General features: G+C 51.4%; 5 protein-coding genes and 3 long non-coding RNA genes across 15 annotated transcripts; 2 read left to right on the forward strand and 6 right to left on the reverse strand.

Moving 5' to 3' along the window:
* Positions 1 to 24,744: 24,744 nt before the first annotated feature.
* Positions 24,745 to 32,004, reverse strand: LOC308645767. Its single transcript, XR_014021279.1, has 4 exons — positions 31,882 to 32,004; positions 30,450 to 30,588; positions 29,492 to 29,723; positions 24,745 to 25,589 (listed from the first exon to the last, which is right to left on the reverse strand). It is a non-coding gene; the product is annotated as an uncharacterized lncRNA (long non-coding RNA).
* Positions 32,005 to 48,346: 16,342 nt separating this feature from the next.
* Positions 48,347 to 75,684, forward strand: CERS4 (ceramide synthase 4). Of its 3 annotated transcripts, XM_081284436.1 has the most exons (12): positions 65,626 to 65,700; positions 66,075 to 66,146; positions 67,135 to 67,308; positions 69,466 to 69,583; positions 70,427 to 70,545; positions 70,620 to 70,677; positions 70,908 to 70,958; positions 71,233 to 71,325; positions 71,533 to 71,661; positions 71,945 to 72,051; positions 73,620 to 73,776; positions 73,897 to 75,684. In XM_081284436.1, the coding sequence occupies exons 3-12, from the start codon at positions 67,136 to 67,138 to the stop codon at positions 74,071 to 74,073; spliced, it is 1,182 nt and encodes a 393-aa protein (XP_081140562.1). In that variant the 5' UTR covers positions 65,626 to 65,700; positions 66,075 to 66,146; position 67,135; the 3' UTR covers positions 74,074 to 75,684. The 3 variants fall into 3 exon arrangements, with proteins under 3 accessions (XP_081140560.1, XP_081140561.1, XP_081140562.1); XM_081284434.1 differs by lacking the exons at positions 65,626 to 65,700; positions 66,075 to 66,146 and adding an exon at positions 48,347 to 48,478; XM_081284435.1 differs by lacking the exon at positions 66,075 to 66,146 and having other exon boundaries at positions 65,610 to 65,700.
* Positions 64,795 to 90,369, reverse strand: LOC308643928. Of its 5 annotated transcripts, none has more exons than XR_014020854.1 (6): positions 69,415 to 69,552; positions 68,007 to 68,063; positions 66,042 to 66,144; positions 65,592 to 65,745; positions 65,364 to 65,491; positions 64,795 to 65,277 (listed from the first exon to the last, which is right to left on the reverse strand). It is a non-coding gene; the product is annotated as an uncharacterized lncRNA (long non-coding RNA). The 5 variants fall into 5 exon arrangements; XR_014020855.1 differs by having other exon boundaries at positions 68,007 to 68,070; positions 69,421 to 69,539; XR_014020852.1 differs by lacking the exons at positions 68,007 to 68,063; positions 69,415 to 69,552 and adding an exon at positions 90,078 to 90,369.
* On the reverse strand, positions 72,475 to 74,001 carry LOC308643929. The gene is made up of 3 exons (XR_014020857.1): positions 73,863 to 74,001; positions 73,639 to 73,782; positions 72,475 to 72,865 (listed from the first exon to the last, which is right to left on the reverse strand). It is a non-coding gene; the product is annotated as an uncharacterized lncRNA (long non-coding RNA).
* A 4,512-nt stretch (positions 90,370 to 94,881) lies between the features above and the next one.
* On the reverse strand, positions 94,882 to 99,677 carry CD320 (CD320 molecule). Of its 2 annotated transcripts, none has more exons than XM_081284732.1 (5): positions 99,472 to 99,677; positions 96,817 to 96,942; positions 95,910 to 96,143; positions 95,505 to 95,651; positions 94,882 to 95,341 (listed from the first exon to the last, which is right to left on the reverse strand). In XM_081284732.1, exons 1-5 carry the CDS (start codon positions 99,596 to 99,598, stop codon positions 95,202 to 95,204), a joined length of 774 nt encoding a protein of 257 aa, XP_081140858.1. In that variant the 5' UTR covers positions 99,599 to 99,677; the 3' UTR covers positions 94,882 to 95,201. The 2 variants fall into 2 exon arrangements, with proteins under 2 accessions (XP_081140858.1, XP_081140857.1); XM_081284731.1 differs by having other exon boundaries at positions 94,882 to 95,344; positions 99,472 to 99,676.
* A 2,611-nt stretch (positions 99,678 to 102,288) lies between these two features.
* On the reverse strand, positions 102,289 to 107,244 carry NDUFA7 (NADH:ubiquinone oxidoreductase subunit A7). The gene is made up of 4 exons (XM_081285293.1): positions 107,138 to 107,244; positions 106,725 to 106,774; positions 103,907 to 104,056; positions 102,289 to 102,504 (listed from the first exon to the last, which is right to left on the reverse strand). Exons 1-4 carry the CDS (start codon positions 107,186 to 107,188, stop codon positions 102,414 to 102,416), a joined length of 342 nt encoding a protein of 113 aa, XP_081141419.1. The 5' UTR covers positions 107,189 to 107,244; the 3' UTR covers positions 102,289 to 102,413.
* RPS28 (ribosomal protein S28) lies at positions 107,219 to 108,210 on the forward strand. Its single transcript, XM_081285296.1, has 4 exons — positions 107,219 to 107,393; positions 107,488 to 107,535; positions 107,811 to 107,944; positions 108,137 to 108,210. The coding sequence occupies exons 1-3, from the start codon at positions 107,355 to 107,357 to the stop codon at positions 107,931 to 107,933; spliced, it is 210 nt and encodes a 69-aa protein (XP_081141422.1). The 5' UTR covers positions 107,219 to 107,354; the 3' UTR covers positions 107,934 to 107,944; positions 108,137 to 108,210.
* A 328-nt stretch (positions 108,211 to 108,538) lies between these two features.
* Positions 108,539 to 118,030, reverse strand: KANK3 (KN motif and ankyrin repeat domains 3). Its single transcript, XM_081285292.1, has 11 exons — positions 117,968 to 118,030; positions 117,335 to 117,396; positions 115,315 to 116,613; positions 115,138 to 115,237; positions 114,731 to 114,934; positions 114,544 to 114,628; positions 113,879 to 114,095; positions 109,991 to 110,130; positions 109,694 to 109,894; positions 109,508 to 109,606; positions 108,539 to 108,877 (listed from the first exon to the last, which is right to left on the reverse strand). The coding sequence occupies exons 2-11, from the start codon at positions 117,366 to 117,368 to the stop codon at positions 108,800 to 108,802; spliced, it is 2,457 nt and encodes an 818-aa protein (XP_081141418.1). The 5' UTR covers positions 117,369 to 117,396; positions 117,968 to 118,030; the 3' UTR covers positions 108,539 to 108,799.
* Between the last annotated feature and the right edge of the window lie 1,616 nt (positions 118,031 to 119,646).

Consider the following 119,646-nt stretch of genomic DNA (forward strand, 5'->3'; position numbering starts at 1 on the left):
TTTTTAAATTTCCCCACCATTTTCCTACCTTCTGGAATAGACACCCCACCAGTGGCAGAGGCTGTTGAACCTGCAGCTATTTCTCTATCCCGCAAACTCCTATGCAACTGGCAAAAACCAGTTCAAAAATCCCCTCACTATTGCAGATTGTTGGTTACCCTATGGAAGTCCCAAAGCTGCCAGTGCTGAATGGTGCCTCCATCCCAGAACTTCCAGAACCCTTATATATAAATAGCATGTAACAACTTGAGCTAGCATTTATTGGGTGTGAGACTCACAGCTTGTCGGACTTGGTGCTAAGAATTTCATACACATCTTATTTAATCGCCAGAAAAGCCTGTGAGGGAGATACTCATATACAACACGACTGGGTGGTGGATCTGGAATCCAAACCTGATTTCTTTGGGTCCATCATCTTTGCTAGACTGATCCCGAGGGGTCTGGGGGCTCTTGTGAGCCTGCCTCCTTTCAGGGGAGAAAAGTGGGTCCCTGGGAAATAGGCCACAGAGAGGGACATGTGGAGGGTCTTCGTAAAGAGGTTTGGGGAGAGCGCTGGGGTGGAGGGAGAAGTCCCCCAGTCCTACAGACTTCCCTGGTGCTGCCCAGCGTCACACAACCCAGCTGGGATTCCCCAGCCTGGGTCCCAGGAAGCAGCCCCAGACCCTGACATGCCCAAATTAGAGGGATGGACCCCAGGAGAGGAAGAGAAAAGGAGCTGGTGAAAACCTAGGAGGCTCCGCAGAGGGAGGATATGGGAAAAGAGGAGGGAAGTGAGGGGTGGGGAGGACACAGCCCAGGCAAAGGCCTGGAGGCAAGGGAATGAGGAACAGGCCAGGACTGAGTGCAGCTGGAGCTTTGGGGACCACAGTGCTGAGAAGGGGCCAGGAGGCTCTCCCCACCTCTCAGGGGAGTCCTAGCAATCTCACAGGAGGGGCATCTGCCACCAAGGCTGCACTGTGAGGACCCCAGGGCAGAACTGGGGGACAAGTTGAGGTCATTCAGGCTAAGGGAGCAGGGTCCCTGAGGCCTCTAAAGAAGGTCAAGTGGGATGGTGGGACCTAGGGAGAGCGGGCTCAGGAGGGAACCCCAGGATCCCAATGGCTTGGCTGTGACAGAGCTGTGGGGTTCCAGGGCGGGAGGGCCAGGGGTTATTGGGGACAGGGCAAGCTGCTTGGGACACTGCAGACACCCCTTCCCAGGGCCCTTTGCCAAGGTCCACCTTGGCCAGTTCTTCAGCCAACAGGTGAATCCTACACGGGCACTGGGTCAGGTGCTTTAGGAGCAGCCCAGCCTGTGCACAAGGTGGGAGGGGACAGTCCCACCAGGGACACAGCATGGCCAAGGCAGCAGTGACAAAGCCCAGAGGAGGCTCTTCTGGGGGAGGGGTCTGGAAGCCCCCCAGGGCACTCTGGAAGAGAGGGCAAGGGAGCCCCGGGGTGTGGCAGGACAAAGGAGTGTGGAGCTTCTGGAAGTGAGGGCAGCAGCTTGCTGTCATTAGCCCCCCACTCCTGTCCACCTCGTCTCCCCCAGTGGTTCTGCCCGCGGGATGCTGTCCACTCTGGTCTGTTACATTGCTGCCCATATCCATTTAATCACACTGACGGGGTCCCCACGTGACACATCGTCACCAAGGGACATCCAAGATCTAAACAGACTCTCCGTATCACAGTGCCACCCCAGGACTGCGACAAAGATAAAGCGCATCACACACTCTCTCCATCAAAGTGACACCACCAGCAAATTCTCATTCCCAGACATCTCTCTCAGTGTCACCTGTCATCGGAACGCTGGCTGTTTTCTGGTTGCTTCACTACCTGTACCGTGCGTGACATCTCTGCCACCTCTACATCTTCCCTTTGTTGCTGTGACGTTGTCAACTGTGAATGGTCAGTGGCACCTCATCCAGAGCGCTGGACGTTGGCACTGGCCAGTCCCAGCAGAAAGGGCTCCGAGTCACTGTAGAAGCCCCTCGGAGGCTGGGAAATTGGCAGCCAGCAGCCTCCGGCTCTGGCCTCACAGAGACACAGCCTGTGGCCTCCAGCTCTAGCCTCCAAGGCTGCTGGAAGATCCTGGAGTCGGGAACCAGTAGCAGCTCAGCAAAGTGGAGCCCAAGGGCCGCAGGGCCTCTGACGCCTGCTTCTGTAGGGGACTGATGCATCTGCTGGCCTGCGTGGGGCATGTGCCACCTTCGTGTTGCAAAGGGAGCTGAGAAGATGGTGCCTTGGAGTACCGTCGCGGGCTCTGCCGATTTCTCAGACTCAGGGTCCCCTGATGGCTGGAGTTGGCACGGGCCCACCCGCTGTGTGACTCCCTCTCAAAGTCAGCCCTACAGCTCCTGCTGCCCTCTCACTATACCCCATGCCTGCTGTCACCTGGCACTGTCATAGGCATTGTCCTTTGTCACCATAAGATGGCCCCTCTACTCATGACACCAAGTGACACCAAGTCTTGGTGGTTATTTTTTTTAATTACAATGTCACCTGTTGCTGTCAAACTGTCTCCCCATTGTTCCAGTTCCAGCATTACTTTGTCACCTGTTGCTGTCACATTGTCACACCATTAATGTCACCATAAGTCCTCCCCCACTGTCATCCTGTTCAGGTCACTCAGTCATTCCCGTCCCACCCCAGCCCTCATCCTGCTCCTTTCCTTTCTGTGCCGTCCCAGAGCCCCTCTTGCCAACTCCACTGCGGGTGCCCAGAGAGCGTCTCCCCAGCATCCATGCTCAGGGACGGGGGCAAGCTGGGCCTGGACAAGGAGACATGGCAGGAAGGGAGTAGATGGCTGTAGTCTGTGGTGTGTGGAGTGACCGCGCCGCCCAGGCGGGGTGGCCTGGGGACAGAGCCTTCTTTGTCTGAGCTCAGGAAGCAGCTGGTGGAAGGGAGGATTGAGCACGTGGCCTGAGTTTGGCTGGCTGCCTGGGAATGAGGCTGGGGGACTGGAGACCCAGGGGAGGCCCTGAGGAGGAGGCCAGGCTGGACGGTGAGGGCCAGGGAGAGAGGGTGGCCCTGGGAGCTTCCCCTCCCCACCCTATTGGTGGACCCTCACAAAGACCCCAGGACGGCTCTGCTGTCCTCTCACCACACAGATGGGGAAGCCGAGGCGCAGAGCCACCAGGGCACTCACCGGGTCCCCCTGCCAGGAAAGAGCACAGGCGATCTGGACGCAGGCCACAGGGCTGGACTCTTTCCCCACTACGATTCGCATGTGTCCCTCGAAACTCAATTACTGGAAACTTACTCCTCAAATCCCTGTTAATGGGGTTTGGAGGCAGGGCCTTGGGGAGATGAGGATCAGATGAGGTCCCTGGGGGTGCATCCCCCCAAGATGGAATTGGTGGCTTTTTTTAAGGTAGGGTCTCCGCTTGTTGCCCAGGCTGACCTTGAACCCCTGGACTCAAGTCATCCTCCTGCCTCAGCCTAGGAAGAGGGAGGGAGCTGGCGCCAGCAGCTTGCTGTCCCTCCACACCTGAGGATGCTGAAGGAGGCCCCGCCCACGGCGGGCACCTGCTGCCTCCCTGTCCTGGATCTGGAATCAGGAGCTCAGTCCGCAGTGTTCAGTTACAGCAGCAGAAAATGAACCAGGACACTTCCCGGGGCCTGGTTCTCCCATCCCGACTGACACGGGCCTCAGGGCAGGGGAGGGTGGGAGCGGCCTGTCGATGCCTGATACACACATGCACGTGGGTTGTGTTTATGAAATCAGCGCAGGGGCACAGCGCAGCAGTGTAGCGCTTGTCTCGTGTGTGCAAGGCCCTCGGGTTGATCCCCAGCACTGTAAGAAAACAATGATCAGAAACATAAGCACCTTTGTACATCATTCTTTCCTTTTTTCCTCTTTGTGAAATAAATTATCTTTTTGCAGATTCAATCAGTGATTGTCTTTACTTCCCATTTCCTTTCATTGAGGTAAAATTCACATAACATACAAGTTGCCCTTTCAAGGGCCCTGGATACATTCACAGTCTTCTTTACACACTTCCTCTATCTAGTTCCAAGAGGTTTCCACCACCCCAAAAGGAAACTGTGCAGATCAGCAATCTGTCCCCAGCCATCTCCCTGTCCCTGATAGCCACTAACCTAGATTCTGTCTCCATGGGTTTGCCTACCCTGGATGCTCCTATAAATGAAGGTGTGCAGAACGTGACCTTCTAATCTGGTTTCTTTCACTGAGTGTCATGTTTTCAAATATGAGCAGCATCCCCCAGGGGTCCACAGGTAAAGGTCAGGTCTCCATGAAGGTGCTATATACTGTTAGGAGGTGGGGCCTAATGGGAGGCTCGTAGGTAATTGGGGGCATGTCCTTAGAAGGACTATGAGACCCAGGTCTCTCAGCCTCTCTCTGTTCTTGGTTAGACATGTGACTACTCGCTCTCACCATTGCCATCAGCACCCCCACCACAGACCCAAACAAATGCGGGTCGCCCCATCTTGGACTTGAACTCCAGAACTGTGAGCTGATAAACCATTTCTCTCTATTAAGTTGGCCACTTCAGGTATTTCCTTACAGTAATGCAAAGGTGACTGGTACAGACGGCCATGCTGGGCAGGAGGAGAGGTTGGAGAGTTGTTGGCCACAAAGACACTGCAGGAAACCCCAAGCAGAGAGGAAATCTGAATATTCTAGAGAGAGAAAAGGAAGCAGAGGAGATAAGGGAAGGCACATCCCCGATCTGAAGACAAACAGGAGTCCTGAACTCAGAAGTCCCATCGGGGAGGGACCTGCACCTGCCACATGCAGAAGGTCAGGATTGGAGGATTCAGAGGCAGTCTTAGGAGGCTCTTTGCTTCTGTAGCCACGAGAAGACAAGGGGAAGCCATTCTGCAGGGTGAAAGGCAGGAGGCTTGGCCCCCAGGAGGTGCTCCTCACACCCACCAGGATGCCATCGTCAGTAAAGTGGAAAACAGCGAGTGTGGTGAACTCGTGGGGAAGCCGGTCCCTCCTGCATTGCGGCTGAGGGTGAAGATGGGACAGTTTGCTGTGGTAAACAGCATCAGGGTTCCTCGAAAAGTTCAGCCTAGAGCTACCCTACGACCCAGCCTTTCCGACCTGGGCACGTGCACCTGGAAGAATTACAGGGCTCTAAACAAGATACCTGCACACAGGTGTCCACAGCAGCATGACTCACTGCTACCAAAGGTGGCAGCTCCCGAGGCCACTGATGGGTGGAGGGGCGGACACACCGTGGGTATCCATGCAGCCGGGTGTGAGTTGGGGCTGCATTTTGATTCTCTAATAATCTATGAGATTTTTATAAAACTGCCCTCCAGAAAGTTTTTCATGAGCTTTTTGGGGAAGCCGTTAACAAAGCTCCATGAACTGGGTGGCTCAGAGCCACAGAAATGTGGTGTCGTATCACCGTTTTGGAGGCTGGGAGTCTGAAATCGAGGTGTCAGCAGGGTCGGTTCCGCTGAGGACTGGGACCGAGGACCTGCTCCAGGCCTCTCCTGTACCTTCTGGTGCCTCTGGCGTTCCTCGGGTCATGGATAGCCATCTTCTCCCCGCGGGTCTTCGTCTGATCGTCCTCTGTGCTTATCTGCCCCTGCGTTTAGCACGTCCTTTTAATTTTCTGTGTCTGATTCTTTGACATCTAGCCCCTCCCAGGGCCAGCAGGTCCTAGAGATGGTCAAGGACTCATGGATGCACCTTTCAGGGGCTCCGTCAAGGAACTGGGAGCCTCGGAGGGCTTTAGTGCGGCAGGGGGAGGGGTCCCCGCAGGGGTGGGTCCTGCAAACACTGGGACCATGAGCTGGGCATGGCTAGTCTCGCTTGGAGGAGGGAGGACCCCAGCACCATTTCAAGCCCTGTTGTCTACACCTACGGATTAGGGGCTCCAGGGCCCCCCCCAGACTCTTTCCGTGTGTGTGGTCCCCTTCCTGGGGGTGGGGGCTCCACTTGAAGCTTCCTGCCCTGCCCCAAGCCTCAAGAATGTTATAAGTGGGATCAAGATTTATAAAGCACTTACTGTGTGCAAAGTCTTTACATTCAATATTGCACAGAGTTCCCCCAACGATCCTGCATGGAAGGTATGAGGTTCAGGGTCAGACAAGAAGACGGAGGGCAAGGTAAAGTGGGTTAAGTGCAAATTGTCAGACCCAGAAGTGCAAGCGTGACCCAGTCAGGAGACGTGCATGTGCCAGGGCATCCCCATCGCCATCTGTCCTTGCTGGAGACCTAATGCTGGGTTCACAAAATCGGACTCTTCCAATAACTTCAGAAAATGAAAAAGCACGCCAACCCACAGAAGTTCCGTTTCAAAATCCGTGACGGCTCTCCAACCTTGAGGGTTTGTGGAAAGAGAGCCACCAGAGTTCTTAATTCTTAGGGGACACACAAGGGGAGTTTCCATGGAACATTCTGTCCCCAAAAAGGGCTAAGGGGTAGGATTACAAAGGAACAGGTGAGTGTAGTTCCGCCCCACCGGGTGACGCCCACTCCTGGAGCCACGCCTTGTTATCCAGCTGGGGTAACGCCAAGTTACTGCCATGCAATAATTGTTCAGAACCCCAGTGCACCAGGACTTACAGGCATCTGCATCCAGGGAAGCTCCGACACAGCTCCCAGCACTCAGTAAACACTCACTGAAGGAATGAGTGATGGTGGGCAGGTCAGGAAAGGAGTGGCAAGTGCTCAGGGAGGGCTGAGAAGGACTCAGATTGAGTAGGACCTTGAAAGCCAGGAGCATGGATGTGACCTGGAGGCAGCAGGGAGCTATGGAGGGTTCTAGGGAGAGAGCCACACAGTCACATTAAGTTTGAGGACTTAGTTTGCCAAGAAGGGTGGAGTTCGTTGGGTTGTCACTAGAGGGCACTCAGGTTTTAGCGTGGACTGTCCTCAGTGCTGCACTGCCCACAGGAGGCTACACCATGCAGGTGATCCTTGAGTCTTTCAGAAGAGGCCAGCCCAAACCCAGATGTGAGTGCCCCATGCACCAGACCCCAAAGACATCGTGCAAGAAAACTATTATAATGGCCTGAAGCTGACTGATATACCTTATTCCCTGGGAATTAAAATACTACCTGTTAGGCTCCAATTTTATGATTTGGTAACTTACTCCCCAAAGTCCTCTGTGAATGGTATTTGAGAGGTAGGACCTTGGAGGTGGTGGGCTCTGCCCTCGTGAGCAGATCACTCTGTTCATGGATTAATGGATCGTCATGGAAGTGGTTCATGAAAGTCACGCTGGCTCTCTCTGGCACACTTACCCTTTCTCACCATGGGACACCCTCTGCCATCTTGTGATGCAGCAGGAAGGACCTTACCAGATGCTCTTGAACTTCCCAGCCTCCAGAACTGTGGCTGAAGCAAACCTCTGTTCTTTATAAATTACCCTGTCTGTGGGATTCGGTTACAGACAAGGGACTTCGATGTCACCTTTTTTCCCATGTAGATTCACATCTATGCTGGGATGTGCTCCTACATTTCTGTTCATTTGCTATTTACGTAATTCTTCACTTCATTTTAATAATTCGTCTGCCGCAGTCTTGGCTGGGCACAGAATCACGAGCCACTCAAGCAGGAACAAAACTTTATTTTGAAAAGGCCGCCAACACTCTCAGCGCCAGCAAGCAAAAAACCGGTCCTCCCACGCGGGCGTCTAACCGGAACCGCCGTCTCCCGGAACCCCGGGGTCCCCCGGACCTCCCCCGGAATTTCCTCCTACTATCCTTCCCCAACCAATGGGAACTCTCCATGAGTCCCCTTAACATGAGTCCAGTAGTAGGCCAAGGTGAACAGCAGGAGCCCAATTTGCATATGAATGTAAATCTTAGCATAATAATACCTCAGTGGCTAGCTGGCTTTACAACCAAAGGTGCCATACATCATATATTTTGCTTGTGGCTCCTAGCATCTGCCCCCTTCTGTTTAATTAAGTAACAAGCAATGTGGCTAGGGACCGTGCCTGGTAGGTTGTCCAATTTAACATATGGTTCTTACCCGTCATGGGAGAACTGACCTTTAGGCGTCAGCTTCCAGTCTTAGGTTGAATCCACTGTAATTAGAGCAACCCGTCGCTGACTACCGGTCCAGCATTCAGCCATGCTTGTGGATAGGCCTATGCACCAGTGGGGGGGTGAGGTTCTTGCCTCACCTCTGTTGGCCCCCAGATTTTGCCTTGGTGCCAGTGGGGGGGTAAGGTTCTTTGCCTCACTTCTGTTGGCCCCCAAATTTTAGACCATCACTAGTAGAAGGGAGGAGGATACAGAAATGCCACGACACCAAGCCAATTGATGGCTCCTTGGAAAAATTGCGTCACTGGTGACACCATCAGCAAAGATATGCCAGTATTACCACAATAAACATGGGGTGAGCTGGCAAGGAAATTGCATCACTGGTGACACCATCAGCAAAGATATGCCAGCAGTACCACAATTTGGTGCACCAGATGATATTTCACAATGTATGTAACTGATATATAGTCCAGGCAAGTTCTGCAAGCAGTTCAAATTGGAGGAGTCTATCAATATGTCCATTTCCTCCCAAAGTAAATCAAGTCCTTGATAGCATTACTTGTTGAGTTATATTCATTGATGCATCAGTTTATACAGTTTACTGTGATTGCTATCATAGAAGCTGTAGTTTGGTTTTATCTCAGTCTTCACTGGAATTGGGATGGAGATGGAAATTCTGGCAATGATGTTAAAGAGACATTATCCTGAACAGAATTATTAAATATAATAAAAAGGAAAGGTGAAAGTAAACAAACAGATCTGTTAAACTCCTTTAAAAACAATCCTTAACAGCTGTTTACCAAATTTAAATTAGCAAACAAACAGATCTGTTAACCATCTTTAAAAACAATCATTAACAGCTGTTTACCTAATTTAAATTAAACTATATAAATCACGTGAATAAAGAAAAAATTCGGATCCATTTTTTCATGAGCGCTCCTCATATAAGAAATATGGACATACACACATACAGACATACAACACAAAACAGAAGTGTGCACACAACATACAACACATAAGACAATAGTAAATAAAGGCCTTGTAGCTATACCTAGGTGAAATCTCCATTGCAATGTTTAAAAACTCCACAGTCAAAAAATAAAACACAGTCAAAAAATAAAACTGATCAGAAAACATTAACCTAGGTTTGTATGAGCTCAAAAATAAAATAGAACTTTATGATGTGGAAAAATGCAATAATAAAATAGATATTGAAAAAAACACCTTGGTTAATCACTGTCGCAGATGTAAGAATAGCCAAGCTGGAGCTTTGGATGTCAGCTGTTATGGATTTGAGTCAAATCATCTTCTTTTTCTGTAGAAATTGTTTTAGTTAATCTCTCTGCTGTTCATCCTGTGGGAAAACACAGACAGCGCCCCGATTCCAGACTATCACTGGATCCGGGCCTTTCCATTGTCCTGTTAGAATATCTTTCCAAAGTACCTTAGGCTTATGTACATTTTTGGGGTACAAATGTCTTTCCGCAGCACTAAGTCCCGATGAATCTAAATTTTAAAAGTTTAGAGTAAAAAGGGTTATTTTAAGTTTATCTTTGGGGGATATATACCCCTTTCCAATTCCCTCCTTTTGTTTTAATAAGTACATTTTAATAGTTTGATGAGCTCTTTCAACTATGCCTTGTCCTTGTGGATTGTATGGAATTCCTGTTATGTGAGTAATACCAAATGATGAGCAAAATTGTTTAAAAGAGGTGGAAGTATAACCAGGACCGTTGTCCGTTTTTAACTGTTTTGGAACGCCCACAGTGGCAAAATTTTGTAAGCAATGAGCTATAACATCTTTAGTTTTTTCTCCGGCATGAAGGGAGCCCATCAAAAATCCGGAAGAGGTATCAACTGTAACATGTAAATATTTTAATTTTCCAAATTCTGGCAAGTGTGTGACGTCCATCTGCCAAATATGGTTAGGTATCAGTCCTCTAGGATTGACTCCAAGATTAACTTGTGGTAAAAATGTCACACAATTTTGACATTGTTTTATTATATGTCTGGCTTGTTCTTTAGTTATTTTAAAACGCTTTTGTAAAGTATTAGCATTGACATGGAACCTTTTATGAAAATTTATAGCTTCTTCTATTGTGGAGAAAATATGTATGTCATGTGTAGATTTATCTGCTAGTTCATTGCCCATACTAAGGGCTCCAGGCAATCCTGTATGTGCCCTGATATGACCTATGAAGAATGGATCTTTTCGGTCCCAGATTAGACTTTGTATAGTGGAAAACAAAGAGAAAACAGTAGAAGAAGGTGAGATCCTACCAGCATCTTCAAGGGATACTATAGCATTAACTACATACTGACTATCAGAAAATAAATTAAATACAGAATCTTTAAACATCATAAAAGCTTGTAATACTGCATTAAGCTCTACCTTTTGAGCTGATTGTTTGGGTACTAAAAATGTAAAAGTTTGATCAGGAGTAACTACTGCTGCTGTACCATTGTTTGACCCATCAGTGAATATATTTGGAGCATTTATGATAGGGGTTTTTCTTGTCATTTTTGGAAAAACTACAGGATGCTTAGACCAAAAAGACAACAAAGGATTAGATGGTAAGTGATTATCAAATGAAACACTAGTTTTACACATGATTATTGCCCAAGTATTTAACTCATTAGCTAACTCATCAATTTGATCCATAGTATATGGAGTGATAATTTTATTGGGAGAAATCCCAAACACTCCCTTAGCTGCTTTTATTCCTTTGAGTATTAATTGTCCTACAGCCTCAGGATATCTAGTAAGAATAGTGTTAGGAGAATAAGATAAATGTATCCACAATAATGGACCTTCCTGCCAAAATACTCCTGTAGGAATATTTTTTGTTGGTAGTACAATAAATAATAAAGGCAAACTTATATCAATTCTATCCAAATGCATATTTTCCATATACGTTTCAATGATTTTTAATGTTTTTCTTGCTTCAGGCGTTAACATGCGGGGTGAATTTGGATCTGATGGACCTTTTAGAATATCAAATAAAGGTCCTAACTCTCCTGTTGGTATGCCTAGATAAGGCCTTATCCAATTTATGTCTCCCAATAATTTTTGAAAGTCATTAAGTGATTTGAGTTGATCTACTCGTATTTGAATTTTTGGTGGACGGACCATGGTTGAGGATAATAGAACTCCTAAATAATTAATTGGAAGATTTAATTGTACTTTATCTATTGCTATCTCTAGATTATAATTTTTCAATAAGTTTGTAAGTGTGGCATAACATTCTAGCAATGTGTTTTTATCTTTATGTGCCAATAACACATCATCCATATAGTGAAATATTTGTAGTTCAGGATTTTGGTTTCTAAGTGGCTGGATTGCTTTATTAACATAAATTTGACACATAGTTGGGCTGTTAGCCATCCCTTGAGGGAGTACTTTCCATTCATATCTCTGATCAGGACCTTCATGATTCAGTGCAGGGATAGTAAATGCAAAATGTGGACTATCCTCGGGATGAATTGGAATTGAAAAGAAACAATCTTTAATATCTATAACTAAAACATGCCAGGTTTTTGGTAAAGCAGACAATTGAGGAATCCCTGATTGAGCAGGTCCCATAATAACCATCTCATTATTAATGGCTCTTAAATCTTGTAATAATCTCCATTTACCAGATTTCTTTTTAATGACAAAAATGGGAGTATTATGGGGGGATACGGAAGGTTGTATATGTCCTTCCGCTAATTGTTGTCTGACCAAGTCATGGGCTACTTGTATCTTTTCTTTAGTCAGGGGCCACTGAGGAACCCACACTGGTCTTTCTGATTTCCAAGTAATTTTGATTGTCTCAGTGGCCCTTTCTGAAAACCCAATTCATGTCTATTTATTTCTTGATCTATTTGAATAGGTGCTGTCATACCTTGTTCTTGTCCTCTTAATCTTTTTTCTTTCCTAAAGCCTTGTTTAGCCCTAGTAGTGGGAACGTTAGGATTGATGTTATTTGTTAATGTCAATCCTAATTGATCTAGGACATCTCGTCCCCATAAATTTACAGGAAGATGATCCAATACATAGGGCTGTATAGTTCCTTCACATCCTTCAGGATCCCTCCAATCTAATACCATAGCACTTCTATGGGGATTTGTTGCCACTCCTAGGCCTCGAAGCGTTTGAGTGGCTTGTTGTAATGGCCAATGTTCTGGCCATTCTTGACGAGATATTATGCTGAGGTCAGCACCTGTGTCCAGCAGCCCATTAAAGTCATGTCCTTGAATATTTAATTTTAGCATTGGGCGAGAATCTAAATTTAAAGACAGCATAGCCCAATCTACACCTGTGGAGCCTAATCCCTTGGAACCTCTTTCTACATTACAACTGGAAAATTTATCATGCAGGCTGGGTATTATTAATAACTGTGCTATTCTATCTCCTGGTGAAATTACTGATATACCTCTTGGAGAACTAGCTATAATTTTTATTTCACCCTCATAATCGGGATCAATTACCCCAGGACTTATCATAAGTCCTTTTAGTGTAGAAGAACTGCGTCCCAATAATAAGCCTACTGTTCCCTGGGGAAGAGGTCCTTTTACTCCTGTGGGAATGATTTGAATTCCCATCTCTGGGGTTAGTACTGCTCTGGCAGAGGCGCAGATGTCCAGCCCTGCGCTCCCTCTAGTTTGTCTGATGAGGGATTTAATGGATAATGCGTCCTGGGCACTACCTTGATGGTGCTGTTGGGTTCCTCCATTGCCCCATATATTTGTGGTTTTGGGCCCCGGGGCATTGGGCCCTCTAGTCCGTTTTTTGGCAATGGAGCCTGATACCTTTCTCCACGATATCGTGGGTAAACACTTGGTCCTTGTCCGTTTTTTGATAACGGAATACCCTCTATGGTGGTTTGAGAACGGCATTCATTAGCCCAATGTTTCCCTCTATGGCATCGTGGGCAAATACCCGGTATTCTATTCCTTTGATATCCAGCTTTGTTAAACCCTCCTCTTACGGGGCAACTCCTTTTAAAATGTCCTGTTTGATTACAATTATAGCATGTTTTTGGCCTGGCATCTAAAGCCTGTTGTACTGCTGCTAAGACTTGCCCTTGTTCATTAATGTCTCTACATAATTTAATATATGTGTTTAAATCTTCATGTTTCCATGGTCTAATGACCTCTCTGCAGCAACGATTTGCTTGGTCATAAGCCAGTTGTTTTATAAATGGCATTACCTGTTCTGTATTACCAAATATCCTAGAGGCTGACTGAATAAGTCTATCTACAAATTCAGCGTAAGGTTCATTAGTTCCTTGTATTACTTTAGATAATTGACCTTGTAAGTCTCCATGCCCCTGTAAAGTTTTCCATGCCCTAACTGCATCTACAGCAATTTGTGCGTATACGCCAGGGTCATATTCAATTTGTTGTCTTTGACCCTCATATGGTCCCTTTCCCAATAGCATGTCCATATTTCTTTGAGGATAACCAGCTTCTGCATTTCGCCTAGCTGTCTCCATGCAAAATTCCTCATTGGCAACCTTCCATAACAAATATTGTCCTCCGTTTAGCACAGATCGACACATGTTAGCCCAATCTGCTGGTGTCATGTCCAAGTTGGTAACAGATTCAACCATGCTTATTGTGAAGGGAGCTTGCGGCCCATAGGTCGTTACAGCCTCCTTTAATTGCTTTATTGTTTTGAAATCTAAAGCACGGTGAATTCGTTGCCCTCCTGCCTGCTCAAGTACAGGGCATGCTAATCTTTGGGGTCCTGCCTCAGAATTCCGTCCATCAACTACGGGAGTTGAGGGCCGCTCAGCGGTAGATGGAGCTGTTGGTTGAGTTACGCCCTCTGGTGATAGAACGGAGTTAGTAGCAACCTCCTGTTGTAATTCTCCACCTGATGGCTGCTTTTCCTCTAAGCTTGCTTTCTTTAAATTCTCCTCTGTCTGACTAGCTTGAGAGACCTTCTCTTTTGCTTGACCTAGCGTTTTTTCTACCATAGTCTGGACCTCTAACAATTTACTTAGCAGTTTTTCGGTTTGTTTTTTACTGGATTCTAATCTACTATAAAGGTAATGTAACCCAATAAGATAGGATAAAACAAAGCCGAAACAGAATGAAACAAAAACGGAACAGACAATGGTTGTATCGATTTTCTCTTTCTCAGGGCCGAATAACTTCAAACCTTGAGCCAACCATTTTTCCCAGTTCGCCTGAGAAAATTCTAGGGCTAGGGAGCTTGAAATAAAAACAAAATAAATCAAAACAAGAACACATTGTTTTTCTAAATGTTCACCCATTCTGTCGCCTTCCCTCAGGGGCGAGCAGTTTTACTCACCTCTAAGTTTCAGGCGTTCCCCGTCCGGGCCGCCAAATGCCGCAGTCTTGGCTGGGCACAGAATCACGAGCCACTCAAGCAGGAACAAAACTTTATTTTGAAAAGGCCGCCAACACTCTCAGCGCCAGCAAGCAAAAAACCGGTCCTCCCACGCGGGCGTCTAACCGGAACCGCCGTCTCCCGGAACCCCGGGGGTCCCCCGGACCTCCCCCGGAATTTCCTCCTACTATCCTTCCCCAACCAATGGGAACTCTCCATGAGTCCCCTTAACATGAGTCCAGTAGTAGGCCAAGGTGAACAGCAGGAGCCCAATTTGCATATGAATGTAAATCTTAGCATAATAATACCTCAGTGGCTAGCTGGCTTTACAACCAAAGGTGCCATACATCATATATTTTGCTTGTGGCTCCTAGCATTCGTCCATGGGTTCACCCCCATTTTTCTGTACATTTGTGTCAGTTACCTCCACACGCTTTTTCTCCAATTCAAGAAAAGTTATTCCTTTCCCATCAGGATGCCGAATGCAACTGCACTAGCTGTATTCCATTAAGATGTGCGGAGTTCATATTTTATCAGTGATATCAGTGTAACCCCTTCCAAGAAATGGCATGTCTTTTCAGAGTGTCAGATCTTGCTTCAATCCTTTCAATGGACTTTTTTTTTTATAACTTTGCTTATATATTATTTGTGCCTGTTTCCTTCAATTAATTCACAGACAACTCATATCTTGTCATTTGTGAATGGAATATTTCCTCGTTTCCATTTCTAATTCTTTATTGCTAGAATAGAGAAATGTAATTTTTTAATATTTATTTTTTTAGTTGTAGTTGTTCATACCTTTATTTTATTTATTTTTATGTGGTGCTGAGGATCGAACCCAGGGCCTCGAGTGTGCTAGGCGAGCGCTCTACCACTGAGCCACCGCTGAGCCACCGCTGAGCCACCGCTGAGCCACAACCCCAGGCCCCAAGAAACGTAATTTTTTGATACAGTATTTCTTGAGTTTTCTATGATCAGCAAAAAGTAAGTCTCCATCTCTTCTTTTCTAACATCTTAGTGCTCTTTTGTCCTACTGCATCAGTTAAACTCTCCAAGACAAAGTTGGATAGTGGTAGTAAAACTTGGCCTATGAGTCTTTTTTTTTTTTTTACCGATTTTGTGTAATATTCATTGTTACCTTTAAAGAAATTGTTTTTAATTGTGTTTAAGCAACTTCTCCTCTTTTTAAATCCCACTTCCCTTTATTTACATATTTATTTCTAAGTGTTATTTATTTATCTAGCATTTGTTGCAGCAAACACTGGTCAGAGCCTGGGAAACCTTGCCGTGAGGTAACGAGGACGGTGACAACATGGCAGTGGAGAGGGGAAGCTGGCCACTTCCCCTGTCACCAATCTTTAGGTGAGGATCAAAGCCGAGTCACATTGGCTGTAAAGCAGAAGATGCACTCAAAACACATCTGAAGTGGGCTGGGCTGGGGCTCCGTGGTAGAGCGCTCACCTAACCTGTGTGAGGCACTGGGTTCGATCCTCAGCACCACAGAAAAATAAAATAAAGATAAAAAAAAAAAACCACCTGAAGCACCCCACCTGCACAGCAGGCCTACGGTCTGCCTTGAATATTGGCACTGCTTATAGGCATAGTGCAGCCCTCCATAGCACCCCAGCCTGTCTTTCCTGTTCTTTCTCTGGAATTGGAAAACAGTGTGCTGTGGTATTTGCAGCCCTGGGGTTGAACATACGTACTTATTTATTTATCTACTTATTTATGTTTGGAGTTTTAGGGATCAGATCTAGCTGGGGTCTAGGGAAGCACTTTTCCATTGAGCTACACCCCCAGCCCTTGCTTTGATTAGAAACAGATGCTGGATTCTATCAAATGCTCTGTAGTACAGATGAATAGGATCATGTTGTTTTCCTATTTTAATTTGATAGAAAGCTTTTCCATGGATTGATCTGGAAACCTGAAAATAAAGCTATGTCCGGTTTTTCTTTTGGCATCTTGTGACGTACTCTTTGCTAATATTTAGACTTTTTCTATAAAATTTTCTGTAATTTTTTTTTTTTTTTTTTGGCACTGGGGATTGAATCCAGGGATACTCTACCACTAAGTAGCTACATCTTCATCCCTTTTAATTTTTATTTATTTGTTTTTCATTTTTTTCTGGGCCAAGGACTGAAATCAGCGCCTTCTACATGCTAGGCAAATGCTCTGCTGCTGAGCTAAATCCCCCCAAAATCATCTTTATTTTGTGACAGCATCTCACTGATTTCCCCAGGCTGGCCTTGAACTTGCAAGGCTCCTGCTTCAGCCTCCTGAGTAGCTGGGATGACAGTTGTGAGCCATTGAGCCCAGCTTCTATCTATATCCTCAAGTGATATAGATCTGTACTTGTCTGTCCTGTATTATCAAGTTTTGGAATTGAAGCCATGAAATTAAATTTATAAATCGAAATCATAAATTAATTGGGAGAGTTTTCCACAATTTTCCTATGGAATAGTTTAAGCAAGTCAGATATTTCTAAATGTAGAAAAGCTTTTTCATTGTGATTCTTTAATCATCTGGTTAATTTCTTCTATGATTTTGATTGGTCTTGGTACTGGGGATTAAAACCAGGGATGCTCTGCCACGGAGCCACATCCCGGAATCTTTTCCATTTTTTTGAGTTGGGGTCTTGCTAAGTTGCTTAGAGCCTTGAAAGTGGCTGAGGCTGGCCTTGATCTTGTGAGCCTCCTGCAGGACAGGCATTGCACCAGCAGCACATTTTGCTCTTCTGTGGTCATTCTTCAGGGTAGGTGAAAAGGATGTGCTTTTTTTCAGGAATCCTCCGTTTCCTCTGGGTTTTCTCATCCTGCTTCCCGGAGTTGTGTGTAGAATTCTTATTTTACTCTCTAGGTCCATCCTTTGACCATATCTCCTTTCGTTTGTTCCGAATCTTGTTTATTTTCTGTGTGTTTTAAAATCATTCAGTTTTCTGGGGGATCATCTCTTTCACGGGTCTTTTCCAGAACTCCACTTCCTCATTGAGCCCCGTGGCTGCCTCTAATGCTGGTTTTTCTATTTGGTGTTTTCTTTTCTTTTCCGGTGCTGGTAGAGCCTGGGGCTGTCTCCTGTTGGGCCAGCATCTACCCTGAGCCGCTCCCCAGCCCCTGGTTTTCTTATCTTTATATAAATTCCATCTTCCTACATTTGTTTTGTTCTTTGTCACACTCGTTAGAACAAGTTCTTATTTTCTCTATTTTTGCCTTGGTCTTCAACAATGAGCTCAGGGCTGGGGGTACAGAGCCCTTCCCAGTGTATGCCCTGGGTCCAATCCCAGCACCAAAAAAATAAAAATAAATTAAAAAAATAATGAGATAATTGAGGTTTTGAACATTTCTCCACATTTCATTTTCTCGGTTTCAATTTTAAAATATGAAATATTCTTTTCCCTGGTTTTTCAGAGAGCTTACAAGTTCCCTTCTATCCTTCCCCATCCCAGACAACCCAGACAACCTTGCTAGAAAGCTTGACGTGTATCTTTTTCTTTGTTATTGATTCTGTTGGATGTACAGTATGGTTTTGTGTTTTCCATTTACTTAAATGGTTTTAGATTCTCTTCCCACCCCCTTTCTCTCTCTCTCTCTCTCTCTCTCTCTCTCTCTCTCTCTCTCTCTCTCTTTCTCTCTCCTCTCTCTCTCTCTCTCTCCCTCTCTCTCTCTCTCCCTTTCTCTCTCTCTCCCTTTCTCTCTCTCTCTCCTTCTCTCTCTCTCCCTTCTCTCTCTCTCTCTCCTCTCTCTCTCTCTCCCTTTCTCTCTCTCTCTCTCTCTCTCTCTCTCCTTTCTCTCTCTCTCTCTCCCTTTCTCTCTCTCTCTCTCTCTCTCTCTCTCTCTCCCTCTCTCTCTCTCTCCCTTTCTCTCTCTCTCCCTCTCTCTCCTTTCTCTCTCTCTCCCTTTCTCTCTCTCTCTTCTCTCTCTCTCCCTTTCTCTCTTTCTCTCTCCTCTCTCTCCCTCTCTCTCTCTCTCTTTCTCTCTCTCTCTCCTCTCTCTCCTCTCTCTCTCTCTCCCTTTCTCTCTCTCTCTCCTCTCTCTCCCTCTCTCTCTCTTTCTCTCTCTCTCTCTCTCTCTCTCTCTCTCTCTTCTCTCTCTCTCTCTCTCTCTCTCTCTCTCTCTCTCTCTCTTTCCCCCCCCCCTTTTTTAGTACTGGGGACTGAACCTGGAGAGGACCTCAAGCATACTAGGCAAATGCTCTACCTCTGAGCTAATCTCAAATCCTTTTTCTTTTCTATTTTGAGACAGGATCCCACTGTTGCCGAGGCTGGCCAGATCCTCCCTCCTCAGCCCCCCCCACCCCGCCCCCTAGTAGCTGGGATGCCATGTGCCACTTGTTTCTTTCTCTCTCTGTCGGCATTGTTTTAGTGTGGGTCAGAATCTACACATTTTTTTTCCTTGAGATATAATTCATGTATCATAAAATTCACCCTTTCCAAGTGTACACTCTGGTGTTTTTTTCTGTGTCCACGAGATAGTGCGGCCATCTCTGCAGTTCAACTTAGAACACTCTTCAATATCTGGAAAGGAAACCCCAGCCCCCTTAGCCGTAGTCACCACCACGGTTGCCACCCTCCCTTCAGCCCTGGCCAACAATGCTACCCTTCCTGTCCCCACGGAGTGGCCTGTCCTGGATGAGTCACATCGGTTTGTGGCTTTTGTATCTGGTTTCTTTCACTTAGCAGAATGTTCTCCGGGTTCATCCACGTTGTAGCATGTTGCCGGCATCGTTCCATTTGTGGCTGGATAACAGTCCACGGGGGATGGATCACGTGTGTCACCCACTCGTCACTGGGCAGATTCGTGGTAATTTCCACTCTGGGGCTAGGCAGAAGCACCTTGAAACATCCACCCACGTTGCTTGATGCCGTCTCTCCCTCCCAAAAATACCAACAATAACATAGCTGTATTGCTTTTGTTTTGTAAGTTTTCTTCTCTTTGCGTGTTTTTTTTTTTGTTTGTTTTTTTGTTTTTTTTTTTTTTTTTTTTTTTGGTGCTGGGGATCAAACTCAGGGCCTTATGCATGCAAGGCAAGCCCTCTACTAACTGAGCCATATGCCCAGCCCTGATTCTGGTATCTGGAGGGCCCCCTGCCTTTCATTTTGGAAGTTTCCCTAAATCTTACATTGGAACATGGGGTACAGAGCAAACAGTGTTCATGTCAATGGGGAGCTTGATTGCAGGAGATCTTTTCCACAGGGGACCCAATGTCAGCCCTCTGGGGCTACGAGGATGCTCCTGTGTGGGGGCGGCAGGCAGGGGCTTGCTTTGGTTGTGTCTCCTTGGGGTGGACAGGGAAGAACCTGGCTCGCTCCCCTTTCTGTCCAATCTTCTGTTCCCAACATCACACCTTGTCCCCCCTCCTTACACCGCCCCCCTCACATCCCTGCAGCCCATTTGGGAGCTAGTGTTCCCAGAGACCCAACTTCCAACCCATTAGGAAGTCTCTGCCCATCCTTTCTTCAAGTCCCAGCTCTCCTCCACAAGGCAGGGGAAGGAGGAAGAGGCCCCCTAGCGCCCAGCTCTTCAGGGTGTCTGACCGCATCTAGGAACCCAGTTAATAAAAGAGCTACTGCTGGAGGCCAGGTGCAGTGGTGCACGCCTGTCCTCCCACCTCCCCCCCCACCCCCCCACCCCCCCACCCCCCCACACCTGGGCAGGAGGACCACGAGTTCAAGGCCAGTCTGGCAACTTAGCAAGGCTCTATCTCAAAATAGAAGATAAGAAAGAAGGGCTGGGGATGTAGATCAGTGGGTTCAGTCCCCATTTCAGGGGGCAGGAAAAAAAAGCTGATAGACAAAAGTGACGGTTTTACTAATTTTACATGCACATAGAAACCTTCACAAGAGAGTGAGATCTGAAGAAATCGCCAGAGCACGATGCTCTTATACTTTTTAGACAAATAATCAACTTGGAAAGGGACAACAGCACAGATGGATCTCTGAGCAAGGGTAGTAAATTCAAGGTGTGTTACAAAGAGCTGTACAGAAGCTGTTGGAAGATAAGGGTTATTCACTCAAGTTCATTACGGCTCAGTTCACCAATCTCCAGTAGTCAAGGCGGTTTCCAGGCTTGCTATGTGAAAGACATCCCTCCCTCAAGAAGCTTTATGGCTTGCTGTGTTTTCAGAGTCAGACGCCCCGCCTGCTGTCACCTTGCTCAAGTGACTTCAGTTTGAAATATTCAATTCTCGGATTAACTCAGCTCCTTCAACAGCTGTTTATTGAGCATCTACCAAGTGAAAAACACCATGCTGGGTCCTGGCAACATCCTGCTGAGCAGATCTGAGGAGGACTCAGCCTTGTGGAGCTGGAACACTCTGGTTCCTTCTGGAAACTTCCACTTGGGCATAGCTGGGTTTATCCTCCAGGTCCTGTAGTTCCCATCGCTCACTACCTTGCCTTATCTCTAGTCGGTTCTTTTTCCAACCACCTGTCTTTGTTTGATAGTGGCAAATAATATTCCCGCCCCCGTCTATAAACGTAGATCTGTAACAGCAGCAACAACTCCGCCTTTTGTTTTACACCACCCATTCCAGATTAGCTTGACTCTGTAAAATTGCCCCTTGTAAAATCACTCTTTGTTTTTTTCCCCTTTACCCAGCATTGTAACTTCTGAAAGAAAAGCTCCTTTAAGTGGCTGTGATATTAATTAATAGAGTCGAATATTCCAGGAAGAATGAACAAAGAAAAAAAAATGGTTTGCAGACCTCCTAATCAGTAACCTTTACTTTAGTTTTTTGGAACCTGGAACACTGGTAGGCTTCAAATGACATCAGGGGTGAGTCCAGGACTTGCTAATAGGTTTGGATACATGCTACATGTGGCCTTCCAGAAATGTTCTCTAATTAAAGAGAGAATAATGTTTAACTTGCGTAAAAATAAAGTGTTTATCTAGAGGATTACAGAACATGCCCCAGGGGCCAAAGGTCATTTGTAATCACAGGAATGTTCCTATAATTTTTGCAGGAAAAAGAAAAACGTAATTTTTGCAGGAAGAAGAAAAACGCCCCCCATGCCCACCCGAATACACACCGTTTAGGACCAGGCACAGTAGCACAGGCCTATAATCCCAGCTGCAAGGGAGGCAGCAGAAGAATCGCAAGTTCAAGGTCAGCCAAGGCAATTCAAAATAAAAAGGACTGGGGATGTAGCTCAGTGGGAGAGCACTCCTGGGTTCAATCCCCAGCAACATACACACACACAGTGGATTAGGGATGTTCAATCTACTGAGCACATATACACACAGATTAAGCCTCCCTAAACTAAAAACTGATTTTATATCTGTTACTCCATGTGTATATAGTACCCCCCATACACACACAGACACACACACATACATATAAAATTGTAGGCTAAACTGGGTTCAGTGGTGCATACTGGTAATCCAAGCAGCTCAGGAGGCTGAGGCAGGAGGATTGCAAGCTCAAAGCCAACCTCAGTAACCTAGAGAGGCCCTAAGCAACTCAATGAGACCCTGTCTCTAAATAAGAAATATAAAAACAGCGGGGAATGTGGCTCAGTGGTTAAGCGCCCCTTAAAAATATCTAGAGCCAAAAAAATATTGTGGCTAAAACTGTGCCTAAGTCTTTAGCTATTTTCTTTCTTTTTTTAATATTTATTTTTTAGTTGTAGTTGGACACAATACTTTATTTTTTACATGGTGCTGAGGATCGAACCCAGGGCGCACACCTGCTAGGCGAGTGCTCTACCGCTGAGCCACAACCCCAGCCCCTTTAACTGTTTTCATAAAATTAAATCCTAGCAACAGAATGTCTGGGTCCAAGGCTACTCACTCAGCTTTTGGGTACATGCTGCCCATTTTCCTTGCAACCTGGGCTGTGATGCCAGCTCTACAGACTCAGGTGACAAATCCACAGAAACCTGCATGCAGTGGCCTGATAGCCACAGGAACCGCCCAAGCCTCTGGCCCCAGATGGGGAGTAGCCCATGAGGAAGTATCTTCCTGGAACCAGGAGAAAGAGCCAAGAGCCCCTGGTTGGAATAAGGGACCCAGTGGTGGGCTAGAACCTGTCCCTGGGGACTCGGCTGTTCCGGCACCACTCAGAGACCAAACACCATTTTCCTCTGGCTGCCCCTGAGCCTGGCATGGTTGAAGGGCTGGATCAGTCCACTGCACGGTCACTCCCTGGCTCTGGGCTCTCGGACTTAACTTCTCTGAGACTTACTTTTCCATGCAGCAAGCAGAGATGATAACAACGCCTGTCTTTTATGTCCGCCGTAGGGCTTCGACTTTACGTTTAAGTGTGGGACATCATAGAACATGGTGATGATCCTAAATCCACAGCTGATCTCCGGGAGGGCTTTTCCTGGGCAGGCACTACATTTCTTCTCATCTATATTTACATTCAACAGCCTCACAGAACCTGCTGACACGGTTTTGCTGAGGAGCGAACTCTGAAGCTCCGAGGTTGGGTAAGGCCCAGTCTGCCCAGCTCAGACATAGTGGTCCTGGGGTTGAGCCCTGACCTGGGACTCCACAGCCACACCTGTGGGCACTGTGCGCTCCTGCTCTCAGGGTGCCATGAGGCCCTGGGGGTGCCTTCTTGCAATTTTCACACAGGCCCCTGTGTCCTAGCAGGGGTCCTCCTGTTCCTTTGATGGTGGAATTTAGACACAGAGTAATTTTATCACATTAACAAGGTAATGTCATAGGCCCTAAGTGTGGGTACACACTAATCTCCTCATTCACAGCTACTGGGCCTGCCCAGCATAGGCCCTGATAAGGTCAAGCTCCTGGGCTGCCACAGTTGACCGGTTCCTCTGTGGCCCTCGAGGAGGTAGATGCTCTTTGCTCACCCCCAGGCCCCGCCATGTCCACCACTCCTCTGGGCCTGCGCCTCGGTGGTGTGGGGTGGGTTCGGTTCATTCAGGATGTTCTTCCACCTGCCCTGGTGGAGCTGAGGACCACCCAGTTGGAAAGGGGGCTCTGGCCCAGGTGAAGCCCCTTCCTTCCCAGCCAGGGCCTGGTTCTACCTCTGACCCGGTCACCTCATACCACTTCTTGGGCAAGATCCAGTGCCTTCTTCTTCCTTCCCTCTGTTCCCAGCTGGCCTGACCCAGGTCTGTAGGTCTGTGGTGGGGAAACAGCCCGGCACCTCCTCCCACACCCACCGCCTGGAGGCAAGACTCCCAAAGCCTTAGCCAATCCCACTCGTCCGACAGCTGCAAATACTGACCTTGGTCAACACCGAGGATGCTCTGGGTGCCCCTGGGCAGGGCTGGCAGGGAACGGGAAGGGATCAGCTAAGACGAGAGGGAGCCGGCCTCCCTGGCCCTGCCCACTCTGCCCTGGTTCACAGCAGGCCTGCCCTTCCCGGTCACTGTGGCCCAAGCTCTCCAACCTCGAGGACTGTTCCTGCCCGCTCTGAGTCCTCGCCCCCCCTCCAGGGGCCTGGTGTGGCCCTGGACTTGACTTTTGCTTCATTTTCTCTGCTCCAGCTTTACCTTCCTCAGGGAAGTCGGAAGGAGGTGACAGGCCCTGAGGTGACAGGACCGAGATCTGATGTGGGTGCCTGCCGAGGGTCTAGTAGCCAGGCCCTGCAGCCAGGCCCGGGAGCAGGGAGGGTGGATGATTCAGGTTCTGTTCCTGGGTCCCAGTCAGGGTGGGGAGGGCTCCTTCCCTGGGTGGTGCGCCTGCTCTCAGAGTCACGGAGCCAGGAGGGGCAGGAGGAAGGCCCCTGGAGAGAGCAGAAAGGGCTGCAGGAGGCGCCCACCTCACACCAGCCCAGCTGGGACACCAGGCCACAGGGGACGGGCAGAGGGAACGGCATAGACTTGGCTCCTGGCTGGCCCCACACATGGCAAAAGCAGGAAACAAGGACCCAGGGTGGACGACCCAGTGAGCAGAGGGAAGCGTGGGGCTCTAGAGACCCCGAGGAGGTGCCCAGTGCTCTGGGAAATCAGGACTTCCAGGAGGAGGTGAGGAGTTCAAGGTCGCACCTGGGTTTCCCCAGAAGTAGGTTTGAAGTCTGTGTGTGTGTGTGTGTGTGTGTGTGTGTGTGCGCCCGCGCGCGCGCGCCTCAGCTGCATTAGGCACATTCAGGGCACTTGCCCCCATCACCACCATCTATCTCCAGAACTTTCTTATCATCTCAGACTGAAACTCTGTCCTCATTAAACATTAACTCCCTTCCCCTCCCTGAGGCCCTGACCCCACTCTTCCACTTTCTGATTCTAAGTGCTATGATTTGAACTTTAAATAGCCCTCAAAGGCCCGTGTGTGTGACAGCTTGGTGCCCACTGGGAGACGGTGGAGACTCTAGCAGGAAAGACCTAGTGGGAAGTCTTAGGTCATTGAGGGCCACCCTTGAAGGGGACTGTGGGACCCCAGTCTCTTCTTCTTCCTCTCTTTTTTCGTCTGGACCATTAACTGAGTGATTTTGCTCCAACACACACTCTTTTTTTTTTTTTTTAAGAGAGAGAGAGAGAGAGAATTTCAACATTTATTTTTCAGTTTTCGGCGGACACAACATCTTTGTTGGTATGTGGTGCTGAGGATCGAACCCGGGCCGCACGCATGCCAGGCGAGCGCGCTACCGCTTGAGCCACATCCCCAGCCCCCAACACACACTCTTTCCATGATGGGCTGCCTTGTCACAGGCCCCAAACAACACGACCAATCAATAGAGCATGGAAACCCCTTAAACAGAGCCAGAATAAACCTTGTCTCCAAGTAAGTTGGTTCTCTCAGGTCTCGTTATGGGGTAGCACACAACAGATGGGACGGTGGCGGGGACCCACTATGAGAACAATCATGTAGCATCCATTCTCTTGTGAGTGACTCGTTTCATTTCGCCTGATGTCCTCAAGTTTTATCCACTTGGTTACATGTCAACATCTTCTTCCTTTTTAAGACTGAATAACATCCGATTGTACAGACGGACGGCGTGGTGTTTTTCCGTTCATCTGTCATGGACGAGGATAGTTTCCGTCTGTTATGAACATAGATGAACACTTAGCTCTTTGAGGTGCTTTTCTTTTTCATCAACTTTTACTTTGGAATGATTTTAGGTTTAAAAAATTGCAAAAATGCACCGAGTTCCCATTTCTCTTCACCTGGCTTCCTTTAAATGCTAACATTTTCCAAAAACATTTCCTGCTTTTTAAATGAACAACCACTGAGACATCTTTTGGTGACGCCCCAGCAAAGAGAGGCGGTGGAGCCGGGAGATCAGCATCGTGGGCTGGCCAGCTTCAACACGAGTGGCCGCGTCCCTTCTCCCTCTTGACTGTGGGCAGGTCCCTTAGGCCCCCCTCCGTCAGCACTGCCCAGTTCTCTCCTCACCTGGAAAGTGTGGAGAATCATGGCACTTAATTCCTAGGGGCAGACGGGATGGGTGTTTCAATGCACATGAAGAAAAATCACAAGGCACAGGGGCGCACACCTGTAATGCCAGCGGTCCGGGGGGCTGAGGCAGGAGGATCACGTGTTCAAAGCCAGCCTCAGCAATGGCGAGGCACTTAGCAACTCAGTGAGACCCTGTCTCTAAAGAAAATACAAAATAGGGCTGGGGATGGGGCTCAGTGGTTAAGTAGTAGCTCAATCCCCAGTACCAAAAAAAAAAAAAAAAAAAGAAAGAAAAAAAAAAGAAAAGAAAAAAAGAAAAAAAAAAGAAAGAGGAAAGAAAAAGAAAAATCACAAATCAGGCCAAGGTACTTGGCAGTGACCCAATGCACCTGAGCTTCTGTCACTGGCCGAACTTGACTCACCTTCCACACAGTGACCCCCATTTCACAGAGGTGCCACTGTTTGTCCTGAACTGGGCTGTGACGGATGGCTATTTAGGCTTTGCTATCACAAAGATGCAGCACAGACTCACTTCCTGTGAATTCTCTCGGGTGCTCAAGTTTACCTGCAGGATACAGTCCCCAGATAAGGTGGTTGCATGGAAGGTGATGGGTGACTTTTACAGCCTCGTCTAACTGCCCTGCTCCAAGGCTGTTCCCATTCTGGGTCACACCTGCCATGCCCGCACCCACACTCACACTCACACCCACACCCACACCATGACTTCTCAAAATTCGCTCTTCATTAATCTGATAGCAGAGAGGACGTGACTTTGAGGCAGACAGAGGATGTGTCGGCATGGTGATGAGTAAGCCAGGGGCCTGTGGTCTAGGCAACAGGAACCGCTCACGGCCGCCCAAAGGCCTACAGAGTTTAGCAGGGAAGGGCTTGTGGCTCCATCTAAGAGGCATGTGTGCTGTAACCACAATGAGATCCTGAGGCTGAGTCCTTTATAAAGAAAAGAGGGTTCCTTAGCACACAGCTCAGGAGGTTCAAGGGCATGGCACCCGTATCAGTTCTCCTCTGGGTGCATCACAGGGTTTGATTTTTTTTTTTTTTTTTGTACTGGGGATGGTGAACCCAGGGGTGCTTTACCACTGAGCCACATCCCTAGCCCTTTTTATTTTTTTATTTCAAGTCAGGGTCTCACTAAATTATTTTGGGCCTACTTCCTACCTCTAAGTTGCTGGGGTTGGCCTTGAATTTGTGATCCTCCTTCCTCAGCCTCCTGAGTTGCTGGGATTGCAGGTGTGTGCCACCATGCCCGGGCCAGACCTGCTCTCTTTATGACCTTGAGAACTAGTCCTCTGATGAGCGCTAACCAGAGTTCCACAAAGCATGGGGTCCTCTCTAGTGCCCTCAGTGATCTAAACAACCCCCACTGGACCCCAACTCCTAACAACCTGTCATCTCTCAGCATCCCTATCCTGGGGACCACCCCTCCAGCGCAGGAGCCCTGGGGGACAGACTCAGACCAGAGTCAGGTGTGAGCTTTCTTCGGGGCAATAGGCCTTCTAGGCGGGGGTGGGAGATGCCCTCCGTGACTGTTTCAGGATCCTCTCTGGCTAATGGCTGAGGCTGGGTCTGGGGACCGGCAGAGTCAGGTGCCTGTGTCTTGACAGAAACACGGGCACTGGGTCAGAGGAAGAGGGACTCCGAGAGGTGAAGGATGGAAACCCATCAGATCTGAACAGGGCCCTGCTTAGAATATTCCCTCCAAAGCTCATTCTGGAGCTTGTTTGTTCCAGGACTGGGGTCGGACTCCGGGCCTCCAGCCTGCCCGACAAGTGCCCTGCCTCCCCGCCACAGTCCGGCCCAGGTAGCGCAGGGTGACTGCCTAACAGTCTTAAAAGTTGGAACCTCTGTCCTGGGATTGCTGATTGCAGTAGCAGGTACTGTTAAACAGGGCAAGTGGGGCCCGGTTCCATCTCTTGCATACTTTCTGGCCCTTCTGCCATTTGGGACTCACCGCTAAGGCCCCTGGCCGGATGATGGCACCAGGTGCAGGGACTCCCGGGCCTTCGGAATAGAGCGCAGATGCCCTTCCACTGCTCCTAATGGATCCAGTCTGTGGCGCTCGCTATAGCAGCAGAAAATGGACTGAGACGGTGGGCAGCCGGCTGCAGGGGAGGAAGGCCAGCCTGCTTGGCCTCCAGGCCAGCATGGCCCCCTCTGTGTCCCTCAAGGTCACGTGCTCTTTGGGGCCAGATGGGCAAAGAGCCGATTTCTGAGAAATCGCGGTGTGCTCATGTCTTTGCGTGACTCAGCCACGGGAACAGCCTTGGAGCCGGGAGGGAGGCTGCTCAGCCCCCACCTGGGCGGAGCACAGGGTTGAGTTGAGCTCTGGGGATGACAGACATGGGGGCATCGGGAGGTGGCTGGACTCCTGGGTCCAGGGCTCCAGGAGGGACCCAGAAGTCCCTGGGGTGAACCTGATGGCTCAGGACCTGGGGAGGCAGATAGGACCGGGGACAGAGCCCTGGCATGGAAGACAGGCAGAGCAAGGATCTGAGCCGGGTCAGGTGCGCGGGGTCGGGGGAGGAAGCTGGTGGGCAGAGGGCAGAGGGAGGAGAGGTCTGTGTGCCAAGCTTCTCAGGTTTGATACTATCTCATGTTTTGCCCTCTTGACGCTGCCACCCTGAGCAATGACCCCTCCCGCAGTTAGCTAAGTTCCAGAGATAGTAAACAGCTGGTGTGCCCAGGAACATGCCTTTCCAAAGACCGACCGTCCCAAGTTTACACAGCACAGGACGATCTTACCCCCCAGGCCAATATTCCTCTGTCCTAGTTACTCAAGGGCCAGGTACCGGGCAACCGGGGACAGCCCTGTGCCCTAGAATCTGCTGAAATTATCCAAACTTGCCAAACCCTAAACCTAACTCTGCACGATTGGGCTTTCCCATGGAGAGCACAATAAAAACTCTAGCCTACATTTTCCCTCGGTTCTCTCTGCCTCGACTGACCCCTGTGCCACCCTGTGTGGCCCTGCATAGTGGGCCATGCCTGCCCTCTGAGGGGAACTCTGAATAGGAACCTCTGCCTTCCTGATCGCTGTTTCCATGACTATGTTACTTATCATATGCCTTAGTCCGCTTTCTGTTGCTATAACTGAATACCACAGGTGGGGTCGTTTATAAAGAATGGAGGTTTATCTGGCTCATGGCTCCGGAGGCTGGGAAGTCTTAAGAACCTGATGATGGCACCTAGTGGGGGTCTTCCTGCGGCATGACAACCTGGCAGAGGGCACCACATGGCAAGACATAGCGAGCATGGCAGAGAGAGCCCACTTGTACACCAAAGCCACTCCCATGATAATCCATTAATTCATAAATCCATGAACAAAAACCCACACCAACTGGGCAGCCAGGCAACTGAGCCACCTTCAAAGTGAATCCCCGTGAAGCCTTCAAAGGATAGCATCCCGGCTGACATCTGATTGCCACCGCGGAAGAAACCTGTCACCCAGACCACTCCTGAACCTCAGATCTGGAAGGGTAATACATGTGCACTGTAGCCAGGCGTGGTGGTCTGACCTGTCATCCCAGCCACAGGGGAGGCTGAGGCAGGAGGATGGCAAGTTTGAGGCCAGCCTTGGTAACTTAGCAAGACCCTGTCTCCAAAAGAAGATTTTTTTAGAGGTCTGGGTATGCAGCTCAGTGATTATCTGGCACTGGCTTCAATTCCCAGTACAGCCAAGGGGAAAAAACTGAAAGAGCTTATAGGAATCAACTTATAATGACATTCCCACCAAGGGATGAAAGAGATCACAAGCAAAGACATCACAAATAACCTGAGGAGGGCTGGCGTGTGGCACTGGCCCAGCGTCCCCGCCCTGGGCCCATCCCCACACCCGAAATACAAACAAAACAACAGAAAAATCCTGATTTCTGCAAGCGAACCTGAACCAAGAAATCCTGCAAGCGAACCAACATCTCCAGTTCACCAGGAAAGAGACGGCAACCTCAGTCCCTCAAAGACGCTCCTGCTCATCTCAGTCAGATGGTGGTGTCCGATTCACAGGAACTCTGTTTACAGAATCTTACTCAGCTCCGTGCTTTCCGGGGAGTAGCTGGCTTGGTACCGAGAGCCTCCAGGGGCTCGGCTTTTCCAGCCAGCCTTTCAGACTCCATTCTGAAGGAATTCGAGAAACGGGTAAATATTTACACATCACAACACCTGTGGGAGATTATTCTAGTGGCCAATTGGCACAAAGCCTGAGGTGCCCAGTCAAGTCCAATGTTCAGGGATGTGATGAAATCCCGCGTGCGCCCAGCCACTTGGGAGGCTGAGGCAGGAGGACTTAGTGAGGCCCTGTCTTAAAATAAGATGGAAAGGGCTGGGGCGCAGCTCAGTGGTCGAGCACCTGCCCAGCCCAGTGCAGGCCCTGGGTTCCACCCCCCAGTGCTGCAAGAAAACAGAAAAATCCATGACGCTGTCATTGGAAATGGTTTCAGATTCTTTTTAACAATATAAAAATGTTTTTATATGGGGCCGGGGCTGTGGCTCAGTGGCAGAGCGCTTGCCTAGCACACATGAGGCACTGGGTTCGATCCTCAGCACCACATAAAAATGAATAAATAAAATCAAGATATTGCGTCCATCTATAGCTAAAAATATTTTTTAAATGTTTTTATATAATATTTTAGGAAGAAAGCAGGATATGGAAGGAACTGGTTTCCCCCCTGGATGAGAGCCCCTGTTGCTGATAACAGCACCCTGGTGCGAATGAGAAATGGCACAGCCACCGGGAAGAGCCTGACGGATTACAGAACCAAACACGCTTCCCCACATGACCCAGCGCTGGAGTGCCTTGGCGTTTTGACCCCGAGGAGCCCCAAACTATGTTTGTGCAAAAACCTGTCCACAGGTGTCCATGGCAGCTTCATTTGTTGCCCACCGTCGGCAGCAGCAGAGACGCCCTTCAGCAGGGGCACAGACACAGTGACCGCTAGACCCTGGAATAGTGCTCAGCTGTAAAAAGAGGTGCGCTCCGGAGCTGTGAAAAGACATACAGGGAAATTTAAATGCTCGTCACTAAAAGAAGCCGATCTGAAAAGGCAGCAAACTGTGCGATTCCAATGATAGAACATTCTGGAAAAGGCAAAGCCCGGTTGACAATAAGGTCGATGGTTACCAGGAACCTGGGGAAGTGTGGGATGAGCAGGCAACACACAGATGAGTTTTAGGGCCGTGATGCCACCACTGCAATGGTGGGGGCACGTCCTCGTACCTTTGCCCAAAGACAGAGAGTGTTCACACGTACCCCTCTGGTAGGGGACATTGGCAAGGGTGAGGCTGTGTGTGCAAATGGATATACAGGACCTTTCTGGGTAGTCCATCCAATTCAATTTTGCTGGGAAACTGCTCTAAAAAATACAGTCTGTTGAAAAACAATCCTAGGCTGGGCACCGTGGTGCTCGCCTGTCATCCCAGCGGCTCCAGAGACTGATGCAGGGGGATCATGAGCTCAAAGCCGGCCTCAGCAACTTAGTGAGGCCCTAAGCAACTTGGCAAGACTCTGTCTCAAAATTGAAATAAAAAAGGCCTGGGGAGCTGGGGTCAGTGGCACACTCCTTTAATCCCAGCAGCTCAGGAGGCTGAGACAGGAGGACCACAAGTTCAAAGCCAGCCTCAGCAATGGTGAGGCACAAAGCAACTCAGTGAGACCCTGTCTCTAAATAAACTACAAAATAGGGCCGGGGATGGGGCTCAGTGGAAGAGCACGTGCTTCCCAGTGTGAGGCCCGGGGTTCGATCCTAGCACCACATAAAAACAAATAAAGGCCTGAGTCCATAGACCACTAAAAACAAAAAAATTTAAAAAGCGGCCAGATTCCACACAGAAATTCTATTTTTACAGCACAGCCGTCCCGGAAGGGAACATTCCCGGCATTGAACAGACTGGCAGCTGTCAAGGACAAAGCAGGGAGGATGTGACCCTCGAGGGACAGTGCAAGGGAGTTTTGGGGAGTGACAGAACTGTTCTCTATCCAGAGCTATATGCCCCGATGAGAAAAATCAATCTTGCTTTACCATCATTAGAAGTAAGTTTTAATGCAGAAAAAAAAAAAAAAAAAAAAAAAAACGGGAGACCCTGGGCTGGGGCTGGAACTCAGTGGCCGAGAGAGAGTTTGGTAGCATCTGTGAGGCCCTGGGTTGGACCCCCAGTGCCTGGCCCCTGGCTGCCCTCCATGGACCCGTGGTACCCGACGTGTGCCCTGATTCAAGGACGGCTGTGTCTGGTCGTCCGACGCCACACGTCACCAGCTTGTCCACGGGGCCCCCAGTACCTTGAGGCCTCGTTCGCTCTGCTCTTGCTGGTCACCTTGGTCCCTGGCCCCCTGGCTGCACTGGACAGGAGGTCACATTCCACTCCGGCCCCTGGACTCCCTGGCTGCCCTCCTGCAGCCATCTGTTCTCTGTAGCCCTTGAAAACCACAAGGACCCAGAAAAGAAATAACTGTAGTCCCCTTGGGACCCCCATTCCCATCATCCATATCGGCTTTCCCACGCAGGGAGGCATCTCTACCCAACAGACAGTGCTCTCCTGTGTGTAGAATTTATATAGACTATCACCCTGTGCTGGCGTTCGGTAACTCGGCTTTCTTTCACACTCAGCAGAATGTTCCTGAGCCACGTTTGCGTGGAGACAGAGCTAGTGCTGAGAAAGTGAGCAGAGAGGACCACAGAGGTCTGTCCTTTCCCCTCCTGCATAATATTCCACTGAAGCCAGCCCTCCTTCCCATGGCTCTGCTCCCTACCTGCTGGACAGCCCCGGGGTTCACTTTCACCCTCACAAACATCATTGCAAAAAGTCCTGGCATCTGGCTCCTTGGCACCCACTGGAAAGAGATTTCCTTTCCAAAACGTCTGTCCAGCTAAGCGTGGTGGCACACTCCCAGCGGCTCGGAAGGCTGGGGCAGGAGGATGGCAGGCTCAAAGTCAGCCTCAGCAACTTAGCGAGGCGGGTAGGCAACCAAGAGAGACCCTGTCTCAAAATAAAAAAATAAAAAGGAGCTGGGGATGTGGATTTGGTCAGTGGGTAAGCACCCCTGGGTTCAATCCCAGGTTCCAAAAAGCAAACAAATCAACAAACGAAAAATACTGCCCTCTTTTCCTGCCACCTCTGCGAGGCTGGGGGCAAATCCCGCGGCTGTCTGTGGACATCCGTGAACGTCCGTGAACTACTCCCCTCACACCTTCACCTCCTTGAGCTGCAGCCACACTGTGCACCCTGAGTCCCCCAGTCACCTCCGGGCCAACCTGAGAGCCCACGTCCTCAGGCTTGGGGTGGAGGCAGCCCCAGCACTTGGCCTCGTCTTCTCTGTGGGAGGCACAACCTCCTCCCACTCTGGATCCCTGGAGGAAACATCTTGGTCCCTTCCTCCCCATTTCCTCAAGTTCCTTTAACACCCGACACCCCGGCTCCTGCCCCCACTGATCCAAGGGAGGAACCCTGTATTAGGGTTTTCAGAGACAGAAACGGCTGGTGGCCGTCAGTACAGACGGAGACAGAGATTGATCAGGGATCGGCTCGCACAGGGCTGTGATTTGCAGGGCTGTGATTTGAACGTGTTCCCCAGAAGTACATGGATTGGAAATTTAATCCCCAAAGCTCAATACTAAAGGCAACTGGAGTTGAGTTGGGCTAGATGAGGTCACAAGGGAGGGGCCCCGTGATGGCATTAGTGGCTTTTCAAGAAGAAGAAGAGAAGCCTGAGTTGGCCCACTTGATCTGTCGTGCCAAGTGATATCCTTCGCCATGTTGTGACTCAGCAAGAAGTGCCCTCCTGATGCCAGTACCATGTTCTCGGACTTCCCAGCCTCCAGAACCATGAACAAGGTGGTTTACTTTTAATAAATTACCCAGCTGGGCGCCATGGCGCACTCCTGTAATCCCAGCAGCTCAGGAGGCTGAGACAGGAGGATCGTGAGTTCAAAGCCAGCCTCAGCAAAAGTGAGGCACTAAACAACTCAGTGAGACCCTTGTCTCCAAATAAAATACAAAATAGAGCTGGGGATGTGGCTCAGTGGTCATATGCTCCTGGGTTCAATCCCTGGTTCAAAAAAGGAAAAAAGAAATAAATTGCCCAGCCTCAGGTATTTTGCTATAGCAACAGAAAGCAGACTGAAACACGTTACAATGGAATAAGCAAGTCTCAAGATGGACAGAGTGAGCTGGCCAGCTGGAGACCCACTCAGAAAGTCAGTGAAGTGGCTCTATTCCAAAAGCTGGCAGGCTAAAGACCAGCAAGAGCCAAAGTTCAAATCCAAGGAGGAAGAGGCCCATGCACAGCTCAAAGGCAGTGGGAGGAGGAATCCCTTTACTCAGAGAAGGATTAGTCCTTTTGTTTATCCCAAGCCTTCTCCTGATTGGATGAGGCCCACCCACATAAAGCAGGGTGATCTACATTACCCAGTCAACTGATGGAAATGTTAAACTCATCTCCTCCAAACTCACAGGAACACACAGAATCCTGTTCTACTGAATATTTGGGTCAATCAAGTTGACACAGAAAATCAATCATCACAACCGGGGGTGGGGGGGCAATTTAGTGCTCTGCCGCTCAGTAGCCCTTGGCCCCCATGTCACCTCCTTCCTTCCCCATCTTCCCACCCCAAGGTGCAGATTGAACACCGAGCTAACAGGAGATGTATTGTGGGAACTGGCTCACATGATTATAGAGGCTGAAAAATCCCACTATACATCATCTGTCACCTAAAGAACCAGGAAGCGGGTGACAGGACACAGTCCAATTCTGAAGGCCTGAGAACTGCTGGGGATGTTGGTGTGTGAATCCCAGAGTCCAAAGATCCAGAAACTCCAGTGTCCCATGTTGGAGAAATTGATGTCCCAGCTCAAGAGGAGAGAAGGAGAATTCTCCCTTCTTCCACCATTTTGTTCTGTTCTGAGCCTCAACAGATTGGACCTGGCCCACTCATGCTGGGGAGAGGGGACCTTCTTTACTCAGTCTGCTGATTCAAATGCTAATCTCCTCCAGAAGCACCGGCCTGACTCATCCAGAAATAGTGTCTTACCAGCTATCTGGGCATCCCTTAGCCCAGTCAAGATGACACATAAAATTAACCAGCACAACCCCAGACCTGAACATATCCATCTGCAAGCTGGTGTTCTCTCTTCCCAGACACCTCAGATCTACCAGCACTTCCCCCATCTGTGGCTCCTCCCATGCTTCTATGTCCAGGATGGCTCCATTAGCCACCAAAACACTTAGCCAAGGTTTGGTGCCTCATTCTCCCCTCCTTCTTCCTCACTTCCAGTCACACTCATCTATTGACCTAACTTCCTGAATGTCTCCCCAAAGTTTCCCTTCAAAAATGTCTGCCTTAGAAATATCTGCCCAAGGACCTATACTAGAATATATAAAGATCACCTATAAACCAACAAGAAAAAGGTAGAATCCCCAAAGGAAAAAAAATGGACCCTTCACACAAGGTCATCTCCAAATGGCTAATAATTGAAAAGATAGATGCCTGACATCATGAGTCACTGGAGAAATGCAAATTAAAATCAATGTATGGGCTGGGTTGTGGCTCAGTGGCAGAGTGCTTGCCTGGCATGGGCAAAACACTGGGTTCAATTCTCAGCACCACATATGAATGAATAAAACAAAGATCCATCAATAACCTAAATAAATAAATAAATGATCGATGTATGGCAATACCCTACACCTACCAGAAGGCTCATGTGAAAAAGACAATACCAGGCTGGGGTTGTGGCTCAGTGGTAGAGCACTTGCCTTATGTGTGTGAGGCCCTGAGTTCGATCCTCAGCACCACATTAAAAAAAAATAAGTAAATAAAATAAAGATACTGTGTCTATCTACAACTTAAAAAAATTTTTTAAAAAGAAAGAAAAAGACAATACTGAGTTACACCCTATGCTTCTGGTGAGAGCATAAAATTTTGTCACTAGTGCTTTGGAAACTTGTTTGGCCATATCCATAAAGTTGAGCAAACACCTACCCTCCCGCGACTCAGCAATTCTATTCCTATGTACCAATTCGAAGGAGATAGTACTTAGGCTCACCCCAAAACCTAGGAGGTTGTCCACAATGACTCTGCTCAGCATAACAGAAGCCAAAAATAACCTAAGTGTCCAAAAAAAAAAAGTGGCTAAATAAACTGTGGCGGATTCACAAGATAGAAGACTACAGCACAGTGACTCTCCGTCTGGGGGGATTCTGCTCTGATGCATCACACACAGATGGGACATAACTGCAGAGGTGGTTTGGTTGTCACGACTCGGGGGCCACAGGGATCGTGTGGTGGGTCGCAGCCAGGAACGCTGCTGAATGCCGGGACACACAAAGAGCTGGGAGGAGGTGACAGTCCTCGCAAACGTCATGGCGTGCAGAGAGCCAGACACTGCGTCCTGCTTGCGACCATTGATTTAAAGTTCAAACAGCAGGTAAAGGGATTTCGAGCTGCTGGGCATGGAGATGAGGGTGGCCCTTCACAGGGAGCCGCGGGGTGGGCACGGCAGGCCCCCTGAGGGGCTGGGGATGTTCCTTCTTGGATCTGGGCACTGGCTGCAGGGCACATTCACATGGTGACAGTTCGTCAAGTGGTTCATGTATGACTTGTGCATTTTTTTTTCTGTATTCTTGAATAAAAGGTTCTAAAAAAACACCTGAGTCCTCCCACCTTCTACAGCTCTGCCCAGGCAGGCTTTATCAGCTGTGCACGGGGCAGTGCCTCCTGCCGGCCGCTCGCCCCAGCCCACCCCAGGAACAGCGGCCAGGGAGAAGCTCTGGAGGTGCTAAGTGCAGGACCAGGTCCCTCCCCGCTCTACTGCCCCCAAGATTGGATCCAAGGCTGTAAGGAGACAACCCGGCACCTCCAGACAGACTTTCTTCCCCCAACCCTGGTCCTCTTGCAGCCTCTCTTCTCTCTCTCTCTCTCTCTCTCTCTCTCTCTCTCTCTCTCTCTCTCTCTCATTCTCGCACTATTAACCTCCAGCCCGGAGAACAGGAGAACAAGCCTTCAGCCCTCCAGGTTTTCACACCTGCTGGATGCCTCGCTTGACTGCCTGGCTGCCCTGCACATTCCTACCCTTTGAAGTTCAGCTCCAGTGCCCCTGCCTGGAGTGCTCTCTCTCCTCTCTCTCTCTCTCTCTCTCTCTCTCTCTCTCTCTCTGAACAGATCTAGGAACTGTGTTGATTTTAATTTTTTCAACACTCACACATTGCCGTTTGCAAAATCAAAGAGAAGGTGCTGAGTAACCAGCACAAGCTCCGCTGCTCCCCCAGGTTCCTTCTCTCCAGGGCGCCCAGCCTCTCAGCCCCCCCCCCAGGCTGGAAGAAAAGCCCAGGCCTCCGCTCACACCCCCTCCTCTCCTCCCTGCCCGCTGAGCCGAGAAGGGCAAGATGGCCCCCCGGGCAGCCTGGCGGTCAAGCAAAGCATACAGCAGGTGCAAAAACCTGGAGAGCCACTCCAGGCTGCATCCGTGCCAGCTGCCGTGAAAAGTCCCTCCTGGCCCGGGATGTCACAGAGAGGCAGGGTTGGTTCTGTCCCCTCTGCAGGTCACACTCCAGTCTGGGAGACTCCCCCAAGCCGGTGTCCAGGTACTGGCTCCAGGGCGCAGCGCCAGCCAGCATCCTCCTGGGACCAGCCCCCGCAGGCTTCCTTCAGCCTCTCCGGCCCAGCTCCACTAGAGTCGGGAGCTTCCTGCTGACCCCTGGGCTTGGGTGGCAAGCTGGACATCTGACCACGGACCCACTGCCCACCCTGGGCCAGACCCGCCTCCTCCTACAGCCTCCTCTTGGGCATCTTCCCTCCAAACCTGCGGTCACGCTGCGCGCCCCACTGAGGGATGCCCACCCTGGCCACTGAGCCAGAGAGGGCATCACAGGAGGCCCCCTGCTGGGCACCGCCCAGCCTGCAGGTGAGCCCTCCCACGTCCTCCCCTTCTCCCCGGTCCAGCAGTCCCCAGTCACCCTTGCCCTAGCAGGTTGGTCCCACTGCCCAGTTCTCTCCACACACCTCCCCCGCTGCTGCCCTGGCCAGTCTTCAAATTGCGAATCAGAGCCTGACCAGTCCCCAGGAAAAACTTGACCAAGAGCTTTCTGAGCTCTGGGAAATCTGCCCCCTCACCGGGCCCCTCAGGCCTGTGTGGCTGGTTTCTGGTCACACTGGGTTTGTTTGTTTGTTTGTTTGTTTGTTTGTTTTTTTAACAGGGCACCTTCTCAACTCCACCACCCTGTCCCCGAGTTCCCATCTGCCCCCTTTCGGGGAAAGCTGGCCTCTCTCTGCTTCCCGAACACCCTGTTCCCACTTACCTCCCCACAGTGTGGTGCTTACCACCACACTGACCTGGATTTTCCAAGGGCCTTCTGATGTGCTTCAGCTCACTGGTCCCAGAAAAAAAGGTCCCCTCCAATTAAAACATGTGCCAAAAACCCAGAACAGGGGACAAAAGCGTTGATAAGACGGCACTGCATTTTTCAGAAAGTACAAATTACAAAAATGAATGCCCTCTCTGTTAGAGTTAATAAGGTGTGGGCTATAACTGAAATGACAAGCTGATTCTCAAAATAAAAAAAAAAAAAAATGATACAATGATCTAGGGGATTTTTTTTGGCAGGGAGGACAGAGGAGACATGTCAACCCCACGCACGTTTGTACTCCATAGATTACATTGAGTTTTCCAATATGATTCCGAATGGAGTCTTTTTTTTTTTTAGTTGTTGACTGACTTTTATTTATTTTCTTATATGTGGTGCTGAGGATCGAACCCAGTGCCTCACACGTGCTAGGCAAGCGCTCAACCACTGAGCCACCACCCCAGCCCTGAACAGTCTTTTTTGGGGAAAAACAGACGTAAAAACAAAAATGTTTGTTGGGTAGTGCGGTTTGAATTCTGTCTTTGAAAAAGATCTGTTGGAGTCCTAAGTCCCCACTCGCCTGTGAATGTAACTTTATTTGGAAAGTGTCTTTGCCGATGTCATTCAGTTAGGATGAAGTCACACTGCCACAGGGAGGGGCTAAATCCAACGGTGGGTGTCCCAGTGAGTTACTGCCATGGGCCGTGAACTTGCACACCTCCAGGCCCCCCACCCCAGGAGCTAGGATTCCAGGCCTGGCCACCACACCCCACCTGACTGGTCTTTATAACAGAAATATGGACATTCAGAAACAGACGCGCAGCGAGGAAAGATGTCAGGTGACGACGGGGAAATCCAGGAATGGATCCACACATCAAGGATGCCCTGATTGTAATCATTTCCTGCTATTATAACGAAATGCCTGAGGCTGGGAAACTTACAAAGAATGGAGGCCAGTCCCTCTTGTGCCTAGGAAACCCCTCGCACCCCAGGTCACTTATCTCCTCCTGCTCCAGAACTCAGGGAGCTCCTCTTGGGTGCATCTGGGGCTTTTCCTCCAGCCACAGGTTCCTCATCTGGGGCCTGGACTCCTTCCAGCCAACAGGGCCTGGCCTGGGGACAGGTGGAACCAGCTCCTTATGGGACCTCCCAAGTTTACATTTTCCCATCTGGGAAATGGGACACACACACATACCCTCTCTGCAGACCAAAAATGACTTTCACGGGGCTAGGGCTATACCTCAGTGGCAGAGCGCTTGCCTAGCATGTGCAAGGCACTGGGTTTGAGCCTTAGCACCACATAAAAATTAAAAAAAAATAAATAAAAAAACAAGCTGGGCGGGGTAGTGCACGCCTGTGATCCCAGCAACTCAGGAGGCTGAGGCAGCAGAGTCGCGAGTTCAAGGCCAGCCTCAGCAAAAGCGAGGCACTAAGCAACTCACTGAGACCCTGTCTCTAAATAAAATGGGGCTGGGAATGTGGCTCAGTAGTCAAGTGCACCTGAGTTCAATTCTTGGTACCCGCCCCCCCCAAAAAAAATAAACAAACAAAATAAAGTCATGCTGTTCATCTACAACTACAAAAAAAATAATTTTTTAAAAATAATAAGAGTGACTTTCCCCAATTTGTAGCCACTGAGCTGCGGCTACTCCGGAGCCCCTAACTCCTATGTCACAGTAAAAGGTTCAGCCAGGCTCCTGGTGCAGCCTGTCAACCCAGTGACTGCGGAGGCTGAGGCAGGGGATGGTAAGTTTGAGGCCAGACCAGACAACTTAGTCAGACCGTGTCTCAAAATAAAATAAGAAAGAGCCGGGGATGCAGCCCAGAGGTAGAGCAGCCTGGGGTATGTTTGAGTCCCCAGGACAGAAAACAAAAACGAAACACGGGTTTATTTGGCTCACAGTTCTGGAGACTGAAACTCCAACCGCATGGCCAGGTCCCTCCGGTTGCACCCCCTTGTGGCAGAAGGCTGTGTGTGTGTGTGTGTGTGTGTGTGTGTGTGTGTGTGTGTGTGTGTTGGGGCAGGGGAGGGTGTCACATGGCAAGACAGGAAGCCAGAGTGCAGGGAGGGGCTCTGGAGACAACTGAGCCAGGCCCCGGGAACCACCTTAACCCCTGGGTGACCTCCACAAGGAGCCACCTCTTAATGGTCCCACCACCTCTCACACTGAGGACCAAGCTGTCAACGTGAGCAGGAGGGTCCTTCCTGAGAGTCTTCAGAGGACGTGGGCCCTGGACTTCCGCTGTCTAAGGCACCTGCCAGCGGCTGGTGGGTGTTCATGGTCCCCCCCTGGAGCAGCCCCTCCTCCGTTTGCTGATGACACCGTCTCTGCATTTAATGGTGCCTGGACTGCCCACCAGGTCCTCCTCCAGCAATGACTTACCTGTATTTTCGGCCCTGATGCCACCACCTCCTCCCACCACCTGAACTCCTTCCAAGTGTCAGGTTCGTCGTTCAGGTTGCGATGGCACAGCTGGGCCTGCTGTTACTAGAGTTTCAGGGAACATTATGACATTCCACAACCAGTCCCTCTCCCAAATCCCGTCTCCTTCCGGTGGGTATGGCTCAGCTGGTGCCAGAGCTGGAGGCTGGGAGCAGGTTGATTTCCCAAGTTTTCAATGGAGCGACAAACAGTTTTCAGGCAGGACAGCTTCAGCTTCCCGTCACACCTCAAAACTGCCCTACCAGCCTAGTGATCTTTCAAAATTGCTCATAAAAAAAAATGGGTGTTGCAATGAGTGTTTTGGGGACAACTGAGAAAACAAGAATTGGGTCCCGTCTTTGTCCAGCCTCAGCAACTTAGCAAGACACTGAGATTCCATCTCACTCTAGTCAGAATGGCAGTCGTCAAGAATGCAAGCAACAATAAATGTTGGCGAGGATTAAGGAAAAAGGTACGCTCATACAGTGCTGCTGGGGCTGCAACCGCTATGGGAATCCATAGGAAGATTCTTCAGAAAACCTGGAATGGCACCACCATTTGACCCAGTCATCCCACTCCTAGGTTTATACCCAAAGGACTTAAAAATCAACATACTACAGTGATGCAGCCACATCAATGTTTATAGCAGTTCAATTCACAGTAGCTAAACTATGGAACCAACCTAGGTACCCTTCAACAGATGAGTGGAAAAAGCAAATGGAATATTACTCAGCCTTAAAGAAGAATGAAATTATGGCATTTGCCAGGACATAGATGAAACTGGAGAATATTATGCTAAGCAAAATAAGCCAATCCCAAAAAACCAAAGGCCAAATGTGGATGTTAATTCACAATAATGTGTGTGGGGGAGTAGAGGTATTTGGAGGGGAATAAAAGGAGGGGAGGGGGTATGGGGTAAGAATGATAGTAGAATGAATCAGACATTGTTACCCTATGTGCATATATGATTGCATGACTTGTGTAACTCTACATCTGGTACAACCGGATGAATGAGAAGTGCACTCTACTGCATGTATAACTAATTAGAATAAATTTTTTAAAAAAACTTTTTAAAATAGAATTTAAAAAAAAAAAGAACTTCTGGGGCTAGTGGTGAAGCTTAGTGGCAGAGCATTTGCAAGGCCCTGAGTTTCCATCCCCAGCACCATAAAAAGGGAAAAAAAAATGTCTACATGTATTTTGCCACAAAGAGTCTCTATATATAAAGAAGAAAACACCTGACAATTAAAAAAAAAAAACAGTTTCCAGGAAAAGATAATCTCAGCCTCACTAAGAATAATACAAATGCAAAGTAGAACAAGCTTCTTTTTTTTTAAAGAGAGAGTGAGAGGGACAGAGAGAGAGAGAGAGAATTTTTTTAATATTTATTTATTTTTCTCTTTGTTCGTATGTGGTGCTGAGGATCGAACCCTGGCCGCACGCACGCTAGGCCAGCGCGCTACCGCTTGAGCCACATTCCCAGCCCCTAGAACAAGCTTCTTTTGAAACTTTCAAATTAGCAAAGATTAGCAGTCTGATAAAGGTGATGCACAGAAGGTGAGACCTCTGATAAGGATGCCTTTGGCAATCATTATCAGTTATCAAATGGTTATCAAAGTTCACACCCTGAGACTAGTCATTTCACTTGTAGGAATTTATTCAAATCTCCCCAGGGGTTTGACAACACAGATTTTTCATTCACCGTTGCTTGGATCAGAAGCAACCACTTTGGGCTGGGGATGTGGCTCAAGCGGTAGCGCGCTCGCCTGGCATGTGTGCGGCCCCGGGTTCGATCTTCAGCACCACATACCAACAAAGATGTTGTGTCCGCCGAGAACTAAAATAAATAAATAAATAAGCAACCACTTTGTCCAACAACAGGGGACTGGTTACTCAGAGATCCCCTCGTACATGGTACCACACAAGGTGGTGAGAACTATTCAACTTTATGAATCGTTAAATAACCATTGATTGACTCGACATTTGAAGTAGGTGAACTGAATGGTATGTGAAGCGAGGTCTTGTCAGGCACAGGGTGCTGTGGTCATGACTGTCATCCCAGCAACTCCAAAGGCTGAGGCTCAAGGCCAGCCTGGACAATTTAGTGAGACCCTGTCTCCGAAATAAAAATAAATAAATAAAAAGGGCTAGGGGTGTGGCTCAGTGATCGAGAGCCCCTGGGTTCCATCCCCAGCACCACAGAAATGAATAAACAAAGCCAAGGTTCGTGTTTCTCAAAAAGTTAAAACAGAATTACCATGTGATTCAGCAATTTCTCTCCCAGGTACACACCCAAAGGGATTGAAGGGCCTGGAAGAGATACTTGAACACCACATTCCCAGGTGCACGATTCACAGCAGCCAAAGGTGGAAACAAGCCCATGTGCACAGACGGATGACTGTCTCCACACCACGTGGCCGTCCCACAGTGGGTATGGTTCATGCGTGATCAGGGCTGACATTCCAACACATTGCAACAGGGATAGACCCTAAGGACAAGACGCTCAGCGAAAGGAGCCAGATGCAGAAGGTCAAATGCCAAGAGGTCCCCAGTGCAGTCGGATCCCCAGAGACAGAAGGTAGCATGGTAGGTGCCAGGGGCTGGGAGGGGCTGAGGATTTAGCGTTGAAAGGTTTCTGTTTGCAATGAAAAGGATAAGTCAACAGTCATGGTGCTGATGCAACATGAAGGTTGGCTTTCTTTTTTTTCCACTGCTGGGGACGGAGTCCAGGGCCTCGTACATGCTAAGCAGGAGCTCGACCATGGAGCTCCACCCCAGCAGCCCCATGAACACACTTTGTATCACCAACCGAACACTTAAAAATGGAACCTTGGTGGGCTGGGTTGTGGCTCAGTGGTAGTGTGCTCACCTAGCAGGTGTGAGGCCCCGGGTTGGATTCTTAGCAACACATAAAGATAAGTAAACAGAATAAAGGCATTGTGTCCAACTACACTAAAAACATATATCTTTTAAAAAATGAAAACTTGGTACAAATAAAAAAAATAAGGTGCAGAAGAATGTGCAAAATGAAATGTTTTGTTTAAAAAAAAAGGTACATATTTACACACAAAGGCTCTCTCAGGAAGGAGAACCAAGAAATTGAGCCTGCAGGAGCCTGGGAGACCCAGCAGGAGAAAACGTTCCCTTAGTCAACGTTTTTGCAGCTTTTGAATCTAATGTGTTGACTCGCCCAGAAGAGAAACATTTGAATGCAGACTGGACACTGCCATCTCCTGTTTATATATTTTATTTTTGACACAGCTCTCTCTTTGCCGTTGGCTTGACTCCTACGCTCACGCGGTCCTCCGGCCTCCGTGCCTGAGCGGCTGGGACCACAGTCAAGCACTGCCCAGCCCAGGGTCCCACTCCCCTTCAGAGGAATGCCTCCATAGCTCCCCTTAGGTCCCGCCCTCTCCCAGTCTGGTTAGGAAAAGGGGGTGACATCTTGGACAAGCAGCTGTTGGCCTAGGGACTCTTGTCCTTACTGTGTGTCCTTGAGCAAATCTCTTCACCTCTTGGTAGGGTGGCCAATCATCTCAGTTTGCTCAGGACTGTTCCGGCACTACCCTTGAAATCCCATATCCCAGGACACACCCGAGTCCTCCTAGTCCAGGTTTTCTTATTTGCAGAATGGGGAGGCCCATGGGCGGAGCTGAAGCCAAAGAAATCTATTCCCCCCAACCTTTGGCTGTGTGGCCTTGGGCAGCTTACTGAACCATTCTGAGCTTATCTGTAAAATGGGAATTTTGAATCACCTGCTGCTCCAGGTCATGATTTCCCCCCATCCCTTCCGCATCTGGGTTTCTGGGGCCCTTACCTCATCCAGCCTTTGGGAACCACAGTCGGGCATGGGGCCCCGGGCTGGCAGGAGGCATCACCATTGTGAACTGGTTCTCCTTCCCTTGCACGTGCTGGGTGCCAGCTTGCCCTGAGGGACTTGAGCAAAGACCAGGAGGAGGTGGAGGGAGGCTCGGTGCCAAGCCTCTACTCCGGGAAGGTGAGGAAGGAGAGGCAGAGCCCAGAGGGTGCTTGGAAAGAGGTGAGAAGCAGGAAAGGAGGGCAGGGGCCACACCAGGCCTCCAAGGAGACAGAGTCCACCCGGAGAGAAGAGCGCAGGCTCTAATACCTGCTCCGCCAGGGAGGGCCAGGCCGATCGGGTCCCTGCTCGGAGGAGGTCCCCAGACACATGGAGACAGACCACACCCAGGCACACAGAGACACACAGAGAAGGTCAGGCACTCACACACAAGAAACCGCGATGCGCGCGTGTGACCAGACACACAGACAGAGTCAGGACGCACCAGCCCAGAAGCACAAATCACACCCAAAAATGCACAAAGACACACACACGTCCCCAGAGACAGACACGCACCCAGACACACTCAGACGGTCGCACGGAGGAACACAGAGAGGAACACGTAGGCACACAGACGACACCTCCCGCGGTCCCAGCCTGTCCCCGGACCCAGCATCTCCCCCGTCACCCTGTCACCCCGTCACCCTCTCTTCTCTCCTTACCTGCACGGGGGGCACCAGGCACTGCCCTGGGGCCTGGACCACTGGAAGGGGCACCCGTGACAGACAGGGAGTGAGGGGCACTGTGGAGGGGGAGCAGGCTACAGGGAGGGGAGCAGGACAAGGCCCCCCCACTGATGGCAGAGGGCCCAAGGGAAGGGCCCTGTGGAGATGCAGCAAGATCAGCCAATGCGGAGGCCTTTACACCCTCACCCTCCCTTTCCTGTGCCCTCCCTGCTCCCCTTCCAGGCCTTTTGGTCAGAGCCATGTGAGGACAGTTTTCTCTCCACCCAAGTACTTGCTTCCCCTGGCCCACTCCACCCATTATGATCCTCTTCTGTCCCCCAGATGAGGACACTGGGCTCAGAGAGGCTGTGTCAACACAAAAAGTCACACAGCCCAAATGTGGGTCCAACTCTGTCTTAATTGAAGGCTCCTGTCTTTGGGGCGCAGAGTCCCCCAACATGGAGAGCAGGACTCTTGCTTGGCAAAGGTTGTGCCAGAGAGAACAGATCAGCCAAAGCTGGGAGGGCAGAACCCTGACCAGTATGAGGGACCAAAGGAGGCCAGGCTAGGGGCTGGAGGGTGAGGCCCAGGGGTGGACTTGGCAGGGCCAGCAGAGAAAGGGAGACGTGGACGTTCTGGACTTTGCAGTCCACGCCCACTAGAACAGACAGTGGTCCTGGGGATGGCAGAGGGGCCGGGGTCCCAAGCACTGGGCCCTGGATATCCAGGAAGATCCCCCATCTCAGGGTCCTTACAGTCTCTCTGTCAGAGGCTAGGCTGTGTGGTCACAGCAGAGTGCTCCTCATTCCACCTAACACAGGTCCGTTGTCCAGGGTCCGGCCTTCGGGCCTGGCTGTGTTGGTCTCTGGTCTGGAAAAGGCCCTGTGCCTAGGGCCAGCTCACAGCAGGCTGGGAGAAGTGAGGACACACACACCCTGAGCTGTCCTGTGGCTTACAGTTTCCTTCATCTTATCTCAGTCCCACATTTAATCACCAGATCACAAAGAGTATGAAAGGGGGGGAGCGCGGGAGGGAGGGAGCCCTGGCCTTCCCTCGGCCCTCACTGACGCTGGACTCACAGGCTCCAAAGCTCCATCTGCCCACTTCAGCCACACCCTTGCCTCCCACCAGCCCCCAATTCCTGGCAACTTGACTTCTAAATCCTCTGGAGTCTCTTCCCTCCTGTCTGCCAACCCTGGACCAGGCCCTCAGGGGTAACTCCCTCCCCGATATCCCATGCACCCCAATTCTGAATCCCATGGTGCCTCTCCCCAGAGTCCGGGGGGGCCCTTGGGACAGACCCTCATCCACCCCATCCACTCATCCCTCAGGTCTGAGAAGTCACCTCCTCCAGGAAACCGTCTCTGAACCGAATGCCTGTCCATTCTCAGGCTGGAGGTCAGGCCTGGGGATGCAGAGGAGAAGCTGCCCAACTGCAGGAGGTCCCGCCTGCTCTCTCCTGCCAGGCTTCTCACCGACCTTGGTAGCTCTGGACTCTTGGGTCCAGAGTTATAGAAACGAACAGTGGACCTGGAAATTATCAAATACAGGTGAGGCTGGGTTAAAGACTTCTGCTCAAGCCAGAAGGGACAGGACTTGGGGAACAGAAGCCCCAGCAAAGAACAAAGGGGTGTGGCTTTCATGGTATCTGGGGGGAAGGCAGGACCTCCACCTCTTGATGCTGTGCCATGCAGAGGTGGGACTTCTGTCACTCATGCTTCTTCACGCCACCTTCAGTCTCCACCAAAGGTGGTGCTGATAAGGTGAAGGTGACTGTGGGTTATGGGTGACTCTTCTGCACATGTGACGCCTCTTGCCTCACCACTTGGAGCACCCTTCTTATCTGGGAAAGTCTCTGTGTTATGTTTTTAGAGCGGGCACTTCTGCCCACCACATGGTCGCAGGAGGATGAGGGACTCTCCCTGCCTCCCTTCTCCCCATTGCTATCTCGCTCCCGCGGCCTTGAAGACCAAGCACCTTCTAATGCTTCATATTCTACTTTGGCTGCTCACCCACCAGACTGAGAGCAGGTTTGGCTCTTATTTCCCCTGTGAGATGTCCATTCCTTTGTCTTTAGGGGACTTCTTTTCGGTAAGTGGTCACTCTCTGTGTCAGACTCATCTCTGAATCCTTGCTCCAGCCACCCTGCCTTTGCCCCACACAGTATCTTTCACCCCCAAAATCTCTCCACTCAAATCCCCCACTACTCTGTGGACCTGGGGCTTCTTCCCGGAGGCTTGCACTACCTGGTTTCACAATATCTCTCCTGTTACTAGCAGTATCATGGCTGCCATGTTCCAAGTACCTGAGAAAAGTCACGCTTCGGCTCTCTTTTTTTCTGGATGTGCAAAAGGACTTTTGGAAGGATGGGGGGAGAATAAAGGTGAATGTAGTGTGTGGGAGCAGGGGAGGTAATACCTTGAGAAGGGTCTGAGACCTGGGGGAGAGGGATACACATTTTCACTAGGGGCTAGCAGAGGGATCACGATGTAATTGCTAAAAGCTAGACTGGGGCGACAGGTTCTGCTGCCTGCCAGCAGAGGTCTCCAGCCCCTCCCCCTTCCTAGGCAAGGAAATAAAATCTCAGTGAATTTAAGCAACCTGCCTATGGTGCCAAGGTCAGGAAGATCTAAGATCTCACTTCCTGCATCAGCCCTGGGGTCTGAATCTCGGATTCACGGATTCACGGAAAGACTTACGTCGGAAGGTGACAGACACCCCCGTTGGAAACCTCTTCCCTTCAACTGGCAACAGCGGGGCTTGGGATTGTCTTCTATTTGGTTTCACCAGGCAAGGGGAGGCCCAGCCTCCTTCCCTGTTGCCCTCGTTCAAGTCAAGGCTGCAACCACCACCCACACTTGCCTATCTCCAGACTTTATCTCCCCTGCTCGGCTGCCTGACCCTTGCACTCCACCAAACCGCAGCCTTGCTCAGGATGCCCTCTCCACCTCCCCAACCTGCGATTGAACCTGCGCGCTCCTCACTTCACGAGGTCCCCAGACTTGGGGCGGGAGATGGTCACTGAGGCCTGTGGAGGGGTATAGGCCTCTCCTCCAAAGCCTAGCAGTGCACCCCCAGGGTTGGGGCGGCCGCCGGGGTGTGTGCAGATGCGCGGGCCAGAGTACACTGATCAGCAGAGGGGACCTAGAAAGGGCCGCGAGCACATGCCGCGCGTGGGCAGGGTGAAGCAGGGGCCAGAAGGCACCCACAGAAGATGCTGCGGGTTGCGCAGACTTCAGACGCGTGGCTGGACCAGCGCCTGGCGCGCCGCGGGGCGGGGCTGGGGGCGGGGCTGGGGCGGTGCCAGGCGGATAGGGGCGGGGCCAGGGGAGAGGGCTGCTTGCGCGGGGTGGGGGCGAGCTCCGAGGCCCTCGCGCTCCGCCCCCTCCGGCTGCGCCCTCCAGGCCCCGCCCCGGCCCCGCCCCGCGCCCCCCTCCAGCTTTCTTTCCCGCGGCTCCGGGCCGCTGCCCGGCCGGGAGCAGAGTCCGGTTGCCTGGCGCGGGCGGTGCGTCTGCTTTCTCTCCGGGTCAGCCGCCAGGCGCGCCGTCCCCCGCCCCGCCGCGGCCCTCGGTGCGCCCGGCCGCCTGCGCCCCCAGGTAAGAGCGCCCCGCGCCGCGAACACCGCCCCGAACGCCACCCTCGCGACGGGCTCCGGCCCCGCCTCCGCGGCCATGACCGCCCTGGCCCCCAAACGCAGCCCCCGCGTCCCCCAGCTCTCCTCCCGGGCTGCCTCTCGGGGTTTCCCATCTGGTCTGCGGCCCGGGCCACCTTCCCGAGAGAGCCCTGGTCCCCCGAGGGCCCGGGCGGCTCCGGTGCCCAAGGACGAGGCTGCGAAAAGGGCGGGAGCGAGTGGGGGCGAGCCTGGCCCCGTGACGCGGGGAATCCGGATGTGTGAACGGGCGGAGCGCCACCGGAGTGTCCGCCCGTCACGGGCAAATCGGGGCGGGCGCCCACTGGTGCCACCGACGTACCAGGGCTGGGGACGCAGCAGGGCCCCAGGCCTACGGAGTCCACAACCCAGCTGCTGCGTGGACGGTTTCTAAGAACCGTGTAAATGGAAAATCTCATCATTCCACGGTGCTGGGAAGACCACCCATCAGGGAACTAGGGGAAGGGTGGAGGTGCCGGGAGGGACGGCAAAGGAGGTTCTCAGGGAAGGTGCCAACCGACCTGATCGGACCCGGCAGCGAGGGCTTTCTGGGCCCAGCAAACAGCATGATCCCCCGGGCAGCGCCCAGCTGGGTGCTTCTGCACAGCCGAAAAGAGGCCAGCGTGGCCCAAGTGTGGAGAGGGAAGATGAAAGGTGCGGCAAGGCTGGCCAGGGTTGGAAGGTGGAGGAGCCCCGGTCAGTTCTCTGAGTTGTGGGTACTGGAGAGAATTGGGCCAGCTGGCTAACACCATCGGATTGTGTCTCAATCCTGAAAAAGAGAAAAAGACCCTGTAGTGCTCTGCCTGCAGAGGGGTTGGGAAGAGGCTTGGGAGGAAGCTTGGACCCTGCCCAAGGGTGTGATAGGAAGTGAGCCAGCTCCATCTTCATTTTGGCAGAAGGGCATCACCTAGATTCTTGTCTGCTCCGAAGTAGAGTGTGAGGAATGTGCATGGAGATTTCTGACCTGGAGATGGAAGCATGGAGGGAGGGGCCTTTGCCGGGATGGGGAGACTTGCTGGGGGTACACAAACATGGCTGGGGAGGCTGTTGTGGCCCAGCCCGCCTTGCAAAATCTGAGATGGGGGAGGCTCCCCAAGACCCCAGTCTGAGCCCAGGCAAGGTCTCAGGCATCTGGGTGCAGAGGCCAGGGTGGCCCCCCTCTGGAGCAACCATAAACCTATTGGATGGGACCCCCCAAGATAAGAATCCTGGGCTGCGGAGTTGTCTTAGAAGCTGTCGGGCTTTGCAGCTGATCTCTTTCCAGGAGCAGATTCTGTGAATAAGGGACTGGGTGGGGGTCCTAGGGGTCTTACTCACTCACCTGGGCCCCAGCAGGACCAGCCAGGTCTCAGGAGACACTGGGGATCCTTGCTGCCTACCTTCCCGGGCCCCCCAGTCCTGGCTGAGGTGTCTTGAGGGAGGAGAGAATGAGGCAGTGGAGATCAACTAGAAGCCAGTCATTGAACTGGCCTCGTGGTCTCAAGAAAGACTTCAAAGCTTCAGTTCCCCTCTCCCTAAAATGGGTGAATAGTACCTATCCCTGGGAGTGTAACCAGGTGTCAAAGGAGCCTGGCTAGGAAAGGGCTTGGTAAGTCTCCGTGGCATCCACATCCCTAAGGGGATGAGGGAGAGTGCCTGGGCCAGGTGGGAGTTCAAGTTCCCATCGGCCCCCATTTCCTGCTCACCTCCAGACCCAGGACCATTTGTAGGTTGGATAAAGTGTTTGGTTGGCCCAGTGCCTGGCACAGAGTGAGCAGTTGGCTCGGAAGCCGTGGGCTGACCATAGATGGCAGCAGGAGTGGGCTAAGGTCCCCTCCTCCCATGCTGGGATGACACAGGAAGGCGGGCGCCATGGGGCGCACCCCCTCTTCTCTGGGCACCTCAGTCTGCCCCCTTTCCGGTGTCTGGGCTCCAGCCTGCCGCCTACCTTGTCCTGCCAGTTTGAGATGAGGAGCCCTCAGGCCAGTGCTCCCTTTCTCCACCTGTGAAGTGGGCCTCACCGCCTCCGTCACCTCACAGGTTACGCACTCAGCACGATGCCAGCGGTGATAACTACCTGGTAGGCAGAGGCTGTTAAAATATGGAAACAGGGCAGAGCTGATGCCCTCAGGGAGGGAGCCCAGGAAGTCGCCTGGCTGTGTCAGGAGCAGATATGAAGGGGAGGGAGAACAGGGAGGCAGAACAGGTGTGGAGCCCTGAGCATGGCGGGGGGGCTGGGAGGAGCTCCTGGCTGGGCCACAGAGAAAGTCTGCTGCAAGGCCAGGGCTGGGAGGTCCAGCGGAGAGAGGCCGTGGGCAAAGCCAGCCTGCTGGCCTTGAGAGGCATTGGGACGCTATTCTGAGCCCAGGGAAGAAACTGTGGGGCAGGGACGAGGACAGGAGTTAGAAGAGCAGGATGGAGGCTCCTGTGCTGGCCCTGCTGAGCCGAGTGGGGTGTGGCTAGGTGAGGAGGGGAGGTGGGGAAGGCCAGCCATAATGGGGGAGCAGGTTTAAGTGGAATCCGTCTCTTTCCAGCATCTGCAACTTGGGGTGCCGCTAGATGCCCAGCTGGCAGAGGCGTGGTGCAGGGCGGTTTGGAGAAGCAGGACAGGAACTGGCCCAGGAGACATTCTTCTGCATGCGGCTCCCTTCCTCCCCCCCTCCCCCCTCCCGGTCCCCCCAGCTTGGGCTTTTCTTCAGCTCCTTGAACAGGTGCCTCAGATCCAGCCTCATGAACCAGAGTGGGATAGAGGAGGCCTCTGTCCTCCCCAGGCCGGACTCCATCTTGGTTAATAGGATGCTATCCCGCACGCTGGACTGGCCAGAGCCCACTCTCTTCTCTCTCACCCCTCTTGCCTCCTGAAGCCACATTTTGGCCCAGGGCTCCATGGCTGCGTCTAGAGAGGGGTCCCGTGGTAGGCTCCCCCTCCGCCCTGTGGCTAGCTCCTCCTCCCGTCCCTGTCTGTGGTGGGTCATTTGTTGGTCCAGCTCACTCTAATGCAGCTTCTACATTGGGACACATGGCAGGGGCGCTGGCAGTGAAGGACATGAAGCTCCTGGAGCCGCTGTTCTCACAGAGAGAAGGGGACAGCAACAGGGATGAGACCTGAAGACGGAGGAGGAGCTAGCCAGGTGGCCCTCTGGAAGGAGAGCATTCCAGGCAGAGACCAGCAGGTACAAAGGCCCTGAGGCCAGGACAGGCCCGGTGTGCTGCAGGCACAACCGGGAGGCCCATGTGGCTGGCACGAGTGAGTGAGGGGAGACCGCAGAGGAGTCCATGGAGAACTGTGGGTCCTAAAGGATGTTTTTGCTTTGTCACTTTGGCCTCTAGGTGCCAAAGTGGGGCCATCCACCCCGAAGTCCTTGAACCCTGAAGGAAGGGAGGACCACCCCTTTCCTGGGGGAGGGGCAGGGCTTCTGTCCCTCATTCCTGCCTCTCTGCCCTCCACTGCAGCCACACCAGCCATGTCTCTGGAGGCCCTGCCTCAGGTCCTTTGCACTGGCTCAGGTCTTCTCTGGCTAAAATGCTCTGGCCCCTGGCTTCCTTCCTCACCTTCTTCTCAAACATCAGCTTCTCCAGGAAGTTACCTGACTCACCCTCCCCTCCTCACCTTATTCTCTCCACACCTGGGGTCGCGGCCTGACATGATGAAATAAATTAACTAACAAAATATGTACTATGCGTCTCCCTCCCCACCCCATCTGGAACATCAGTTCCCGGAAGACAGGAATCCTGTCTCCTCAGTTCCCCACCAAGACCGAGGGTGCAGGTCCTCACCTGGCACATAGCAGGTACCAGTATGCACGTTTTTGAAGTGATGCAGGAATCCAGGCATTTCTGGCTACAGCCGGAGAAACTGGGCTCAGGTGGGGTGGGGTGCAAGTTCTGGAGACACAAGCCCAGGTTCCAACTCGCCACTGCCTACTCCATGCCCTTGGGGGGAGCCTGTGCCTCAGTTTCCCCAATTATAAGGTGACAAGTGCGTGATACTTGTGCCTCTGCTGCAGCCCCCTGGAGACAGCCGGAAGCTGGAGGGAGCTGGGCTGGATGCTCAGAAACGGAGGCAAGATGTTGAGGGCTTCCCTATGTATTGTTGGAATTTTCCAGAAATGTGATTAGACCAAGGAGGGTGACTTTATTTGAGGAGGTCAGGGCCTCTCTGAAAAGGGGATATTTGAGTCAAGGCTGACTCCAAACCAGCGGTGGACGCTGATGGGAATGAGGCACTGGGCACAGCATGTCCCGCCACCCTTGTAGAAGGCTGGCAGCGCCACGGCATGTTTACACCAGCTTGTCACGAATGCACGCACTTCGGTGTTCCCATGTCTAAGGTGTCACTCAGCAATAGGAACTTTTTGGCTGCATGATAATCTCATCATAAATTCTGTCCATCAGTGCCCAAAATGTTGTTATATATATTTCTTCCTTTTTAAAAATTTCTACTTTATTTTTGCTATCGCGTCTTGCTGTGTTGCCCGGGGCTGGTCTCAAACTCCCAGGAGTCTCCCACCTCAGCCTCCCAAGGACCAGGCTACAGGCCAAGCCACTGCACCCGGCTCGTCCTAGTCACTTAAGGGAAAAAATGAGAGGCTTTTGAAGGAGACGGTGGGTGGGTACCTGTTAGAGCAGGTGGGAGAGGGAGGGGGGGAGAGGGGAGTGGGAAGGCTCAAAATTGAGGCAAAACTGTTTTCTGGGTCCTGGTGCCTGGGCCTCGGTTCCACCTTCCATTCATCCATTCTACAGCTTCCTGCCCCCCGTTATGTGCTGGGTGCTGGAAAAATGGAGAGGTCAGGTCAGGACACTGGGGAAGGCAGACAGTTGCCCTACAATTGCTAAGAAAGATGGGGTAGGAGGGTGTCTTCGTTTTGCATCACTGAGACCAAAATACATGACAAGAGCAATTTAGAGGAGGAAAGATCTGTTTTGGACTCACAGTTTCCGAGGTCTCAGCTCACGGCTGGCCGGCTCCGAAGCTCTGGCCTGAGGTGAGGCGGAGCATCACGGTGGCAGGGAGCCGCAGAGGAGATCCACTCCCATCAGGGAGGTGGGAAGCGGAGAGAGCACCCAGGGGGCCGGGGACAGAATATAAACCCCAAAGGCACTTCCCCAGTCACCCCTTCCTCCAGCCACATCCTGTTGACCTCGTGACCACCAGCACAGTAGCCCTTTCAAACTGTTCATCTATCAAGTGGATTAATCCATCAGTTAGCTCACAGCTCTAATGGTGATCTAATCGTGGCCTTCTGGGGACACTTCATATCCAAACCGTAACAGAGGCTCCTAGCCCAGCCCAGGGGTAACTGGCAAGGCCTTCCGGAGGAAGTGTCCAGAGAGCAGGATGGCGCAGACCCGGAGCTGGCCAGGCAGAAGACACGGCATTCCTGGTAGGGCTGCAGCTGGGCCGAGGCCCGGAGCTGGTCTGGAGTGCACCGTGCCAGGCCCATGGGAGAACTTTCGGGATTCAGTGCCTGGTTTCCGTCACCAGCACCAAAGGAAGAAAAAAAAAACCCTGTGTACACACACCCACAACAAGCTGGGCACCGTGGCCCAGGGCCCGATTTGCAGGTTAGAAAGACAGCCTGGATGCCGGTGGGAGGGGCAGTGGCTGGGGCAAGACTGGAGGCAGAGAGGCCAGGGCTGAGGCTGCCACAATGATTCAGTTGTGGGAACTGGGCAGAGGAGGGAGATGGACCCATCTCAGGACCCAGGGAGAAGCCGAGCGTCAAGAAGGTGACAGGAGGCGTGTGGAATGACTCAGATTCCTGTCCTCAAAGATGGCGTGGATAGGTTCTCGGCCAAGAAGCCGCAGGTGGAAAAGAAAACAGGTTTGGTGGAGGATGGCTTTAGCGTGGTGTGTCCGGCCCAGAACAGCCAGCTGGTGTTGGATTCGCAGGCTTGGTCCTGGGGAAAGAAACCAGAGGATGGAGATGCTGGTCATGGCTTCCGGGGGTGAGAGTTCTCAGCGAGGGGAGGGTAAGAGGAGGGCCAGCGCCCGCATGACTTAGGGCCAGCGGGGAGGAAAGCAACCTGAATTGCAGACAGAACAGCAGAGAAGAGGTGAAGGGGAGGTCCAGTTCTTGGACACAAACCCCATTAGGGGGCACAAATACCAGATAGGGAGTTGGCCACTGGGGGTGGCTATAGTGGGAAGAAGTGTCCTGGACCAGGAGAGGCCACAGTAGTTAAAGTCAGGTAGAAACACGAGGCAGAGGCCCACTCTCCAACAGTGCACCAAGTTTCTCTCTGTCCTAGAATGCCCAGTGGCATCCACAGAAATGAACTCCAGCCTGTCACAGATCAGCTGTGTGACTCTGGGTAAAGCATTCAGCATCTCTGAGATTCAGTTGGTTCATCTGTGAAGCGGAACGGTAATGGCATCTTTCTAAACCGTGGCTGACATTTCCAACCCAGGGAGGCAGTCCTGGCCCCTGGGCAAGGCCGCCATGGTGCTGGGCTGCTGACCAGTGGTGCCTCGGGCATCCTGACATGGGTGTGGGCAAGGTCCACTTTCCCGGAAAACAGTCTGGCTTTGCCCTACCTGAACGTACCTCCTGGAACATGGTCACCAGGGGGTGGCCGAGAGGCCCAGCCACCAGCAGGTGGGAAAGGCAGGGGCCACTGGTCGGCCAGGTTGAGTGAATGAAGGCCCCAGCAGAGCACAGCCTGGCACCACTGTTCCCCCGCCCTTGAGGGGCCGACCTGGGCTGGGAATCGTTTCTAAGTGGTGAGCTGGGCCTGGGAGTTCACTCCCCACCCAAAATGCCCCTGCGGAGCCCCTGTGTCTTCTGCCAGCCATCCCGCCTTTTTGTCTCTCTCGTACTAATGAGATTTGCTGTTTTAAAAGTCCCCCTTTGAGCCGAGTGTGGTGATTGTGATCCCAGCAGCTCGGGGAGGCTGAGACAGGAGGATCGTGAGTTCAAAGGCAGTCTCAGCAATGGGGAGGCGCTAAGCAACTCAGTGAGACCCTGTCTCTAAGTGAAATACAAAATAGGGCTGGGATGTGGCTCAGTGGCCGAGTGTCCCTGAGTTCAATCGCGGTACCCCTCCAAAAAAGTCCCTCTTTGATTGTGCACGTACACACACACACAGACTCACACACTTGGAATGCTATTCAACCCTAAAAGGGAGGAAATTCTGACGCTCCAATATAGATGAACGTGGGACTTGCTGTTGAGCTAAGTCAACCAGTCACAAAGGCAAATCCTGTGTGGCTCCACTCATAGAGGTCCCTGGAGCCAGCAGTTCATAGAGGTGGTGGGAACCAGGGCTGGGCGGGGGGGGGGGGGGTGTTGAATGGGGACAGTGTCAACTTGGGAAGATGAGGAAGTTCTGGAGAGGGTGGTAGGGATGGCTGCAAACACGGGAATGCGCCTTAAGCCCCTGAACTTGATGCTTCAGAATGGTGATGGCCAAGTCTATTATGTGGATTTTATCACATGAAAAAGAGTTTTTAGAAGCCATCCTCAGCCACGCTCCTTTTATAAAAACCTGTGAAACATGAAACACGCCCCTGGCTCCTGCCTCGCCCCTCGGGCTTCCTGGTGCAGTGGCCCCTCAGCCCCTCCGTGGGGTGCTCCTCACAGCCCTGCTTGCTGTGTTCAGGTGTGCGTCTGGGGCCGTGGACACAATTAGAAAGTCTTCTGTGTTTTTGTCTCTTAAAATGCTCTCGGCCCCGCCCTCTCCTTTATCCTTCCGTCCTCCGGTTTCATGCACGTTGGACCTTTGCTGTGGTCCCTCAGGTTGCTGAGGCTCTGAAAGCCACCGTTGAACCCACGAGGTGTGCCCTCAGGACACTCACAGTATTGAGCGCTGTCACCGCTGTCACCGCTGTCCGCTTCCAGATGCACGTTTTCCTTGAGTCCCTCTGTTCTTCAGGGTGGGTATTTGCTATTAACTGGTCTTGGAATTTGTCTTGTCTTTCTTCTCCCATCACCAATATGCCATCAGACTCACACAGTGAATTGTCAGTCTCAGAGATTGCCTTTTCGGGGTTTTAACATTCACAGTCTGTCCACTTCTATAGTCTCTACTTCCTTGCTGAGTTTCCTCTTTGTTCATTCATCTAGAGCTGATTTCAGCCGGGAGCTGTGGTGCGCACCCTGTAATCCCAGGGTCTTGGGAGGCTGAGGCAGGGGGATCGCAAGTTTGAGGCCAACCTCAGCAACTTAGCAAGACCCTGTCTCAAAATAAAAAATAAAACGGCTGGGGATGGCTCAGTGGCCAAGCACCCCTAGGTTAAATCCCCCCAGTGCCAAAAGGAAAAAGAAAAATTAACTTCTGAATATATTTGTAAAAGCTGATTCAAAGTCCTTATCTGATAATCCCCATATCTGAATATCTGGGTCATCCCTGAATCAGCCTCCATTCTTCTTCCTCCTTTTCTTTTTTTTTTTTTTTTTTTTTTTTTTATGATGCTGGGGATCGAACCCAGGGCCTTGTGCATTCGAGGCAAGCACTGTATCTGCAGCCCCTCCTTCTACTTCTCCTCCTGACCCAGGGTGCTCTGTCATACCTACATCCCCAGCCCCCACTTTTTAGTTGTTTTGTTTTGAGGCACAATCTTGCTAAGTTGTGCAGACTGGCCTTGAAGTTGCAATCCTCCTGCCTCGGCCTCCCAAGTCCTGGCATCGCAGGCGTGAGCCACCCCACCCGGCTCATTTTCATTCTTGACCGTGAGGTCATGTTCTCCTGTTTCTTCACATGTCCAGTAAATTTAGATCACATTCTGGACATTGTGCCAGATACTTGTCAGGTTGTGGGTTCTGGTATGTTCCTCTGAACAGTATTGATTTTTAAACATTTTAATTACTTTTTATCAGGCAATTAACCCAGCTGGACTCAAACTCCGAAGTCTGGTTGGCAGGTGAAACGTTGGTTTTTGGGGCTGGGAACGGAGCTCAACCTGGAAAGCCCTTGCCTGCCATGGACACAGGCCCTGGGTTCCATCCCCAGCATCACAAAAACCAAACAGATTAACAGTTGTTTTTTGAGGCGTATCTAGACTGTTCGAGGCCACCCTGCATATGTGTGGTTCAGGGGTCAGCAGAGGCACAGAGTTTTGTGTGGAATTTGGGGTTCCCATCGTTGGCCGTTCCTAGATCCTCTGCCACATTGTCTCTAGACTGTCCTCTTATTCTTCACCCCCTTTTTTTTTCCCAGTGCTAGGGCCAAACCCAAGTCCTCACGCGCTAGGCCAGCGCTCTCCACTGAGCCTCTCACCTCCGTCCTCCCCACCTCCCTTCTTGCTGGTTTGGGTCACTGTCGAGGCAGGACTGTGTAACACAATATCCTGCAATGACGGGAAGCTCCAGTCCTCTGCTGCCCGGTGTGATGGCCACTGGCTACTTGTAGCAATTAAGAACTCACGTATTGCTGATGCAACCAAAGACCTGAATTTTAAATTTTGCCTCTGCCGTGCTGGGAATGGAACCCAGGGCCTCCTACACCCCAGGCCCCCAGTTCATTTCGCAGCGGCATCTGGCCTCTGACGCCCCATTAGACAGCACAGCCTGGGAGCTTCCAGGTCATGGCTTTATGTTGAGTCCCGAGCTGGTCACCTGGGTCTGAGGTGCTACCAGCCACAGAGCTCTGGGGGGACCCGGGGGGGGGGGTCCGTGACACAAGCTCAGCATCAGCCATTAGCGTCTACGCAATTTGCTTTTCTTGTTTGGCTGAATGATCCTCCCAAGTCAGGGGGCGCAGCTCTTCTTCCACCTCCGTCCCACCCCCACCCCACTGTTGGTCATTTTTTTAAATGATAAAGTGGTAAAGTGTCAAATGCAGCGTCCTCACGGTTTCCTGCACTCACTTCAGTGTGGCCCAGTGTCTGGCCGGGGCCCAGCAGCCCACTCCAGAATGGCTTCGTCTTTCAAAATCAAAATTCTACTCCGTCAGCCTGCTCCCCTCCCCCGGCCCCTGGCAACCGCCATCCCAGTGTTTGTGGATGTGCCTTTTCTGGGGGCCTCCTGTAAGTGGGATCCTAACGGTCTTTGCCGGTCTTTGTCCTTTCCTTGTGACTCATGACTTCACTCAGCCCAGTGCCTTCCAGGTCCATCCCCCTGCCTCCTCCTCCTCCCTTTCCACTCTCCTGCGGCACCTGATACCACAGAGTCCTGAGGTTTCCGATCCCCAGCTGTTGGACACAAGGTTGCTTCCAGCTTTCACCCGGAGGGAAGGAGGGACTACAGGGGAGCACTCTGGGGAGTGATGGGTGCGTTTGTTGTCTTGACTGAGGGGTCGGCTTCGCGGGTGTGTGCACTGTGTCACCCACTGAGCGCAGACAGGGCCTTGCGTGTTGATTACGCTCAAGAAAGCTTTTTTGTCTTTAAACCACGTGTTACTCTGCTTTCAGTCACTGTGACAGGGACCGGAGGTAGCTCAGGAGGAGGAAAGGTTCTCAGAGGTTGGGGTCCATGGCTGGTGGGTCTCTGGCTCTGGGCCCTGGGTGGAGTGACCTGGCTAGCCTCTCGGCTGCTTGAAGCAAAATAAGGAAGGGCTGGGCCTCCCGTCCCCTTCAGGGCAACCCCAGTCACCTCACTTCCTCCTGGACGTTCCACCCGCCCCCAGGAGCCACAGATTGGGGAGCAAACCTTTAGCATCGGCCTCTGAGGGACCATAAAGCCGAGCCCCACTCCTTCCTGTGCTCTGATCACATCCCCAGAGAGGTAACAGTCATCCTCACCGCCCCCTCCTGTCCAGAGACTGGACTCTCAGCCCTGTGACCCCTCCTCCCTCAGTTCTGAGCCTCCCTGACTCACCCTGTACACACCCAGCCACGCTGGGGGCTCCTGGGGGTCCCCCCCTGACCTGGCCCTCGCTGTTTGGAGACTGCCCCAGAGCCAGACATGCCCTCCAGGCCCCACAGAGCCAGAAATGGACCAGGGGGACTGGGGGGCTGGGAGAGGGTTCTGCCCAGGAGGGAAGGGCAGGGGTGCCTCTTAAGTGGGGGATTCCGTCAGATCCAGGGCTCGGAGACAGGCAGGACTGACCCAGGGGAGGAGGGGGGGCATTTCAGGAAAAGGCTCCCATGGGTGGTCTGGGGGCTCCTAGGTCTGGACCCCAGGCAGCTGAGACAACACAGGGACTCGAGTGGAGCTGTAGAAGGTAGAAGATTCTAGAAGGGCCAGCCGGCAGGGGCCTCTCTTTGCTTCCTCGTTGCAGCCAGTGCCGGTCAGAGTTGACCAGGCGGCTGTAGATCGACCCACCCCCCAACCTCAGGGCCCCAGTGCCAGCTGTGGGGTTTGGGGGAAGGAGCAGGGGGTCAAGGGGTGGCTCCAATAGGAACAACCAGGGGAGGAGGCTGCAGATCTCAGGGAGCCTGGCTCGGTTCACAAGACCCTGAGGCTGTCAGAAGGCATAAACCTGAAGGAGTTCTTCCCTGGGCTCCTGGCCCCCTGAAAGCCGGAGGGAGGGTGGAGAGGAGGCTGCTACTTCAGGACCTGGCTGGGCAGAGACGGGCCTGGGTGCCGAGAGCCCTGAGCCCACCGGTGGGCGCAGCAGCCCCTCCCCACGGAGGGAGCTGGCAACCTTGGCTGTCCCCTGTGCTGACCACGTGCCCTGTGACCAGTATCCAGCCCGTCTCTCCTCGAGCCTCAGCCTTCCCAGCCCCCCCAGTGGCCCTCCTTTGTGAGGATGTGGTGGGGGTTGAGCCCACCCTGCGTCTTCACAAAGGTAGGTTGTTTTTCTAGCTAGTTCGACCCCCTGAGCTCAAGTCCTGGGTGCCCACCCACTTGTCCTCTGTGTGTCTGATCTGCTCCTGGGCCCCCTTTGCACACATTGAGTTGGCACCCAGCTGTCACACCAGCACCTGTTGGAAGCCCTGAGGACACAGCAGTGGCTCAAAGGACATTCTTGGCCTTTGTGAGGCTTGTGCCTTGCAGTGAGCAGACAGTAAATAAGAAAACAGATGGAGCAGGGCCAGAGGGACCACCCCGGGTCAGGCGACAGAACACTGGCTGCTTTGGTTGTGGTCTTAGAAGATTTCTCAGGAAGTAAAGTGTGAGCTGAAAGGAGAGTGACAAGACAGCTAGACTCAGGGCTGGCTGGGGAATTTGTTCCACTCCAGCACTTTGAGCCGATCAGTATCTATGTTGAATCTATGTTGAAGTGTCACTGGGAAGTCAAACAGCGTGAACCTTGTAAGTTGAATAGCACGTGCAAAGGCCCTGAAGCAGTGCAAAGGCCCTGAAGCACGTTGAGTTGGAAGTCCAGAAGTGAGCTATTGCAGTGAATCAAACAGGGAGGGGGAGGCCAAGAGTGTGCCTAAGTATGAGAGGCCGGGGCAAGGCAGAGCCCCAGACTTAGGGCCCTCCTTGGGGGTCTTTGGGAGGGAGCAGCACGGTAGTACTCTGGAGCCATCTGCCTTTCTGCAGAGTGCTACTGGGGCTCGGGCCATCTGGAAGGGACAGCCAGGGCCCAGTGCAGAGGTGGCTGTGGTTATCTACAAACAACCCCTTTGCAGCACATCATGTGTTACTGCCTGGGCCTCGGGCCACAGGAATCAGGTGACCCAGGCAGCAAGCCCGGCTGGGGAGGCTGGGGAGGGAGGGGCGCATGCGTTGGGGGCAACAGAACCAATTTCCATTTTCTTGATCTGGGCAAGTCCTGCCCTCCAGCTGGACTGAAAACAAAACCAGCCTCTGTGCACATCCTGCTCTTGGGGTGGTACTGGGTTCCTGGGGTTCAGGGAATCCCTGGGGAAGGGCTTACACAATCTCAGGCCCCCCAGGACCAGGGAAGAGATCAGCTCTTCCCACCCCTGTGCCCTATGCCACACAAAGCCCTAGTCTCTCTTTCTCCCTCAACCCAGGGATATTTTTAGCCTCTAAGAAGGATTATCAGCTGCCACCCAGGTGGCAGGGCAGGGCTGGGAGCTGGGCCAGGAGGCTTCAAAGAACAGGCAGGCTGGGGGACCAGGGGCAGCCGAGGTGTGGGGATGCTGGAGCAGACACACACACACACACACACACACACACACATACACACACACACACACACACACACGTTACTCTCCAGACGCCCTTGAGGCCACCCCGGGCTGCACCCGGGGGAACACAGGAGGCTCAGGGAGGGCTCCCAGGCTGTGTGCGGCCACTTGGATGCTGGGGTCCACCCGGCCAGCACCTCCCCACCCCCATCACAGCCACTAAACCTCCCCCTGGCCCCACCCCAGGCATCACTCCCAGCCTCCCCCATGGAAGGGGCCACTCTGGGTCCCATTTTACAGATGATGACATTGAGGCAGAGAAGCCAGGTCACCTGCCTGAGGTTGCACAACTGGTGAGTGAGGCCAAAAGCAAGTCAGAGGTGATACCTGCGTGGGTGTTTGTAGGTTCTCAGCCACTGCCCTTGAGCCCCCGCCCAGAGCCTAGGACCTGGCCATGACCACTGTACAGATGGGTAAGCAAGGCCAGGGGGCAGCGTCACTGGGAAAACTAGAGGAGCTGGGGTGCCAAAGGTGACAATCCAGGGGGAGCACAGCTCAGGGCTCTTCCCTCAGGAGGATAATCTGGGTCTTTCCTGCCAGAGACGCCCAGTGACAGCCATGCCTGAGCCCCTCCTGCATGCCAGGCCCTGCCTGGGTCTTCCTGTGCAGGGTCTGGAGTGGGGCACGACTGGGAGTGCCTCAGGAGGATCCTGAAGCCCTTGAAGCACTGGGGACAGGACTGCAGTCTGCTGGCTCCAGACCCTGCTCTCCTCTCAAACCACAGCATCACTTATTTATGCATCAAGAAAGGAAAGTGCGGGCCTGGGGTTGTAGCTCAGTGGGTCGAGCGCTGCCTCGCCTCGCGTACAAGGCCCTGGGTTCAATCCCCTGCACCACAAGATAAAGGAAGGAATGTGGGCAGGGATGGGTGGGTCAGGGGGCAGGGCTCCTCCGTGAGACCTCTGCTGTCATGGTTCTCTGGCTTGGAAAGTGTATTTCTGGTCCCCTTTGTGACTTTGGACCAGAAGGGGCTGGGCCTGCTGCAGCTGGGAGGACTGGGTTTGAGAAGACACTGCCTTCCCCACCCCAAGCCTGGCCAGTTCCTGACCTCACGGTGAAGGAGGTAGAGCTGGGGAGGTGCTTTAACTGGACAACTATGGGCACAAGGTGGTTCCTCCAGGAGATGGGGCCGACTGAGCAGGGCTTTGGAGGACGCACGGGAGTTTTCAAACAGACCGGGAGGCATGCAGGCTCGGGGGGCAGAGGCCTCACTGCCTTTCCCGCTGTTTTGTGTCCCAGCGCTCAGCACAGTGGAGTGCACTTGTAAAAAGACGGCTCTGTGTGCAGGGTCACGCAGTGCCTGGCGTGGGTTTTGAGGCTGGGGGTGTAAGTGGAGACCTAGAATCATGGGCAGCTCAGGGTGGCTCCATGCACCAGGGACCCCAATCTGAGGACCCTCAGGTTGGGGCAGAATCATGGAGCTGGCCCGGGACTCCTGGGATCTGGCTCCAGCTCCCTCTCCTTCTGCACTCGGGTCTTTCAGGTGGGTGGGAGAGTCCCTTAGAGGAGGCTGTAGAGGGAGGCTATAGAGGCCCCCCGTGGCCTTGGCTGTGCCCGTGAGGCTGGGTCCAGGCGTGGCTGGGGGCGCCAGGCAGGGCTGGAACACTGTCAGGCGCAGGATGAGGCAGGCTGCCAGTCAGTGATGATAGCCGGCTTCTCTAGAGAGATCAACCCTCTGGCTCTTGTCCTGGGTCTAGACTAGCCACTGTCACACACCTGCGATGCTTGTTAGCTGCTGACTTCGAGAGCCCCCACAGGATGTCCAGCACATCACTGGCGCCTTAATGACCCCGTTCATCGCAGCCCCTTCCTGGGGACCAGCCATCCACACGGGTCTGCGCCTTGGCCCCACACTGACCGGACCTCCCTGCGCCCACCTGCTCCCATCCTGGGCCCCTGAGTCTACCCCGCCTCCTGTGTCCGTGGGGACACCGAGGCCCTCCTGCTTGTCTTGTCCAAGGCAGAGCCCGCTTGTCCCCTGACGCAGCCCACTCCTAAGGTCCCTGGCTCTTCAGTCTGGAAGGCCGGTTTCGGGCAGGGTCACAGCGAGGGCGCAGACGGAATCAGGCTGCAAATCGGCTGACCTTGAGATGGGGGATCATCCTGGATTAGCCAGGAGGCCAGTGTCGCCGGAGTCCTCATGGAGGACAGGCAGGGTCCAGGGGGAAGTCGCTGCGCTGTGGGCTCTGGAGACCAGGAGCCGCGCCCCCCACCTACTAAGGGCTGTGGGGCCTCCAGAATCTGCAAGAGGGTGGCAGGGAGCCTCCCAGAGCCCAGCGTTAGCCTGGGGAGACCCGTTTTGGACTTCTGACCCACAGCACCCCGGATCCTAGATTCTGTGTTGTCGAAAGCCACCAAGTTTGCAGGCTCTTGCGAGAGCACCCAGAGGGGACCCGTCAGCATCACAGGCTGACTTCTGGGTTGGGATTTCTGGTCAGTAGGGCTACCCATGTGGCAGCGTGCTCTTGTGCAGCTCCGGTCCTTTCTGTTTCTGGGGGCGTGGGGGATACTGGAGGTCACCCAGGCCCTCACGCACACTAGCATGTGCTCGGCCACCGAGGCTTTTGGTTTCAGTGTTTATTTGTGTTTTCTTTTTTTAGCTTTTTTTTTTTTCCTCTTTTTGCAGTGCTTGGGGAAGGAACCCAGGTCCTTGCACATCCCAGGCACTGAGCCACCATCCCCAACCCTCAGTATTTTAAATTTTATATTATTTTTGCTGTTGTTTTTATTGTTTGCAGAATTGGGGGGTCAAACCCAAGACCTCATGAACGCTAGGCAAGAACTCTACATGAGTTCATTTTTTTAATAGACAAAAACTGTGTGTGTGTGTGATGACTGGGCTCAGTGGCACATTATCCCAGGGACTCGGGAGGCGGAGGTAGGAGGATTGCAAGTTAGAGGCCAGCCTTAGCAGTTTAGCAAAACCCTGTCTCAAATTTTAAAGAAGGGGAGGATGTAGCTCAGTGAAAAAGCACCCCTGGGTTAAAAACCCCAGGACAAAAAGAAACATGTATATATTTGTAGCGAGTATTCATTGTGCAATGGCTACATTAAAGCACCTAGGCATTATGTCACAGGGGTACCTTTTTGTGTGTGCTGAGAACACTTAAAGTCCACTGGGAGCAATTTTCAAATATATAACACATTGTTACCGTGGTCACCATGCTCCTCAAGAGATCCTTGAGCTTACTCCTAACTGAAATCTTGTATTCTTTGACCGCTGCCTCCCCACCCCTCCAGCCCCCGCTCACACCTGGGCCTTTGCTGAGGCCTTAGCTCTTGGCCCTTCTTCACCCCAGATTCCTCTGCGTCTAGACCCTTCTCACCACCTCGCTTCATTGGGACAGTCCACAGCACCCCTTCGGGGTTCTAGAGGCCACCCCATGCGTGGCATGGCCGACAGCCCTAGACTCCCATCTCAACACCAAGGACAACAGCACCTGGCTGCCACTGACGGAAGTGGTTTTAGATAAAGTTGCTTTAGATAAAGTGAAGCCCACAGCTGCGACCTGGGGAGTGCCCCCCGAGAAATGGAACACTTCTACCCACGCAGGACACTCGGACGTGCTCACAGCAGCTTTGCCCCTAATTACCCAGAGCTGGAAGCAGCCCAGATGTCCATCAGCAAACGATAAGGAGCCAACTCTGGCTGGGTCCGGACAGTGCACAGGAGTCGCCCCATGGACACAGAGGCGTAGAGGAGTCCCCGGCAGCAGGACAGTCTGTGGCGTGCAGGATACCAGACGCACACAGGCAGCGCGTGCAGCCATTTATCCGACATTCTAGAAGTGACAAAACTAATCTGTGATGACCAATATTAAAAGTATGGGACAGAAGTTAACTTTGGGCAGCAGAGGTGGAGGTTGACCAGGAAGGGACACAGGAGAACTTTCTGGAAAGAATGTGGATAGGAGGAGATTGGGTCACCTAGGTGCGTAGATTGGTCCAGACTCAGCCACTGTAAACTTGAGATGCATTCCCTCCAGCAAATTTTACCTTGAAAGAAAAAAACAAAGGGTAAGCAAATATTGAGCCCGAGTTAATGATCTGCACACCGAGATGTTTTTGGGGGTGTGGTTTGATGTCTGCTGCTTACTTTGAAATGCATCCAGGAAAATGAGATGAACTGATGGATGGGTCATTGGGACGGACGGGCAGGCCTGCGATGAAGCAGACAGAACAAAATGTGAAGGGCGGATCCAACGGTGGGTTCACAGCATTCAGAGTAGTCTTTCAGCTACTCTGCAGGGCTGAATTTTTTCATTATAAAATGTTGGGAGAAATGATCCAAATCTCCCTTCTGGCCCCTGTTCCTTGCATGTCCTGCCCCCCTCACCTCCTCCCTGTGTCCCCCTCACTCACTCAACTCCAGCCACAGGGGCCTCCTTCCTAGACCTCCAGCACCCTGAGCTCCACCCTACCTCGGGGCCTTTGCACCTGCTGCTAATCTTCTGAAAAGCCCCTTCCCCAGGCCCCCTTCCTTTCCTACACTACCCTCTTTCGCCCATGAGTCTCGGTTCCTTCCAGAGCCCTCCTTGCTCACTACCTTCACAGCCACCAACTCTGCATTTTGTCTCAGGCTCCATCACACTCTGGTATCTGGTCTTTATGAATCAGTTCACTCGTCTTCTGGCTGCCTTCCTGCAGGGCTGTAAGTTCCACAGGAACAAAAATGTCTTTCCCCCTCCCCCACTGTGTCTAATGCCCAGCCCCAACCTGGCGTGAACAGGACAAGTCAAACCACGGACATCTGTGGCCTGAAAGCAATGGTGGGTGGGTGAGTAAGTGGGTGGACTGACAGATGGGAGGATGGTAGAAGATGGCTGGATGGATGGACAGATGGATGAGTGGACAGACGATTCATGGACAGACGGATGAATGAGTGAACAAAGACTTTCCAACTGGTGACTGGCGCTGTCCGCTCTTGGCTCAAGATCTCGGGAGAGAGGAGCTGCCCGGGTTCCTCAGCAGGTGGGGCCGGCCGAGTGGGCCGCTCACCAGGTGCTGCCCAGCTGCCCCCTCAGCCGTCACTCCCCGCCTGGCAAGCTCAGGCATGCAGCAGCTCTGCCCTGCTGTGGCCCAGCCTCCGGGGTGGATGGCCTCCTGCCATTCCTACGGGGAGTCCACTTTCTGAGGAGGGCCTGGGAGGGACTCTGGATCCCCTCCGTCCTCTGTCTTCGGGGGGTATTGGAGCCACTTCCTTCAATGAAGGGCACCTTCCTGACATTAGAGGATTCAAGTTTAAGACCCCAAGTGGCCACTCCCTTGACTTGTGGCCACCATGTTGGCGTCTGAATAGTGCAGAATAATAACCCTGAGGAGCCGGGTTGTGCAGGGTCAGGAGGCCAAGCCCTTCCTACGCTGGGGCAGGCTGGGCTGAGAGGTGGGTATGACTGTCCCTGTTTTATGAATGAACCTGAGGTTTGGAGAGGTCAGGTCACCTGCCTGAGGACACACAGCCCATGTCTGCCCTGACAACTGGCCCTGATACTCTGTCGGCTGGAAACGAGGGCCGAGGGTGGACTCTGACCAGGAACCCACTCACTGAGGCCACAGAGGAGCTCCTGTGAGCGGGGCGGGGGGCCAGTGAGCGGCCGAGACTCGGTGCAGAGTACTGACCGCGGCACCTGTGTCCACAGGATGCTGTCCAGCCTGAACGCCTGGCTGTGGCAGGAAAGGCTCTGGCTGCCACCAAACTGCTCCTGGGAGCAGTTGGAGGACCGCGATGGCCGCGTCTTCGCCCACCCCCACCACATGCTGGCGGCCCTGCCCCTAGCCCTGGTCCTGGTGGCCCTGCGCATTGTCTTCGAGAGGTGAGTGTCCATGTGTGCTACCTCTGGCCGACCCTGTCACCTGTGTGTCCCTGCATGCGTGGGGTCCCCATCTGCAGTGTCCTGGGTGGGACCTGGCTTGCACCACTTCCCTCTAGTGGCTGATGGCTGGCTTACTCTGGGTGTGCCCCCACCTTCATGGAACAGGGCTGGGGACCTTGGAGGACATGGGTCTGGCCTTCAGAGGTGAGTAGAGGGACACCTGCCGGCTCCCTCGCGCCCAGGGCCTGAAGCTCCTCCCTCTGCCGTGGGCAAGTCTGTCCCGCCCCACCCCCTCCCCCTCCACCCGCTCCTCCCCTCCCCCTCCCCTTACACTGGTCCCCCCTCATGCCCCCCATTTGCCCCCAACCTCTGGCAGTCTGGTACCTGTTCCCCAAGTATGTGCCACCTGCCCAGATTCCCAGTGACCTGGCTGCCAAAACCCCTGGATTTTCGGTCATTTCCTGCGTGACCAGTGGGAGCCAGGCGCTGTCTCCCCTGAGCACCCTCTCTGGTGGGAGTCTTTGCTCCTACAGCTCCCCCCTCGGCAGGGCCCACAGAGACCCTGCTGCGCTGCAGTCTTGGGCACACAGACAGACCCCCCTGCCAGCCCCTCTCCTGCCTGGCTCCCCACCTCCCCAGGGGCTCTCCCAAGCCTGCACCCCACAGCCTCCCCGCCACCCGCCACCGGCCCCTCACACCTGGGTCCAGTCTTGCCACCTTCTGGGTGACCTCCGGCCTTGGCCCTGGTTCCTCTTCTGTTCCCTTAAGGATGATTCCTTGTCCCTCCCTGGAGTCAGACCCTCAGCCCTTCTTCAGGGAACCCCCCCTGAGGTCCCTCCCTTCGCCCCACCCCTGATCCTGGGCACAGGGGTGTCCTGCATCTCACTTTGTGGCCCCTACTCATGGCGGCTTCCTGAGCTCTGGGCCCCTGGACCTTCACAGAGGGGTCTTTATCCAGCACAGGGCCTTCTGAGGAGGCCTGCCTGTCCCGGTCAGCTCCCGGCCAGCTCCCGGCAGTTAAGGGGTTTTAACTTGAGCAGTCTGATGCGGCTGCAGGACATGGTCCATTTTCCAAAAGACTAAATGGACGCAGAGGTCTAGTGACCTGCTAAGTCACACAGCAGATCACCCAGGTCTGGAGGTGGCCTGCCCCCACCCAGCTGGGTCTTGAAGGGAGGGGTCTCAGCCCTCCCACGGGGACAGGGGAGAGTGGGGGTGGATGGAGTGGGCAGGCACTGTGCCCAGGTCCACTACTGGAGCCCAGCAGGGAAACTGTGTTTAAATAATGGCCTTGCCTGAGTCACTGTGGAGGGCCGTGGGGGTGGGGGAAGCAGAGGTATTAACTGTTAAAAGATTAGTCTTGGGTTCAAACTTGAGGTATGTCCCCCCATCACCCATTGTGCCACCCTGGGCACATCTCTGAGGGCCTTTGTCCAGTTTGCCCATCAGGACAATTGAGCTAGTGATAAGGACTCAGTCCTCCACTTGGCAGGTAGTAGGTGCTCAGTAAAACCAGCCCCCTCTGTTCCCCATCACAGTTGCAGTGGAGGTGAGTGCCCTGTCAGGCTGCTCTGGGCCTCGGTTTCTCCAAACGAGGAGCGATGTTAGGACGCTGATGAAATTCCGGCCCCACCCGGGTCTTGGGGGCCCCCTTGTGGACAATGCGGTGATTGCCCAGGGTCCTCACTAATCCTTTGCCCCAACCTGGAGCAGTGCCCTATGCTGGAGGAGGGGGACTTTAAAGGAGGCAGGCCCCGCTCCTGCCCTTGGGAATCAGGACCCCGGCGTCTGGGGGACAGGCAGTAAGGGACTCTCGACTTGGTTGGGGATGGGCGAAGGTACCTGGGAACCCCACATCCTGACGATGGTCCGGCTCCTACCCCCCACCCCCACGCCGTCCAGTACAACGCAAGGTTCTGGGGCCCAGTGTGGGAGGCCAGAGCGGCAGGGGAGAGTTCTGACCCTGCCCCACGGTTCGCTGGGCTCCGGGCCTGTGGACCTTCCTCTTAGAGGGAGAAGAAAGACCCCCAGTCTCACGCCCTGCTGTGTGCCCACCCCTGGCCCCAATTTCTCCGCCTGTAACGTGTTCCCCGCCACCTCCCCCACGCTCACCCTTCTCTCCTGGGCGCTAACGGGCTCCATGTCCCCTGCACTCAGATTCGTAGGCCTGCCCCTGGGCCGGTGGCTGGGAGTGCGGGATCGGGTCCGGAAACCGGCGAAGCCCAACGCCACGCTGGAGAGACACTTCCTGGAGACCGGGCGGAGACCCCAGGAGGTGAGTGCCCGTCGCCACTGCCACCCTGCTGCCCCGTGGATGGTGCCCGGCAGCAGCGGTTTGTGACCACTTATTGGGGGCCAGGGAAGCTACGGTGGCCTCTGGCACTCCAACAAATGCCCAGCCTGCACGCCACCTGGATCCCCTGCTTGCCTGGGAAGCGAAGCCTCACCCCCTCCTCACCTCCCTGGAGATGAGGTCCCGCCCCCTCGAGCTGGGTGGGGGCGGGGTAAAGAAGTGAGTCCCGCCCCCCCTATCCTGGGCATCAGCCGACACAGCTGCCCGCTGGGCAGATTCTGGGCTGGGAGGAGAGGAGTAATTCTTTCCCTGCTCTTGGGAAGGAACAGAAGTCTGGCTGTGCCTGGGGGTGGTGACAGGCAGCCCTGGGACCGACCTCCGTTCCCACCCATGGAGTGGACTGCTCAGGGGACAGGGTCTGGGGGTGTGGGTCCTGAGAGGGAAGGAAACTGTTTTCCCTGGTAAGGTCAGGACAACTTCCGAAGAGCAGAGAGCCTTGCGATCCCCCTCCCTTGGCAATCTCCTCTGCAGGAAGGGATGAGGGCAAGCACTCCACTGCCTGCCTGGGGTGTAGGAAAGCCTCCCCCCAGCCTCATCCCCAGTCCCCTTCTCCATCAGTGTTCTGCTGCACTAGGGACAGGTCTTGGTCCTCACAAACCCAGTGTTCCGGGGCACACCCATCTCTCAATAGTAGACATGGCTACCTCACAGGCAAGATCTGGGGCTGCAAAGAGGGGGAACAGAGCCAGGTCCTGCTTATCCAGGGACAGGGAAGGAAGCCACCATCAGGCCTCAGTGGCCCTGACTCCTGACACCCCTTTTCAGTCCCAGATGGCCCTCTTGGCTGCCCAGTGTGGCCTCACACTGCGGCAGACTCAGCGCTGGTTCCGGAGACGCCGGAACCAGGATCGGCCCTGCCTCTCCAAGAAGTTCTGCGAGGCCAGGTACCAGGGCCAGGGAAGGGCCAGGGAGGGGGGTCTGTTGGGCAGCTGCCTCATGGGCTTCCTCCTGTCTGCAGCTGGAGGTTCGCCTTCTACCTGTGTACCTTCGTCGGTGGTGTCTCGGTCCTGTACAACGTGAGTACCCCGACTGCGCACTGTCCCACAAGCACCTGCAGGGCCTGTGCTGAAGACCTCCTGGGCACCAGGTTCTACAGTGAATGAACCACCGTGGGGAGAGAGGGGCAGAGGTGGAACTAGCCAGGGAAGAGTGGAAGGGTCTGCGCGGGAACCTTGGGGAGGCCCTGGCCCCTGGGTGGCAGCTGGTGTCTGACCTTCAGGACCTTGAGACACCCGTTTCTTTGCAGGAGTCGTGGCTGTGGACTCCAGTGATGTGCTGGGAAAATTACCCAAACCAGGTGAGTGGCAAGGGTGACCACAGGCCCAAGACCCAAACTTGTACAACACACCAGAAATTCCCCTGAGTGCTGCTCTGGCTCTCTTACTCCTGTGTTCTGTAGAGAGGGGCCAGGAGTGAGGAGACTCCACAGAACTGCTGGCCTTGACCACCTCCTCACTCATGGGCATTCAGCTGTGCTGGTTTTAAGCAAATGGGGAGGGTCCTGGGCCGTGGGCCAGCCAGGTAGGCGCCTCCACTGCCCACAGCTACCCTTGCCGTGCTTCCTGTCACAGACCCTGCAGCCAAAGCTGTACTGGTGGTACCTCCTGGAGCTGAGCTTCTACATCTCACTGCTCATCACGCTGCCCTTTGACGTCAAGCGCAAGGTGAAGCCATGGGGAGGGACACCACGGGGAAGACGTGACCCAGTCTCTGGACAGGGCGCTGGGGTGCCGTGGACTGCGGCCCCACCACCGGGAGGCCTGGATCTCCTGCGAGGGCCTGCCCCCAGCCCTAGGGTGGGGCGCCCCCAGCCCTAGGGTGGGACCCCTCCTGGCACCAAGGCTTATCTGGTGACCCACCGTCTCCTGCAGGACTTCAAGGAGCAGGTGGCGCATCACTTCGTGACTATCGCCCTGATCACCTTCTCCTACAGCACGAACCTGCTGCGCATTGGCTCGCTGGTGCTGCTGCTGCACGACTCGGCCGACTACCTGCTGGAGGTGGGCTGACCCTCCGCACGCCCTGGAGATGAGGCCCCGCCCCCTCACCTCCTGAGGGGTGAGGCCCCGCCCCCCAGGTCTTCCCGAGCAAGGAAACCCTGCCCCCCACCTCCCGGGACCTGAGCCTCGCCCCCGCTCCCTAAGAGGGGACGCCCTCGCGCGGGCTCCCTCCTAAGGCCTCGCCCCTTTTCCGGTGAGAGGAGGCCCGCCCTGCCCTGCCCGCCCTGCCCCCCTGCCCTGCGTGCCAGCCTGGGTCCTGAGCGGCGCCCTCTGTCCCCCCCAGGCCTGTAAGATGTTCAACTACACGCGCTTCACGTTGGTGTGCGACGCGCTCTTCGTCATCTTCTCCTTTGTCTTCTTCTTCACCCGCCTCATACTCTACCCCACCCAGTGAGTCGGCCTCCCTCTCCCGTGGGGGCTAGAGGGGGGCGGGCAGGTCTGAAACCCCGGCCCGCCTCGCCCTTGGTGCCCTGCCCCGGGAAGAGCTGGAGGTATTGGCTGGATTTTTCCAGGAGGCGGCAGGGAAGGGTGTGCCTGACACAGGGCACAGCATATGCCAAAGCTCAGAGGTGAGAGATCGGAACTGGGCTCAGGCTTCATCGGGCGCAGCCCTGGACAGGAGGCGGACCAGGGCGCAGCTTGCTGGAGTCCTCTACTCAATATTCATGGAGCCCCTCAAAGATGCCAGGCGGTGGGCATATGGCCAGGGCAGCAGTGCAAAGCCGCCTGCCCTCTGGGTGCTGGCAGTGTGGGTGGAAGCGGGCAGAGGGGCAAGGAGCCAAGTCTAGAGAAGGAGAGTGAGAAGGCAGGGTGAGAGGGAAGCTCGCGAGTGCATAGCTGGAAGTCAGCGGAGGGACCTGGACACCTACGGAAGGGAGGGAGGGAGGGAGGGAGGTGAGTGAAGGATCGCGCTGACCCCGAGATGGGTTCCGGAGGGAGGGAGTGGCCGGCAGAGCCCGCAGACAGCGCAGGGGGAGGAGAGGACTAGGGCCAGGCCGCTGGGAGGAGGCACCGGCGAGCAGCTCACGAGCGCCCTCGGGTGGCTACAGGGGACAGGCGGTGGGAAACATGGGGCCGAGGGCGAGAGCGAAGCCACTGCATTGGTACAGTGAGGTGAGGGACGTGCAGACTCGGGAGGGCCACCAGGGTCCTGGCTGGGAACCGGCCCCGGAGGAGCTGCCTGGGGCATCGGGCTCCGTGGGACCTATGGAGAGACAGGGAGGAGGCAGGCCGACGTAGGCCTCCTTCTGTAGGAGCCCCCATCTGTAGGAGCCCCCCATCCGCAGTCGGTGACTGAAGACACCAGCCTGGATGGAGGCAGCTGGGGAGCCAGTGTGGACAGTCCCCTGATGTCCTCAGGCAGAGGGGAGCCTGGAGAGACTGGGAAGCAGCAGCCAATGAGAGGCACAAGAGGAAAACAGTCTCCGTAGCCACTTCAGAGAAAGGGGGGTCACCAGAGGGACAAAGAAGGGTGGAGAGAGGGTGTGTCGCTCTTCCTTGCATGAGAAGTAACCGGGGATTAGCAGGTGAGCCAGCAAGGAGGCAGGTGAGGGAGAAACAGGAAGAGAGTGGCCAGAGGTGGCGGAGGGCAGGGGGCAGGCACTCAGGAAACTTCTCTCAGGTTGCACCCGAGGGGTCGAGGGGAGGAGGGGCTGGGGCCTAAGGAGATACAAGAAGATGTGAAAGGGCCACCTAGGAGCCGGGTGGGATACTAAGCATCCCCTTGGGGCTCATGGTTGGGCAAGGCTGGCTGACAGCGTCTATTGTGCTGACCTAGTTTAGCAGGGAGCAGAGGCTGTGTACCCAGCGGAAGTGGGTAAGTATCTTGAGTCTGGGACAGCACTGGGGAGCCACAGAAAGTTCCAGAGCAAGAAAGACTATGCAAGTTAGGTGTTCCTAGGACTAGGGTCTACAGCAGCTGGTGAGACCCCTTCCTCTCTCCCTCCCTCCTGCTACAGGATCATCTACACCACCTACTATGAGTCCATCGTGGACAGGGGTCCCTTCTTTGGCTACTACTTCTTCAACATGCTTCTGATGATGCTGCAGGTGTTACACGTGTACTGGTTTGGCCTCATCCTGCGCATGCTCATCAACTTCTTGAGGAAGGGTCAGGTACATCTGGGCAAGGGTAGCTCATGTATGCCTCTGGAAGCCCCCATCCCAGCCTGGCCTGGCCCTGCCCCGCCCCAAGCTCCTACCTGCTCTGAGCTTCCACTCGGCTCTGTTCCCCAGATGGCAAAGGACATTCGCAGTGATGTGGAAGAGTCTGACTCCAGTGACGACGGGCTGGCCCCAGAAGGTTTACAGATGAAGAACGGGATGACTCACGAGCCCAGGGCTGCCCCAGCTGATGGCCCTAGAAGCCGGGCAGCCGGACGGCTGGCCAATGGGCACGTGCCAGGCACATAGCCTGCCAAGAACTGGCAATGAGGGGCTGCCCCCAGCACCTTGGGTACTTGAGGTGGCTGGACTGGCAGCCTCTGAGCCAACTCACAGGGAAGCCCGGCCCCAGATGGGCCAGAGGCTGATGATCTGTCTCCAGCCCCTCCCCTCCCCCTCCCTCTGGGCACCTAGACAGAGCCAGAAGGCAGCAGCAGGACACTGCTGCCAGCCAGAGCCACATCCAGGCTGCAGCCTGGTGGCCGTGGGGAGCCCTGGATGAAAGAGGTCCAATAAAAGCTGAACGGAGCTGAATTCTCTGCCTGAGAACTTGGGTCTGGTGCAGCTCCCTGTCCTTCCGTAAGATCCCAAGAAGGCCACCATCAACCAGATACTCACTGCCACCTCCAGGGGACCCAGGGGCATGGAGGTGCAGCTATCCCAGGGCAAGGCCACCACCTTCCACCCTGGTAGTGCTCAGCCAGCTGCTCACATCTGGCTTACACACTAGGCAAACTAAGCACAGGAAGCCGCAGACTTGCTTAAGGTCAGCGTCCAAGCAGGAGGTGGGAAAGGAGCTTGTGCCTGCAGCCCCTGCTCAAAGCCACCTGGAGACTCCCTCCGGCCAGTGAAGGAGGTCTGGGTGGGGGTGCAGATTCCCACAGGCTTCCCAAGGGTCAGCCTAGGTGAGATCACTGTCCCCTCAGGAGCTACACAGGAACAGGGTACCTGTCCAAGAGAGGCTGGAGGACCTGTGTCCCCACCCCAGAAACAGCCACAAAGTCCACATGTGGTCAGCCTCCACTGCCCTCAGGGATGCACCCAAGTGGAGCTCAGTCATGACGCAGAAGTAAGGGGTGGTGGGGGCCAAAGAAGCACTGTGGGTACACTAGAGAAGAAACTGGTAAGGGACAGAGGAGGGACAGAGGACAGGCCATCAGGAAAAATAGAGGGACAAGCTCCAAGAGAGGAGAAATAGCTGGGTAAAGTGGAGGAGTGAAGGGTCATGAGGGTCAAGACTGGGTGGAGGCAGAAAGTGAGGCTCATGTTTTCTCTCCTTTGTGGAAGCTGCAGGGGGAACGCGGGGACCCCATGGAGACAAGTGGAGGATGGGAGGGAAAGGGGCAGTACTGGGCGGCAAAACTGACCAAATTAGGTTATGTGCATGTGTGACCATACCACGACCCGCTACTGTAAAATTATGACCATCGAGAAAGAGACGGCTAGGGGCACAGTGAGGAGGGACGGAGCCCTTATCTTTGGTGCTTCTCAGCAAATAGGGCAGACGGGAGAGAGGAGAGGGCTCCCTGTCTCCACCCAGGGCGGCAACAGACGGTGACAAGATCAGACAGTGGTGAGAGATGCAGAGAAAGGAGCCCGAAGCAGCGCAGGAATGAGACAGCCAGCAGGGAAAGAGAAGGAGCCAGAGGAGGCAGAGAAGGAGGGGCCCTGGGGAGAGCATGATGAATATGGAGGCAGAGAACGAGAGAAGAGCCGGAGAGAGGAAAGGAAAGAAGAAGGGATGATCAAATCGGGACGTGAAACAGCAGATCACTGAGAAGAGAGGGCTGGGGTGGCTGGATGGTGGAGCATCTGTCTAGCACCAGCAGAGTTGGGTTCCGTCCTCAGCACAAAGGGCAGCTGGAATGAAAAGATGAACTGATGGACCCCAGGGGAAACAGCAGACGGCCCTGACACGGAGGACGCTCAGCCTTACACAACAAAAAGCAGAGTAGGAATCACAGTGACAGTGACATACTGGCCAAAAAATAAAAAAAAATAAAAAAACCGATAATAAAGGTTGAGCATCCTTTATCCAGAATTCGAAATACTCCAAAATCTTTGAGCACCAATATGATGCTACAAATGGAAAATTCCACATCTGACCTCGCGGGAGGGGTCACAGTCAAAACGTGGGCTCACCGAAAACATTGTATAAGATGACCTTCAGTCGTGCATATAAGGTGTATGTGAAACAAATGAATTTCCTATTTAGATATGTATCTAATCTCCAAGGTATCTCAATATGTATCTGCAAATAGTCCCCAATCCAAAAACATCCAAAATCAAGCATTTCTGGATCCAGGCATTTCGGATTGGGGACATGCAACCAGTACCAGCAAAATGCAGGGTGATGGCGCCCTCTGTTGGTGAAACCTGTAGGAAAGTAGAGCCGCCAAATGGCACGCCCCCTAGAGGGGAACTTGGCAATAACTAGCAATACTACAAACGTTTCCTCTTCTCTCTGAAGATACACTTAGATACTAATGTAGCTACTGTGTTAGTAAGAATTAGTGTTTATCATACACCTGAAACTCAACAAGAACAGGACAACTAACCTTATAAACCGAGGACAAAACATATGATGAACACATATAGATGGGAAAACCCATAAACTTATAAAAACACACTAAACCTCACAAATAACCCAGGAAATGGAAAACAAGACCACAAGATGCCATTTTAGATCCATTCAATTGACAAATAAATCAGACAAGCCCGTGCTTTGGCGCACATGTGAACTCCCCTGAACCTGGGAAGCTGAGGCCAGAGCATCACAAGTTCAAGACCAGACTGGGCAACTTAGCAGGATCCTGTCTCACATCATAAAAAGGGCTGCGGATGTAGCCCAGTGGTAGAGTGTCCCTGGGTTCAATTCCCAGTACTACCCACCACCACCACCACCACCACCACCACCACCCATCCCCCCCCCAGGCAAAAAAAAAAAATCAAGTGTTGGAAAGAATGAGGTCAAAAGAAATTACACATCCATTACTGGGAGGAGCTTCAATGGGTACACCACTTTATAAAAGTGACCTTTTATAAGGGTCACTTTGTGGACCTTCTATAAAGTTCAAAAATGTTATACTGGGTTAGGGGATGTAGCTCAGTGGTAAAGTGCTTGCTTAGCACATGCAAAGCCCTGAGTTCAGTCCCTAGCACCACAAAAATAATAATAAAAAATAAAAAAGGCAAAGAACTTGAATGGACATCCTCCACAAAATATAAACACACACACACACACACACACACACACACACACAGCCAACAAATACATGACAAGATATTCAGCATCATGAGATATTAGGAAAATGCAGGTCAAAACCAGTGAGCTGGGCACAGTGGCACACACCTATCATCCCACTGACTTGGGAGGCTCAGGCAATAGCAATATCACAATAGCAAGCCCCTGTCTCAAAATAAAAAGAGCTGGGCCTGCAACTCAGCAGTAAAGCACCCTTGAGCTCAATCCCAGTAACCCCCCCCCCACACACACACAAAAAAAGAGACCTTAAAATTGAAATGAGATACTACTTCATAACCATTGAATGAGTAAAATTAAAAAGAAAAGTGTTGTTGAGAATGTGGAAAACCAAAATAATCCATGTTCACTGCTGGTGGGAATATAAAGAGGGTTAACCTCTGTGAAACAGTTTGGTGGCTTCTCAAAAAGTGAAACACAAAATGACCACATGATCAGAGGGACTGAAAGCAGGGATTCAATTAAATGTTTGTACATGAATGCTCATAGCAGCACCACTCACAATGACCAAAAGTTGGAAACAGCCCAAATGTCCATCAATAGGTGAATGATAAATAAATTGTGGTATATCCATATAGTGGAATATTATTCAATTATGAAAAGGAAGGAAGTAGTGATATGTGTGAAACATAAATGAACCTCAAAAATATTCAGTGACAGAAGGGGCCAGGGCTGTGGCTCAGTGGTAGAGCGCTCGCCTAGCACATGCAAGGCCCTGGGATCAATCCTCAGCACCACAGAAAAATAAATAAAGATATTGTGTCCAACTACAACTAAAAAAATATTTGAAAGGAAAAAAAATACATTCTGTGACAGGAGCTAGGTACAAAAATTCCCACATTTTTATGACTCTATATATGAAATATCCAGGAGAGGTAAACATATATAAGTAAAATGCAGATTTATAGATACCAGCTTCTGGGGAGTGAGGGGTAGGGAGTAACTGTTTAATAGGTACAGAGCTTTTGTGGTTTTGTTTTGCAAGAAATATCACATTTTATTTAATTCAAATACCATTCTGAGACTTATTTCCTCTTTCTTGTGTATTTCATTGTATATATATATATATATATATATTTTTTTTTTTTTTTCTGGTGAGGATGGAACCCAGTACCTCACATGTGCCAGACGAGCACTCTACCACTGAGTCCCAGCCCCTCTTGTGTGTATTTCTTAAAGCAAGCTTTTTATATTTTAAAGTTATAACTATTAGCATGTATTAATTATACAAAACAATGGGTTTCATTTGACACTGTCATAGTGCATGTAATATACTTTGATCATATCTATCCCGTTTCCTTCTTGGTTACTACCCCAGCCCCAGCCCCTGAGATAGATGGTTCTTTTGGTTGGTTGGTTTTAGTGATGGAAATGTTTGTGGACTAAAATTGTGATTCTATGACATTATGAATATACTCAATCCCACCGAACTGTTCACTTTAAGATGATTGGTTTTTATGTTATATGAATTTCACATTAATAAAAATGCATGAAAGGGGAGTTTGCATTGAACCGATAATTAACAGGGTCTTGCGAAATGAAGACTATTCCAATTCCATACACCTGGTGTCCCCCTGCTAGGAGCCACAAGCAGATAAATGATGCATGGCACCTTTGCTTGTAAAGTGACGCCAGCTAGCCACTGAGATGATATGATTATGTTAAGATTTACATTCATATGCAAATTGGGCTCCTGCTGTTCACCTTGGCCTGCTACCGGACTCAAGTTACGGGACTCCTGGAGAGTTCCCATTGGTTGGGGAAGGATAGTAGGAGGAAATTCCGGGGGAGGTCCAGGGCCCCCTGGTTCCGGGGGAAACAGGCGGTACCGGCAGACGCCCGCGTGGGAGGACCGGGTTTGGCTTGCCGGTGCCTACGGAGTATTGGCGGCTTTTTCAAAATAAAGTTTTGTTCCTGCTTGAGTGGCTCGTGATTCTGTGCCCAGCCAAGACTGCGGCATTTGGCGGCCCGTACGGGGAACGCCTGAAGCTTAGAGGTGAGTAAAATTGCTCGCCCCTGAGGGAAGGTGACAGGATGGATGACCATCTCAAAAAACAATGTGTTCTTGTTTTGATTTATTTTGTTTTTATTTCGAGCTCCCTAGCCCTAGAATTTTCTCAGGCGAACTGGGAAAAATGGTTGGCTCAAGGTTTGAAGTTATTCGGCCCTGAGAAAGAGAAAATCGATACAACCATTCTCTGCTCCGTTTTTGTTTCATTCTGTTTCGGCTTTGTTTTATCCTATCTTATTGGGTTACATTACCTTTATAGTAGATTAGAATCCAGTAAAAAACAAACCGAAAAACTGTTAAGTAAATTGTTAGAGGTCCAAACTATGGTAGAAAAAACGCTAGGTCAAGCAAAAGAGAAGGTCTCTCAAGCTAGTCAGACAGAGGAAAATTTAAAGAAAGCAAGCTTAGAGGAAAAACAGCCATCAGGTGGAGAATTACAACAGGAGGTTGCTACTAACTCCGTTCTATCACCAGAGGGCGTAATTCAACCAACAGCTCCATCTACCGCTGAGCGGCCCTCAACTCCCGTAGTTGATGGACGGAATTCTGAGGCAGAACCCCAAAGATTAGCATGCCCTGTACTTGAGCAGGCAGGAGGGCAACGAATTCACCGTGCTTTAGATTTCAAAACAGTAAAGCAATTAAAGGAGGCTGTAACAACCTATGGGCCGCAAGCTCCCTTCACAATAAGCATGGTCGAATCTGTTACCAACTTGGACATGACACCAGCAGATTGGGCTAACATGTGTCGATCTGTGCTAAACGGAGGACAATATTTGTTATGGAAGGTTGCCAATGAGGAATTTTGCATGGAGACAGCTAGGCGAAATGCAGAAGCTGGTTACCCTCAAAGAAATATAGATATGCTATTGGGAAAGGGACCTTATGAGGGTCAAAGACAGCAAATTGAATATGACCCTGGCGTATACGCACAAATTGCTGTAGATGCAGTTAGGGCATGGAAAACTTTACAGGGGCATGGAGACTTACAAGGTCAATTATCTAAGGTAATACAAGGAACTAATGAACCTTACGCTGAATTTGTAGATAGACTTATTCAGTCAGCCTCTAGGATATTTGGAAATACAGAACAGGTAATGCCATTTATAAAACAACTGGCTTATGACCAAGCAAATCGTTGCTGCAGAGAGGTCATTAGACCATGGAGACATGAAGATTTAAACACATATATTAAATTATGTAGAGACATTAATGAACAAGGGCAAGTCTTAGCAGCAGTACAACAGGCTTTAGATGCCAGGCCAAAAACATGCTATAATTATAATCAAACAGGACATTTTAAAAGGAGTTGCCCCATAAGAGGAGGGTTTAACAAAGCTGGGTATCAAAGGAATAGAATACCGGGTATTTGCCCACGATGCCATAGAGGGAAACATTGGGCTAATGAATGCCGTTCTCAAACCACCATAGAGGGTATTCCATTATCAAAAAACGGACAAGGACCAAGTGTTTACCCACGATATCGTGGAGAAAGGTATCAAGCTCCATTGCCAAAAAACGGACTAAAAGGCCCAATGCCCCGGGGCCCAAAACCACAAATATATGGGGCAATGGAGGAACCCAGCAGCACCATCAAGGTAGTGCCCAGGACGCATTATCCATCAGATCCCTCATCAGACAAACTAGAGGGAGCGCAGGGCTGGACATCTGCGCCTCTGCCAGAGCAGTACTAACTCCAGAGATGGGAGTTCAAATCATTCCCACAGGAGTAAAAGGACTTCTTCCCAAAGGAACAGTAGGCTTATTATTGGGACGCAGTTCTTCTACACTAAAAGGACTTATGATAAGTCCTGGGGTAATTGATCCCCATTATGAGGGTGAAATAAAAATTATAGCTAGTTCTCCAAGAGGTATATCAGTAATTTCACCAGGAGATAGAATAGCACAGTTATTAATAATACCCAGCCTGCATGATAAATTTTCCAGTTGTAATGTAGAAAGAGGTTCCAAGGGATTAGGCTCCACAGGTGTAGATTGGGCTATGCTGTCTTTAAATTTAGATTCTCGCCCCATGCTAAAATTAAATATTCAAGGACATGACTTTAATGGGCTGCTGGACACAGGAGCTGACCTTAGTGTCATCTCTCGTCAAGAATGGCCAAAACATTGGCCATTACAACAAGCCACTCAAACGCTTCGAGGCCTAGGAATGGCAACAAATCCCCATAGAAGTGCTATGGTATTAGATTGGAGGGATCCTGAAGGATGTGAAGGAACTATACAACCATATGTATTGGATCATCTTCCTGTAAATTTATGGGGACGAGATGTCCTAGATCAATTAGGATTGACATTAACAAATAACATCAATCCTAACGCGCCCACTACTAGGGCTAAACAAGGCTTTAGGAAAGAAAAAAGATTAAGAGAACAAGAACAAGGTATGACAGCACCTATTCAAATAGATCAAGAAATAAGTAGACATGGTTTGGGTTTTCAGAAAGGGCCACTGAGACAATCAAAATTACTTGGAAATCAGAAAAAACAGTGTGGGTTCCTCAGTGGCCCCTGACTAAAGAAAAGATAAAAGTAGCCCATGACTTGGTCAGACAACAATTAGCGGAAGGACATATACAACCTTCCGTATCCCCCCATAATACTCCCATTTTTGTCATTAAAAAGAAATCTGGTAAATGGAGATTATTACAAGATTTAAGAGCCATTAATAATGAGATGGTTATTATGGGACCTGCTCAATCAGGGATTCCTCAATTGTCTGCTTTACCAAAAACCTGGCATGTTTTAGTTATAGATATTAAAGATTGTTTCTTTTCAATTCCAATTCATCCCGAGGATAGTCCACATTTTGCATTTACTATCCCTGCACTGAATCATGAAGGTCCTGATCAGAGATATGAATGGAAAGTACTCCCTCAAGGGATGGCTAACAGCCCAACTATGTGTCAAATTTATGTTAATAAAGCAATCCATCCACTTAGAAATCAAAATCCTGAACTACAAATATTTCACTATATGGATGATGTGTTATTGGCACATAAAGATAAAAACACATTACTAGAATGTTATGCCACACTTACAAACTTATTGAAAAATTATAATCTAGATATAGCAATAGATAAAGTACAATTAAATCTTCCAATTAATTATTTAGGAGTTCTATTATCCTCAACCATGGTCCGTCCACCAAAAATACAAATACGAGTAGATCAACTCAGATCACTTAATGACTTTCAAAAGTTATTGGGAGACATAAATTGGATAAGGCCTTATCTAGGCATACCAACAGGAGAGTTAGGACCTTTATTTGATATTCTAAAAGGTCCATCAGATCCAAATTCACCCCGCATGTTAACGCCTGAAGCAAGAAAAACATTAAAAATCATTGAAACATATATGGAAAATATGCATTTGGATAGAATTGATATAAGTTTGCCTTTATTATTTATTGTACTACCAACAAAAAATATTCCTACAGGAGTATTTTGGCAAGAAGGTCCATTATTGTGGATACATTTATCTTATTCTCCTAACACTATTCTTACTAGATATCCTGAGGCTGTAGGACAATTAATACTCAAAGGAATAAAAGCAGCAAAGGGAGTGTTTGGGATTTCTCCCAATAAAATTATTACTCCACATACTATGGATCAAATTGATGAGTTAGCTAATGAGTTAAATACTTGGGCAATAATCATGTGTAAAACTAGTGTTTCATTTGATAATCACTTACCATCTAATCCTTTGTTGTCTTTTTGGTCTAAGCATCCTGTAGTTTTTCCAAAAATGACAAGAAAAACCCCTATCATAAATGCTCCAAATATATTCACTGATGGGTCAAACAATGGTACAGCAACAGTAGTTACTCCTGATCAAACTTTTACATTTTTAGTACCCAAACAATCAGCTCAAAAGGTAGAGCTTAATGCAGTATTACAAGCTTGTATGATGTTTAAAGATTCTGTATTTAATTTATTTTCTGATAGTCAGTATGTAGTTAATGCTATAGTATCCCTTGAAGATGCTGGTAGGATTTCACCTTCTTCTACTGTTTTCTCTTTGTTTTCCACTATACAAAGTCTAATCTGGGACCGAAAAGATCCATTCTTTATAGGTCATATCAGGGCACATACAGAATTGCCTGGAGCCCTTAGTATGGGCAATGAACTAGCAGATAAATCTACCCATGACATACATATTTTCTCCACAATAGAAGAAGCTATAAATTTTCATAAAAGGTTCCATGTCAATGCTAATACTTTACAAAAGTGTTTTAAAATAACTAAAGAACAAGCCAGACATATAATAAAACAATGTCAAAATTGTGTGACATTTTTACCACAAGTTAATCTTGGAGTCAATCCTAGAGGACTGATACCTAACCATATTTGGCAGATGGACGTCACACACTTGCCAGAATTTGGAAAATTAAAATATTTACATGTTACAGTTGATACCTCTTCCGGATTTTTGATGGGCTCCCTTCATGCCGGAGAAAAAACTAAAGATGTTATAGCTCATTGCTTACAAAATTTTGCCACTGTGGGCGTTCCAAAACAGTTAAAAACGGACAACGGTCCTGGTTATACTTCCACCTCTTTTAAACAATTTTGCTCATCATTTGGTATTACTCACATAACAGGAATTCCATACAATCCACAAGGACAAGGCATAGTTGAAAGAGCTCATCAAACTATTAAAATGTACTTATTAAAACAAAAGGAGGGAATTGGAAAGGGGTATATATCCCCCAAAGATAAACTTAAAATAACCCTTTTTACTCTAAACTTTTTAAATTTGGATTCATCGGGACTTAGTGCTGCGGAAAGACATTTGTACCCAAAAAATGTACATAAGCCTAAGGTACTTTGGAAAGATATTCTAACAGGACAATGGAAAGGCCCGGATCCAGTAATAGTCTGGAATCGGGGCGCTGTCTGTGTTTTCCCACAGGAGGAACAGCAACCGATTTGGATTCCAGAGAGATTAACTAAAACAATTTCTACAGAAAAAGGAGATGATTTGACTCAAATCCATAACAGCTGACATCCAGAGCTCCAGCTTGGCTATTACATCTGTGACAGTGATTAACCAAGGTGTTTTTTTTTTCAATATCTATTTTATTATTGCATTTTTCCCACATCATAAAGTTCTATTTTATTTTTGAGCTCATACAAACCTAGGTTAATGTTTTTCTGATCAGTTTTATTTTTTGACTGTGGAGTTTTTAAACATTGCAATGGAGATTTCACCTAGGTATAGCTACAAGGCCTTTATTTACTATTGTCTTATGTGTTGTATGTTGTGTGCACACTTCTGTTTTGTGTTGTATGTCTGTATGTGTGTATGTCCATATTTCTTATATGAGGAGCGCTCATGAAAAAATGGATCCGAATTTTTTCTTTATTCACGTGATTTATATGGTTTAATTTAAATTAGGTGAACAGCTGTTAATGATTGTTTTTAAAGATGGTTAACAGATCTGTTTGTTTACTAATTTAAATTAGGTAAACAACTGTTAAGGATTGTTTTTAAAGGAGTTTAACAGATCTGTTTGTTTACTTTCACCTTTCCTTTTCATTATATTCAATAATTCTGTTCAGGATAATGTCTCTTTAGCATCATTGCCAGAATTTCCATCTCCATCCCAATTCCGGTGAAGACTGAGATAAAACCAAACTACAGCTTCTATGATAGCTATCACAGTAAACTGTATAAACTGATGCATCAACGAATATAACTCAACAAGTAATGCTCAATCAAGGACTTGATTTACTTTGGGAGGAAATGGACATATTGATAGACTCCTCCAATTTGAACTGCTTGCAGAACTTGCCTGGACTATATATCAGTTGCATACATTGTGAAATATCATCTGGTGCACCAAATTGTGGTACTGCTGGCATATCTTTGCTGATGGTGTCACCAGTGATGCAATTTCCTTGCCAGCTCACCCCATGTTAATTGTGGTAATACTGGCATATCTTTGCTGATGGTGTCACCAGTGATGCAATTTTTCCAAAGGAGCCATCAATTGGCTTGGTGTCGTGGCATTTCTGTATCCTCCTCCCTTCTACTAGTGATGGTCTAAAATTTTGGGGCCAACAGAGGTGAGGCAAAGAACCTCACCCGCCCACTGGCACCAAGGCTAAATTTGGGGGCCAACAGAGGTGAGGCAAGAACCTCACCCCCCCACTGGTGCATAGGCCTATCCACAAGCATGGCTGAATGCTGGACCGGTAGTCAGTGACGGGTTGATCTGATTACAGTGGATTCAACCTAAGACAGGAAGCTGACGCCTAAAGGTCAGTTCTCCCATGACGGGTAAGAACCATATGTTGAATTGGACAACCTACCAGGCACGGTCCCTAGCCACATTGCTTGTTGCTTAATTAAACAGAAGGGGGCAGATGCTAGGAGCCACAAGCAGATAAATGATGCATGGCACCTTTGCTTGTAAAGTGACGCCAGCTAGCCACTGAGATGATATGATTATGTTAAGATTTACATTCATATGCAAATTGGGCTCCTGCTGTTCACCTTGGCCTGCTACCGGACTCAAGTTACGGGACTCCTGGAGAGTTCCCATTGGTTGGGGAAGGATAGTAGGAGGAAATTCCGGGGGAGGTCCAGGGCCCCCTGGTTCCGGGGGAACGCGCGGTTCCCGCCCGCATGGGAGGACCGGGTTTGGCTTGCCGGCGCCTACGGAGTATTGGCGGCTTTTTCAAAATAAAGTTTTGTTCCTGCTTGAGTGGCTCGTGATTCTGTGCCCAGCCAAGACTGCGGAATCCCCCACCCAATGGCCCCCACTCCCTGTTTTCCCCAAAACACACAAACAAAACCTCTTAAGGGTCAAAAACGAAAACATGATGGATATTAGAAAATACACATGATCAGATGAATAACAAAAATATTCCACAGCTGTATTTGTGGGATGCAGTTTAACCATCCTAAGGTGAATTTGTAACCTCATGTGCTTGCATTAGAAAATGAAAAACAAAAAAATTTAAGAACCGTAGAATAGGCTCAATAAAGGAAAAATAAAGGAACATATAAATAAACAGAATAGACAGGCAACCTCAACACTGGTTTTGTGAAAGACTAATAAAATAGACAAACCTGACAAGAATAGAGAAGTCAGGCTGGTGACATGGCTCAGTGGCAGAGTGTTTGCCTAGCATGCAGGAGGCCCTGGGTTCCATCCTCAGCACCACAATAAAAAATTTAAAATGAAGCCAAGTGTGTTGGTGCAAGCTTTTAATCCCAGCTACTGGGATTATAAATTCAAGGCCAGACTCAGCAACTTAGCAAGACCCTGTCTCAAAACAAAATAAAAAGGACTAGGGATGAAGCTCGGTGGTAGCATGTGTGAGGCCCTCCTCGATTTAATTCCCAGTACCATGAAATAAATAAAACTGTCCATTATTTGCCTAAGACATCATATCTGTGCCAAAAGCCAAGACCAGGGCTGGGCATGTGAGAGTGTGTGCTTAGCATGCACCAATCCTGGGGTTCAGTGCCCAGCATGCGGGTAGACCCACACAAACATGCGTGCATGCACACACACACACACACACACACACACACACACACACACAAAACACAGCTTATGCAGATAGGTTAATAAAAGTTTAAAAGTTTGTTTAATCTAAAAATCTGTATAGAAGCATTTTAATCACTATATAATAGACATTTTTATTACTTAACAACAATGATTTAGAAAAGATGCCATTTATAATATGAGAAAAAGACTAACTACTTAGAAGTAAATCTACATAAGATTTATCGATTTATACAGATTAAGCTCTATATGAGTAAACTCTTGCCTGGGGTGGTGGCAAACACCTGCAATCCCAGCAACTCCAGAGGCTGAAGCAGAAGGATGGCAAATTGAGGACCAGCCTGGCAATTTAGAGACCCTCTCTTAAAATTAAAGAGGAGAGGAGGAGGAGGAGGAGGAGGAGGAGGAGGAGAACTAAGGATGTAGCTCAGGAGTTGAGCACCCCTGGGTTCAATCCTCAGTATGGGGGGAGGGGCCCCAAAAAGGATCTATTTTTTTAACATTTAATTTTTAGTTGCAGATGGGCACAATACCTTTATATTATTTTTTTTAAAGAGAGAGTGAGAGAGGAGAGAGAGAGAGAGAGAGAGAGAGAATTTTTAATATTTATTTTTTAGTTCTCGGCGGACACAACATCTTTGTTTGTATGTGGTGCTGAGGATCGAACCTGGTACGCACACATGGCAGGCGAGCGCGCTACCGCTTGAGCCACATCCCCAGCCCCCCTTTATACTATTTTTATGTGGTGCTGAGGATCGAACTCATGCATGCTAGGCGAGCACTCTACCTTGGGCCACAACCCCAGCCCCCAAAAGAATCCATTTTGCAGAACACAATAGGCTGACCCTAGAATGTATGAAAATGCAAGAAGCCACACACAGCCAATGTTCTCAAAGAGCACACTGGAAGGTAAATGGGAAATCAGTGGAAGAGTTCAGAGTTTGTTTTGAAGAGCAGGAAATGTAAAAGAGGCAGAGTTGTTATTTTTCATAGCAAGTTTTAAAAGACTGACTTCAATTATTTGCTAATCTAATTTGGTTTGAAAAGAAGAGTGCTCTCAAGTTATCAGAATAAAATATAAGGAACTATCTTTATGGCAGTAAGGTGGCAAACTATTCAATAAGCTCAAAATATAAAGGAAGGGGCTGGGGTTGTAGCTCAGCGGTAGAGCACTCACCTTGCATGTACAAGGCTGCTGGGTTTGGTCCTTAGCACCACATAAAAATAAATAAATAAAATAAAGGTATAGTGTCCAACTGTAATATATATATATATATGAAGGAAAACCTTGACACATGAACAACATTCAAAATGTCAGAACAACCCAAAGGTTCCTGAACCACTTAGGAATCTTCCAGTCACAAGTGACAAAAACTTAACCACACACACATTCACACCCCCCCCAAAAAAAAAAACTTAACCCAAAAACCTAGCTCAGTTTTTGAAGAGATATTAGCTTCCATGACTGTACAGTTCTGAAACTAGGCTACCATCAGGCATGGTTGCTGCAGAAGTTCATGACATCACCCAGGCTCTGGCTCCCTTTCTTCTGTTTTCTTTCTTTTTTTTTAACTTTTTTTTTTAAGAGGGAGAGAGAGAGAGAATTTTAACTTTTTTTTTTTTTTCAGTTTTCAGTGGACACAACATCTTTGTTGGTATGTGGTGCTGAGGATCGAACCCGGGCCGCGCGCATGCCAGGCAAGCGCACTACCGCTTGAGCCACATCCCCAGACCCCTTTCTTCTGTTTTCTTGGCTCTCTCTTTCTGTGATTGAAGACAATGGCGGAACACAATGGTTTCAGACTTCATGTCTTCCCAGAAAAAAAAAAAAAAATTATCTCAGAAGGCCAAAAATATCTCGGAGGACCACAACCTAAACTTGGTATGTGCTGCCTGTGGACCAACCAGGTGGCCAAGAGAAAAGTTGCTGACCAATGGAACCCACTTCTGACTTGAGGATGAAGCCAATCTCACCCAACCCCAAGACTGAGAAGGGTTGACCTCCAAGTTCCCTAAGGAAGGTAGTCCCCTAGGATGCAGAGAAGATGACACCATCCTAATAAAGAGCTCCCAAATATCAGAAAACGAACCTCCAAAGAAAGAGGACGAACAGGCATATACAGGCAAGTCATAGGAGTGGAACTTTTTTCTTTTTTGTATTGGGGATTGCACCCAGGGGCGATTTGCCACTTAGCCACATCCCCAGCACCCACCTACCTTTTTTGTTGTTGTTTGTTTTTTTATACAGGGCCTTGTTAAGTTGTGATGCTGGCCTGCAACTTGCAATCTTCCTGCCTCCCTAGTGGCTGTGATTATAGGTGTGTACAACCACGCCCCATTGGAACTTTTTTTTTTTTTTTTGGTGCCAGGGATTGATCTCAGGGGCACTCGACCACTGAGCCCCGTCCCCAGCTCTATTTTATATTTTATTAGAGACAAGATCTCACCGAGTTGCTTAGTGCCTTGCCATTGCTGAGGCTGGCTTTGAACTCATGAATCTCCTGCCTCAGCCTTCCTAGCCACTGGGATTACAGGCATGTGCCACCATGCCAGGCTAGGAATTTTTGTTTAAATATGGGAAAATACATATTGGAACATTAGCTTTAGAAAGAAAAGGAACTGGATGAACTCTAATGACATGACAGGCAGACAAAAACTGTACAATTCCATGCATGCAAGGCACCTGGGAGAGTCAGATTTGCAGAACAGAATGCAAATAGATGCCAGGTACTAGGGGAGTGGGAGGTAGGAGTTAGTGTTTATTGGGTACAGAAGTTCCATTTTGCTAGATGAAGAGTTCTGGAGATGGATGGTGGTAATAGTTACACAACTCGGTGTACTTAATGCCACTGATTTGTACATTTAAAAATAGTTAACATGGTGAATTTTGTATGATTTGTATTTTACCACTAATACAATTATTTTATATATTTTTATGTGGTACTGAGGATGAAACCTCGGGCCTCACAGGTGCTAGACAAGTGCTCTGCCACTGAGCTACAATTCCAACCCATCACTATGCTTTTTAATAGGGTAGGATGGTCAATCTCACTAACATGCCAGAAAATGACTACTGAAATATCTATGAGACAGCGCAGTACGTTTGTCCACACAAACATCATTATTATTATCATTATTATTTCTATTTTTATTTTGAGACAGGGTCTTGCTAAGTTGCCCAGGACCTCACTAAATTGCTGAGGCTGAGTTTGAATTTGGCCTCCGGAGTAGCTGGGATTATGGCTTTCCACCGCGCTCGCAGTTCAGTACTGACGCAATTCTACTTCTAAATAGTTCCCATCCTAGGTCGCACTCTGGCCTCAGAGCTCGGGGACACCGAAGGCTCAGCTCTTCCACCCCGGGCTTTCCCCACCACCCCTCCAGCCTACATTCCTCAACAAAACCTTCATCACCAAGGCCACCAATGACCCCCACGTTACCGTATCATCCGGCCTCCTTCTGGCCTGCTGGACCTGACCCATGGCAGTTGGCGACTCCGGCGGCGATCACTCCCTCTTATTTGACTCCTTCCCTTCTCCTGAACTCCCCTGGTGTCCTCCCCTGGGCTCCTTCTCCCTTGGCTTCTGCCTCGCTTTCCAAACCTCTAGACCTGGCTCCTCTCCTCCCTCCACACACATCCGCCTGTCTTTACTTGGGTTTCCAACCCAGACCCAGGGCCTTCTCCGTCTCCCCCATCAGGTTTCTTTCTCAAAAGAAGCACCCTCAAAGCTGGATTCCCAAGGGGCCCCTTCCAGGGCCACGCCCACTGTGGCCACGCCCCACTGTGGCCCTGCCCAGGCCAGGTCTCTAGCCTAGCGCCATTCACTCAGCCCCTGTATCTGGCTTCTCCACGCCCACATCACAGGTGGCCATCAATCCTGGTGCCCAATTGCCTTTAATTTTTTTGTTTAATATTTATTTTTTAGTTTTCGACGGACACAACATCTGGTTTTTGTTTTTTTTTTTTTGTATGTGGTGCTGAGGATCGAACCCGGGCACGCATGCCAGGCGAGCGTGCTACCACTGGAGCCATATCCCCAGCCCCCCCCAATTGCCTTTAAACTGGCCCAGAATCCAACCACCCCCAGTCATCCCCCCAGGTTCCACCCCTCCTGCGCTTCCTGCCTGATCTCCAAGCTCCCACTTTGGCCCCTCCCGTCATATCCTGTCCTCCAAAAATACTTCCTCCCAAATTTGGAGGTCCATTTTGTTAATGACTGTACTGAGCACCTAGAACAGTGCCCTATACAGTCATGTCTGCTGGGGATTGGATGCAGGGGCCCTGCAGATACCAAAAACTGCAGGTGCCCAAGTCCCTTATAAAACGCTCTAGAATTTGCAGTCCAACGTACAATTATCCTCCCGCATCCTGTCTCCAGATGACTATTTAATAGAAAATAAACGGTATACAAACAGTTGCATTACTGTGTTGTTCAGGGAATAATGACAAGCGAAAAAAGAAAAAGTAAAGCCTATAAATGTTTTTTTTTTTTTAAGAGAGAGTGAGAGAGAGTGAAAGGGAGAATTCTTTTTTAATGTTTATTTTTATTAGTATTTGGCAGATACAACATCTTTGTTTGTATGTGGTGCTGAGGATCGAACGCGGGCCGCACGCATGCCAGGCGAGCGCGCTACCGCTTGAGCCACATCCCCAGCCCCAAGCCTATAAATGTTTAAGACACATGTGTTCTTTTCTTTCTTTCTGCTTCTTCCCATTTTTCATTGCTGAGGATGGAACCCAGAGCCTCACTGAATATGCTGGGCAAATGCTCTACTATCGACCTACACCCCCAACCTAATCACCTTTTTTTTTTATTGGTACATTCCTCAAATCACCTCTTCAAATGTCAAATTTACAAATATAATCCCATCCTGAAGAGGTTAAGAGTTTACGCAGAAATTCCTGTCTCTACTTTTTGTCCCTATGAACTATTATAGAAAATGTGACACAGACTAGGGAGAGAGTATGGCTGAGACAGGGGTGTGACTCCAGGAGGCCACCACAGTGACAAAGGTATTGGGGAAGGGGGCTGCAATGGTGATGAGTAACAGACTAAGAGCAACAGACTAAGCATGGTGACAGGGGACAATAGGATGATAACAGGTACCAAGGGAGGGCAGAGTTGCCAGAAGTCAGAATGTAAGGCGTTAGCTTAAAATTTCTGGCTCAGCACCAAGGAGCTGGCACCTAACATTTCAGGTTATCCCAGCCAGGCTGAGCTATATCTTCGGCACAAGCTGGATCCCAAACCTGGGCAGAAGCAGCAGGCAGCACACAGCCTCCAGATGCCACCGTGGAAGCAGGCCCTGGCGAACCTGTGCCTGGTCTAACCAGGACCTCACACCGTGGCGAAGGACCACTCTGTCTCCACTTGACCACTACCCAAGGCATGGGGACCTGGCACCAAGCAGCCCAGGTGCACTCTGGGTCTGTGGGGCTCCACTCAGCCTTGCTTTTGACCTTAGGGAGGGCGAGAGAACAACTGGGCACCGTGGTCCAGAGTGCCCTACTGAGGTTCAAATCCCAGCTCAGATGCTACATGACCTTGAGCTCACGGACCTTAACTTTTCCCCCTGTATCATGAGTACAGCCAGCGGAAACAGCCAGAGAGCCTAGCAAGCAATGAACAATCAGCCAGGACACAAACTGAGATACTGCCCAGCAGTGGAAAGGAGCAAAATGCTAACACTGCAACTCGAACAAACCCTGAAAACATGCTCAGTGGAGGGGACAGCACAGATCAGGTGGTACCATCCCACGTGAAGCGTCTAGAACAGGCAAACCCACAGGGATAAAGTACTCAGTGGTTTCGGGGGCTGGGGAGAGCGGATGTGCAGTGACTGCTACTGGACACAGGGTTTCCTTTGGGGATGATGAAAATCCCCTGGATCTAGACAGAGTGATGGTTGCACAACATTGTCAGTAGGCCAGGCACCACAGGACTGTACACTTCCAAATGGTTAATGGTTAATTTAGGTTATGTGAATTTTCCTCAATAACAAAAAGGGGTGGGGGAGGACTGGACAAGGACACTCTCACACTCACACCCTCTCAAACTCACTCTCTCTTTCACACACACACACAGACACACACTCACACACAGCTTCCGCCCCTCCCCATCTCCCCACCCAGCCCCCAGGCCACCCCTTCCTGGTCACCTTGAGCCCATTTGGAATTTGCCAAGCACTCATCCGCCAGGTGCCGGGACCTATGCCCACCTGGACCATGTATAGCCCCTGAAACACACTCAGAGGTCCAGACCACAGTCCATGACATGGGGTGGGAAGAACACTGGAGCTGCCTGGGACCCTATCCTGTTCAGCCTGAGATGAGGCTACCTTTCCCCTCAGCATGAGTAAGCAGAATGGGACACAAAAAGAAAAAGGGCAGCAACCTTAGGGCTCAGCTCCAAGACAAGGATCCGGGTGGCACAGAGTGATATGACTGGACATTTGGGGCTCCTTACTGAGGAGGAGAAGGAAAGGACCCACTGAGCTGCCGCTGAGGGTGGGGCACTTGTCCCCAGTCCTGGCTGCAGGCTGAGACCAAGTGGTCAAGTGGGAAAGCAGGATGCCTGCAGGTCTGGGCTCTCAGGCCAGCAAGACGTGGAGTCCCACATGCAATGACCCTCCATGCTCACACCACTTAAACTCGGATTTCCTGGAAATGACTCTCTAGGCCGATTCTGAGGACAGGATGGGCAGCTGCCAGCACAGAGCCCTGCTGAAGGAAATAGCGCTGAAATCCCAGGGTGCTCACGCACGCACACACGACAGCAAAGCAGAGCTACTCGCCAGCAGGCAGGGAGCACTCACCTCAGGCCTGCCCCGTTCCCGCCCACTCATGCCCTCTGCCCCACCTGTGGCAGTTGGTAAAGAGGGCCTGACAAACAGGGCCTGCAGCTATTCATACCTTTATGTGGTACACACACTCTCACACTCACACCCACTCACCCACACTCTCACAGGATACACGCTGAGCTAACTAACACCCTAGAGCAGAAATGCTGCTGGTCCAGCAACTTCTGCTTTGCACCTTGGAAGCCCCAATTTCCCAAGGACCAAGGACAGTGCAGCAGGCCTGTTCGGAAGAGCACGGAGAGCACCTGGCTGTCCCAGCATTTCCCCCAGGGTACACGTAAGACATTCCACGAAGTGACACTCAGCCAGCCTATCTCAAGAGCATGGAATCCACCATCATGTGGAACAAAAGAACCGCCAGTGAGTCCAGGAACTGGAACTATGACAGAGAACACTAAGGCACGCGAGACCCCACTGACCCAGCAAGGGACAGCCCGGCCCAGCGCTAGCTAATTCCTAAGGACAGGAAACAACCTGCCTACCTGGGAGCCTGCCTTCCACAGGCAAGCCACACTCCCTTCATTAGGCTCCCAGACACCATGCCCCAGCCCCACCCCAGAGCCAAGAACCAGACACCTCAGAAGAGTCACCGGCAGGCTCCCCCAGGCACACAACCCTCCCAAAATGAATGGAACTAGCCACTCCTGGGGCTGCTTATCCTACCTCACCCACTGCTTCCCACAGAAACCACCATAAGGGCTTTTGCCCGAGGTTTCCAGCCTTCTCTGCCTCCTGACCAAGGACATCCCTCACTTGAAGCTTCTTCCCTGTATGACTCTGCAGCCTGACAGGTACCTGTGACCCCACCGCCACTGTAAGAATCTGAGTTATATCTTCTTCTCTTTTTTTTTTTTTCTTTTGGTGCTGGGGATTGAACCCATGCTCTACCACTGAGACACATCCCCAGCCCTCTGTGAGACTGGGTTTCACTAACTTGCCATCCCCCTGCCTCAGTTCCCCAATTCTGGGATCACAGGCATGTGCCACCATATCCACTGAGTGTGACCTTTTCAGGGGCCTTCTTTCTTGATTCGTAGGCCTCACCAGGCCTGATAATAAAACCCATGTTTCACAGCAGGGTGGAGCTGGGGCCAGGGCCACCCACAGCCTCTTCTCACAGGGGGAGAGGCCATGATGGACGAAGGGCTGCAACTCAGGACGGGAGGTGCTGCCTGAGCTCCGCTCTTCCTTGCCATAGAAGCTGCCATTGATGCAGACCTCCCTGCCACTGCAGCCCCGCCACCCCTGCTCTCAGGAGGCGAGAGGAGGAGGGGCCAAGAGGGTGCCGGGAATGAGGTCCTGCATCCCCTCCTCTCTGGAACCTCACAGAAGAGGGGTAAAACAAAGACCCCAGGCTGCCCAGACCAGGAAGACAGAGGCCCAGAGGCAGGGAGAGGACGTGGAAGAACTTTAATCGTCACCCTAGCAAGGGTGGCAGGAGTGTCTAGATGCAGGGCCATCCCCGGCCCTAGGAGGGGCTGCGGCCAGCCCCTCGTCTCTGGCTGTGGCGTGTTCTCCATCCAAACTCCTCCTGTGCACAGGGAGTGTCCCAGCCTCCTGGGCCACATCTGCAAGGTTCTAGGTGGCCAGGAGCACCCAAGTCTCTGAGGGCTGGGGCCCCAGCAGCTGCCCGCATGTTCCCATGCAGACAATCCTCATCTGGCTGCACTCAGGCAGGGGCAACGAGGTGTGAGAGCGTGTCCTCAGAGCACTGAGGTCTTCCGTTCTGACAGCGGCAGAGACTCCTTCACTGCCACCAGAAGCCCCCGGGCGGGTAGATACCCCTGGGCTCGGAGCCATATCACCACCAGGAGGATGGCAGCAGCCAGGCTGGCACTCAGCACTGCTGTGGACACAGAGATGGACAGAGGGGTAGTGGGAGGAAGGCACAGGCTCTCACAGCCACTGAGCTCCCAACATATGGGGCTGGGTGGTCTGCATCCCGTCCCCACCCAGACCCGATTCCCCCAGAACAGGCCCAGGGGCAGGGAGGCTGAGAATCTCACCAGCAGCAACAACGGCCCCGTGGACACCTGGGCTTCTGTACTGGTGCCCAGCAGAGTCGTCTGTGGCATTCCTGAGAGAAGTGACAATCTCCAGGGTCCCAGGGGTCATGGTTATGGCACTCCCTCCCTGGAAAGTCTTGTTGGTTTCTGCAATAAAAGCAGGCACTCAGTAGTTGCGGAGGGGACACCCAAGGCACGGGGCATGCGGAGGCTCCTCTTGAGGTTCCTCTTGATCCCAGACCAGGTGAGCTACTCCTAACAATGCCACGCCACCCAAGGAGGAGGCCCAGGAGAGTGCCGTATCCACACTCTGCCAGTCATGAGCACCCTAGCAGATATCAGGTGCTCTTCACCAGCCCTAGCCCTCCCCACTCCCACAGGTGCACCGAGGTCCTGGGGATGTACCGCAGCCAAGCTCATCGCTGGAGTCCATGCAGTCTGAGTGGCCATCGCAGCGCCACGTGTGTGGGATGCAGGTGTCCTCCTGTGCGCAGTGCAGATGGTCTGCAGGGCAGGGCTGGCCACTGCAGTTCTGAAGGTGCTTGTCGGTGTCACCAGAGCAACCACTGATGTTATTGCAGGAGCAGGGGAGGCCAGGGGGTGGAGGGCACTGCCCATTCTGGGTACACGGCTGGATCCCTAGGGCACAGTCAGGTCCCAAACACCCATGCAAGAAAGCCCGGCATTCTGCACAGAGCTTCCCAGTAAGTCCCGCCTTCTGAGAACAGCTGTAGGAAGACCCGCCTTGCGCTAAAGTTCTGCCCTTGGCTCCTGTCAGCTCTCCACCTTCCGAGGTCCTGCCTCCCAGCAAGTTCCTCCCCACGAGACCCCACTCACTCCACTTCCCAAAAGCCTAACTTGGATTGAACCTGGGGCCTCGAGCAAGCTAGGCAAGGACTTTTTCACTAAGCTTCGCCCCCAGCCCAGACCCCACCTCTTTTCTTTTCTTGGTATCGGGGGTTGAACACAGGGGTACCACTGAGCTACATCCCCAGCCCTTTTTATTTTTTGAGACAGGGTCTCACTAAATTTTGAGGCTGGCCTCAAACTTGCAATCCCCCTACCTCAGCCTCCCCAGCTGCTGGGATTACAGGTGTGCGCCACTCTAGTGGAGCCCAGCAAACCCACCTTTTCTTCAGTCCAAGACCCAGACTCCACTCTACCAGATTTTGCAAGCCCTGCCCATCCACTCGACCCTGAGTTTTAACAAACTCCAACCCCTCCTCTCCTCCCTCCCCATCTGCCCAAGAGTATAACCTTCCATTCCCAGGCCCCACCCCTGAAAGCCCCACCCCAGGATATGGGCACTTACTGCACTCCTCCTCGTCGCTACCATCTGAGCAGTCCCAGTCCCCATCGCAACGCCAGGTGAGGGGCACACAGAAGCCACTGCTGCGGCACTGGAAGTGGGTGGGCTGGCACGAGCCTGCACTGGGGCCTATGAGATATGCACAAGTGACGCCTGGGAGACCCCAGTCTGAATCCTCTCCACGAGGGCCAGGGGTCACAGGCTGCAACCACTGGAACATGCCAGTCCCAGGGTGCAGGAACTACACAGGTGGCCACCCTTTGCAAAGCGCTCACTCACTGTGTGGGGGGTTTGAAGCCCTACTGGGAGGGCACTGCTATGATACATAGTCTATAGAGGACCCTAAGAGAAAGCCACAAAGCTAGTGGCAGAGTCAGAATTTGAACCCAGGGCCTGGAGTCTACAAGGTTCCAAATGGCCAGTCTACCAGAGAGACCTCTAATCTCTGTGGTTCAACAGACTAGGGGAGAAGCCATCCCCCACATGTTCCAGATAAGACTCATGGTCAAGGTCATCAGGGTCTATTCTATTCCACCTGCTTAGCAAAAAGGGAAACTAAGCCCCTAGGCAGAGAACCAGCTCTGTTAGCAAGCCCTGTTGCCTCACCTCCTAAATCCTTCCCTGACCTGAACGCATCATCTCCTCACTAAACCCTTGGCTCCAATCTCCACTAGAGTCACATCATTCTGTCACCCACACTCCCCTGGCTCCTAGACCCTCTCACTACCAAATCCAACTCCTCCACATTGTCCTCTTTATCAGCTCCTCTTCTGGGCATCCACATGGCTGGGCTAGGGGGCCTGGTCTTTTGCTCCACAGTCTTTGTTTACACCTTTCCCTGGCCCAGAAGCTCCCCACCCCTTCAATCTACACCTGTGATTTCTTCCACAGCCTTCAGATAGCAGCTTACTTCCTGGGAGGGGTCTCATGTCCCCCTCAGAAACCCACCAAGCTCTGCCTCCCGTGTAAAACAACAGTCCTTATACCAGTGACACCTACCCTCCCACAGATCACAGTCAGCAGAGGTCATGGCTGTGACCTCATGACCCAGGCCAGGGAAGTCCCTGACAATGCACAAGCAATGGGTCACAAGAGGGTCCAAGATGAGTACAATGAGACTTGAGCCTTCCTTGACTCTGAACAGGAGGCTAGAGCTGTTTGCTGACCTGGAGGAGCACAGGGGGGCCTGAGACCTGCTCTAGCAGGAGGAAGCTTGAGAAACAAAGACAGGAGGTGGCTCTTAAGGCTTCCTCCAAGTTATAGCAAGGAGACGTAAAAATACCCTGCCCTGGCTTGGCCTTGCTCCATCGGCTCGGCCTGCTTCTATTGTCCTTTCCATCTACATTCCCAGGGCCTGAGTCTCCAACCCCCACTCCCCAGGCCTCCAGGCCCAACTGGGCTCTGGCCACAGTCCCTGAGCTCTGTGGAGCTGGAAGAGCTAGGGTCAACCAGGTACCAGCTTCTTTCCCTACCCATAGGAATCTGGCAGCCTCCAGGTGCCACTTCCTCCCCAGGCCTAGCTACCAACTGCTCTGAGGGCTCTGACCTCCCTTGGCTGGCCTACTGGACTGTATTTCTCTGTAAAGTAAGTAGCAGTGGGTAGCCCCACTGTACAGAACAGGGGATCAAAGAGAAGTTGGACAGGGCAGTGATTTACCCTCCCAGCCTCAGTTATGAAAATAACAAAAGGGGTAGGCTAAAGACCTGCAGAGCGCTGCCTCCCACGTGTAACAATGGTCCTCCCATAGACTGGACACTCAGTGGAGGTCAGGGCCACATGTCAGAGAAGGGAGTTCCTACCTCAGCACTCTGAGAAAAGGAGCCATTTGTGTGTAGAGTTCTAGTGCTTGGTTAAAATGAGCCCAGCTTCACTAAAGAACCAGGAACATTTAGTTTGAAAAGCAGGGACTTTGGGGGTAAGTCTGCCACAAGAGGAGACCACATGGAAGAGTGGAGGGTATAAACCTGTGCTCTCAGCTGAAAGTTAGGGATCCTATAAGCACAGGGAGGCCACTCTGACCCTCCAGCTGCCTCTGAAGATCTCAGGGATAGCTCCCCTGTCTCTTGACACCCAGAATCACGTGGGCCACGGGCGAACATGCCCAACCACTTGTGAGGTTGGGGTCGCAAGTGAACCGTGCTTAATGCCTGGAGAGGGAGAACTTTCATCCCAGAAGGCAGAAAACCGAGGAGGAAAGAATGGGAAAGTGGGGCTGGTTGTCCAAGAAACAGCCACAAGGCCTCGGGACGAAGATTTTTTGGAAAGCATAGCTGCTGTGGAAGCACCAGGAGACTGATCCTGCGTGGTTAGAGGTCGGAAAACCTGTGCCTGCTACGAGTCTTCCCGACCATGCTGGACTGAAGGGCGGCTTAGAGGTGACAATGGGGGCATAATACAGCAAAACAGGTCATGGGGGGAAGGGAAGTGGTGCACAGGGCAGTTAGAGGTAGGCGGAGGCGCCCAGGTGGAAGGCCCCGCATTCAGGCTCTCAAAGCACCAGTGCCCGCTCCCCGCACACTACTAAATCCAAACCCATGTGCTGGGGGAGTGTCCACGACCGACAGGCGGCGCAGCCAATGGAAAAGCGCTGCGGAGTGCGCGGGGGCGGGGCGCAGCCCCAGGAGGGGCGGGGGCGTGCGCTGAGGGGACTCGCTCACCTGGAGCTTGGGCCGACGTCCGGGTTCGGGCTGGGTTCGGGGCGGCCTCCAGGCCCAGCCCGAGGCTGAGCAGTAGCCGCAGCGCCAGGCCCAGGGCCGCTATCCGCCGTGCTCCGCCCCGCGTCATCCAGCCGCTACTCGTGCCGCCCCAGCCGCTGTACCCGCCACACGCCGTCTGCCCGGGTTCTTATCCCTGCGCACGCGCACGCGCACGCGCACGCGCGAGCTGGGCGGGGCCTGCGCCCCTCGCTCCCGCGGCGCGGACAGCTCTGTGTACCGTAAATGTCAGAATACGAGGGGCCCCTAAATTGAAGCTTTTCCCCACTTTTCCATTGGCAAAGTCCATTGAATGGTATACAGCCTACTTGAAGTTAGGTAAATGGTTTGGTTTTTTAAAAACGGATACAACATTACCTTTATCTTATTTATTCATTCTCTTTTTTTTTGTAACATTGTGCACACATGAGTATTTTATTTTAGAGCATTTCCAGATAATGTCTTTTTCAGGGTAAGACTCTTATTTATTCATTCTTATATGGTGCTGAGGATTGAACCCAGTGCCTCGCACATGCTAGACAAAACGCTCTACCACTGAGTCCCAGCCCAGGTAAAAGTTTTTTTGTTTGCTTGTTTGGTGTGTGTGTGTGTGTGTGTGTATGTGTGTGTGTGTGTGTCTGTGTGTGTGTGTGTGTGAGAGAGAGAGAGAGAGAGAGAGAGAGAGAGAGAGAGACACCAGGGATTGAACCTAGGTGCCCTTTACCACTGAGCCACAACCCCAGACCTTTCATAAAAGTATTTTATTTATTTAGAGACAGAGTCTCACTGAATTGCTAAGGGTCTCGCTAAATTGCTGAGGCTAGCTTTGAAATCTCGATCCTTCTGCCTCAGCCTCCCGTAACAGGAGTGCGCCACTGCGCCGGCTCCGAAGCTTTGTAAATGTTATCGGCTTCTACTTAAATTCCTTTGCGTTCCTCATGCACACTGCCACTAATGTTATTGCCTGATGATCTTGTTTAATACGGTAGCAACTCCCCTCAGGCACTCCCCATCCCCTCCTTCCTACTGCCTCTTTGGTGCCACCGACGGATTTTATATTTTATTTACTTATTTTGGTTTATTGTCCTATTCCCCACTAGAACGCCACCTCCACCAGGGCAGGAATGCTATGTGTACTGCTGTTATCTCAATGCCCGACACAGGGTATCTTAACAGATACTTGGCGACTAAATGGTTCCTCTGTCGCTGTCACCTGGATGCGATCAACTCATCTTCATTGGCTTATTTAGTTCTCACACACCCAGGGAGCTGTGCCTTATTCTGGCATCCTCCTCTTCATCAAAGAGTTATGCAGCCTTTGGGTTTTCTCTTCCCACTAGCACACGTCTTTCTGTCCAATCTGACTACAATATTTTCGTCTTGAAAAATGTCATTTGCAGTTCTGCCTTCAGAAGATGCAGTGACTCCAACTCCCAGCAGGGCCCCAAACAAATCACTGTCCCTCAATACTGACACATGGGCAAGTGTTTGCCACTCCCAGCCCTAAGTCTCCTGTGAGGCTGCAGTCACCCATATTTCCACAGAAAGGTCTTTGTTTTGCCCAGGAATTGAACCCAGGGGCGCTTCACCAATGAGCTACATACCCAGCCCTTTTTATTTTTTATTTTGAGATTGTAGGGATGGGCCACCACACCAGCTAGAAAAGGTTTTATTTGCAGGTTAATGGCATGCTTCCCAATTTGAAAATGTTAGAGGTTGTATATCTTCTTTTGGAATGTTTTTTGTTTTGTTTTAGTTTTTATGTCTTCCTGTTACCATGGGAAAAGAAAATAATAGGTGATGTTGTTCAGATACAATCACAGATGGAAAGGTCAGTAGGGTAAATAGGTCTGCCCAGGGAGGAAGGGAAGGGAGTGCCCCTGCCTTTGAGGATCAGGGTCTTGGTGAGGGAGGTTTCGGGGATCCAGTCATATAAGCAGAGAAGGAGCCCTGGGACTGTGGTCTTTCTCCCCTGGCTCTAAGCTTCCAGAAGCCAACAGTGTGACACTCTTGGCACATAGCCAGATGTTTTGCACCTACTGGAGGTTACAGGGTCATTCGGTGGGGCAGCACTGACACTCCCCCTGCTCCAGGCCACTGTTCACGCCCTGCAGCCTTCTCTCTTCTGCTCACTGCTCCACAGGGACCAGCAACCTTCCTTCCCAACCTTCCTTCTGGCTCAGGAAGGCTTTTCTGAACCCACTCCAGGTGAGACTTCTGTGAGCTGCCCTTGCTGCCCTCTGCTTTTCCCACTGAGCTGCAGGTGGCCAAGACCAACTGGGGGCCTCAATGGGGAGGTGCCTAAACTTCCTTCCCCATGAGCAATGATAGGGGTAGTTCTCAAATGAGCATCTGTTTGGTCTTCTAAGTACCACTCCCTCCCATGGGCCTTGGTAGTCATTGCTCCCCAAATACCCAGAGGGCTGGAACCCAGTCACCAAGAAGGAGCCACCCCACTCCCTATTTCCACAACCCTGGGAGCAGAGTCAGGCCTCCTGCACCACATCATCAGCTCTGCATGCAGGAAGCCCAGGAAACATTCCTTTCCCACCTCTGAAGCACTGACATGAGTTAAACTTGGCACCAACTTTACCCCAAATCCAAGTATGCTGGGGTCACTTAAAAAGCAAAAGTTCCAGGCTTGGTGATACATGCCTATTGTCCCAGGTACTTGGAAAGCTGAGGTAGGAACATTACGTGAGACCAGGAGTTCAAGGTCAGCCTGGGGAACAGAGAAAGGCCCTGACCCTTATTTAAAAAAGAAGAAAGTAAAAATAGAAGTGATATGGAATTCCTTGTATTTTTCATAAATTAGGTCACAGTATCCCCAGAGGGAATCCAGGGAGGAAAAGCACTCAGATGGCCCTGGAGACATGGCCAAGTAGCCTATGAGCATGCGGGCAGTGTCACAGGTAAGGCTCATCCGTGGACAGCTCCCACCTCTTCATGGGAGGAGCAGGCGTCACTGCTTTCTTCTCAGTGGCTGCCACGGCTGAGCTGGAAGAGGAACACAGACTTCAGTTAGGGCTAGGTCTCCAGAGAACAGTACAAAAGGATCTAAGAAGAGAACACATCCACACCTGGTACGGACACACCTGCTGGGACTTTATGGTTCTGGAGACAGAGGGCAGGTGTCTCAGACGACCCAAACCCCTACAATGGGGGTATACTTCCTTGCTTCCCCAGCCCCCTGCAAACGCCAGTGAACCTGCACTGGTTCCTGGACAGGAAATAGCTGGGTTCTTCCCTTCCCACTTAAAGCCATATGGTGTGGACAAGGCATCCAACCATTCCTGCTGCCCCAAAACAGGATGCTGGCAAAAGGACCTAGTAATCAGGTGACAGTGTCCACTGGTCTTCCTCAAGGTTCTGCACATGGGCACAATGCTAGTAAAAGAAGGTCCTGTGCTTAGGGATCTCTTAGTCTGGTGTGGCTAAAAGTTAATATGCAGTTGAACAAGGGCTGGGGATGTGGTTCAAGCGGTAGCGCGCTCGCCTGGTGTGCATTCGATCCTTAGCACCACATACAAAACAGAGATGTTGTGTCCGCCGAAAACTAAATAAATATTAAAATTCTCTTTCTCTCTCTCTCTCTCTCTCTCTCAAAAAAAAAAAAAAAAATGAAGTTGAACAAAATGCTGTTTAGCCAGGTGCAGTGATGTACACCTGTCATCCCAGCTACTCAGGAGGCTAAGGTGGAAGGATGACAAGTTCAAGGCCAGTGCAGGCAACTTAGTGAGACCCGTCTCAAAGTAAAAAATAAAAAGAGCTGGAGGAGGAGCTTAGTGGTAAAGCAACTGCCAAGCATTGCCAAGGTCCTCAGTTCAATCCCATTACTGGAAAGAAAGAGAGAGAGAGAGAGAGAGAGAGAGAGAGAGAGAGAGAGAGAGACAGACTAACTGAAGCCAGTCCAGTGGCTCACCACCTTTAATGCCAATGACTTGGGAGGCATAGTTCAGTGGTAGATCACTTGCCTAGCATGCATGAGGCCCTGAATTCAATCCCTGGCACCACCACCAAAAAGAAAAAATATATATATAAAAGCAGTAAAATGTCCAGGCTTTTCTTAGGACCCTTGAAGGGACATCAGACTTCATCTGAAAACACGCACCCCCAAGTGAGGTACCCTATCATGGGTTGGGGCTGGATTAAATGAGCTCTGGAATGAAAAACCATCAGTAGCACAATTCTTCATTCAATTAACATATACAAGGCACTGGGTTCAATGCTGAGAATTGAACCCAGTGCCTTGTGTATGTTAGCCAAGTGCTTTACCACTAAGCTACACCCCCAGCCAGATAAACAGAATCTAGAAAAGCACCTTTCAGCAGGGAAAAAAGGTCCAGAGGCAGGAGAGACCACTGTAGGGCTCTGGGCAAATGATGCTCAAGGTCCTCACCTCTCTGCTGTCTTGCCTGACACCAGTGCCTTCTGTGAGGACATGATGATTGAGGGGGGCACAGCTTCCCGGCGGCCATCACGAGTACAGTAGTAATTGTTGGAGAGCTTATGGCTGGGGCCCACAGGGAGCTTGGGAGGAGGCTGAGTCCTAAGGAGAAAGAACATTGGCACTGAATGAAGCAAACCAACAGTCTCTCCCATTGCCTCACTGTGGTCCAATCAAGTCAGTCACAAGACTCAGGGTCTGCGGCCATGGGAATGGGCTGCAAGCCCAACATGTCCCTTGGCACAGTTATGCATACATGCATGGGTAGGGGCCCAGAGCCCAGAAGCAGGTAGTAGACATTGCTTTGGATGTGAGGGTAATACAAGGTCAGGTCAAAGTCTGCCTTACTTCAGGCTCCCCCATGGTAGGTAAATATGGTAGGTATGAAGGATGCTTGGTGAGACTCCCAGAAGGGGAGCCCATATCTATGTATAGCCAAGTTTGGCAGCTGGCCTCACCTCTACCTGCAGGAGCTCAGGAAACTGAAGAGGCAGAGAGCCAGGTTATGGCTACCACCTATCCATCAACTGTAAACACTTGGACACCAGCACTGGATTTTTGTCTGCTTTGAGTAGCTTTTTCCCAAAAGGCCAATCTATGGAATCCCTGGGTTTCCTGTCATCTCAGGAACTCTTTGAAGAATCCTGCTGGGATCAAAGCTTATTCCCCAAAGAACACCTTGCCCTTGGAGCCTGTCCAGACCTCTACATTTCCTGCCACTGTGTGGTATGACGCCAAGACTCTTGCACTAAATCCTGGACTAAATTTACCGAGAAGTCTGAGGCCTTAAAAGGAAATGCTGAGCTCTAAACAAAAGAGGAGCTTCCCAGAGGAAAGTGGGAAAGAGGGAGGGGACAGAGAAGACAGGGAGAAAAATCACAAGATCTGGTTTTGCCAGGGGCAGTGGTGCATGCCTGTATCCCAGTGACTCGGGAGGCTGAGGCAGGAGAATTACAAGTTTGAAGTCAGCCTCAGCAACTTATGGAGGCTCTAAGAAACTTAACGAGGCCCTGTCTCAAAAAATAAAAAGGGGGGCTGGGGTTGTGGCTCAGTAGTAGAGCGCTTGCCTTGCACGTGTGAGGCACTGGGTTCGATCTTCAACACCACATACAAATAAACAAAATAAAGGTATTGTGTTAATTTACAACTAAAAAATTTTTTTAAATATAAAATGGGCTGGGGATGTGGCTCAGTGGTTAAGTGCCCTTGGGTTAAATACCCACTACCAAAATAAATAAATAAATAAATAAATCTGGTTTTTATTTAGTTACGTTGTTGAATAATATTTTTGTCTGGTAACTGTTGTGCTACAACTTAAATATTTGTTTCTTAGAACAAGTGATAGTATTTGTATTTTTAAAATAAGAAATGCAGATACAAGGTAAACATTTTAAAACATGACATGCAATATATTATGTGACAGAATTTTCCTACTGAATGCAAAGATGCCCCTCTAAACTATAGACCTTAGGTTTCTGCATCCTTGCACAGAAAGGTAACAGTTGCCCAATGAAAGGGCCCAAATTAATCACTACAGGGCACCACTATCCTAAAGAAGTTGAAAAATTCACAAAATCATTTTCTCAACTGGCCCACTAACTACCTTGATAGAAAAGCAATTCAAGCTGGGCACAGTGGCCCAGGCCTGTTAATTCCTGAGGCAGGAGGATCAAAGTTCAAGGCCAGCGAAGTGGGGATGTGACTTAGTGATAGAGCACCCATGGGTTCAATCTCCAGTACCACCAAAACAAACAAACAAACAAACAAACAAAAATTCAATATTTTAGGATATTTGGAACTAATCACAACATGCAGCATTCACATAAATTTGATTATTTTAATGCTATTAATGCTAGTTTACTTTCATTCATGATAACCTTGAATGACTTGGGAGGGATTGTTCAGTGGTAGACACTTGCCTAGCATGCATGCCGCCCTGAGTTCAATCCCAATGCCCTGAGTTCAATCCCAAAGTCCTTTCCCTGGATGTATTCCCACCATACTAACTTCCTTCCTACTTCAGACTCTGCCCAACCTCACAACCTCGGTACTTGCTGGTCCCTCTGCCAACAGCAATATGCTTTTTCAATGGTTATTCTTTGGTTCCTTCCCATCATTTGGGTGACTCAACGGTAAACCCTGTAAAAAGACCTCTCCCAACCATCTGACTTCGGATAGCCACCCTCCAGCTTATTCGCATTTATTGTTTTATCTTGAAAACATTTCAGAATCATGGTACTTGCTATGTTTATTTCCCTACTGTTTCTCCCTAGGAGGTGAACACCACCAAAGAGATGTGGATAAGAACTTCTCTTGTTCATAGAGTATCCCCAAAGCTGAGAACATGGCAAGGGCTTGTATATATATCAACTACATGAAAGAGTTTGAAATCGGGACGCTTTGGGGTTCAACCCCCTGCTGTCACATTCTAGTGTCCAACTGATTGTAGACAAATGATTTAGCCTCTCCAGGTCTATTGTTTTTAACTCTGTAGCTTGGGGATTAAACAGTAAGGGGCCACATCGAAAACTGAACACCTACTCAAAGTTCCAAACCAGAATACACGCCCAGCCTCCCTATTACAAAGAAGCCGGCTCCCTGGAGAGTTGTGCAAACTTAAAGGCATAGTTTTATTTCTGCCTCCATAGCCTCGCAGGCGGTGGAGGCAGGATCCCTGCCCAGCGCTCCAGGGATCTAACAGCACACGGATTTTGCTTTTGGTGGAGGAAAGACCGGACTGGAGGCTGGGCAGCGAGCGGGGCCGGCTCACCGCTTGGCGATCTCCTGGTAGCGCAGCTGCAGCTTCGCCTGCAGGTCTTGCTGTGGGAGGAGAAGGGAGGTCAGCCTGCGGGGCATCGCAGGGGAGAAGAGGGAAGGGGATGAACAGCCAGGACAGGTCTATGGGCCATGCTGATGAAGAGGAATGCTAGGGCCACGGGATCCAAAGGCAAGGTGGGGAGCGAGGGAAATCCCAGACTTGAGTCAGTCCCGGGCCCAGATAGTGGCGGTGGGACAGTAAATTCCGGGCTAACAGGGTCAGAAACTGGGGAATCTAGGAGACATCCTCCACTGAGCGAAGGCCCGGCTTAGGAGGGAAGTAAGTAGCGAGTCTGGAGTGCACAGAGCCCACATCCTCGTCCCCGTCCCCATCCCCTCCAGTGCGGCCCAGCCCATCCCGCGCACCCCAGATGCCCAGTTCCGCAGCTTCTGAATGAAGCGGGTAGCGGACGCCATCTTCCGTCCGCGCTGAAGGGCGTCGGTGACGTCTCTACCGCGAGGGATACTGGGAAGTGCGCGGCGTCATATCGCGAGAGCAGGCGTGGGCGTGGCTAGAGCGTTGTATAAAAGCTATCCCGGAGACACGTGATTTCTCTCCACCGACAGCCGCGGCGCCGCCATCATGGACACGAGCCGTGTGCAGCCCATCAAGCTGGCCAGGGTGAGGCGGGCGCCCGCCTTGGGGCTCAGGGGAATTGAGGGAGTGGGTAGAAGAGCCAGGAAGTCCAGGTCTGATTGTAGCTTCTTTCCGCCAGGTCACCAAGGTGCTGGGTAGGACCGGCTCGCAGGGACAGTGCACGCAGGTGAGCGGGTGGGGGCGCCCGGACGACTTGCGAGGATCTGAGCCCTGATGAAAACCCTTTCCCTGCCTCAGACCCTACCTAAGGGGATCTGAGAATCGACATTCCCTTTATCCCGGGGCTCCGAGCCCTGGCCACCTCATTCCCTCGGGTTCCGATGGTCCCCACAAGTTTTCTCAAGTCCGTTCCCGATACGTCCTCTGAACCCATGTCAGCTTTCCACCTCGTGGTAACTCTCACTCGTCCACTCTTACTCCTGTCCTCCGGTGGGCCTGTAGGTGCGCGTGGAATTCATGGACGACACAAGCCGCTCCATCATCCGCAACGTGAAAGGCCCCGTCCGTGAGGGCGATGTGCTAACTTTATTGGAATCGGAGCGAGAGGCTCGGAGGCTGCGCTGAACTTGCTGCTGGTAGGTACAGAGGCAGCCTTCACCCTGCCTGTGTTATGGGTTGAATTATGTCCCTGTTAGATCGTTAGATCCACGGCTTAGGTGGAAGGGTCTTAGGAGTTGGAAAGGATCTGTGGATACTGGCAAGAGTGAAGAGAATTTTGCTAGTTGCTGAGGGCTCTGCCGGCATCTCATATTCTACTCTATTTACAGGGTCCTGGATCTGTACTACTTGGCCCACAGGATGACCTGCATTTGTTAAATAAAGAGTTTGTATTGTATATAAACTCCAGTTTTGGTCTGGGCTGTTAACTAGATTTTCTTTTGGCCCTTTGCTGTGTGACCCCCCCCCCCCACAAGTGGTCATCAACCCTCTGCAATCTGCAATTTAAGGGGGTGTGGTTTTTCCCAAGAACCATGCTGGGCTGGGGTTGTGGCTCAGTGGTAGAGAGCACACCTTACACATGTGAGGCACTGGGTTGGATCCTCAGCACCCCATAAAAATAAAGGTATTGTGTCCATCTACTATTGAAAAAAAATTAAAAAGAAAAAGAGGAACCATGCATATGTGTCCCAGCCCCCACACACACACACTCCTGGGGGCAAAACACGAGCTTAGTAGAAGTGTTTTATTTGGGAAAAGTTTGGGGGAGTGTGGGTGGACCAGGAGGTATATTACTCCCCAGGTCCCACCTCACCTTGGTGGGTTCAGCATAAGGCCTCCCTCATGCTGCACCATCCCAGCTGAAGCAGCTTTTCTGTCACACTAGGGCAGGCATCTGTACTGAGGACCCTGGCGCTGTTCTGATCTAGAGGCGAGGTGGGGGAAGGAATGATCTCCCTCTTCCCCACCATCCAGGTCATGTGCTGGGCAGCTCACTGAGGCTGGGATTCCCCTTCATTGTCATTGCCTTCTCCAGGTGTAGCTGTCTGAGAGTCTGGGGGCAGCTGGCTCTAGAGACAGAGGAAGGAAAGGGGTCCTGCTGCAGAGTCTTGCAGAAGTTGGGGGTTTTAGCCCCAGTCTTGAGGACCTAGCAGACCCCTTTGTGATCATTCCTAAGGAGAAACTTCAGCCTTTATTGTGGGCTTTGCCTGCTTAGTTTGAATCCTGGCTCTGCCTCTGACTTGGAAGAGATACTTGACCTCCATTCCCACATCTCTAGTGGGATGAGTGTAGGGTGGGTGGCTGGGTTGAATAAGTTGAGTAAAGCCCTGAGAACAGCCAGGCTCTTAACATCTAGTATAAGCCTCTACCCCTAGACCCCTCCCACTGCTGTGGAGCTTTCCCCCAAAGTCTGCACCCCATTCCTCTACCTACCTCTCACCTATGGGCTCCTTTTACTTCAATATGAGTTTCCTTGGAGCAGGTAGCAGAAGCCCACCAACACTTTTTTCTCTTTAGGACTTTAGTCTCATGACCCTATGTCTACCTCACGGGTTCAGTGTTTTGCAGGTTAAATATCAAACCCTAGCCTCATAGGGAAACCCAGACACAGATACCCCACCCCATGCTCTCCAGGAAGGGAAGTCTGGGGCTTGCTTAGTATTCTCAAACCTGATCTGCAGCTGGGAGGCTGTGCTCACCTGGAAACCAGGCTGGCTGGAGCTCAGGTGGGTGTGCAGCAGGGCAGCCACCTCATCCTGCTCGGCCTCCAGGGCGATGGCCAGGGCACTGGTGCCCTCCTGAGGAAAATTTAGACATCAGGTCCCTAAGCCACCATGGGCACACATACATACACCCTACCATTCAGCACCATGATAGTGGCTCACATTGTCAAGGATGGCAGGGTCACAGCCTGGCTGGGCCAGCAGCAACCGAACAGTGTCTAGTCGTCCATACTCGCTGGCACACATCAGTGCTGTGGCCCCATCTGCATCCTGTGCATTCACATCAGCCCCACACTCCAGCAGGGCTGCCACCATGTCTTGGCGGCCATGACTGATGGCCAGCATGAGGGCTGTCTGTCCTGTCTAGGGAACAAGGAAGTGGGGAAGGAAGGTGAGAAGCTGCACTTAACTCAATGTAAAAGCAATGGTAATCTCAGCCGAGTGGGGATGTCCACACACCTGGCTGGCTTTGGCATTTACATCACCCATTCTGAAGAGTCTCTGGACCACTGCCATGTCCTCCGGTCCCACAGAGGTGAGTGCAGCCAACATGAGTGCAGAATAGCCAGCTCGGTTCTGGCGGTTGACCTCACAGACCCCTGTTGAGGGAGAGGGGTGGTCAGGCAACAGGTCCATATCGGCAACTCAGCCTTGTCCACACCTCCCTCCAGGGCCTAAGTTCTTTTTCTGCCTAGTGGCAGTCACCCTTTTGCCCTTTGCCTCCCCCCAATAACTATATGGTTCTTCCCCCAGGGTTTCTCATCTCACCTCAGTAAATCCTTCCCTGACTCCCTATTTCAAACTGGTCATGTTTTGTTGGCTGTTATATCCCTCAGTGCTCTGAACAATACCTGACACCCTAGATGCTCAAAAAACATTTGTTGACAGACTGAATGGATGTCTGTTCTGATGACTAACATCCACCAAGCCATTATCATTACTGCCCTGGAGAATGGCCAGCCACCGTCCTGGTCTCAGTCCACTCCACTTTCCATGCAGCAGCCAGAAGCAGTGTTCGGAAAGGTTTTGGCCCAGTCATCTGCCTATTAAAATGCCTCTGGTTTCCCCCCTTGCTCCTGAAATGCAGGCCCTGGCCCACCATGACTTATGTATTAAATAGCTTCTGATCTTTCCTGGGGGTGTTTTATTTTCTGGTGCTGGGGATGTAACCCAAGGCCTAGTGCATGCTAAGCAAGTACTCTACCACACTATAAGCCCACCCCTGATCTTTTCTCAGAAATCTTCAGCACCCCCACACCAGCCTGTGTTATGGGTTGAATTATGTCCCATAAAAAGATATGTTGAAGTTCTACCCCACCCCCAGTACTAATGAATGTTAACTTATTTGGAAATAGCCTATGCAGATGTAATCAAGTTAAGCTGAGGTAGTTATGGTATGCCCTAATCCACTATGACTGATGTCCCTTATCAAGGAGGAGAAACAGACAATGTCATATAATGATGGAGCAGAAATTGAGGGTAAGCTACTACAAGCCAAGGAACACTGAGTACCAGAAGCTAGGAAAAAGGCTTGGAACAGATTTTCCCTCCAATCCCCAAGCAGGAACCAACCCTGCTAACACACCTTGGTTCCAGATTCCTGAGCTAAAAGCAAGTAAGTTGTTGAATTAAGCTCACATCATGGGGCTGGGGATGTGGCTCAAGGGGAAGCTCGCTCGCCTAGCATGCGTGAGGCACTGAGTTCGATTCTCAGCACCATGTAAAAATAAAAAATAAAGATATTGTGTCCACCTAAAACTAAAAATAAATACTTAAGAAAAAAAACTCACATGGTGGTACTTGACGGCAGTCCCAGAAAACAAATAAAGCCTGACTGATGCTGCTCAGAACTAAACACATCAGCTTGGTTTCTTTGGTCAGTTCTGTTGCCATCCAGGCCCTCTTCATTGGGACTACATGTACTGGAGTGGGTTTTGGTTTTGGGGGTTTGTTTGGCATTGGGGATTGGACCCAGAGGCACTTGACCACTGAGCTACATCTCCAGCTTTTTATTTTGAGACAGGGTCTCACAGAGACTGGCTTCAAACTTGGGACCCTCCTGCCTCAGCCTCCTAAGTGGCTGAGATGACAGATGTATGCCACTACATCCAGCTGGAGTGGCTGGTTTTGTACCTGTTTCCCCAACATTCTGGAAGCTCCATGAAGATAGAGATGGTTTGAGGAGCTGTACAGCTGGGAGGAACATATCATGGGGGGTCTGAAGTAAGGAGCTGGATCAGGGATGTTTAAGGACACTCCAGTGAAGGAGGGACTTTGAAGCTATGGACTGGGGAGTAAAAGGGTTAAGTCAAGGTGAAACCAAAAGGAAATCTGAGGGTATAGCTCAGTGGCAGAACACTTGCCTAGCATGCACAAAGCCCTGGGTTTGGACCTCAGCACCACAAAATATTAAAAATTGGGTGTTGTAGTTCAATGGTGTGCCATGCGGATGTTGTTTTTTCCACAGGTTTCTATGACACAGTGGAGAATGTCAGGTGGAAAGAGGGACACAAAAATATGCAGAGTGGGGTCTCCCTCTGCAGGCTAGCCACAGGACCAACCCATCTTTTTTTTTTTCTTTTATTTTTTAGTTTTCGGCAGACACAACATCTTTGTAAGTGGTGCTGAGGATTGAACCCAGGCCGCACGCATGCCAGGCGAGCGCGCTACTGCTTGAGCCACATCCCCAGCCCTGGACCAACCCATTTTAACCTCCTTCCTTTCCCTTCCCAGCTGCCCCTGAGACTTCTCCTGAAGGATCACCTTTTTTGTTTTTTCCTTTGAGACACTTTTTGTCTCACTAAGTTGCTGAGGTTGGCTTTGAACTTGGGAATCTCCTGCTGCTGAGACTACAGGTGTGCACCATCATGCCCAGCCCATTTTTTTGTGGGTTTTGTGTTATGTGAGTGGTGCTGGGGATTGAACCTCACAATTCCAGGCAAGTGCACTAGCACCGAGTTACACCCAAGGATCAGCCCATTTCTTGATCTCATCCCCTGGTTGTTTTGTCGCGGCCATTATGCCTATCTGGAATTATTTAATAGTTGTCTATCTCCACTCCCCACCATCACCCACAGAGCCATTCATTGATGTTCTGTTTCAACAAACACTGGAGGATTTACAGTGTGCCACACTGGGGTTAGTCCAACAAGCAGAGTGAGATGAGGGGTACAGGGGGAGGAGTTCATGACAGGCCAAAGCTGGAACAGCTAGGAGGCAAGGAAACAAGGGGCGAGGTAACAAAATGGAGTAGAAGCATTTGGGTTGTTTTTTTTTTTGGGGGGGGGGTACAAAGGATTAAACCCAGGGGCACTTGACCTCTGAGCCATATCCCAGCCCTTTTGAGATAGGGTCTCGCTCACTAAATTGCTGAGGGCCAAAGTTGCTGAGGCTGGCCTTGAACTTTTAATGCTCCTCCCTCAACCTCCAGAGTTACTGGGTGTGCACCACTGCACCTGGCAAATATTTGTTAATTCTCCCCATTAAGAACCAAGGGTTATTGGGGTTTGGAACCAGAGCTAGTAAGCTGAGAAGTTAAGATGTGAGTGTCATGAGGAGAGGTCATGGGAAGTGAGACTGGAGGGGACACAGTTACTGATATCAAGGTCAAGGGAGGGTAATAGGCCACGGCACTGGGAAGCCAGAAGGTTTGAAGAATCAGGAGGATAATGAAACTGGAAGTGCGGACAGTGGTTGGTGTGGTCCACCATCACATCTGTGCTTGGTCTCCCGTGGAGAATCTCACACCCATTAGGCTCCCAGTGAATGTCTGTGCACCCTGCAGTATCCAGGGCTGTGGATCCCTACAGAAGATGCAGCCAGGATGAGCGAGCAGGAGGCAGATGAGTGGGGATAGCACCCCTGCCTGGGAGGATAGTCAGAGCCCTGAGGAGTGAGTACCTGCCCTGGAGGCTGGGCATTGGGAATCAAGAACTCAGGGAATGCCAGGGCTGGAGATTGAGGGACAGAAGGCATGGTGGCCACATACTGACCTACTACATGCTCAGCACCTTTTACATGTCATTTCAGCTGCCCAGGAGGAGTGGCATTGCCATCCCCATTTCACAGATGAGCATGCTTAAGGCTGGTGAGATTAAGTCCTAAAATGAGGTCTGTCAAATCCAAAAGCTGGGAGGAAGGTCAGGGCAGAGCTGAGGGTTATGGTGGAATCAAAATGACCTTGGCAATCAATCCATCCATGATTGAGGAAGAGCCAGTGGTGCCCTCTGCCGGCCATCCCTTTCCTACAGTTTTCCTCCAGGGTCCTCTAGCCTGGCTGGGCTCTGGCCCTGCCCTCTGTGGGCCCCCCATTCCCTGGTCTCCCACCCACCCTTCCTTGACTCTGACCCGTATCCAGCAGCAGACTCGAGATGGCCAGGTTCCCATGGGACACACTGTAGTGCAGCGCGGTGTTCCCATTACCATCCGCCAGGTTTACCACATGTGCCAGTAGGTCGCTTCCCAGGTGCCCTACCCCTTGTAACACCCCAGCTACGGTCTCAGCCTGAGAGCGCCGCTGACTGGACACTCGAAACCACTCCTGGGCCACAAGGCGCGCAGCATTCTGCCGTGACAGGGACAAAGATGTCAATGACTTCCCAGGACAGGTTGGCAGAGGGAAGGTGTGGGGGCAGGGACAGAAGATCACTGCTGGTGAGTTGAAGGGAAATGGGAACCCAGATGGAGGGTTGGGGGCACACCCCTTTCAGAGAAGTGCGGTGAGTGGGGTTCCCAGGCTCAAGGGGACACAGGTCCTGCTCTTCTGGGGAAGGATCTGTGGGAAGAATCCATGGAAGAACTTGGAGTGGGGGAAGGCGCTGAGCACTTGCCCTTGAGGACTCGGGGAGTGGGGCTGCGGAGGGAGCTCCTTTGGAAAACAAAAAAAAAGGTTTGAAGGTTTGAGAGAGAGGTCCCTGGCGAGAGGGGACCGGTCTTGGGACTCCTAAGAGGGCCTAAGGGGAAGTCACTGGTGGGGCCGCACGGTCCCGTGGGAAGGGTTTCCCTTTACTCACGCCATCACGGGCAATTCCACGAGGTCGGCCCAGCTGCCGGTGCAGCGCAGCGCACGCCTCTCTTAAACGGGGGCTCAGCTCGCACCTGCGGAGGAGGCGAGGCGGGGTGCGGTTCAGCCGCTATGCCGGGCAGCAGTGACCTGAAGGAGTGCAGCCGCTTCCACTCCAGACCTCTGGCACCTCTCACCTCCCCTGTGTTCCTGGCTGAGGTACTGCCTCTGTCTCAGGCTCTGGGTCCAGGAAGTCCCCGCCGCTGGGAGGACCAGGGGTGCCAGAGTCGGATCCTCCGCCGCTGTCCTCCCCGGAACCCGAAGAGCTATTCCTCGGAGGCTCCGTGGCTCCCTCTTCGCTGTCGCTGTCGCTGGCATCCTCGCTGGAGGAGCTCTCATACCTGGGGGCGGGGTGGGAGGCGTCGCTGAGCCTACCCAGTGGGCTCATTCTGGAGTGCTGAGAGGTGGGAGTAGCTGTCACCATTTTATAGGTGAAGAAATTGAGGGTTGCTAAAACCATGCTGCGAGCAGAGAGGCAGACAGGGATTCACACCCCTTCCAGGTCCCCGCAGCCACTGCCACGTGAAAGGGGGAAAGCGCTCACTCTCCGTTGAGGACACCAACGAATTGGAGGCTCTTGGGTCCAGGGCTGGGTTGAGCGCCAGGTGTACCGTCTCTCTTCTTCATGATGGATTTGAGGATACCTGGCAGAGATCACAGAGGACGTTAAGTTTAGGTTCAGAGTGGCCTGGTCAGAGCTCAGCGAGGGGTTGGGACTCACCCGCGGGGGCCGCGGCCTGGTCTCCAACGGTGGGTCCGGGCGGGTTCTCCAGAGTCAGGGAGGTGGCCTCCGCTGGGGGCTCCGTCTGTATAGCCTTCTCAGCACAATCCCACAGAGTTTGGGTGGCAGCCTCGCGTGGCTGAGACGTGGCCGCCGCCGCGATAGCAGCAGCCTCGCGGGCATTCTCCAGCTCCTGCAGCCGGCCGCGCAAAAGCTCGCTCACCCCGCGCTGATGCTCCAGGCTGGCGCGTAGCAGCTCTAGCTCGCGCTCAGCGACCTCAGGGAGCCCCAGCAGCTCATCGGTCACCCACGCGTCCGCCTCAACGGTCTTGGGAACCGCCTCTACGCCGACCTCCCGGGTCTCCGGAACTGCCTGGGCACCCGCCTCTTCGATCTCAGGCACGGCCTCGGTGCCCGCTTCCCGGGTCTGGGGTGCTCCATCGGGAGTCCCGGAGGGCCCTTCAAAGAGCTGGAGCGCGCCCTCGCTGTGCCTCGCAGCCAAACCGTCGGGGTCGTCAGCCCGGGGGCTGGCTTTAGGGCGGACGCCGCGCTCGGAGGTGGCCAGGCGCTCGGTGAGCCGCCTCAGCTGGGCGAGCTTGTCCGGGCGCGCCTCGACCTCCCTATCGGGTTCGGATTGCGCGCGCCCCGCCAGAAGACGCGCTTTCTCGGCGCGCAGCGCGCGCACCTGCTCCTGCAGCTCCGGCAGCGCGCGTGCCTGATCCTCAAGCTCGCGCAGGCGCCGCAGAGCCGCGGCCATCTGCTCGCGCACCAGCTGCAGTTGCGCTGGGCCAGGTGAGGCGGGGGCGGGTTTGTGGGCAGGGCTGGGGGCGGGGCTGCTACGGCCTGACCCGCGCGGGCTAAGCGGGACCGCGCGGGAGGGGCTGGGAGCGCGCTCGTATGCCTGTGCCAACTCCAGCCGCCGGCTCGTCTCCAGCAGCGTGTGCTCTACGCGCGGGTTACGCACGAGTGAGCGCGGCGAAAGCGGCGGCAACTGGAGCCCCAGGGGCGCCCGAGGGGAGAGTGCGCCCGAAGCTCCACCGTCATCACTGGCCAGGGATTCGCTGGATGTCCAGGCGCCTGGACTTCGCGCGCCCGCGAGGCCGGACCGGGGCGCGCGAGGACGGCGCGTGAGCTGGGGTCCCAGGGTTCGGCGACTGGTGGGGCCGCGCTCCAGCTCCTCCACGTACTTGAGGAAGTCCAGGTCCAAGTGGAAGCCATAGGGCGTCTCCACAGAGTAGGGCGAGCTCGGGCTGCGGGCACCCCCAGTGGGCCCAGGGAACAGACAAGGGACTCCCAGGTCTGCGGGAATGACAGGAGTGTGGTGGTCAGGCCAAGGAAACCCCGGAGAGAAGAGACAGAAGCCCCACCAGGCTTCTGCACACCTGCCATTGCACATACCCACACCCCAGGCTGGCACGTCCATCTGCACCCAAATAGTCACGCACTCATGAGTCTATTGAGCGACTACTGGGTACCAAGCACTTTTCTAGACTGAGCCCTCTGGTAGGGAAAAGATAAATAAACACAATCATTCCAGACGGTGAGAAGGGCAATAGTAATAATAGCGTCTAAATGAATCACTGGAGGGAAGGAAATTGGCCCTGGTATTAGAGAAGGTTTCCTGTGGAGGGAACCTAAAAGTTGAACACTGCATGATAAGATCTAAGCAGCTGCAGGCAGAAGGTCAAGAAGAAAACAGTCCATAAAGACCCTGGGGTAGGGGTCGGCAGGGCCAGCTAGGGTAACAGTGGGGTGTTCCCAGCAGGGAAGGAAGAAGGTGGAGGGAGAGAAAGGGATAAAGGCCAGACTGCAGAGTCCTCCAGGGCCACCTTGGAGAGTTGGGATTTTAGTCAACTTGTGATAGGGTGCCATGGGTAGGTTTTAAGCAGGGTCATGGGGTTGTTCAGTGGGCCTTTGGAAAGGGTCCTGTTTTAAAGGAAGGAACTGTAAGGCCGGGTCCACACACAGGAGCACCAAGTGTGGATCTCTGCATATCATATGTTCCATTTTGCACACTCACCAGGCAGGTTCTGATTCAGGGCAAACTTGGCCATGTTTCCTGGAGTAGCTGCCAGGCACACCCTGAAAAAGGACCCCAGAGAGATGAGGGTGAGGTCCCAGCCCTGTCCCTGCAGCTTGAGCCTACCCATGGGCTTTTCTCCACCTACCCGTCCACTCATCTCAAGCACAGACTCTCTCCCTCCTCCTCCCTCTCAAAGACCTTGAACAGTGGATTAAATGAATGTAGGGATCCCCATGTCTCAGATCTGAGCAAGGAGGAGGCAGGAAAGGCATAAAATGATGAAGAAAACAAGAGTCTCTGGGAGTGGGGGAGGCATTCCAGACCTACTGGGTTTTCTGTCAATCCCTGGGGAAAATTAGAAAGTTATGCTCAAGAGCATGTGGGCTGTAATCCTTTAGAAAAGAAAGGGGAAAGTTGGAAGATTGAGGGCTTGTTAAAATCTCATCTGGTGAGATTGTGCAGAGTTAAAAAAAAAAAAAAGATTTCTTGGGGCTGGGGATACAGCTCAGTGGTACATTTTTTTTATTGAGAGAAATGTAAACAAGATATAAGTGCACATCTGGATTTTTGCACAGAGAGACTCTTCTAGGAATGATGGAGAATTGTGGGCTGGTTGCAACCAGTGAATACCTCTCTCTCTGAAAAATGTCTCCAGTGGAGCACCACAGGGCTCTTTCCTTGGCTTGTAAGAGTCTATAATAGAACCAAAAGTACTTTGATGATCAAAGCTGTAACTATATGTGGGGAATGGGAGGAGGGTGACACTTTAGGTGACACAATGGAGTGAAGGAGGTTGAGTCATATCTAATAATGTGACATTTAATGAAGACAAATATTGAGTCCACAATTTTGGTTCAAAAAACACAGGATGGCTAGGTGCGTGCGATGGCATGTGCCTATAATTCCAGCTACTTGGATGGCAAATTGGAAACCAGTCCGTCTCCAACTTCATGAGACCCTGTCTCAAAAATTAAAAAGAGGGTTAGGGATATAGCTTGGTTGATAAAGTTCTTGCTTTGAATGCACAAGGTTCTAATCCCCAGCACCACATTAAAAAAAAAAAAATGCCCCTGTGGTGGGCTCAATAACACATTGAAGGCAATGAATGAAGGAAAAAAATCAAAAAGCTGAAGATATAGCTCAGTGATAAAGCACCCCTGGGTTCAATCCACAGTACCCTACACAAAGCACTGAATGGGGCCAGGCATAGTGGTGCACTCCTGTAATCCCAGCTACTCTGGAGGCTGAGGCAGGAGGATGGCAAGATCTAGGCCAACCTGGGCAACTTAGTCAGACCCTGTCTCAAAATAAAATATAAAAAAATAAAAGGGCTGGTAGTATAGTTCAGTGATATAGCACTCGTGGCTAAATCCCTAGTTGAGGGAAAAAGAGAAGGGGAGGGGGCTGGGATGTGGCTCAAGCGGTAGCACGCTCGCCTGGCATGCGTGCAACCGGGGCTCGATCCTCAGCACCACATACCAACAAAGATGTTGTGTCGGCCGAGAACTGAAAAATAAATATTGAAAATTCTCTCTCTCTCTCTCTCTCTCTCTCTCTCTCTCTCTCTCTCTCTCTCTCTCTCTCCCCCCCCTCACTCTCTCTTAAAAAAAAAAAAAAGAGAGAAGGGGAGGACTGGGGTTGTGGCTCAGAGGTGGAGCACTCGCCTAGCATGTGTGAGTTACTGGATTTGATCCTCAGCACCACATAAAAATAAAGATATTGTGTCCACTTATAACTAAAAAATAAATATTAAAATATGTTTAAAAAGAAAAGAGAAGGAGAAGAAGGGAGGAGGGGTAGAAGGGGGATGAAGAAGGAGTTGTTGTGGAAGAAAAAAGGGTGGGGATATAGCTCAGTAGTAAGGTGCTTGCCTAGCATTCATGAGGCCCTGAGTTGGTCCCTAGCACCCATACACATAGATGGGGTTTTGGAGAGCCCACATAGAAAACCCTCAAGAATAGGAAGCAGCTTGTATCAGTGCCTACTGTATGCCCTTCCTGATTAAATGTAACCCCTGATTAAATATAACTGCAAGATAGATGTTATCATTTACGTTTTACAGATGGGCAAACTGAGGCATAGAGCAATTAAGCCATTGACTGTGAGAAAACACATATTGGGCTCTCCCACCTTCTACAGACTCCTTGCCAGCAGAACCCAGCACAACTTCTCACTACCCCTGTCTACCCAGCTCTCCACTGGTACCAGTCAGACCCAATCCATCCTCTCCCTGGCCCACTGGGCATCTGTTCTAACCACCTGGCAACCCTCCTAGTCGCCCTTTCCAGCCTTTTGCACTCTGATGGCTA

The sequence above is a fragment of the Spermophilus citellus genome (assembly GCF_964194105.1).
Source record: "Spermophilus citellus genome assembly, chromosome: 3".
Taxonomy (NCBI): Eukaryota; Metazoa; Chordata; class Mammalia; order Rodentia; family Sciuridae; genus Spermophilus; species Spermophilus citellus.

Bases quoted from the DNA above. Each gene is read 5' to 3' on its own strand.
- RPS28 (XM_081285296.1), top strand. From the start codon at position 107,355: ATGGACACGAGCCGTGTGCAGCCCATCAAGCTGGCCAGG. The intron at 107,394-107,487 runs GTGAGGCGGGCG...TCTTTCCGCCAG, and splicing joins AGCCCATCAAGCTGGCCAGG to GTCACCAAGGTGCTGGGTAG. The intron at 107,536-107,810 runs GTGAGCGGGTGG...GTGGGCCTGTAG, and splicing joins CGCAGGGACAGTGCACGCAG to GTGCGCGTGGAATTCATGGA.
- NDUFA7 (XM_081285293.1), bottom strand. From the start codon at position 107,188: ATGGCGTCCGCTACCCGCTTCATTCAGAAGCTGCGGAACTGGGCATCT. The intron at 106,775-107,137 runs GTGCGCGGGATG...CTCCTCCCACAG, and splicing joins TGCGGAACTGGGCATCTGGG to CAAGACCTGCAGGCGAAGCT. The intron at 104,057-106,724 runs GTGAGCCGGCCC...CTTTCTCCTTAG, and splicing joins TACCAGGAGATCGCCAAGCG to GACTCAGCCTCCTCCCAAGC.
- CD320 (XM_081284731.1), bottom strand. From the start codon at position 99,598: ATGACGCGGGGCGGAGCACGGCGGATAGCGGCCCTGGGCCTGGCGCTG. The intron at 96,943-99,471 runs GTGAGCGAGTCC...CATATCTCATAG, and splicing joins GACGTCGGCCCAAGCTCCAG to GCCCCAGTGCAGGCTCGTGC. The intron at 96,144-96,816 runs GTAAGTGCCCAT...ACTGTGCCCTAG, and splicing joins TAGCGACGAGGAGGAGTGCA to GGATCCAGCCGTGTACCCAG.
- KANK3 (XM_081285292.1), bottom strand. From the start codon at position 117,368: ATGGCCAAGTTTGCCCTGAATCAGAACCTGCCTG. The intron at 114,629-114,730 runs GTGAGAGGTGCC...CCTCCTCCGCAG, and splicing joins CAGCCAGGAACACAGGGGAG to GTGCGAGCTGAGCCCCCGTT. The intron at 108,878-109,507 runs GTGAGCACAGCC...CTCTGTCTCTAG, and splicing joins CCAGCCAGCCTGGTTTCCAG to AGCCAGCTGCCCCCAGACTC.
- CERS4 (XM_081284434.1), top strand. From the start codon at position 67,136: ATGCTGTCCAGCCTGAACGCCTGGCTGTGGCAGGAAAGGCTCTGGCTG. The intron at 71,662-71,944 runs GTGGGCTGACCC...TGTCCCCCCCAG, and splicing joins CGGCCGACTACCTGCTGGAG to GCCTGTAAGATGTTCAACTA. The intron at 72,052-73,619 runs GTGAGTCGGCCT...CTCCTGCTACAG, and splicing joins CTCATACTCTACCCCACCCA to GATCATCTACACCACCTACT.